This window comes from Crotalus tigris, unplaced genomic scaffold (assembly GCF_016545835.1).
Source record: "Crotalus tigris isolate CLP2741 ecotype Arizona unplaced genomic scaffold, ASM1654583v1 scf7180000024427.8105951120:4207309, whole genome shotgun sequence".
Taxonomy (NCBI): domain Eukaryota; kingdom Metazoa; phylum Chordata; class Lepidosauria; order Squamata; family Viperidae; genus Crotalus; species Crotalus tigris.
Genome location: NW_024100595.1, coordinates 3,067,506 through 3,178,426, shown reverse-complemented (window position 1 = coordinate 3,178,426; position 110,921 = coordinate 3,067,506). Strand labels below are relative to the sequence as shown.

The window sequence follows — 110,921 nt, the reverse complement described above, 5'->3', positions numbered from 1 at the left end:
AATAGATAGGTGACATGTAAATAGATAGAAAGACACATAGATGGACAGGCAGACAGATATGATGGTATTATCCAGTGATGGGATTCAGCCAGTTCATCAGAACCGGTAACTAATTTTTTGTTGCCCAGGCCTAGAATGGACTTCCAGAAACGGCATCTACATAGAGAACCGGTTGTTTGCATATTTGAGTCCCACCACTGGTAGTATCCATTCAGTCATGTCCGACTCTTGGCAATTCTATGGATCAGGTCTCTCCACATCTTCTGATCTTGCACTACTTTGACAGATAGATAGATAGATAGATAGATAGATAGATAGATAGATAGATAGATAGACAGACAGATGATAGACAGGAGAGAGAGAGAGAGAGAGAGGATAGACCAGTGGTGGCAAACCTATGGCACGCATGCCAGAGGTGGCACTCAGAGCCCTCTCTGTGGGCACATGCGCCTTCGCCCCAGCCCCGCCTCCTCCCATGGCCCCCTTCTCACCAGCAGCCCCCCCAGAGGAGAGTCACCCCCGGGCGTGGCCCACGCGAAGCAGCGCAGCCAAGGACATGGTAGTCAGGTAGCGGGGACAAGACTGTCCTTGTGCCCTGTCATGCACAGATGATGCTGCGGGGCATGGACGGGGTATGTGGCCGCCATGGCACTGCTGGGCCACTTGGGTGATCTGTGGTGGGCCGTGTAGGTGGTGGGTGGCCCAGTGGGCAGAGTGGAGCGGGGACGGGAGTGGGGGAGCGGTTTTGGGGCACTCGGTCTCTAAAAGGTTCGCCATCACTGTGATAGACAATATGAATTTCAGTTCTGTTTTACTTATAATGGAAAACAGGATCTTACATTGGATTTTGGGGGTGTTTTAAAGATTGGAAGCAGTTCCTCCCCCCTAAATTTCACCCCCAGTCTTTGAGCTATCCAGGGGAGTTTGTTTTTCTTTCCATTGGGTTCCTTTCTAATTTTTATGATTCAGCTCATCATCCAACTATGCATGCAGTTTCCTCCTTTTCGCCTAGTAAAAAGGCTCGCTTCCTGTCTTTCTCATAAATGGTTTAGCAATCGCTTTTATTTTCAATTGCCATCACTTCCTGAACAAGGGTTATGGAGTTCACAGGGGGCTTGTTTTCCTTTCCATGACAGAACAAAGAAGATCTGCAAATGTTGCAGAAATAATTTTGACTAATTCAACATCATCTAGAGAGGGACGGCACCGTCCTCTTCTGATGCAAATTTGCGGTTGGTATTTTGTGCTGTATTGTTAATTGAACTGGAGTGTGGATTTTCAGAAACTGAACAGATCTTTGCAGGAGTTTTCCAATGGCAGGTAGTCCTCGACTTATGACCACAATTGAGCCCAAAATTTCTGTTGCTAAGCAAGATAGTTGCTAAGTAAGATAGTTGTTAAGTGAGTTTCACCCCATTTTACAATTGCTACAGTTAAGTGACTCACTGCAGGTGTTAAGCTGGTAATTACAGTCGTTAAGTGAAAAATCAGGCTTGTCAGATGCTATATTTTTCCTATCCTGCTTTATGGAGTAGAGAGTTGGTCTCTGACAGAAGGCCACCTGAAGAGACTGGAAGCATTTGAAATGTGGATTTACAGGCGGCTGTTAAGGTATAAGCTGGCTTGACAAGATCAGAAATCAGGAGGTGATCAGCCGCCTGGGAAAGCCAAGGGAAATCATCAAAACAATTAAAAAACAAAAATTAAAATATTGTGGACACATGATACGACACCCAGAAAAATACGGCATACTCCATTTAATCCTCCAGGGAAAGATGGAAGGCAAACGAGGTCCAGGCAGAACATCATAGCTTCAAAATCTAAGGGACTGGTTGGGATAAAACTCAGCAGCACTTTTTCGTGCAGCTGCTGATAAAAACAGGATCGTCAACGTGATCGCCAACGTCCGATAATGGATATGGCACAAGAAGAAGAAGAAGAAGTGAATCTGGCTTCCTTATTGACTTTGCTTGTCAGAAGTTCGCAAAAGTTGATCACATGATCCCGGGACATTTTAACCGTCATAAATACAATAGTGGCCAAAATTGTGGAAACCTTTTGGGAAAAGTGTATTTTTGAGGTTTGATGGCTAATAATACCACTTTTTTTGGGGGGGGGGAGTAGTGCCATAAACCTATATATCAATGGAAAGATAATTTAATCAAGAATGTAATGCAACATACTTTTTTCAATTATCTGTACTGTATTCTATGAAAAGTTATAGCCGAATAACCAGAAAAAGGAAGCACAACTTGCTTAGGTTGATATTAGGTAGCTTTCCTTCATCTGATTGTAGCCAATGAGCATGAGTGTTTAGAGACCCAATCAGGTGTCATTTTGTTTTAGCAATGAGCCAATCAGTAGGATTCAGTTATTGATGTCTAGGACATTTGTTAGTGTGTTATGTGATCGCTATCAAGTTGGTTGGGTTTTTTTGTGTTCTTTCATTTAGTGAGCTTGTAAAATGTAATAAAATTAAAATAATGGTGCAAAGAGTTGACTGGTTGCCCAGAAAGTGATGTAAAATAGCATTATTAAGTGAACAAGGCTACAATTATAAAGAAATTATAAGAAAAATTGGTGGAAACTTAACCAAAGATGGCGTTTCTGCTGTACACTTTTCCCAAAAGGTTTCCACAGTTTTGGCCACTACTGTACATGCCCGTTGCCCAGCACCTGAATTTTGATCATTTGACCGTGTGGATGCTGCAACAGTCATAAGTGTGAAAAACAGACATGTCATTTTTTCTCAGTGTTGCTGTAATTCAAATGGTCACTAAATGAATGGTTGTAAGCCGAGGATTACCTGTAACAAATTTTATTAAAAGGCACAAGCTTTTATGAATTGGTTACTCGGAAAACAGGCTACCAGACTTCTGATGCTTTGGCACCAAAGTCTAACACAGTTTTTCTATGATATCAAGATCAGATCCTTTGTAGATGATCTTCCAGACTTAGAGAACTTATTCATCTACTCCCAATATTCTTCTCTACTGCCTACCAATCTCTCCATTCTCCCCTTTTAAAGTTTTTTTTTCGCCCTAAATAAAATTAAAGAAACAAAGTGAAGTGCAAAGCAAAACACAGCTTTTAATATCAGCTTTATTTACAGCCAATACACTCCTAGAAGGTTTAAATCATGGTTACGTGCAAGACCGGAGCAGAGGACTGGTGGGTATGTCCGGGAGCATCGTACCCCATTTGCCTTCTTGTGACTTGTGACTTTGTAAAATGGCTTCACGTCCACTGCCAGCCATTTTGCAAATGCATAGATCACGTCCCCTATCACTATAAAAAAATGTATCATCAGTGCCGGAATGGATACTTGACCTCTGACCCTGACTAACAGAAGGAACTTAGCTTATCAAAACATAATCAAATGCTCTATTTATACAGTACACATCATTATGGGGATTATCCCAGGAACTTTAATTTGGTTTCGAGTGGTGAAATATTTACACAGCTGGACAAATATAAGGGATATTAATCAGAATGGGTTACAGTCGGGGTAAACAGTGGGCAGTAGCTATTTCTGTTTCGTTTGGGGTAACTAATTTTGCAATGTTTACATTCATTTTCTTTTCTTGTAATTTTGCAGAGTTCTGATTTCTTGAAAGTGCTGCAATTTTAGGGACAGCTTCTATATTCCTTCCTTCCTTCCTTCCTTCCTTCCTTCCTTCCTTCCTTCCTTCCTTCCTTCCTTCCTTCCTTCCTTCCTTCCTTCCTTCCTCATCCCACAGTATAATTGGATCTCCATAAACTATAAATAATCTAACAATCACTGGCTAAATTAGATTATTTATAGTTTTTGGAGATCCAATTATACTGCAGGATGAGGAAGAACAGGAAGGATGGCTGATCTTGACTTTTTCATTCTAAAAAGCAACACCAAAATGAAATGAAATAAGTATACTATTGGTAGTTCTCTACTTTCAGCCCTGATCAGGGCCAGAATTTCCATTGCTAAGCAAGACAGCTGTAAAGTATTAAGCCCGATTTTGCAAGCTTTTTGCCACAGCTGTTAAGTTCTTAAGTGAATCAAGCTTCACCATTGAATTTCTTGATGGAAGCCAACTGGGAAGCTCACAGTGCTGATCATGTGACTTTGGGACACTGTGAGAATCCTAAATACATGCCGATTGCCAAGAATCTGAATTTTGACCAAGTGCCTGTGGGGATAGCAATAGTTGCAAATGCGAGAATGGTCATAGTAACTTTTTTCAGTGCCACTATCATTTTGAATAGTCACTAAACAAATGGTTGTAAGTTGAGGATTACCTGTATTCAGAAAGAATGAGATATTTTACCTAAGTATATGCATAGCGAATTTCATGTCAAATATAGATATCAATACTACTTTGTAGACGAATAAACTCTGAATCCTACCTTACAGCTGTGATGAAGGAGTGTGAAAGTGTAAATGGATCGTAAATACCAGATTTGCAAATCATTCTTTTTTTATAAAACCTTTCCAATCGTTGTTGCCATCAAGTGATTTTCTGGAATTTTTGCAGAACTGCTGGCCTTAAAACGTTTTCTTAAAGCTGTTCTTGGTTGCTTTATACCAGTGGTGGTGAACCTATGGCACGGGTGCCAGAGGCGGCACTCAGAGCCCTCTCTGTGGGCACACGCACCATCGCCCCAGTCCTAGGCCTTCAGCTGGGTTTTATAAAACCTTTTCGCTTTAGGCCTCCGCCGCCGTGTGCAAAAAAAAAAAAGTTTCAATCAATCAGTCAATTTCAACTTCTCGCGGGAAAAAAAATCTTGCGAAGTTGGAATGGATTGATTGAACTTTTTAGTCCCACCCAGTCTGCTGTTACCACCGCAGCCATGCCCAGCCAATGGGCCACACCCAGCCAATGGGCCACACCTACCCGGCACCCAATGATGCATAAGTGGGTTTTGGGTTGCAGTTTGGGCACTCAGTCTCTAAAAGGTTCGCCATCACTGCTTTATACTGTAGAAATGAGAAGATAGAATAGTACATTGTTATATGGCCCACACCAGTATTTTTCACTGGGAGTTGAAATCCACAAATCAAATTGCCAAGTTTGAAAAATACTGGTCTAAACCAGAGGTCACCAACCTTTTCATGCTGGGAGCAGCTGGGAAATTTGCACGCATGACATCCTTGTGGAAACAGGGCCACATACAGCCTCATGGCACTAGTGGCCCCATTTGTGAAGATGTGCAGGCACTAGCTGCCGCTGCTAGCCCCACACGCATGCACAAACAGGCTGCGCAACCCACACGGCGCTAGCAGCCCTCATTTGCTCAGGCATGCAAGCACTAGCCACCGCCGCCGCTAACCCGTGCACAGGCGCAAATGGGCTGTGCAATCCACGCATGAGCTCGCGGCCCCAGATGCTAGCCACTGCCGCTAGTCCCATGCACAGGCGCAAATGGGTCCACGGATGCTAACGCAAGTGGGGGTGAGTGCGCACATGTGTGTGCATGCACTGGCCAGCTTGTCCCGCAACCCGGTGGCCAGTAGGCCACAAACCAGTAGTGGGCCATGGCCCATAGGTTGGGGACCCCTGGTTTAGACCAGGGCTTTTCAACCTTTTCACCCATTGTACCACTTTTAGGATATGGCAATATCCGAGTACCACCAGTTGCCTAGCAAGGTGTCAAAAACCCGATGACCAAAAAAAAAAAAAAAAAGGAAAAAAGCAATAAAGTACAGGTAATCCTCGACTTACGCTTAGTGTGTTTGAAGTTACAGTGACACTGGAAAAAGTGCCCCCCAAGCCACAGCCAAGAAAGACACCTGCCTGCCTGCCCGGTGGCGCTCTTCCTCCTGTCCGAGGTTTTCATTGTTATGAGCATTTCTGTTGAGGATTGGCAGCGGGGGTGGGTGGGGGGAGTTTGGTTTTTATTCCCCCCATCTGCTGGGTGGTTGCAGCAGGTTTTGGTCACATCACATGACCCTGGGACACTGTGACCATCATAAATATGAATCAGCTGCCAAGCATCTGAATGTAAATCACAAGACTCTGGAGATGTTGCAATATTCCAGCTGATCGGCGCTTCTTCTGGGCTCAGCCGAAGTACGAGGATCAGTGCTGCTTTCCAGCATGATTGGTGCTTCTTCAGGGTTCAGCAGAAGCACCAGGATCAGTGCCGAGCTCCAGCTGGAGCCTGGCGCTGATCCTGGCGCTTCCGCTAAGCCCTGACAGCCCTGCAGCTCCAGCCATCTCTCGCTCAGGCTTGTGCGGTGCTGCTACCGGTTCAGCTCATTCCCCTCCCCCATTACCATTTTTCTAGGATGGTCACGTACCACCTGCCAGGTGCCAATGTACCACAGGTGGTACCCGTACCACTGGTTGAAAAGCCCTGGTCTAGACTGAATAATTTGATTTAACCTACCTGTAATCTAGATTTCTTAACATCTTAAAAACCTGCACTAGTTTATGTTAATGTTACTTTGAACTTTCTATTCTTCCTTTTTTTTAAAATTTCAGTTCAATTTTTCAGGTAATCCTCAACCATATATGAGCCCCAAAATCTGATCGTATATCATGCCCATCATTAAGCAGGTCATTAAACAAACACGTTAAAGAAATCCATTGTCCACAATGGGTGTTTTTTATCAGCAGTAAATGCCAGTTTCTGGCAAAAAATATTGTAAATGATGGTCATGTGACTGGATATTGCAAATGACTGTAAATGTAAGCCGGTTTTTGAGTAACCAAATGCGATCATGTAACCATGGATGGGGGTGCCCCGTTGGAACTTGGAATGTAGGTCATAATTAGTCTTGGGGAGGTTCATCATAACTTTGAACAGGCACTAAGAAACCAGTCATAACTCAAAGATTACTTGCATACTATTATTCTTTTTATTGTATAATTACTATTGTGTTTTTTTACTTTGTGTAGTGATGACATAGTAAGATCACTTTATAAACAACACTCATAAAATCAGTTTTAATCAATTCTGTTAAACATGATTGTGCGGTCGGTTACCAACATGTCAGCAATTGTAAAAAACACAAACTGAAAGGCTGACATGGAGAAAACAAGAAGCAGAGAGTGAAAAATGCAGGGTAGTAAAAATTCAATGTCGTAATTTAACCATTAATTGTATTTTGGATTTCTAGAAGTGGAACTGACTTTTTTCAAACATATTGATGAAATGACTCTCCTTATCAATTTGAGAAATACTTCTATTTCTGGTTTCCACTGTTGCAACTTCAGAAAGAAAAAGATCACTCAACGTTTCATCACTCCTAATTATGAACTCTGGCCTGTTTTGTCACGTTTGCGTCACTGCTATCTAACATTTTCATCCTTTCTGTGTTTTTTTTTTTTTTGCTCTTCTTGAACTTGGCCTGAAGTCAAACAATAAGATTTGGGGCTTCCTTTATTGCAACTGCTTTCCTAGTATTCAGCTCTGTGATGGGTCATCGTGCCTGCCTGACTAAACCATACAATTAAGAGTCTCCTTGACCAATTTCCTTTTAGAACAAATTCACTAATAATTTCCCCGCTGCTCACCCTCTTGTTTCACAAGCCCATCGTTTTACTGAAGACTTCAGGGAACTTCAGGACTTCTTCAGAAACCCACGTGGGATTTCCAGTAGATCCAGAGATGAACGTAATATGGATGCCCAGAAGGAACCACGTTCTGCTTGATTTGGAAAAGTGCTCAAATGTTCTACCGGTGGAAATTGCAGACTGAGTTCTAGAGCCGGGGTCCTCAACCTTGGCAACTTTTAAGACTTGTGGACTTCAACTCCCAGAATTCCTCAGCTAGCAAAGCTGGCTGAGGAATTCTGGGAGTTGAAGTCCACAAGTCTTAAAGTTGCCAAGGTTGGAGACCCCTGTTCTAGACCAGGGCTTTTCAACCAGTGGTACGGGTACCACCTGTAGTACATTGGCACCTGGCAAGTGGTACGCGACCATCCTAGAAAAGTGGTAGCAAGGGAGGGGAATGAGCTGAACCGGTGGCAGCACTACACAAGCTTGAGTGAGAGATAGCTGGAGCTGTAGGGCTGTCAGGGCTCAGCGGAAGCGCCAGGATCAGCACCAGGCTCCAGCTGGAGCTCGGCACTGATCCTGGTCCTTTTGCTGAACCCTGAAGAAGCACCAATCATGCTGGAAAGCAGCACTGATCCTTGTGCTTCGGCTGAGCCCAGAAAAAGCGCAGATCAGCTGGAATATTGCAACATCTCCAGGGTCTTGTGATTTACATTCAGATGCTTGGCAACTGATTCATATTTATGACAGTCACAGTGTCACAGGGTCATGTGAAGTGACCAAAACCTGCTGCAACCACCCAGCAGACGGGGGGAATAAAAACCAAACACCCCCCCACCCCACCCCCACTGCCAATCCTCAACAGAAATGCTCACAACAATGAAAACCTCGGACAGGAGGAAGAGTGCCACCGGGCGGGCAGACAGGTGTCTTGCTTGGCTGTGGCTTGGGGTGCACTTTTTTCAGTGCCATTGTAACTTCAAACAGTCACTAAGCGAACTGTTGTAAGTCGAGGATTACCTGTACTTTATCGCTTTTTTCCTTTTTTTTTTTTGGTCATCAGGTTTTTGACACCTTGCTAGGCGACTGGTGGTACTCGGATATTGCCATATCCTAAAAGTGGTACAATGGGTGAAAAGGTTGAAAAGCCTTGTTCTAGAGGATATCAAATTGGCAGAATCTGTTAACACAATAACCATTATGATTGTTTCATTGAATGCTGACTGTAAATTGAAACCTTATGTCTTCTCCACACCGAACCTGTATCTAGTAGTATTGGTATGTGCTGGGACCCCATGACACCTTGGGGTGCAATCCCCCAATCCTCTCATAAAGGTATGCAAATGTAACATTTAATATGGCAGAAAGTACACATGGAAATATGAAAGTAAACACATTCCATTTAATGCAGTGTTTTCCAATCTTGGCAACTTAAGAGATGTGGACTTCAACTCCCAGAATCCCCCAGCCTGCATGTTGGTTGAGGAATTCTGGGAGTTGAAGTCCACACCATTTAAAGTTGCTGAGGTTGAGAAACGCTGATTTAGAGTATTGCTTTTTAAGCATAAATATGACTAATTTTCTTGAGGCTTTGAGAAATAAGTGATGTTTTCCCTTCATTGCAGAATAATTACGCTCCCCGCCATATATTTGATATGCCAGAGAAAGAGCCCCAGGTGATAAGGCTTCAAGCTCTGCCAAACCTCAAGCTTGTCTTTTTTTTGCATTGCATCAATTCCATCTCACCGAGAACAAGATTCCATGCAAGCTCTTTACTCAGGACAGGGAGAAAATTAAGTTATTTTTAAAGAAATCTAAGAGTCATTTCCATAACCTCATTCCTAAGGCTTCCCTGAGGACTTCCTGCCTTATTTTCATACCAGATTGTTGATATTGGAAACAATCCAATTGCGTACTGTCTTTTCAAATTTTGGCTGAAACAGCACGATGGAGGTTTCAGCAAGTTCTCAGTTACGCATCAGGGGATGTTATCATCCATGCGTCATTAGGCTTGCTTGTGAGAAGAATCAGGTGACCACATTAGGCCCGTAGAACTTTTTCTCCTAAGCGAAGCCCAACATCACGCAGAGAAATTTGATTGAGAAAATGAGGCAAGGAGAAATGAGTAGACATCCATCCAAACATCCAGTTTTAACTCAGAAGTTCCTGTTAAAGCAAATGACTTACAGGTAGTCCTCAACCCAAGAACATGTGTTAAGCGACCTTTCAAAGTTACGGCAGCGCTGAAAAAGGTGACTTATCGCCATCCTCACACTTACATCCTCATACAATCTGGGTGCTTGGCAACCAGCTTGCACTCAGGACAGTCGCAATGTCCTGTAGTCAAGTGATCATAATTTGCGACCTTCCCGATCGACTTCCAAACAGCAAACTCAGTGGGGAATCTTGTAGGAAATCACAAGCTGCAATCATGTGATGCCTCACTTAATGATCACACCAAAAAGATTATAAAATAGGTCAAGATGTCTCACTTAACGACCATACCGCTTAACAACAAATTTTACAATCCCTGTTGAGATCATCATTTGAGGACTACCTTTATTGGTGAAATTGCTTTGCTCATGAAATCGAACGGAGAGAGCACAGTTTCCCTTCCGCATGGCTGGTGGGAGATTCTTAAAAGGATGACTTCCATTTTGACCAGTGTAAATAGTGTACTCTATGGCAAAAAGTCCTGGCCATACAGGTAGTCCTCAACTTACAACCATTCATTTAGTGATCGTTCAAAGTTACCACAGCACTGAAAAAAGTGACTTATGACTATTTTTCATACTTATGACCACTGCAACATCCCCATGGTCACATGAACAATATTCAGACTCCTGGCAACTGGCTCATATTTATGATGGTTGCAGTGTCTTGTGATCACCTTTTGCAACCTTCTGACAAACAAAATCAAGGGGGAGGCCAGACTGACTTAACAGCTGTATTACTAACTTAACAACTGTAATGAATCACTTAATAACTGTTGCAAGAAAGTCATAAAATGGGGCAAAACGCAATTGGTAAGCAACTGCCCTGCTTACCAACAGAAATTTTGGGCTCAATTGTGGTCATAAGTGGAGGACCACCTGTACAAGGGGAGACATCTGTGCAGGTCAAACACCATCCATTAGTCCCGATATTAATTGGCTCTATATATTATCCTAAGCCATGATGTATTATGTTTCTAATTTATTTATTTTCAATGTTTCTAACCTGTTCCAATCCCAACTCTCTGAGCTGTAAACAGCAACAAAAAAATAAAATGACAATAAAATGTAGTAAGAGTACAGTAAATTCATTTAGGAAAAAAAAACCCACTTTTCTTTCATGTGTCCCTCAATTATAGGTAGTCCTTGACTTATGACCACAACTGAGCCCAACATTTCTGTTGCTAAGCAAGTCAGCTGTTAAATGAGTTTTGCCCCGTTTTGCAACCTTTCTTGCCAAAGTTGGTAAGTTAGTTAACAAAGGCTTCTCCATTGACTTTGCTTGTCAGAAGGTTGCAAAAGGTGATCACATGTAAGTGTCATAAATGGGAGTCAGTTGCCAAGCGTCTGAATTTTGATCACATGACCATGGGAATGCCACAACGGTCGTAAGTGTGAAAAATGGTCATAAGTCACTTTTTTCAGCACTGCTGTAAATTCATATGGTTACTAAATGAATTGTTGTAAACTGAGGACTACCTGTAGTTTGGACCAAGACAAGAATGAAATAGAATTTCTTTTGCCTGGTTTTGAAAGGCCAGGTAAGCTGGGGTCTGTGCATGTCTCCCGGGGAGAGAGTTGCATACAGTGGGGCTACTTCCGAGAAGCCCTCCTCCCCCCATTCCCACCCACCCCCCAAACTTCACAAGGCATGCTGCAGGGACATGAAGCATAAGCAGTGTAACACAATATTGAAAAAGTTCAAAGGTTCCATGTTAAGATATTTAAATTTAATAGATGGAGCAGTGGGGCTGTGCAGTCAGCCAGAACACACATTTGTGATTGATTGGTTGAAAAATGCTAGCTCTTGCGTGAGGCAGTCTGCGCTCTGATTGGTTGCTGTGGGTGTGGAGGGAGTATTTCTCTTCCCCCCCCCCCCGGCCTTTTTTCCTATATATGTGCTCTGTAATTTATCTCATGATGTTTCTGCTATGTTGATTTACCTGACAATACTCCTGTTTGCCTGACTATCTAATTTGCTGTATATATAGTTGTAAAATATATTTATTTATATAAAACTACAAGTTTGTGTCAGCGTCTCTGATTCCATCTCTGACCCTAGCTGCCCAATTCCCTGACATTAGCGCTCTGGTATGAAAAATTATGGAAAATTGTTATAAAAAATGGACATATAAAAGATCAGTGGTCTTGGCATATACCAGAAAATTTATCCTAGTTTCGATTTTGGAAAAGTTACCCTTTTTGCAAACAGTAGTGGGCCAAGTTGTTTTTCCCTGTTTACCTCAGTATTTTTGGAATTCCAAAATTATTGGAATTTTTATTTGTTCTTAGATCTTTTTAACATGTCTGCTTTTAAAATAAATACAGTAAAAAAATTGCAGTAAGGGTAAAACAGAACTGGTAGTGGGGACAGTGTACTCATGCCTGCGTGTTTTTCAACTAACTCAAGGATATAAAGAGTTTGGGTGAGTTTACAGCTACTTTAAGTTAATTCTTTATTTGTTTTCCAGCAGAACAAACAGTTTGCTTTCATTTTCAGATCTGCATCTAAGTCTTGGATCAGGTAGCTGAATAATAAACATGAGCCTATTGTTAAAGGATTTTGAGAAAAACCTTGATACTTACGCACTTTCTTTTAAAGAATACTTTAAGAAAAATCAACCATAATCCTCAAACAATAGAATCAGTTCTTCGGAAGTAGGAAATAACTGCTTTGTGTTAGTACGTATTCAATAAACTATTTGCTATGCAATTAGGAAATAATTTGTTGAACACAAAGAAAGGATTATTAGAATGTAGATAATATTCTAGTAACGGAGAAAAGTGGAGAATGTCTTACTTCCTGCAAAGAAAATAGCATCACATTAATATTAGCAATCCCTCATTGAAAAGAAATACGGCTTCTGTTGATCTCCTGTCCTGGAAATCCTGAGATCTCTAATGGGCAAAAGCTAATAAGAAAGTGGCCCTCTATATAAACTTGAAGGTAACCAAATGATGGTATATGCTCCAAGACTGACATTTTAACTCTAGCCCATGGATAGAAAGTTATGGAGTAAATCAGTACAAAGTAATTTCATTAATAAACATAACCTTGTATTTACAAAACTTCAATTAAAAATATTGGGTATCTTTCATCTCTCTGGCCATAATCATGAAGGGGTGTGTGTGTAAAATTTTTATTTAGAGAGTTATGCCAGGAGACTAGAGCCAGGATGACCTAGTAGTGAAGGCTCCAAGTTAGAAACCAGAAGACTATAGGTCCCACCTTAGCTGCAAAAGTCTCTTCAAGTAGAGTCAAAAAAGTCAAAATGTCAGCCAGGACAGTGTAATTGCTAACCATTTAGTATCTGCATTACAATGGACATTAAAAAACAGGCAGAGTTCCAACTATATTGTGGGGCCATCATCTTGACTTTTTTGACCAAATCCTGGAGACGTCCCGGTATCTGAGTTCTCCATCCTCATGTGCTGGCATTCTGATTCCACTCCTTTGAGTGGGAAAAAAATCTCTCTCCTGTAAGTGCTCCAGAGTTATGCTCTCAATCGGTTGGCTTTGTAGGAACCGAAATGGTGAAACAAATATCTACGTTCCATCTAAGTTTCTGATGTTATTTGGTGTGAATGGAACACATAAGCTGTAGCACAAGCCTCCATTGCCCACAATCCTCCTTTTCCCAAAGGCAGATTACAGGTAAACCTCGACTTACAACCATTCTTTTAATGACCATTCAAAGTTAATAATGGCATTGAAAAAAGTGACCTATGACCACTGTTCATACTTAGGACTATTGCAGTATGCCCATGGTCATGTGATCAAAATCTGGACACTTGGCAACTGACATGTATTTATGACGGTTGCATGTCCAAGATTATGTGAGACCTTTTGCGACCTTCTGACAAACAAAAGTCAACGAGGAAGCCAGATTCACTTAATACCCATGCTACTAACTTAACCACTGTAGTGATTCACTTATCAACCATGGCAAGAAAAGTCATAAAATGGAGAAAAACTCACTTAAAAACTGTCTTGCTTAACAACAGAAATTTTGGGCTCAATTGTAAGTTAAGGGCTACCTGCATGATTTATTTATTTCTATGATTTTTATGGTACTCAGTTCCAAAATTAGAATTTATTTTAATTAACGGTTCAATCTGACCTCATCTTATTACCTCTGAAATTCAAAAGCAGCATAGGTAGTATTTGACTTATGACTGTAATGGAGCCTGCCCATCACAGTCATAAGTTGTGAAAGCAGTCACATGATTGACCTGCATTTACAAGCTTTTTTGTGGCAATTGTTAAGTGAACATCTTGATCGTTAACACGAATCAATGGTTTGTTATGGGAACAGTTTTGCCAAAATCCAGTACTAAAAGCCAATTTTCAGCAAAATTGGTATAAAATGCAGTCATGTGACTATGGGACACTGCAAATAGCTATAAATACAGCCCAGCTGCCAGGTCACATGACCATGGGGCTCCCAACCATTGGAACTTCAAATCCAGGTCATTAGCTCCCAGATAAGTCCTTCATAACTTCGAATGGTTGCTAAGCAACTGGTTTTATGTCAGGGACTCCCTATTGGTTGTTCCTGGTTTTTTTTGGTCCTCAAGTACCTCCTTAGATGGAAATATTGTCTTTATTTGGCCTGTTTTCCCCAACTTAGCCTTACAAGATGAATGGAAATGTTGCATCTGTTGCAGCCTATTATATGGGTTACCCAAAATTTAACTTTGCCCCTGGACTTCATAATATTGTTGATCCAGCGATTGACTGATTTGATTTATATGGCCTCCCACCCCACACAAGCAATTCTGGATGGCAAACAGAGTTAAAAATATCACTCCAAAACAATGCAGAACAATAAAGAAAATGAAATATATGCGCCCAGCAAGAATAGAACTAACACAATGGCAGCTGGTGATAACCATCAGCAGTCAATCAATAGTATCTCACTGGCTCATCTAACCTCCGAGAACCGCATTCCTGGGAGGGCTGCCAGGTCTTAAGGCTCTTCAAACATCCACGAGGGTCAGGGACAACCTAATCATGGATGAGATGGACAAGCAAAAACTCAGCAACAGGAAACGCTCGCTTCTTTGGTTTTAGTAGATGGCACTCTTTAAGAGATGGAGCATGACTCTCCTGCTGGGCTGCTGGACAATCAGAGAAAGGGGTCCTTCCAATTTTCTGGCTCCCTTTCTTGAAAGTTTTACAAATGACCACCAGGACCCTGAATTGCACCTTGATGTTCCTTATTTGATTCTTCTTTTTAGCACCATCCATTAGTTGGAAGCATGAATTCCTGTATATATGAATATGTACATGTACATGTATATATACAGGAATTCATGCCGGCTGAACGGTACTAAAAAGATTTTTTTATCTATCTATCTATCTATCTATCTATCTATCTATCTATCTATCTATCTATCTTTGGTTATTCGGGTTTTCTCCCACGTAAAATTGGAAGTGTCTTGGCGACGTTTCGACGAAGTCTCATTTGTCATCTTCAGGCTGGTGCTTTCAGCTTCGTGCTTCTAGGAGCACGGCTTCGTGCTTCTAGGATTTCTCCTAGAAGCACGAAGCCGAAAGCACCAGCCTGAAGATGACGAATGAGACTTCGTTGAAACGTCGCCAAGACACTTCCAATTTTACGTGGGAGAAAACCCGAATAACCAAAGACCTACATACAAACACCCGCGAAAACCTCAGAATATATATATATATATATGTATATAACCTTGGACTGATAAGAAGATCAATTGTGCAGGAATGCAAACCAAGAACTGTTTTTTTCAACTTCACAGGGCCTAGGAATATATATATTCATGCTTCAAAAAACAGTAATATATATATATATATATATATATATATATATATATATATATATATATATATATTACAGTATTCATAGGTCCTGTGAAGTTTCTTTGAAAACAATCTATTAATTTGAATTGATAGATTTTGTACATCCGCATGATCAAAACTTCAGCGCTTGGTAACTGGCATGTATTTATGACGGTTGCCACAACCCAAGGTCATGTGACCACCATTTGTAACCTTCCCAGCCAGCTTCTAACAAGCAAAGTCAATGAGGGAAGCCAGATTCACTTAACGGCTACATGATTCGCTTAAGACAGTGGTTCTCAACGTTTGTGTGACGGCGACCCCCGTCACACAAACGTGCTGTGCATGCGCGGCGCAGCGCACATGCGTAGCACCGCCCCCATACGCGGGCCACCCCCATGCGCGGCACGCATGCACGGGCCACCCCCATGCGCGGCACGCATGCGCGGCACCACCCCGAGGGGGAAAAATGGCGGATCGCCTTGTTTGGCAACCCCCGAGAAATGGTCGATCGATCCCAAATGGGGTCGCGACCCATAGGTTGAGAACCGCTGGCTTAAGAAGTGCAGTGATTCATTTAACCATGACAAAAAGGTTTTCAAATGGGGCGCCATTTACTTAAAAACGGTCTTGCTTAGCAATATAAATGTGGGGCTCCCTTGTGGTTGTAAGTCAAGGACTACCTGTACTACAGTATTAATTTGTACCTTGGAAAAACACAGACCATATTTTATTGTTATTTTTTAAATGTACATACATTAGACTAAATCTGCCTGAAGGTGCCATTCTTCCTTCTGCTTTTCCATACAAGACATGCTATCACAGCATGCTACGTTAGAAATAGAAGCTGCATATTCATGCTACTATGGGTATATTTAAAACAAGCTTTTAGCCAATAATTGTTGCAAAATGATCTAAGCAATCAGAAAGAGAAAGTGAGTTGCACAAATGCAGGATTTAACACTGCCTTTTTTAAATTTTAACTTTCGTATACTGTTTTTAATCTTTTTAAATATTTTATTGTATACCGCCCAGACTCTCTTTGTGAAGGAGATGGGCCATTCCAAAATGCAATAAATAAAATATAAATAAATAAAAAGCAACAAAATGTAGGCATTACATTAAGGTGACCAACTTTTTTATAATGAAAAGGAGGACACAAATAAATTGAATAAAAAATATCGTAAATAAAAGAAACATTTTATTCATTGCAACAATAATACAGAATACACTATAATATGATAAATGCATAATAAAAAACATTTGTAACAATAACATTTTATATTGTAATTATGCTTACATGCCGTGCCCCTGCCTGCAGCCGCCCCGCCAGCACTGCTGCCCCGCCGTGTAGAGCGGGCCCCGCGGCTCCCAATGCACCAGCTGTGCCGGCCCCGGCCCCGGGGAGGGCAGCCCACCGTTGACACACCCCGCCTGCTGCCACCCTACCGGCACCACTGCCCTACCTGCACAGTCCTGTGTAGAGCAGACCCCGTGGCTCTCACAGCACGGGGGGCAGCCGGCCACCGCTGCCCTCATACCCCCGCCCGCAGCAGCCCCACTGCCCCTGCCTCTTGTGCCCGCAGCCATTATTGCCCTAGCAGGGGCAAAGATCAAGAGAAAGTTACCGTGGCATCGCCGCTCCAGTCTCCTCCAGATATCTTTGGGACTAATTAGGAGATGGTGTAGTTGGGTAGCAGGGAGGGGTGCAAAGTTCCTGCCAATTCGCCTTCGCTGCAGACAACTTACATGTGCAAAGTTTGCTGGGCGGGTGTTTTGGCGCACTCAGCAGCAATTCCTATTGACATTCGAAAGCCAATAGGGGGAGTAGCACAGCTCATGCAAAAGTTGGAAAAAAAACCCATCAAAAAAAGGTACCGGAACGCCGTTCTGAGCTTTCTATGAGAAAAAAAAGCCCTGCAGATTAGTCTTCAAATATTGAAAAGGAGGACATGAAGGAAGACACTTTTCGAGGGAGGACAGAACTTACAAAAGGAGGACTGTCCTCCCTAAAGGACAATTAATGCAATTAATAAAAAACAAGGTAAACCTCTAACATTTGGCTATAAAGATCAAGTGTTCCTTTCCTGACAGAGCAATGGAACACCCATTTCAGCTGACACCTATAAAATGGGACCTGGGGCCAAACAATTGCAGTATTAAGTGCTCCTATTAAACGTGCCAACCAACCAGTTAACCCTGTTCCCTGAAGAGCTTATACAATACACAGACTATCCCATAGCCACAAGAAAACTTTTTCCTGATAGATTAGCTTTTGATTGCTTTAAGATCCCTTGATCCTACCCCATCTCATGCCATTTAAATCAGGAGTGTCCAACTTGGCAACTTTAAAACTGGTGGACTTCATTGGCTGGCTGAGGAATTCTGGGAGTTGAAGTCCACCAGTCTTAAAAGTTGCCAAGGTTGAACACTCCTGATTTAAAGATTTTTCCTTCCTTCCTCCCTTCCTTTAAAATAATAAGTATTTGGCTAGGGGAGTAGCAATTCCTTTGGTCCTATCTTTTTAGGCCATTATAGAACTAAACATTTCCTTACCCAATGCTACTTAACCACTAGGAAGATACTTGTTTCTTCCCTGGGTAAATTTAACAAGGTCAGGTTCTCCCAAGTATGGATCCTAGTCACATTCAGGCCTATTGTCCTGTTGATATAAAAATAAAGGAAAGCAATGCATTAACAGAGGGATAGAATCAAGATCACGTGAAGTATTAATGCCACTTTACACTGCCTTGGTAAGGCCACACTTGGAATACTACATCCAGTTTTGGTCACCACGATGTAAAAAAGATATTGAGACTCTAGAAAGTACAGAGAAGAGCAACAAAGATGATTAGGGGACTGAAGGCTAAAGCATATAAGGAACGGCTGCTGGAATTGGGTAGGTCCAGTTTAATGAAGAGAAGGAGAAGGGATGACATGATAGCAGCGTTCCAGTATCTCAGGGACTGCCACAAAGAAGAGGGAGTCAAGCTATTCTCCAAGGTGCCTGAAGGCAGGACAAGAAGCAATGGATGGAAACTCATCAAGGAGAGAAGCAACCTAGAACTAAGGAGAAACTTCCTGACAGTTAGAACAATTAATCAGTAGAACAGCCTGCCTCCAGAAACGGTGAATGCTCCAACACTGGAAGTCTTTAAGAAGAGACTGGACAGCCATTTGTCCGCAATGGTGTAGGGTTTCCTGCCTGAGCAGGGGGTTGGACTTGATGACCTCCAAGGTCCCTTCCAACTTTATTATTATTATTATTATTATTATTATTATTATTATTATTATTATTATTATATAACTACACACATACAGGTAGTCCTCGACTTACAACCACTTGTTTAGTGGTTGCTCAAAGTTACAACGGCATTGAAAAAAAATGACTTATGACTGTTTTTCACACTTATGGCCATCACAGCATCCCCATGATCATGTGATCAAAATTTGAACACTTGGCAACTGGTTCATATTTATGACGGGTGCGGCGTCCTGGGGTTATATGATCACTTTATGTGACTTTCTGAACTTAGCAACAGCAATTTTGTGCTCAATTGTGGTCATAAGTCAAGAAATTACCGAGGGCTTGGCAAACTTCCAGCTGCATGAATGTGGTGCATGAGATTTATCTCTGTGGATTATTTGGACATTCCTGTTTATTTAAAACAAAGCTGCATGGTTAATCATTGAGGCTCAGCAAACACCAGCAAGTCGCTATGAAACGGCTGAATTAGCTAGTTGGGATCACCTTCTCTTCATAGCTTAATCTTAAATTCTGCTTTGGAGCCTTAACATCTTTCTCAACTTGCTGCCCAATGGTTCTAAATCAGAATTTTCCAACCTTAGCAACTTTAAGGCACGTGGACTTCAACTCCCAGAATTCCTCAGCCAACACATTTTGCCACAGTTGGGAAATTCCGTTCTAAATCATTTGGTAGAGATTTAAAGATTTTCTTTTCCTGGTTCTTCTATTGGGAAAAAAAAAATCTGTGAACCCAAACAGCTGTTTTAGCAGATGCTTCCAGCTAAAAACTACCCTCCCTGAGAACTATGTATGCCAACCTGTTTAGGCACCTAACTGCAAGTCTCTCCTTTTGGGCAGTCATAATGAAGGCATTGTTTTTATTAGTTGCGAAGTTGTGTCCAACCCATCGCGACCCCATGGACAACATTCCTCCAGGCCTTCCTGTCCTCTACCATCTTCTGGAGTCCATTTAAGCTCACGCCTACTGCTTCAGTGACTCCATCCAGCCACCTCATTCTCTGTCGTCCCCTTTTTCTATTGCCCTCAATCTTTCCCAGCATTAGGCTCTTCTCCAGTGAGTCCTTCCTTCTCATTAGGTGGCCAAAGTATTTGAGTTTCAACTTCAGGATCTGGCCTTCTAAAGAGCAGTCAGGGTTGATCTCCTCTAGGACTGACCGGTTTGAACGCCTTGCAGTCCAGGAGACTCGCAGGAGTCTTCTCCAGCACCATAGTTCAAAGGCCTCAGTTCTTTGGCGCTCAGCCTTTCTTATGGTCCAACTTTCACAGCCATACATTGCAACTGGGAAAACCATGGCCTGGACTATACGCCCTTTTGTTGGCAGGGTGATGTCTCAACATATTCTCGGCATCACCTGGCATGACAAAGTTCCAAGCAGCGCAGTCCTGAAATGTGCTGGAATCTCTAGCATGTATACACTATTGAAACAGCGACGTCTACGCTGGCTTGGGCATGTCGTGAGAATGGCTGATGGTCGGATCCCGAAAGATCTCCTGTATGGAGAACTAGTGCAGGGAAAGCGCCCTAGAGGGAGACCTAAGCTGCGATACAAGAATATCTGCAAGAGGGACTAAAGGCCTTGGGAATGGACATTAACAGCTGGAATCCTTGACCTCTGATTATTCAGCCTGGAGGCTAAAGACGCAGCATGGTTGGAAATACGAAGAGAAACCTGTACGGCAGGCTGAGGCAAAGAGACAGTATCGGAACCAGTGAAATCTGAGGGCTGGACAGGGGACAGATTATATCTGCCCTCATGTGCAAGGGACTGCCATTCTCAAAGCCACACCAGATGCTGCCTTAGGACCTCTTTTCAGAGCACGATACCATAGTCTCTCAAGACTGAAGGATGCCAATGATGATGTCTCTGCTTTTTAGTATGCTGTCTAGATTTGCCATAGCTTTCCTCCCCAAATGAAGGCATATTCACACCAAATTAAATAAATCATAACCAGTAGCTGTATTCTTTCTAGCCACACAGCTCCACAGCCCAAGGGCAGCTCCCGTCAGAATTAAAGCCCCCTGATCCAGGCCACAAAGAATCTGGATGACTACCGGCCAGCAGCAGAGACGGAGAAACTCTTAGCATTTTTGCCTCCGTCTACAAGAGTGGTTCTCAACCTGTGGGTCGGGACCCCATTTGGGGTCGAACGACCATTTCACGGGGGTCGCCAAACAACGCAATCCGCCATTTTTTCCCCCTTTTCCTTAGCTGTGCTACTCCCTTTTATTCTATTGGCTTTTGAAAGCCAATAAAATAGACTCTCTTGAATAGAGTCTAATTCTAATGGCTTTCAAAAGCCAATAGGAATTGTCCAGGCTGTCTCTGCCCTGCTGAGCCTGCCAAAAGTCCCATTCTGCAAACAGTGCTGCACCAGTTGACTAGTCCTCGACTTACGATCGGTTGAGTAGTCCTCAACTTACAACTGGTTGGGGGTCGCGGCATTAAAAAGGTTGAGAACCACTGGTCTACAAAATTGTGGGAAGAGTTACCTATCACCACCAAGGCCCCACTACCCCAATCCTCTTAGAAATGCTAAACAAGGTTGCATCTGGTGAATACAGCAGTCGGATGCAAGCATCAGAGCCACACTGTAGTCTAATGTGGGAAAAACATCCCCGAAGGACAATTTTCAACCATTTCTGTATTGTTGCTCTAATTCAGGGTTAGGCAACCTCGGCTCTTTTATGACTCATGGACTTGAACTCCCAGAATTCCTGAGTCAAAGTCCATGAGTCATAAAAGAGCCGAAGTTGCTTACCCCTGCTCTAATTCAAGGCATGTCCATGGGATTACCAGACTTCCACCGGACTAGAGGGAGCCCATGCCTTTTAAGACCTCCGGTGGCACATCTTCCTAGTGTTGGATTAAAGTCTTCATCCTGATTCATCCAAGCCGGGAATAAGCAACATGGCGACTGCTTTGGGAAGGTTACAGTTTATTGAAGAAGCAGAAAGATGGTTCTTCAGGAAAGAATAGAGGAGAGAAAGGCTGAGCACATGGGTAGTAGGGTTTTTTTGGAAGTTTCCTGTTTCTGTGGCATGAATTTTGAGGCTATTTCTGAGTGCTTTTCTAGGCCTTGATATCTATGGGGTTAAGCCTATTATCATATCCTGCTTCCCTGGTGGTGGGGCTAATGACTCCTAGAGTTTGGGTGGGGTATGCAGATTTTAAGTCTCTTTGTCTTGACAAACTTTCCGATGGTTTTACATTTGCATTTGTATAGGGCTGGCTCCTGTTTGGGATACAGAGATTTGGGGGCAGAGCTGGCTCCTGCTTTTAAAAATCCTTTTGAGGAAAAACATATTTTTCTGCCCTTTTAATATTTCCTTCTCCGGGGCTCTGACTTCCCATACTAGTCTATAACCTTCTTGATCCCCAGCCAATCCGAAATGCGCAGAAAGAAGACCCCCCCTCCTATTTAGGGAACGCTAGACTGCAATCCCCAGCATGCCTTGCTCCTTTCCCTCCTTCGCTCTCTGACTGGCGGGGATGCCTGTTCGAACGCAGGCAAGGCGGGCCAATGGGAAGCGGCCTAGTGTCCCAGGGCCAGGCTGGAACAAAGCGGTATTGGCTCAAGCGGTCAGTGTCCTCGCCTGGAGGCCGACGGCAGGATGACGGTGCCCAGGTGGGAGCGCGTAATCCGGCTGCTGCTCTGCGCGGCGGGGCTGGCGCTCTCTATTTACGCCTTGCACGTAGAGACTTCCAAGGAGCGCGACGCCGCCTACCGGGCTATGTGCGACATCAGCCCCGATATCAGCTGCTCCCGCGTCTTCACCTCCAGGTCGGTGGTGCCCCAACTCCGATCCAGCGGATCCTAAGCGTCTCCGCCCTCTTGCGCTTGCATCCACTTCCATTAAGTGGAAGGGGTGGAGTTGAGGAAGCGCGGAGAATACCCGAGCGACTTCTCCTTTTCCAGGTGTAGACGTTTATTCCGGACGGGAGACCACCAGGGAATTCAGAGAGCGGGAAGGTTGCGCTATTCTTGGCTCTGCCTTCCGCGCCTGGACGGAGGTTTAGGGGGCACAAGGACGCTTTTAGAGTCGAGCCTGGTTTTTGGACATCCGGTAATTTTCCTAGCAACAATCCGGAAGTGGCTGTTCTTTTTGCCTCCTTTAAGGCGTTTTTCTGCCCTCCCAATCGAACCTGCAGCCCTGGGGCCCCCTGGTGGTCTCCTGTCCATGTATTGCAGGGGTCCTCAACCATGGCAACTTTAAGACTTGTGGACTTCAACTCCCAGAATTCCTCAGCAAAGCTGGCTGAGGAATTCTGGGAGTTGAAGTCCACAAGTCTTAAAGTTGCCATGGTTGATGACCCCTGAATTGTACTGCATGAAGCTGGCCTGATCTTAGCCCAGAAGAAGCCAATCGGGTCTTGCTATTGGTACTGCTTCTTTTCTGCTACCGCAGCCTCCTCAAACTACTCTCCCTGTGTGTGGGATGGCTGTGGCTGGTGGCAATCCTGCTGCAACTCTTGTTGGATCTGTGTGCAACACCATGGTGCGTGTACAAAAGGGGGCATCCCCTAAGAGCAGTGCTGTTTTTGTCATTTCTTGTTCCTCCTTGCAATGGCTTCTTCTGGCAAAGGCTTTATTTTATCATGTCATATCATAACTTTTATTTTAAAGATTTATATTTAGGGGATAAGCCTCCCAGTGCATCAGGAAGATGGCAGTATTTAGGCAGCAATCCCTCTGTTGTGGCTGGGGAATTCTGGGAGTTGAATTCCAGGCATCTTCAAGCTGCCACAGTTGAAACACCCCTGGTCTACAGACTTTTGCTTAGGAAGCTGAATTTTAAAAGGTGGTAGTCGCTAAATTAATAATAATAATGATAAAGTTGGAAGGGACCTTGGAGGTCATCTAGTTGAACCCCCTGCTCAGGCAGGAAACCCTACACCGTTTTGGACAAATGGCTGTCCAGTTTCTTCTTAAAAACTTCCAGTGCATTCATCGCTTCTGGAGGCAGGTTGTTCCACTGGTTAATTGTTCTAACTGTTGGGAAGTTTCTCCTTAGTTCTAGGTTGCTTCTCCCTTTGCAGAATTGCAGAAGATTGAAGGATGAGAAAAGCTTGGGGTAGGGGGGGTTGCTGTTAACTGTGAGAATTGAAGGGGGCCATCTTTTGGAAAAGTTATGGCTGGAGAAGGAGATGAAATTCTGCTTTAGCTTCAAGCACCCAGAAGCTCTCTGTGCATATACAGAATGCATTTCAACTCACTCTTCCATGACCAAACTGCCCCCCCCCTGCACAGCTGATATTATAGAGCTGACTAATGTCTCTTGTGATCTCAGCTTTCAGTCTTCTGGATATGTTCTCTCATGATAGGTAGTCCTTGACTTATAATCATTCATTTAGTGACCCCCTCCAAGTTACAACAGCACTGAAAAAGGAAGTTATGACAGGTTTTCCCACTTAACGACCATTGCAGCATCCCCATGGTCATGTGATCAAAATTTGGGTGCATAAATGTAAGCCAGATTTGTTCAATGGCTACATGATTCACTTAAGAACCACTATGATTTGCTTAACAACTGTGGCAAAAAGAGATGTAAAATGGCGCAAAACTCACTTAACAACTGACTTGCTTAGCAATGGAAATTTTGAGCTCAATTGTGGTCATAAGTGAGCCTTTACAAAAAAAAAGGGATCAGAATTACACAGTTTAGGTTCCATTCTCCCTGGGATAATGTTCTGTGCTGTATTTGGAAATGTTTCAGCTGCAGGAGAGGAGTTGTGTGCATTAATCATTTGTAAAAAAATAATAACAATAGGTGAGATACAAATAAATAAAAATTCTCCATGCAAATGAAAAGGACGGTCCTTCCGTTCAGAGAAAGTTAATTATGGAGAAAGTTTTATCCCAGGCTGGAATAGAATCGAACTTTTGCAAGGTTTGATACTGTGGTTCTCTTCTCCCCTGTTCTGTCTCTTCATCTACGTGGCTCCTGGCCCAGGACTCTCTACTCTACAATTTAGTTGAAGTGGCCTTCTCATTTTGGTCTCTGGTTAGGCTTGAACATAATTTCCAGGAAATCTGAGGAGTTGGGGGAAGACAGTCTTTCCCAGCAGAACCAGCATTTGAGCTGTAATGTGAATTCTCTTTTCCCGCCCCACTGAAAAAGCCTTGATTGATTTTTGGATGCCTCTCAACTCCAATGACAGATGAGTGTCTTCTGGAGGCCAAGAGAGAAAAGAACTGAAAAGGATACAAAAGAGAGAATAGAATAGAACAGAATAGAATAGAATCGAATCTTTATTGTCACTTTAAATGTACATTAATCAGCATACATTAAAATGAAACTTGTGGCATTCAGCTCTCAAAAAAAAATACCATTATGCATATACCCACACACACGCACACATATATGACACAGAGAAACATCACAGTCTAGTTCGAATGTATACATATACATGGCAGATTTTTTTTTCTTTTGAAAATTTACAAGAAGGATGGCATAAGGAACAAAGCTGTTACAGAATCTAGTAGTTCTGTTATAAATACTTCGAACCCTCCTCCCAAAGGGGAGCAGCAGAAACAGACCGTGAAGTGGGTATATGGTGTCCCTAACAATGCGTCGAGCTCTAAGCACATAATGCTTATAAGCAATATCCTGAACAATGGGAAGCGAGCTTTCTATATTCTTTTCAGCTGTCCTTACCACTCTCTGTATGGACCTTCTACTGTGGCTCTGCTACCACCAAACCAAGCAGTGATGCAGTTTGTTAAAACACTCTCAATCGTGCCTCTGTAAAAAGTGGTCAGGACAGGAGGAGAAAGATGTGCTCTTCTTGTCTGACGCAAGAAATCCAGACGCTGGTTTGCATGCTCCACTAAAGATAATGTAAAAGTTGGCACAGTTTCCCATCATTTGCAAATATTGCATGAGCTGCACTGATTGGCAGTTGACTTCTGGATGCAATTCATGATGCTGGTTTAAAACCTTGCATAGCACAGGGCCTGGTTACATAAGGACTGCTTATCTTTAATTATCTCTGTCTGTCTGGTTTGATTCAGCAGGGCGGGTCAGCTTTGGCAGTTCCTGCCCTCTCAACCAATTCCCCACCAGAGATTCATGGGGCTTCCAGCCTGATGGCATTCTGGAAATTATAGAAGACTCCCAGACTTTGGGGTCAGAGGGACCATGAAGCTCTCTTTTGTATTTTCACTGTGTTTTTGGTTTTCCTACTTTGCTCTTCTGGTTCGTTGTTTAATTTTTTATTTAATAAGCTGGTTTTTTTGTCGTAAGATGTCCAGAAGCATGTGGGAGTTTGGGGAGCCTGTAAAATAAAATAAAATATGAGGCAAGGGAGGGGCAGAGTGATGCTCCATTTGCTTGTTTTCTTGCCAGTCCATGGTATTTTCAGGAGTCTTCTCCAACGACGAAGTCGAGAAGCATTAATACAGCTAGTTCTTGACTTACAACCATTTGTTTGGTGACTGTTTAATGTTACAGTGGACCTAGAAAAACTTACTGTGCATACTGTAGGAAAAGACAAGGCAGCATCTGGAGGTGAAGTCAAGACAGGAATTAGCCTGGAGTTGATACGTTCCCACAAACAAGTCCAGCCTCCTTAAATTCTGTTAAGTCTTATCTAGCACCAGTTTAGTGCTGGCTATTAGTTGATTAGATTCTTGTGTATAGACATGAGCTGTACATGTGCAAGGTCGTCCTGACTCTTCATGCCCGACACACTTAAAATTGTCTGTAGCATCTCCGAGCTCAAGGGAACAGAATTTGGGCATTTGGTAAGCAGCATGTGTTTGGGATGGGCGCAGCGTCCCCGAGTCATGTGATCACCATTTGCAACCTTCCTGCCCGACTTCCAGTAAAAAGCGACCTCAATGAGGGAAGCAGTTTTGCTTAATGACTGCATGATACTGAACGACTGCAGTGGTTGGCCGAACAGCCAGTCATAAAATCGGGCGTGAGGCACCAAATAACCACCTTGCTTAACAACAGAATTTCTGTTGTTGATCATAAATGTGTAGTCTTTTTCTCCCGTTTCTTCTAAGTCCAATTTCCCTTCTGTGAAGTGTCACAGGAAAGACTATATCAGTGGTGGCGAACCTTTTAGAGTACCCAAATCGCAACCCATAACCCATTTATTTATCGCTGGGTGCCGGGTGGGCGTGGCCACGGCCGACTCGGTGGGTGTGGCCGCAGTTGGTGTGGCCACCTCGATGATGCTCGTGGAGGAGGGACACCTGTGGGGGCCGGGCAGGATTGGGGGTGGTCCAGGGGGTCTCTGGCGGGTGAGAGCTCCTTTCCGGCCGTCCCCGGGCCGTCTCTGCCCACGCCAATGGGGCTGCACTGCGGAAGGAAGATGGCGGCTCTGATTCCCCCCTGCTGGCTGCCCCCCCGCCCCATGCTCCTTCTACGCACTCCTACATGACCACAGTGTGGATGAGAGGCTCGGCCGGCGGGGGGGTAGTGGCTTTCCTCCGCAGAGGCATCCCGGCCCTCTAGCCCCCCCTAGCCAGACCCCCTCGACTTTCCCCAGCCAGGACCTGATGACCCCCACCTTCCTGCCCCCACCCCAGCTGACCCCTTCGAGCAGCCCAGCCCGACCAAGACAAAGGGAAGGCAAGGCAAGGCAGAGAACCAGTTGTTAAAATGATTTTAAACCCACCACTGGTCACTTCCAAAGGCCACTCACTCACTCTCCTGCCAAGACTGCTCTTTTTATAGGTTCCCTCACCCCGCCCAGCTCTCGCAGCTCTTCCCAGACTCCGCATGCATGGAGAGGGGGAGGAGAGGAGCCCAGCAATGGTGCACCTGCCCACAGGGATGGCTCTGCGTGCTGCCTGTGGCACGCGTGCCATAGGTTCGCCACCACTGGACTATATCCTGCACCTCTTCCAGGACTGTGTGTTGTGTTTTAATTTCCCCATCTAGCTTCAAGTCAAGATTCTCAGGAATTTCACATCCCAATCTCTGCTTATCGTCGCTGTAGTCATTACCCAGCATTATATCTTCCAGGTGGGGTCGTGGTTTTGGCTTGGTGGCAGACCTTCTGGGACCTCACAGCCTCTTCAATCAGCCAAACAGCATTTTTGGGATTATTTTCTACATTCTGCAGATACTTCTGGGTGAGTAAGAGGCAGAGGACGTGCAAGAGAAAGCATGATGAAGAGAGGTCCGTCCTTTTGCCCTCTTGAGATCCAGATTGCCTCACAACCCTGTTGCTCTTGGTTAAGGTGTATAGCTTGTCTTTTCTTTAAGTCAGACATGTCAAACACAAGGCCCGGGGGCCGGATGCGGCCCACGAAGTGGTTTCATGTGGCCCACGAAGCCATCCTAGAAACAGTAAGGGAACGGCCCCTTCTGCCTTGGCCCTGGCCCAGACCAGCTGGGAGCCAATGTACAATTTTGTGGTGGCCATCTATGCTCCACAAGACCGTCTGGAAAGAGCTTGTTGCCGCAGGTGCTTGAGGGCCAGGCTGGGCATTTGACCTCTGCTGCCTAGGACTCTGGGCAGCCTGCGCTACCATCCAGCCCCCACCCCCACCCCCCGCATGCCTGAGAGGAACAGTGAGGCACCTCCAATGGACCATGCCTTGGCACTTGCCCCGATCCCAGCCCCTTCTGCCAGAGATCCTCAGATCTGTCCCACTCCTGCCCAGGCCCCCACAGGCACCCTTGACGCGAACGATGTAGAGCTGGCCATGCCCACCCAGTAGGCCACACCCTGGCCACACCTACCCGTCCCTCCCCCCGAGAGCAACCGCAATACTGATGCGGCCCTCAATGAAATTGAGTTTGACACCCCTGCTCTAAGCGCTTAGAACTGTTCACATTGTGGGGTTGTCAAGAGTGAAAATTTGGCAGCTACGTGCCTCTCTGTTTGTCTCTTGCCATTAGAATAAAGGGGGGGAAGGTGTTGTTTTTGAATGGATTAGTTAGAGAAAGTAAACCTTCGCAGTTCTACGGAAGCTTGCTGAAAGTCGGCAGCATTGAAACCTTTCAAGGACTTTCTAGCAGGTGTGAAGAAGGTAGCAGACGGGTCTCATAACAAAGAGAACATGTTTGCACGAGCTACGTTACGTCTGGTGGGGTTTGGCTGGGAAAGTTATTGTTACATGGTACGGTCTGATGCCTTGGGATTTTTAGAGTTAGTTTTACCTCGCCTTTACTAGGCCTTGTATTCAATATACAGTAAGCCCTTCAGAAATGAAAATAATCCTTGGAAACTTGAGCTGGAAGTTGACAGGGTTCTTGTAAACTAGGCCAGTGGTGGCGAACCTGTGAACGCGTGCCAGAGGCAGCACTCGGAGGGCATGCACACCGTCGCCCCAGCCCCGCCTCCCCCCACAGCCCCCTCCTCACCAGCAGCCCCCCCCCAGAGGAGAGTCGCCCCTGGGCGTGGCCCGCGCGGAGCAGCGCAGCCAAGGACATGGCAGCTGGGCAGCAGGGACAAGACTCCTCCCTTGTGCCCTGTCGCACGCAGATGATGCTGCAGGGCGCGGGTGGAGGGCGTGACCACCATGGCACTGCAGGGCCACCTGGGCGATCTGCGGCAGGCCATTGAGGTGGTGGGTGGGGTAGGGCATGGAGCGGGAGTGGGCGGAGCGGGGATGGGGGCGGGGGGGGGTTGGGCATTCTCTAAAACAGACATGTCAAACACAAGGCCCAGGGGCCGGATGCGGCCCGCGAAGTGGTTTCATGTGGCCCACAAAGCCATCCTGGAAACAGCCCTGGCCCAGGCCAGCCGGGAGCCAATGTACAATTTTGTGTTGGCCATCTATGCTGAAATGCATTCAGTCTTAGCTCCATAAGCCACCCCCCCCCCCTGCATGGCCTGAGAGGAACAGTGAGGCTCCTCCAGTGGACCCTGCCTTGGCACTTGCCCTGGTCCCACCCCCTTCTGCCAGAGACTCAGATCTATCCCACTCCTGCCCAGGCTCCCACAGGCACCCTTGATGCGAACGATGTAGAGCTGGCCACGCCCATTCAGTAGGCCACACCCACTCTGTCCATGCCCACCCAGTAGGCTGCACCCACCCTGGCCACACCCACCCGGCCCCATGAAGGCAGCCGCAATGCTGATGCGGCCCTCAATGAAATTGAGTTTGACACCCCTGCTCTAAAAGATTCGCCATCACTGAGCTAGTAGGCTGTCTTCATAAATGCTCATCCAAGCAGGTTTAGCTAGTGCAGTTTCTTCATGCGGCTCCCTAGCCAGCATTAATTCATTGTCTTCCTTGGCAGAAGAAACAGCGGGCTGCTTTATCTTCAGGCTTACTCAAATATTCATAATACAGGTTGTCCTCAACTTATGACCATAATTGAGCTCAGAGTTACAGTCGTAAGTCATGCTAGTCATTAAGTAGGTCACCATGTGACTGCACCCAATTTTACAAGCTTCTTTGTAGGGGTGGTTAAGGGAATCCATTTTAGCCAATAAGTGGGGGTTGTTGTTTTTTGCCAGAAACTGGAATTAATGCTAGTTTCTAGCAAAAACATCATGGATAATAAGTTAAGGACTACTTGTGTTGTTCTTGCTTGAATCATGAGCACCAACAGAAGAGGATTTGGAATAGGAGGGGTGGGAAGCAAATAGAAGATGATAAATGCTGGGTAAAATCCCAGGTCTGCAAAAAGGCAGAAAAGAAAAATCTTCAAAAAAAAAAATTTTTTTTTGCAGGACAGAATGTGCTTAGTAGCTAAGGAATGTGATACAGGAGTTGCACAAGAGTTGAACTATGGGGACACCAAAGATAAAGAACAGGAAGTTATCTTCGGAGGGAGATTTTACAGGGATAGGTGGGCACTCCGTAGTTAGCACAGGAAAGGACAAGTGAGAAACAGATGTAAGCTGGGCTCATGTGTTATGATGAACCATGGCTTGCTTAACCATAGTTTAATCAAACATGAAGTAAATTCACACAACCGTGGTAAGCCCTGAACCATGATTCACACAAACCTTCGAGCCAAGCCACCTTTAAGTCTTTCTCTAGTGCAGTGTTTTTCAATCTGAGCAACTTTAACACTGTTTTTGAACCCTGACAAATTTAAGATGTTCAGATTTCAACTTCCAGAATTCCCCAACCAGCAAGGGGGGGGGGATTCTTCCTGCAGCCTGCATGGCAGGCTAGGGAATTGTGGGAGTTGAAGTCCATGCATCTTAAAGTTGCTCAGATTGAAAAACACTTCTCTAGAGCAGGGCTCTTCAGACTTGGCAACTTTAAGACTTGTGGACTTCAACTCCCAGAATTCCTCAGCCAGCCAGGTATTCTGGGAGTTGAAGTCCACAGATCTTAAAGTTGCCAAGTTTGAAGACACTTGCTCTAAGGCAGGGGTAGGCAACCTTGGCTCTTTTATGACTTCAACTCCCAGAATTCAACTCCCAGCATGGCTGGCTCAGGAATTCTGGGAGTTGAAGTCCACAAGTCATAAAAGAGCCAAGGTTGCCTACCCCTGCTCTAGGGTGTGAGCTCATTGATCAAGTCCTGTTTTTACTATTAACTCCTAATAGCAGCATTTCTGTCAAATTGCTGAAGAGAAGCTAACTCTGGTTCCTCCTCATAGGTTTCTTTAACCACAACCTGGCAGCCATTACTCTAGTGGGCTCTTCGTTGGTCTCCATTGCTGGATCTCTCTACTTGGCCTACATCCTTTTTTATGTGCTCCATGATTTCTGTGTGATTTGCATCAGCACCTACATCCTCAACTTTGCCCTCCTGTTTATAAACTACAAGCGCCTCGGCTACCTCAACCGTCCACCCCAGCCGAAGGCAAAAGCTAAAAGGCACTGAACTCCAGGTCCTTTAGGCCTTGACAACCCCTGGACCTTATTTTTGAAGATGACCAAGTAGACTTAGATCGTTTAGACACCATCTTCATCTTTCTGCCCAGGAAGCCATGTTTTTCAGCACGTCTCTCATCATCCTTCAGACTCCAAACATCTCAGCTACCTGATTTCTACTACCTGGGTCTAAAATGGAAGCTACCTTGCATGGTGCAAACCAAAATTGAGCTGGTTTGATTTTACAACTTGTTAAGCGGCATTTTTCCTTAGCTCTTTTAAATTGTTTTATATGTATACTCATTTTGTACAATTAGAGCAGTGGTTCTCAACCTTTTTAATGCCGTGACCCCCAACTGGTCGTAAGTCAAGGACTACTCAACTGGTGCAGCACCATTTGCAGAATGGGACTTTTGGCGGGCTCAGCAGGGCAGAGACAGCCTGGACAATTCCTATTGGCTTTTGAAAGCCAATAGAATTAGACTCTATTCAAGAGAGTCTATTCTATTGGCTTTCAAAAGCCAATAGAATAAAAGGGAGTAGCACAGCTAAGGAAAAGGGGAAAAAAAATGGCGGACTGCATTGTTTGGTGACCCCCGTGAAATGGTCGTTCGACCCCAAATGGGATCCCGACCCACAGGTTGAGAACCACGGAATTAGAGGTTATTCTTGATGTGTAGAAAATGATAAATGGAGGAGTTTTATTAGTGGATTAAAGTGTAGGGGAAGGTTTAATATAGGGATAGGTAGCAGCAACATAATATGGGCAACCAGGTGATCGATACCTGATCCTTTGTCATATGCATGGCACATATCACATGCCTGTTAAAAGAGGCAGGGGCTTATCATTCAGTTATACCTGCCATTTTGATGCCCTACTTAATATAAACTTTTAAGGATTTTGGACCATGATATTAAAAGCGTCTCCCCATTGAACAGGGGCTGCTTAAACCAACACCGTTTCACACTGATAATCAGGCTTGATTTACTTTTCCCATCATTAATTTCCTTTGCCCCGTGTTAAGCTGACCGTATTATTTGGCACACTGAAAAAATGTATCCTGAGCAGCAGACAGTGAACCATAATTGCAAAAAAATAGTTGCAGATAATTATTTTCATCACAGATCAAATACGACTACACCTTGTTGATAAAATAAATATGAGACTGCCTTAGGTCCACAGCCCAAATTATTATGTTTAGTGGATTGTGAAATGAAGATTATAAACAGACCATCTATAAACAGTTACAGGTAGCTCCTGACTTATGACTTCAATTGGGATAGAAATCAGGTTGTACGTTGTTCCAGTCGTAAGCTGAAGCATCCATATCACCCCTACATTTTTTACTGTGGTTGTTTAGTAAACCACCCCAGTTGTTAAGAGAATCACATGGTCGTTACACAAGCCCATTCTTCTGAATTTGCTGGGGGTTTTTTTGCCTGAAACCAGCAAACACATATCCTAAATCATGGTCAGGGGACATTGCAAATGTACATGTAGATGTAAGCCAGTTTTTAAGAGCTCCGTTTGTGGTCACATGACTATGAGGCTGTGAGCACATTTTACGATAGCTGGATGTTGTACAGGCCACAAAGCTGTCATGATGAGGCTGTCATAACATCTGGTTGTAAAACAACTGGTTGTAAGTCAAGGACTACTTGTAATTTCTCTTGTAGGAAGCAAACTCAAAAATATTTCGGCATATTTGTGAAATAAAGTAAGAACGTAATTTTCGGAACAATATGTGTATTCTAGACATGATAATTATCTTGTAATGAAATGAGGGAAATTTGGGTTACCCTAAGTTTAAACATTATGGTTATTAATGGCTAAATTGGAATATGATAATTGGAATTAAGTAAAACTTAAAAACAGGACTTGGATATGTATAAGTAAAACTTTATTGATAAATGTATTGATTGATTGAGCTTTATCTAGAAATGTATTAACTTGGAATATGATATAATAATAATTAAGGGAAATAGAGAGGGAACCTTTAATGATGTAACCTGAGATATACATGAATGATTTTGTTATTGGACTATTGATTACCCTGTCACCACGCTGCTTCCTAATTACTTGGATGTAAAAACTGAAAAATTAATAAAACTTGTTATAAAACAAATATTTCGGTATACAGAGATGTTCTCGCAAACCAAAAATCCAAAATTAATAAAAATAAGGGGTCTGAGCTTGGTTGTCGCAGACGTTTCATTACCCAAATTAGGTAACATCATCAATCCTCTGAACCCTGATGACGTTACTTGGTATGGGCAATGAAACGTCTGCAAGAAAACAACCAAGTTCAGAGAGCACCAAGGATCCCTCATTTCAACTCGGAGCTACAAATATTCTCCTTTATTGGTAGCAAAAATAAATCCAAGAGCATTCTTTTTCAATGGTGAATTTACAAAAATTGAATTATGACATATTCAGCCATTTAAAATAAAACTTAACATGTTAGACTTAAATTGTACAAAGGTAGTTTAGATCAAGGCTTTTCAACCAGTGGTACAGGTACCACCTGTGGTACATTGGCATCTGGCAGGTGGTACACGACCATCCTAGAAAGGTAGCGGGGGAGGGGAATGAGCTGAACCTGTGGCAGCACCGCACAAGCCTGAGCGAGAGATGGCTGGAGCTGCAGGGCTGTCAGGGCTCAGCGGAAGCGCCAGGATCAGTGCCGCTTTCCAGCTGATCGGCGCTTCTTCGGGGCTGTCAGGACTCAGTGGAAGCACCAGAACCAGCGCCAGGCTCCAGCTGGAGCTCAGTGCTGATCCTGGCACTTCTGCTGAGCCCAGAAGAAGTGCCGATCAGCTGGAATGTTGCAGCCTCTCCAGGGTCTTGTGATTTACATTCAGATGCGTGGCAACTGATTCATATTTATGACGGTCACAGTGTCCCAGGGTCATGTGAAGTGACCAAAACCTGCTGCAACCACCCAGCAGACAGGGGGAATAAAAACCAAACACTCCCCCCTCACCCCCGCTCCCAATCTTCAACAGAAATGCTCACAACAATGAAAACCTTGGACAGGAGGAAGAGCGCCACCGGGTGGGCAGGCAGGTGTCTTGCTCAGCTGTGGCTTGGGGGAGCACTTTTTTCAGTGATTGTAACTTCGAACAGTCCCTAAGCGAACTGTTGTAAGGCGAGGACTACCTGTACCTTATTACTTTTTTTCTTTTGGTCAACAAGTTTTTGACACCTTGCTAGGCGACTGGTGGTACTCAGATGTTGCCATATCCTAAAAGTGGTACAATGGGTGAAAAGGTTGAAAAGCCCTGGTTTACATTACTATTATTTTAAACACTACACTATTTTGATTTTCTGTATTGGGCACCAAAAGTTCCTGAGCCATTTCTACGTGTATAACAAAATATATTTGCCAGCCACTGGGGCTAATATTTCATTTGTTTTAATAGAATCACTTTCCAGCTACTTATTCCTGTTGTAGGAAGAGAAAGTTGGGCAGAAGGAACATATGGGTTCTTTTTTAAACATTATAATTATGTTTATAACAAGCAGCAACTATTCCCATTGATTTTTAGATGAAATAATAAATGGAAAGATTTGAAAAAATGGAGGAACTGTTCTCTCAGCTAGCAGCAGGGGGCGATGTTTTTCTATTAATGCAATCAGCTCTGAATTTAACTTTTGTAATGTTTTATCCAAAAAATATAGACATCAAGGTCAAAAGTCCAGATTGGCTTTCTGTATAACTGACTCAGTTAAGACTTGTATGATCATGACGTATACGCTTATGTAAAAGCTAACCCCGTTTTCAAGTTAAATAGTTAACTTGAAATAGTTCCTTTCACATGAAAGAAAAACAATACCTTCTAAAATTCCACTTTTCGGGTTGTTTTTTTTAAAAAAATATTTTTACTGATATATTTCTTTAATTTCTTCCAGAGAAATTGATTTATAATACTTTTTAAAGAGTGAACATTTGCATAAATTGATCGATTATGCTAAAAACAGCTCAAGCAGAAAAAATATATATATCTTGGAATGATAATGAAAGCAGGATCAGAAACACCAAAGGTGAAAAAAACAAAAACAAAAAATAGTTGGTGATATTTCTATTTTCAGTTCTGGAGTACATATTCAGTAACCTCAAAGACAATTATATCTGAAGTGCTTCTTTGCATCAGTACTGTAATATAAAGAAAATAAATGTAGAGATTAATCATATGTTTTTATCTGTAACGTGCTTTTTCTAGGGACTAGATACCCTTATATCACCCTGGTCTCTATATTTTTACCGCTTTTGAAAGTTGGCGCATTTCAGGACTGTTACGAGTTACTGAAATAAACGCTTGCTTCGTTATTCCCACGATCTCCCTTCACATTGCCATCGCTACCTAGAGTTAGCTGAGGCTCTTTAATACTACATTTCCCGTCAAGCTCCTCCCAGGTCGCGCGGGGCTTTCTGGGATTCGTATTTCTCAGAGCGCCTGTCAAGCTTCGTGGAAGCGCGTTTGCTGGACTGCAATTCCCATGCGGCATTGCTGCCTTTATCTCCGTCAAAAAAAACCCGCCTGCCATCAATTCCCCCTTTTTCTGCTAAGAAAAAGGCAGCTGGTTTAGTCCGGTGGAAACTGCGGCGGCGTTTCGGCTTGGCGGTAAGATGTCATTTAAGGAACGTGCCATTGTGCTTGCGTAGGGGGGGGAGGCTCTGGACCCTGCTTTCTTGTTGTCCCGGCACGGAAGGTAAGAAGCAGCTTCCTGGTTTTTATTACGACTGGGGATGCAGGCGCTGGGACGGAACCGGGATTCGCTTTTAGGCCCAGGAAGCCGCCTGATGGATGTGGCAGGGGGGTGGGAGAGGGGACTCTAGATGCCCCCGGGGGAAAGATCTGAGTGGACGCGTTGCAATATTAAAAAAAGAGGTTTTCCTTTAATAATAATCATGGGTTATGAAAAGGATATGGGGTAGGAAGGAAGTTGGGATACAATTTATGTGACAATGGGGTTGGTAAGAGCAAAAAAAACTGCTAGCAACCACTGTAGGGCCCAAAGTGAAACATCTGGAGCAGAGAATGGAAGGCGATTTCTTCTTGTCTTCATTTTATTTCTGCTTCCTTGGCTCCAATTAATTAATGCCAATTAATACCATTCCAGTTAATTCCATTCAAATGGTAGACTCCTTAGGGCAGTGACTGGGGTGTGGGAGAGAAGGCTAGAAATGTGGATCTCACCCACACCCCAGTGGTTCAGAAGCAGTTCACCGGCATCTAGGAATCCAGAGGTTTATTATCACAACTCTGGAATTGAAAATGTTTCAATTGGTTCAATTCTCTTTGGTTAAGCCAGGACCAGAATGACAAGGCTGGTGATTGGCAAATGTCACCGGCTCTCCTTTGGGCATTAGATCTTTTCCGGCTGCCCTCCCAAGACATTCTATCTTGTTTTCCCTTTAATAGCTTTAACCTGAAAATGTAAACAGCTAGACCTGGCAAGAAAGGGGAGATTGTCCCTAAATTCTTGGTATGTGGCAGCTGTTCCCAAAAAATGCAAACCTATAATATTAAAGAAAGTAAGGACTGGGGGAAAAATTACCTCAATGAGGTTTCCCCCCCCCCCCAAGTGCAGTCTAATACAATTCAGTGTAAATTGTATGTGTGATACAGTATTGTACATTATATTACATACAGAATTGCCCGACAGACTAAAAAGCAAAACTAGATTTGATATATCAATTCCTGGAAGAGCTATCACATTTGAGATCTGTGGGCTGGTGCTGGCAATGTGAAATTGTGTTTTCATACCAAAATGTGGTGTTTGCTGCTTTAAATCTCTTCCGAAAGTCAAGATAATAAACATTGGAATATGTGAGCCGTGTTTTCAAGTTAGTTGGCTTGGTATGCAGATTAGCTGAATGAAGAAACGATGACACTGCAGTAAGTTTCAGACTAAAAACTAGCCCTGAAGCTTGGTTAGCAGGTATTTCGGATGATGAATTATGGCAGCTAAATTATTCTGAAAAACATGTTGCCCACACTGGTAATGAGGATCAGAGGAGGCCTTCAGTTCAAGGAGATGGCAAGGCTTAGGCCTTGCATTTTATAATATGCTTCTGGAAATGATATGTTAACGCTTTATGGCAGTGTTTCTCAACCCTGGCAACTTTAAGATGTGTGGACCAATTCCCAGAATTCCCCAGCCAGCCTTCCTGCTGGCTGCAGGAAAAATTTCCCCCTGCTGGGAAAGCCGGCGGAGGCCTAAAGTGAAAAGGTTTTATAAAACTCAGCTGAAGGCATAGGACTGGGACGATGGCACGCGCGCCCACAGAGAGGGCTCGGTGTGCCACCTGTGGCACACGTGTCATAGGTTCGCCACCAGGGTCTAGTCTCTTAACTAGAATCTTGTCCTTGTGTCTATCAATTGTAAAATGAGAAAAATTAACAAAAGAGATAATAGTCTAATAGGTTACAACTTTCTGCAGGTTTCAAAGTAATTTCTAGTTAAATATTTGCTATCATAGGAACAGATGGCTTCTTGGACTATTCTGGAAGCAGTAGCCTATTAACCTTTCTATTACAGCAATCTTAATTCCCAAATTCTTTGGAATTAGGCACTCTTCCTGTTGAGATTGTTTCAAGGAAATGTAGCCCAGTTCGAAGACTTAGTGAGACCAGAAAAAGCACTTCTGTTTTTTTGATAATCAGAAACCTCTTATTGGCCCTTATTGGAGCCAGGAACCTGGAACACAGAAATGCTGGAATGGATCTTACAGAACCCTGACTCCCCAAAATAAATGTTAAATGTGAGATAGAAATTTGGGGCAAATGCCAAGAGGAGGAATGACGTGTTATTTAGGGAAGCTAAATAAACTTTTCTCGGAAAAACTAAAGAGTAAATTCAGATATCATGCCACATCGTGGCTTGTTTTGCCCTGGTTTATTGAAAAAGCCATCATTGGCTGGATTTACACATAATGCTTAACCCAAAACTACACAAATCGCATTCTTGTTACGTCACCCTGGAGGGGTGAATCCAGCCAGTATGAATGGAAAAGAACAGAGTGAAAAAAGAGATCCGGTGTAAGGACCCACCCCACTTTACATCTTAAGAAGATAGAACTCTTGGAATATCTCTTCCAACAGGCATCTTTATTAAGAGAAGATGGTTGCAGGCATTCTAGACAGGATCTGAGGGGCCAACCCCTACCATTCAATGTTTTAAGTGTTCCCAAGCAGCCCCCACCCCACCGTCCTTCCAGCAACATCCCAGGCGTTACATTTCCCCCCCCCCTTCAGAGAGAGAGTAGATGAAAGGCTGTGGCCATATTGTTATGGTCAGTCCTCTTGATAAGAATCACCTTCAGTCCTTTGTAGTTTAAGTGAAGGAAGTGAGAGTAATAAACCCCCTTGCTCCCTCCTCCCCTTTCGTAGTATGACAGAATCCACAAAGAGTAAGAAAGGGATCTTTTTTCAGAGTAGGTAGCTAGAATTTAAATGGAATTGGATTCTGACATCCAGAGGGGTGAACAGCTTACAGACACAAGACCCTGAAGTTTATGTGTAAGCGAGCACACTTCGGGTCAGAGATTTCCTGTAACAGCACTTGCTGTGCTTAAAAGTCACCACTGAAAATGAGCTGGCAGATCCTTGAGTAATACTTTTGAGTTTTTTTCCCCCGTTTTGCTACCTGGTCCACATTTTAATGGCTTCCTGCTGCTTGACTGCAGTCCCTAACAAGCTTGCACATTCCCGGGGCATCAGCTGACGAGACAGTTGCCGCCATAATCTTTTCCAGATTCCAAAAACTTTACTGGCGCTCTGGGATTTTGAAAACTTGTTTGCCCGGCGCCTTTCTAGTCCTGTAGCCTTACCCCTCCCTGCTGGTTTCAGCTGCTTGGGGTGAAATGAGGCCAAAGACACGGGCAGAGCCCAGCTGTCTTGTACGTATAGGCATTGCCCAGAATGAGAAAGGGGCCAGATAAAGTGGTTGTATGCTGGCTTTTTGAGGTTACCTGGGGGAACTAAAAAGGGAGCTGTGTGGAAGGGACCTCTGCCAGACCTGGAGAAGAGGTGAATGAACGGATTCTGGGGTTTCTGGAGTAATAATAATAACAATAACAACAACAACAACAACAACAACAACAACAACAACAACAATAATAATAATAATAGTTGGAAGGAACCTGGGAGGTCATCTAGTCCAAGCCCCTTCTGAGGCAGGAAACCCTATACCAGTGTTTCTCAACCTTGACAATTTTAAGGCATGTGGACTTCAACTCCCAGAATTCCACAGCCAGCAATGCTGGCTGTGGAATTCTGGGAGTTGAAGTCCACATGCCTTAAAATTGTCAAGGTTGAGAAACGCTGCCCTATATCATTTCAGACAAATGGCTGTCCAATCTCTTCTTAAAGACCTCCAGTGTTGGCGCATTCACCGCTTCTGGAGGCAGGTTGTTCCACTGGTTAATTGTTCTAACTGTCAGGAAGTTTCTCGTTAGTTCTAGGTTGCTTCTCTCCTTGATTAGTTTCCATCCGTTGCTTCTTGTCCTGCCTTCAGGCGCTTTAGAAAATAGCTTGACTCCCTCTTCTTTGTGGCAGCCCCTGAGATATTGGAACACTGCTATCATGTCCCCCCCCTCATCCTTCTCTTCATTAAACTAGACATACCCAATTGCAGCAACTATTCCTTATATGTTTTAGCCTCCAGTCCCCTGATCATCTTTGTTGCTCTTCTCTGTACTCTTTCTAGAGCAGTGGTTCTCAACCTTTTTAATGCCGCGACCCCCAACCAGTCGTAAGTCGAGGACTACTCAAATGGTTGTAAGTCGAGGACTACTCAACTGGTGCAGCACTGTTTGCAGAATGGGACTTTTGGCAGGCTCAGCAGGGCAGAGACAGCCTGGACAATTCCTATTGGCTTTTGAAAGCCAATAGAATTAGACTCTATTCAAGAGAGTCTATTCTATTGGCCTTCAAAAGCCAATAGAATAAAAGGGAGTAGCACAGCTAAGGAAAAGGGGAAAAAATGGCGGACTGCGTTGTTTGGCGACCCTCGTGAAATGGTTGTTCGACCCCAAATGGGATCCCGACTCACAGGTTGAGAACCTAGAGTCTCGGCATCTTTTTTACATCGTGGTGACCAAAACTGGATGCAGTATTCCAAGTGTGCCCTTACCAAGGCATTGTAAAGTGGTATTAACACTTCACGGGATTTTGATTCTATCCCTCTGTTTAATTTGTGGGTTCCTTGCTATCCCTGAGAGATTCTGCTTTGAGTTGTGGAAGCCACATGACTTCCTTCTGGAACACAAGCCAGGTATCCTGGTTTCCTCTTGCTTTAATTTCTCAGCCTTTTGGCCAGTTTGGGATAGAGCTGTGTGCCGCTATTTACCCCCTGGCGTTAACTGTGGCTGTCCTGTTTTTCAAGTTCCTGGGGCATTGTTTCTCAACCTCGGTGGCCTGAAGATGTGTGGACTTCAACTCCCAGAATTCCCCAGCCAGCTGGGGAACTCTGGGAGTTGAAGTCCACAAACCTTCAAGCTGCCAAGGTTGATAAACACTGCTTTAGGGCTTAGTGCCCTTCCAACTTTGAGACATCCTAATAATCCTGATTCTCTTTCCACCTGTTTGCTTGCCCTCCTCTAAGGCCCAGTTGAGTCCTATGGCTGTCCAGTCCTCTCATTAGGCACCAGCTCCCATTATCTCTGATTGATTACTGGGTATGACGGGAGACCTCTGATGGGCCACCAGATCTCCATCACAGTAGACCAGACTAGTAAACCAAAGTTATGAATGCTAATACTGTACTATTATTAGTATAAGGCTACAGAAACAGAATCTTGCAAATCTAGGTATGCTCCCCCCCCCTTTATATTGATGAGAACTAGGGAGCGTCTTGGCTGAGATGTTTTCTCGGGTTACAGTTCTGGCCCAGACTCAGGTTTCTTTTATCTGACTGTTGTCTTGGTTGTGACTCTTCTGTTCCTCAAGGTTATTCCTTCTGCCCTTAACCCTGGTCTAGATCCTCACTAGGGGATTGTACCACTCTAGATGCTCCAGTGGGGGCTTCTATACTGGAAGTTTCTTTTACTGAGAGCACATCAAAGGGGAAGGCAAGGCTGGAACACATTGCCTATCATGCTATGTTTCCACCATGAAGAGCTTATTATATTGTACGGAGGAGCCATCATGTCTATGTGATCCTAAAACAAGATTAGATTAGATTTCCACCTATCAAAAGGAAGACAGTCATCTATAAGGTTGTCTGGAAAGCTCTGTTGGTGTTCTATCCCAGCCTATTGCCGTCCTTGTTAAAGGGACAAGGACCAAACCCCTGTTGATAAAATAGGCTGGAGACTTTAAAACAAAACAAAGCCCTTTTAATATGGGTGACAAACCTGCCAAATAGTCCAAAACACAAACAGCAAAACTCAAGTCTAAATGAAGGAAATAATCCACAGGAAACATGATGCAAACAGAAGAGTAGTCACAAGCAAGACGAACAGACCAGGATTCCAAGAAGTATTTTGCAAACGGTTGCCTTCAGCAACCAGCACCGCCCACACCTCCTCTTTTTATACAGCAGTCCCAAGGCGTTGCTTCTCATTGCCTTCTCCTTTTACTCTGGAGTTGCTGTATTGACTGCTGCTGATTTACTCTCGCTCATTGACGACATGTGCGAGCATCAATTAGCAAGTCCATCAGGTGTGAGTCCTCCGAGTCTGACTCATTCTCCTCACACAGCTGAGCTCCATCAGGAACATGACTGGAGGGCCCTGGCTCTTCATTATAAAACATCCCCAAATTGCAAGATAATATTTGGGAGATCAGCCTCTCTCTCTTTCTCTCTCAGCCGAAACCATCTTGCAGGTTTATTCAAAGGGTAGAAGAAAATTACTAGTATACCCTGCATTGAGAGAAGGACACCGTGGATATCAGAGAGATTACTGTCACAATATTGTTGTTGTTACAAGTTGTGTCCAACCCATCGCGACCCCATGGACAACATTCCTCCAGGCCTTCCTGTCCTCTACCATCTTCTGGAGTCCATTTAAGCGCACACCTACTGCTTCAGTGACTCCATCCAGCCCATCTCATTCTCTGTCATCCCCTTCTTCTGTTGCCCTCAATCTTTCCCAGCATCAGGCTCTTCTCCAGTGAGTCCTTCCTTCTCATTAGGTGGTCAAAGTACTTGAGTTTCAACTTCAGGATCTGGCCTTCTAAGGAACAGTCAGGGTTGATTTCCTCTAGGACTGACCGGTTTGATCGCCTTGCAGTCCAGGGGACTCACAGGAGTCTTCTCCAGCACATAGTTCAAAGGCCTCAATTCTTTGGCGCTCAGCCTTTCTTATGGTCCAGCTTTCACAGCCATACATTGCAACTGGGAAAACCACGGCCTTGACTATACGTACTTTTGTTGGCAGTATGCTGTCTAGACTTGCCATAGCTTTCCTCCCTCACAATATTTACAATTATGTTACAAAATGATTGAAGGCATGTAGAACAGGGCTTTTCAACCAGTGGTACAGGTGCCACCTGTGGTACATGGCAGGTGATATGCGACCATCCTAGAAAAGTAGTAGTGGGGGAGGGGAATGAGTGAACCGGTGGCAGTACCTGAGAGAGAGATGGCTGGAGCTGCAGAGCTATCAGGGCTCAGCAGAAGCACTAGGATCAGTGCCAGTTTCCAGCTGATTGGCACTTCTTCAGGACTGTCAGGGCTCAGCAGAAGCGCCAGGATCAGCGCCAGGCTCCAGCTGGAGCTCGGTGCTGATCCTGGCGCTTCTGCTGAGCCCAGAAGAAGCGCCGATCAGCTGGAATGTTGCAGCCTCTCCAGGGTCTTGTGATTTACATCCAGATGATTGGCAACTGATTCATTTATGACGGTCACAGTGTCCCAGGGTCATATGAAGTGACCAAAACCTGCTGCAACCACCCAGCAGACGGGGGGAATAAAAACCAAACACCCCCCCACCCCACTTCCGCTGCCAATCCTCAACAGAAATGCTCACAACAATGAAAACCTCAGACAGGAGGAAGAGCGCCACCAGGTGGGCAGGCAGGTGTCTTGCTCAGCATTTTCTTCAGTGCTGTTGTAACTTCGAACAGTCACTAAGCAAATTGTTGTAAATCGAGGACTACCTGCACTTCATCACTTTTTTCTTTTTCTTTTTTTTGGTCATCAAGTTTTTGACATCTTGCTAGGCGACTGGTGGTACTCGGATATTGCCATATCCTAAAAGTGGTACAGTGGGTGAAAAGGTTGAAAAGCCCTGATGTAGAAGACCTACCTATGAAGAATGAATATGTGTGAGCATGCATGCAAAACCCTTTTTTTTTTTTCGCTCTGGAGGAAAGGCAAGATACAGATCAAATAAATAAGAACTAAGCAAAGCACGTGAATAAGGGTGTGAAAGTTTTACTCTACAATCCTTAGCAGTTTTAAGATGGAAGCTTAAAGGGAGATTTGGTAAACAGGTAGTCCCCGACTTGCAACCATTTGAAGTTACAATGGTCCTGACAAAAGTCACTTATGACCGTTTTTTCACACTTAACAACCACCTCTGTGGTCACATAGTCAAAATTTGGACACATGGCAACTGACTCGTATTTATGACGGTTGCAGTGTCCCAGGGGGTCACGTGATCCTTTTTTGTGACCTTCTGACAAGCAAAATCAATGGGGAAGCCAGATTCACTTAACAACCATGTTATTTATTTAACAACTGCAGTGATTCACTTAAAAGCTGTGGCAAGAAAGGTCGTAAAATGGGGGCAAACCATACTTAGCAGCTCTCTTGCTTAACAACTGAAATTTTGGACTCAATTGTGGTTATAAGTTGAGGACTGTCTGTAGTTCAATCATTTATTCTTTGCTGGGTGCAAAACTAATTTCGGTCTGCACCGGCACACACTGGCAATAACTTTTGCATAGATTTTGAAAAGTAACTGCTGAAATCTCTAGCACCGATCAGAACACAAAGATCTGCTTTGGAGGAAGAGAAGGCAAGAAAAGAAAATATATATTTGTTTTGAGTGGCTGATTAGTGAAAGAACGCATGGTTGAAGTACACAAAGTAATGTACCCATATGAAAAAGGAATGCAAATGCATTTTGTCCCAGGCAGGCATAAATCTTAGAAACCAGGAAAAGGTTTCCAGTGTTTCTCCTGGTGCTGAGAAGATAGTGGAACAGAAGGTAGAAAATTCTAGAAATATTTGGAATTTCCTGTTTGTGAGTCCAAGTTGAACAGAACAGTATTTTTCATCCTTGGCCACATAATAATAATAATAATAATAATAATAATAATAATAATAATAATAATAATAATTATTATTATTATTATTATTATTATTATTATTATTATTTACCTTGACGTGGTTGTGGGGCTTGTGTACTCTGAGGAAGATGAGAGCTATGCCAGAGGTTCAACCATACTGGACAGGTCTCATCAGAGGAGTCAGACAAAGAGTGTCTCTCCCATAAAAAATATGGTGAGACGTAAATTTCAGAATGCCATACCGGCTCGGACGTCGCCCGGGTTAACAAGGTCCGCACTAGATATTGGAGTTCCTGGATATCTGGTGAAAAATGGGTTACAGGACTCAGGACTGTTGGCTGAGCAACCAGGGCCAGCAGCTGCAGAACTACTGGAAGAAAAGGTGTTTACCCGTCGCAGATACACAGTGATGGAAAACAAAGAAATAATGATCTGTTACTACAGATCAAGTCCAACAAGAAGAGGATATCTAAAACGAATGCACCAGTTCTGGAAAGAACAACATCCAGAATCAGAAATAACAGAACAGAGACTAGCAGATCAACGCCGATTTATAACACGAAATAAATATTCACAGAAACAGAATTGGACGAACTGCAAAGGTTTACCCAGGGCAAAGAAATCAAAGCCTTACCAGAAGTAATTCAGAATGTAGAGGCAAACCAGGGGGAGTTGGCAGTGAAGGAATCTAGCAGAGATATACAACTGTTCTCATTTGGAAATCAGGCACCTCTACCTCAGGAAGAACAAAACCCTCTAACTAAAGAAATAAAAGAATTGAAACAAAGAATAACTGAGCATCTAGAACAGCACAAAAACAACAGAATAAGGCTACCTGCATTGAAGCTTGTTCCAAAGAAACAGCTAGCACAAGCATTAAAAGATGCAAATACTGCAATATCAAGTATAAGCACCAATTCACTGCAAGAAACAAACCAACTAATGTACAGCACAGCTGCAGTTATAACAGAATACCTGGGATGCAAAATCAACAAAGAAGAAAAACAAACAAACAGTGCACCAGAAAAATGGAAGGTTAGACTAGAAAATAAGATCAGCAAGTTAAGATCACATGCAAGCAAGCTAGAACAGATGAAAGAAAAGAAGCTGAAGAACAAGAAGACCAAAGAATACCTAATCAAGAAATACCACTTAGAAACAAGGAAGATCAAGGAAGCACTGGAAATAATAAAGCAACAAATAACAGCTATAGCCAGGAAAATCAGTAGATATGAAGCTCGAATTGCAAACTATAGGCAGAACCTCCAATTTCAATCCAATCAGAAACGTTTCTACCAATCCATCAATGGAGAAACTGCAAGGAATCAGTCAGTACCTGACAAGGAAGAAACAGTACAGTTCTGGAAGCAGATATGGGATAACCCAAAGAAATACAATAAGGATGCGGCTTGGTTAAAAGAGGTGGATGCAAATAAAACAGAAGTTGAAATGAAAGAACTAGTAATAACAACAAAAATGGTAGAAAAAAGAGCAAAGAAAATCAAAAATTGGTCAGCACCAGGTGAAGATGAACTGCATGGGTTTTGGTTGAAACATCTAACTGTTATACACCCACTCATTGCCAACAGTTCAACAATATACTACAAGGAGGAGAAATTGAAAAGTGGCTAACAACTGGGAAAACCTACCTAATAATGAAAAATCCAGCAAAAGGGGCAACACCAGGTAACTACAGGCCAATTACCTGCTTACCAACAACTTTCAAATTACTAACTGGTGTAGTAGCTGATGCAGTGCAACAGCATCTAGTTGAAAACAATCTCTTTCCACCTGAGCAGAAAGGAAACCGCCCCAATAGCAGAGGAACAAAAGATCAACTCCTAATAGACAAAATGATCTTGGAAAACTGCAAGAGAAGGAAGACCAACCTGAATGTGGCATGGATTGACTACAAAAAGGCATTTGACTCTCTGCCACATGATTGGATAATAAAGTGCCTAGAAATAACAGGAGTCAGTAGAAACATCAGAAAATTTGTGCAAAGATCGATGGCACAATGGAAGACACAGTTGCAGATCAATGGTGAGAGGCTGGGAGAGGTTAATATCAAGAGAGGAATATTTCAAGGAGATTCATTATCACCATTACTATTTGTTATTGCACTGTTTCCTCTGTCAACAATACTGAATAACTCAGGACATGGCTATCAAACATCAAAAACATCTGCTAGACTATCCCACCTCCTTTACATGGATGATCTGAAGCTGTATGGAAAAACATCATCTGAAATAGAATCGCTGCTCAACACTGTCCGTATATATAGCCAAGATATTGTAATGGAGTTTGGCTTGGACAAATGTGCCACACTTACTATCAAACAAGGAAAAATAGTGAAAACTGAAGGAATCAAGATGCCCCACGAAAATAACATTAAGAGTCTGGATGAGGAAGAGTACTACAAATACTTGGGTATCCTTCAAGCTGACAACATCAAGCACACTGAAGTCAAGAAAAAGATTAGAGGTGAATACATCAAGAGAGTGAAGAAGATCTTAAAATCCAAACTCAATGGAGGAAATACCATAAAGGCAATCAACACCTGGGCAATCCCAGTCATTAGGTACACAGCTGGAATAGTGGACTGGACTCAAGCAGAACTAAAAGCAATGGATAGGCAGACCAGAAAAATAATGACAATGAATCATGCCCTTCATCCACGCAGTGACATTGATAGACTTTATCTACCAAGGCAAATAGGTGGGCGTGGAATGCTACAAGTACATCAGATGGTTGAAGAAGAAAAAAATGGCTTTGGAAGAATATCTGAAGAACAATGATGAAGATGCACTGAAATTAGTATATCAGGAAGGCTTACTAACTACTGGAGAGACCAAACTGGCCTACAAGAAAGACCAAATGAAGAACAGAATAGAGGCATGGGAAGACAAAGCACTACATGGCCAATACATGAAAAAAATAGCTGGGAAAGCAGATAATAATAAAACCTGGCAATGGCTAAGAGCAGGAAAATTGAAGAAAGAGACCGAGGGACTAATTCTGGCTGCACAAGACCAAGCCTTAAGGACAAATGCATACAAAGTCAAAATTGAGAAGACAGCAACAGACAGTAAGTGCCGCCTATGCAAAGAAGCTGAAGAAACAGTGGACCACTTGGTAAGCTGTTGCAAGAAGATTGCACAAACTGATTACAAGCAGCGGCATGACAAAGTAGCAACAATGGTGCATTGGAAGATCTGCAAAAAATATCATTTGCCTGTAAGCAAAAACTGGTGGGATCATAAAATAGAGAAAGTCATAGAAAATGATAAAATTAAACTGCTCTGGGACTTCAGAATTCAAACAGACAAGCACCTGCAACATAACACCCCAGACTTAACAATTGTCGATAAGAAAGACAAAAAAGTCTGGATAGTGGACGTGGCAGTGCCTGGAGACAGCAGAATAGAAGAGAAAGAACTGGAGAAGATAACAAAATACAAAGACCTACAAATAGAAATAGAAAGACTGTGGCAAAAGCAAGCAAGGGTAGTACCAATAGTCATAGGCTCCTTGGGTGCAATCCCAAAACAACTGGAGCACCACTTGAATACCATTGGCATTGACAAATTCGCTATTAGTCAATTGCAAAAGGCAGCCTTATTAGGAACTGCTTCCATCCTGCGACGATATCTGTAATACCATCAAACATCCACATCTGCCTATCCCAGGTCCTGGGTAAGGACTCGATAGGTAGACAAAATGCCAAATCCAGTCTGAACATCTGGCTGACTGTGCGATGATCGATAATAATAATAATAATAATAATAAAAAGTTGGAAGGGACCTTGGAGGTCATCTAGTCCAACTCCCTGCTCAGGCAGGAAACCCTATACCATTTCAGACAAATGGCTGTCCAGTCTCTTCTTAAAAACTTCCAGTGGTGGAATATTCACAACTTCTGGAGGCAGGTTGTTCCACTGGTTAATTGTTCTAACTGTCAGGAAGTTTCTCTTTAGTTCTAGGTTGCTTCTCTCCTTGATTAGTTTCCATCCGTTGTTTCTTGTCCTGCCTTCAGGCGCTTTAGAAAATAGCTTGACTCCCTCTTCTTTGTGGCAGCCCCTGAGATATTGGAATACTGCTATCATGTCCCCCCTCGTCCTTCTCTTCATTAACTAGACCAGTGGTTCTCAACCTTTTTAATGCCGCGACCCCCCAACCGGTTGTAAGTCGAGGACTACTCAACCGGTCGTAAGTCGAGGACTACTCAACTGGTGCAGCACCGTTTGCAGAATGGGACTTTTGGCGGACTCAGCAGGGCAGAGACAGCCTGGACAATTCCTATTGGCTTTTGAAAGCCAATAGAATTAGACTCTATTCAAGAGAGTCTATTCTATTGGCTTTCAAAAGCCAATAGAATAAAAGGGAGTAGCACAGCTAAGGAAAAGGGGAAAAAAATGGTGGACTGCGTTGTTTGGCGACCCGCTTGAAATGGTCATTCGACCCCAAATGGGGTCCCGACCCACAGGCTGAGAACCACTGAACTAGACATACCCAATTCCAGCAACCGTTCCTTATATGCTTTCGCCTCCAGTCCCCTAATCATCTTTGTTGCTCTTCTCTGCACTCTTTCTAGAGTCTCAACAACTTTTTTACATCGGGTATCCAAAACTGGATGCAGTACTCCAAGTGTGGCCTTACCAAGGCATTGTACAGTGGTATTAACACTTCACGTGATCTTGATTCTATCCCTCTGTTAATGCAGCCCAGCACTGTGTTGGCCTTTTTGACAGCTGCAGCACACGGCTGGCTCATAGTTAAGTGACTGTCCACTAGGACTCCGAGGTGGACTTCAATTCCCAGAACAACTCCAGCTGTTGTAATAAGAAGGGTTTTTTTTTTCTCCACTGAAAATATTTCTACAGGCCTCTCAAATATCTCTTCGTTATTGCTGTTACATTTAAGACTGGCTTACTGTACAGGTAGTCCTCAACTTACAACAGTTCACTTAGTGACTGTTCAAAGTTACGATGGCAGTGAAAAAGTGATTTATTACCGTTTTTCACACTTACAACCGCTGCAGCATCCCTATGGTCACGTGATCAAGATTCAGACACTTGGCCACTGATTCATATTTATGATGGTTGCAGTGTCCCGGAGTCATGTGATCCGCTTTTGGGACCTTCTGCCAAGTAACGCCAACGGGAAAGGCAGATTCACTTAACAACCGTGTTACTAACTTAACAACTGCAGTGATTCACTCAACAACTGTAGCAAGAAATTTTGTAAAATGGGGCAAAAGTCACTTAAGAACTGTCTCACTTAGCCATACAAATTTTGGGCTCAGTTGTGGTTGTAAGTCGAGGACTAGCCGTATAAGAAATATAGCTGTATAAACAAATCCGGTAGAATGTATAAAATTTGAATCAGTAAGTGGATTTTCCTTTTCTTTCTTTCCCTTCCTGAGAGAAACGGAGGCACCAATCACTGGAGTACAAGGAAGTTGGCAGGCAATAATGTAATTTGAGGAAAATAATTTTTTTTCAATTTCTGTTGGGTTTAGGTGGAGAATTTGCTTTCATTTTTTTCCCCTGTGTTAAGCAAATTCAGTCCTCAAGTTGGTAAAACTATCCAGTCCTCTGGGTTGCAGGACTGCTCAGTTTGAAGGGAGGGCAATTGTTCTCTGAAACATATGCATTTTTAAAAAAATATATTTTGGAGGAAATTTGCAACCTTAGCCTTTGAAAGACAGGCAGATTTTGACTGATGTAAGAACTGTGCCAAGTTGTTACTCAGACAGTCCTGGAGCATTTTTGGTGCTCTACGTGGCTTTTGCTATGAGACAATTGGGCAAGATCTAGCCTATTGAGAAGATACGAGGTCTTTTTTTAAAAAAAAAAAAATTAAGTGTAAGAAAAAGAAGTAAACAACTCCTAGGTGCACGAAGAGATTTCCCCCTCTTTTTCTTCCTCTAATTTAAAACAAAAAAGACATTATGGAATCCTTGGTGCTCTCTGAGGTTGGAGGTTTTCTTGCAGACATTTCGTTACCAAACTAGGTAACATCATCAGTGCACACTGCAGACCTTACTTCTTTTTAGTGTGCTGGATCTCTCTGCATGTGTACATTGACCACTCTACAAAAGCACCTTATGTATGTAGAGTGTTTTTCCTTTTTCTTTTTTAATAAGTTTTTATTGAATACAAAGAAAAAAAGGATTAAAAACATTGAACATGGTAAATCGTCTTTGACTGACATTTCAGTCCATATTGTACATTAATTACATATAATATATCTATATACAAACTATATATTTCTGGTCTCTATCTTAACTTATCTCTTTTTGTGACCTCCATTTTTTCCCTCTCCATCTATAAAATTTATTCCATATTCGATAAAATTCTGTTTCTTCCTGATTTTTTAATCTTTTAGTTATCCTATCTAGTTCTGCGCAGTACATAATTTTCTTTATTAGTACTTTCTCACTCGGTACTTCCATTGCTTTCCACTTTTGAGCAAATAGTATCCTTGCCGCCATAACCATGTGAATAATTATGTGTCCTCATTATTTACATTTTTCGTATGTAGAGTGTTTTTCAATAGCATCCATCCATCAGCTATCAAGGGATAAAGCAGCCGTGCTTTAGATGAGTGAATTGAGTCATTTCTTGTCACATTTAGGGAATGCACAAAGGCCCTGCCCAAGAGGACAGCGAAAAACGGAAGCATCCACGGAGACATCCGCGTGACTTGTCATCTTAAGAGTAAGTACTACAGATGCCAAGGATGGTTGGATTTTGTTACTCTTGAGCAGATAATCTGGCGATTAAGGCGAGGTTTCTCAGCTGTGGCATTTTCCAGGCATGTGGACTTCAACTTCCAGAATTCCACAGCTAGCGTAGACACGGAGAAGAATTCTCACAACTAGAGATTGCCGAAGTTGGCAAATACTGGATTAAAGGCATTGGCTCAAGGAATGAGCATTGGTGAGTCCCAACTTTGAATCCCATCCTCAGCTGTTGAAGTTCCCTGGGTGACTTTGGACCAGTCCCTCTCTCCACCAGGACCTAAAGTGGTGAAGATGATGGATTGAGAATGAGGAGATCCAGATTGACTGGGTGACTTTGGGCCAGTCCCGTTCTTTCAGCCAACTGACTTCTCAGCGTTGTATTGTGGGGATGAAATGAAGATTTCCTCTAAGTCAGACATGTCAAACTCAAGGCTTGCGGGCCAGATCCAGCGGGCCTGTAATGTGTTTAGTTCTGGCCCACGAGCAGACTAGTAGGAGGAGGTGATTGAGTATGTAGTGGGGGTGGGGGAGCTGAAGCGGTGGCAGTCTCAGAGAGGCCTGGGGGACAGTCAGCTGGAGCTGCGGTGTTGCTGGGGCTCTGCTGAGGCGGCCTGGGTGGTGGTGGATGGCAGCCACACACAGTCTTTGGGGGAAGAGTCAGCCAGAGCTGCGGGGCTGCCAGGGCTTGGTGGGGACCCCAGAATCAGCGCATGCAGCTCCAGCTGATGAGTGCTGCATGAAAAGGCCAGCTGGGCAGTGAGTGAAGGCATGAGGGAGGAGAGGAGAGGATATAAGAGGAGGGGTTTTGGCGGGAAGGAAGAGTGAGGGGAGAGAGAAGGGTATAGAATAGCAGAGGCTTCTGTGGGGCAAGCCTGGGGGAGAGAAGAGGATAGGATAAGATAGGATAGGATAGGATAGGATAGGATAGGATAGGATAGGATAGGCTTCTGTGGGGCAAGCCTGGGGAGAGAAGGGGATAGGATAGGATAGGATAGGATAGGATAGGATAGGATAGGATAGGATAGGATAGGATAGGATAGGATAGGATAGGATAGGCTTCTGTGGGGCAAGCCTGGGGAGAGAAGGGGATAGGATAGGATAGGATAGGATAGGATAGGATAGGATAGGATAGGATAGGATAGGATAGGATAGGATAGGCTTCTGTGGGGCAAGCCTGAGGGAGAGAAGGGGACAGCAACTGGCTCTTTGAGGGCAAACATAATGTTGATGCGACCCTCAATGAAATGGAGTTTGACACGCCTGCCCTAGATGGAGCCTTCAGCTCTTGGAGGAAAGATGGAGTATAAGCCTAATAAATAAACAGAGGTGTGAATCCAGTCATTCTGGCTGAATCTGTCTTCAGACCCAATTTAGCAACTACCGTACCTTATTTTCCTTCCTTGTTTAAGGAGGTTACTGAATTTTTACTCGTGAGATGTTTACTATTATCCAGCTACTCAGAAGCTGTTCCTAACGTAACGCTCTGAGTTGGAAATATAGGCTTACATTTCAAGGGAACTACTATTTTTTTAAAAAAAATAAAAAAATGGAAACAAACTACAGGTAGTCCTTGACATACAATCATTCGTTTAGTGACCATTCAAAGTTACAAGAGTGCTGAAAAAGTGTCTGATGACCATTTTACACTCTTACGACCATTGCAGCATTCCCCCATGGTCACGTGATCAAAATTGGGACACTTGGCAAACAGGTTCGTATTTATGACGGTTGCAGTATCCGGAGATCATGTGATCATCTTTTGCAACTATCTGACAGACAAAGTCAATGGGGAAGCCATATTAACTTAATAGCTGCAGTGATTCACTTAACAACTGTGGCAAGAACGATTGTAAAATGGGGCAAAACTCACTTAACAACTGTCTTGCTTAGCAATAGAAACTTTGAGCTCAATTGTGGTCGTAAGTCGAGGACTACCTATACTCTGATTTCTCCCCCCCCCCATGACAAATGTTCAGAAGAGCATCCTCAAGGATATATTCTGTATATCATTAAGTCTGATGTTTGTTTACCAAGCTGTGTTTACTTATGCTGCCCTATACAGATTATTCTGTTTGTTCTTCGTTTAAACCACTCCTTTAATTTGCCCTCTGGGATGCCCTTGTGTTTAGATCACAATTTTTCGGTCAGGCTAAAGATTCAGTAAAAGAAAGTAAATGTTCGCAATGGCACAGAAATATTCTGTGGTTCATGACTGCTTCTGCTTTGTTTCTTATTTGCACCACTCCTCTGCCAGCATGGTTAAATAATTCTGGGCAGCTTGCGCAGGTAAAACAATCATAAGACCATTAAAACAATAGGCATAATCAAAGAAAACCCTGCTTGTTGTTGATTTATTCCCAACAGGTGAAGATTTGAAACCCGTGGCTGGTGTTTTGCCTGTTTTGATGCCAACTTATCACTGCCCAGCCTTATGGAATACATTGCTCCCCCTGTAAAGATGGCTCTCTCCTCATTACCATTTAGGAGAGAAATATCAACCACAATCCAAAAGGATTGTCATCATTTCTCTTCTAAATTTTAACAAGGAGGGAGCCATCTTTGCACGGGGAGTGCAATGTATTCCATAAGGCTGAACAGTGACATGTTGGTGAGGAAGGGGGTCAAAACAGTAGATAGCAGTCATGGCCTTCATAGTTGAAACGGGTTTGATTGTCCCCAGAACAGCAGAACAGAGTAGAGTAATGTAGAGTAGAGTAGAGTAGAGTAGAGTAGAGTAGAGTAGAGTAGAATAGAGCAAACAGAGTTGGAATGGACCTTGGAGGTTGTCTAGTCCAACCCCCTGTTTGGAAACCCTGTACCATTTCAGACAAATGACTGTCCAGTCTCTTCTTAAAAACTTCCAGTGTTGGAGCATTCACCGCTTCTGGAGGCAGTTTGTTCCACTGATTAATTGTTCTAACAGTCAAGAAATTGCTCCTTAGTTCTATGTTGCTTCTCTCTTTGATTAGTTTCCATCCATTGCTTCTTGTCCTGCCTTCAGGCGCTTTGGAGAACAGCTTGACTCCCTCTTCTTTGTGGCAGCCCCTGAGATACTGGAACACTGCTATCATGTCCCCCCTTGTCCTTCTCTTCATTAAACTAGACGTACCCCATTCCAGCAACCGTTCTTGATAAGTTTTAGCCTCCAGTCTCCTAATCATATTTGCTGCTCTTCTCTGCACTTCTCAACATCTTTTTTACATCATGGCGACTAAAACAGATAGCCAGGACTCTGGATCTTGGTCAAACTGGTACAAGAAGGACTTCTGAAGTGGGGTGGCACATTTTTTCTCTCTTCAGGCACCTTTGGTAAAGAGAATTATGTGGAAAACACTGCTGAGGATAGAACTGGGAGCAGCAGGGAACCAGGCCCCTTGTGTGCTCCCTTTTCTTCTCCCTGGACTCCGATATGGGTCCTCTTCGGCTATCGATCAGCACCACGAACTGGCCAGGGAGCGATCTAAGACAGTTACCTCTTTCTACAATCAATCTGCCATTGATGCAGCCGCTGAAAAGGTGAGTGGAAATCAATAAAGTTGAATTTATTGTTTTGACCCCAGGTCAGAACACAAGAATGCCATATCATACAGCAAAATAACAATGAAACAATGAAATTATAAGAGAGAGTGATAGACATTCAGGTAATCCTCGACTTAACGATCATAATCGTAAGAGCCATGGTGGCTCAGTGGTTAGAATGCAGTACTGCAGGCTACTTCTGCTGACTGCCGGCTGCCAGCAGTTCGATTCTCACCGGCTCGAGGTTGACTCAGCCTTCCATCCTTCTGAGGTCAGTAAAATGAAGACCCAGATTGTTGGGGGCAGCGCATAGGCAGACTCTGTAAACCACTTAGAGAGGGCTGTAAAGCACAGTGGAGAGGTAGATAAGTCTAAGTACTATTGCTATAATGGAGCCTGCCTGTTTGGGCTTGTCAGTCATAAGCTGGGTCACCACGTGAGTGGATGCATTTTTGCAACCTTTTTTTTTTTTGCTGCATTTGTTAAGTGAACCCATTGTTCACTATGGGCTGTTTTTGCCCAAAACTGGAAGTAAACGCTTTTGGGGGGGGGGGACAAAAAAACATAAGTCGCAATCATGTGACTGCAGGACACTGGAAATGCATAAATGTGGGGTGGTTGCCGAGCACCCGAAACGCAGTCCTGTAACCGCAGAGGGAGGGGCAGCCATTGGAATTTCAGAACCAGGTTATAAGGTGGTCTGTCATAATTTCAAATGGTCGCTAAACAACCGGTCATAGGTTGAGGATTACCTGTATTAGATGTAAAAAGGTTGCAACCAAATAAAGCCCAGCTACAATTAAGGACTTAAGTATTTCTTCCTAAGTTTAAGTGACAGCAGAACCAAGGCAGTAATTGCTAGCTGATAGCTGGAAACACATCTGCAAGAACAGGGATGGGTAACTATGGCAACTTTACAACCTGTGGACTTCCCTTTCCAGAATTCCTGAGCCAGCCATGTATGGCTGACTCTGGAATTCTGGGAATTGAAGTCCACAGGTCATGAAGTTGTCATAATTGCCCACCCCTATGCAAGAAGTTAGTCAGAACCCTTGAATTCATCGGCCATTAATGATTTGGCCCTGATGTCATTGCGAACGGGTCAGTGAAGGCCATAACGTAGAATATCCTCCACTTGGCCACTATCGCAAGGACAGAGGCATTGTTCAACAGGGACAAAATCTTGCAAAATCTCCCTTCAAGATATGTGGAGGGTGTGGCCTGCAGGTGAATGGGCATTAAAGTCCTTCAAAAGGTGACTGAGAATAGATGTGGCAACCGAGTCCCTATTCATAGCTCAGACGAAACCCAATAAAGCAGGGGTCTTCAAACTTGGCCCTTTTACGACTTGTGGACTTCAACATCCAAAATTCCTCAGCCAAGTACGCTGGCTGAGGAATTCTGGGAGTTGAAGTCCACAAGTCGTAAAAGGGCCAAGTTTGAAGACCCTTGCAATAAAGCATAGGCGAAGGGGCAGCCATTCCTGTTTCTCCAGCGCCTTTCAATAAAACCTCTGCCTTGAGACTGGAGCAGAACTAGCTCGGGCACCCTGACAGCAGGAACATGGTTATCCCAGGATTAAAATAAAACGACAGGTTGGAGCAGGCATGTTACATTCCTGGAGGGTGCCTGACCTAGTTGGCCACTGATCTGTTGGGTTTGGCATAGTTAATGCCCTTTCGGTGTTCATGGCAAGGAGGTTGGGTGGAGTTAGACTTAGACTTCATTTCCTTGGCAGACGGCCAATAAGCTTTGAATGCCGCAGACAGCAAGTCTTTGGGCTCCTATTTTGCTCGCTCCCAGCTGAAACGATTCCCCCAGCACAGCACAGCGCTTCTCGACCGTGGCAACTTGAAGAGGGGAGCACTTCAACTCCCAGAATGCCCCAACTCACACGCAATCAACAACCGGCAACCACTTTCTCGTTATTACAGATTATATTTGTTTATCAAAATATGAAATACAAAGAAAAATGAAAATAATGGGAGAGTGGGGGAGGAAAAAGGAAAGAGGAAAAACATAGGGTAAAAGGGGGAAGAAAAAAAACACTGACTCCTTTTATAGTGCAGAAGAATAAAGTAATAACATACGGCCTCGACTTTTGACTTTTACATAGTGATAAATACTAGCCCAGTGATGGCGAACCTTTTGGAGACTGAGTGCCCAGTTATGCATCATCGAGTGCCGGGTGGGCATGGCCCATTGGCTGGTTGTGGCCCATTGGATGGGCATGGCCCATTGGGTGGGCGTGGCTACAGTGGTAATGGCAGACTGGGTGGGACTAAAAAGTTCAATCAATCAATTCCAACTTTGCGAGATCTTTTTTTTTCCCGCAAGAAGTTGAAATTGACTGATTGATTGAACCTTTTTTTTTTTTTTGCACATGGTGGCGGAGGCCTAAAGCGAAAAGGTTTTATAAAACCCAGCTGAAGGCCTAGGACTGGGCAACGGCGTGCGTGCCCACAGAGTGGGCTCTGAGTGCCACCTCTGGCACCCGTGCCATAGGTTCGCCACCATTGTACTAGCCATTTCTATAGCAACAAATATGTCTAATCAGTAAAACCCAAAATCAAAGTTTCAGGTTTTTTTCCACCTCAAAAACAAAGTCCAAAAGTGGTTTCCAAGTAAAATATAAAGTTAGGTGTACTCTTTTCCTTGATTAAAGTAGTCAATTCAGCCCTATCTGCTAACTTCATCAGCTTTTGCAGCCAGTCATCCATTGTGGGGCCACACATCTTAAAGTTGCCAAGGTTGAGAAACATTGCTTTAGTAGTGAATCCGAGTGGACTCCTTATTCACATTTTCCCTGTTTCCTGAGCTTGAAGCATGCTTTTGTAAACCTCATCCCTGCATAGTTTCTCCAAGGTCCTCTATCTCTGTGGTTCTCCACATCAGGTGCTGGGGCAATTTATGGATGGGTGATAAAAATGGGTTGTAAATGAGCAAGGGAGTTGATGGCCATTATAACTGGCTCAGGTTTAGTTTGTGTCTGGGAAACTTTATTATTTACTTAAAACATTTATATAGCCGTCCATCTTTCAGCCAGCTCTGGGCAATTCCCAATCAAGAATCCATCTTGACGTACCATCACGGAATGAATTTGATTTCTAATTCTGCATGCTCAGAAGAGGGTCACCCTCAAAACTTTTTGAGGGCATCGTGAATTTGAGAAAAAGCTTTAAACTACAGCAGGGGTCTCCAAACCTGGCAACTTTTAAGACTTGTGGACTTCAATACCCAGAATTCCTCAGCAAGCCATGCTGGCTAGGAATTCTGGGAGTTGAAGTCCACAAGTCTTAAAGAGGCCATGTTTGGAGACCCCTGTACTACAGGGCAGGGTATAATGCATTTTTTTTTTGTCATGGGACCCTTGATGCTGTGCTTATTGCCTTCCTGGGGGCCTCTAGAGATTTTGTCAACATGCTTTCTGTTCTCTTTGCAGCCCTCTGTGAGGTTGACACCCACCACCATGTTGTATTCTGGACGTTCTCAAGATGGCAGCCACCTTTTGGTAGGTATGAGATTACCTCCATGTTGTTACTTGCCAATTATCTAGATCTGTTTTTCATCCTTTCCCACCCATTTGGAATTATGGGATTTATAGCTGCTTCAGGAGCTGTTGTACATATTGAGAAATCTTGGTTTGTATGCTAACTCTTTAAGTGCAGGAAGTCTCTTTTGGGAGACGGTATCCAAGAATGTATACCTCATAGGTGTGACCTAGTAAAGCTGCATCATATGATTCTGTTATATATCTAGAACGGGTAGGCAACCTTGGCTCTTTTATGACTCGTGGACTTCAACTATGCTGGCTGAGGAATTCTGGGAGTTGAAGTCCACGAGTCATAAAAGAGCCAAGGTTGCCTACCCCTGATCTAGAACAGAAACGTTCTCTTTTTCAGGTGACACAATCTAGCACATGGAAAATCTGTTGATAAAGAAGCAGCCCCTGCTTCAAAATTCCCTCCCTTACGGCAAGCTTAATTTGTTGTTCTATTTCTTAGGTTTAGAGCTATTTGTCCCATCAAGCATAAATAATTTCCCCCAAAAGATATTCCGAGATGATTTAAACCAGAGGTGTCCAAGCTTGGCAACTTTAAGACCTGTGGAACTCAATTCCCAGAATTCCCCAGCCAGCATGGGGAATCCTGGGAGTTGAAGTCCACAAGTCTTAAAGTAGCCAAGGTTGGACACTTCTGGTTTAAACCTATACTGCAGGGGTCTTCAAACTTGGCCCTTTTATGACTTGTGGACTTCTAAATTTATAATAGGAAATTCCAATCTCTCTCTCTCTCTCTCTCTCTCTCTCTCTCTCTCTCTCTCTCTCTCCCTCCCTCCCTCCCTCCCTCTCTCCCTCCCTCCCTTTTTTATTCCTCCCACCTTCTCTCTCTCTCTCTTTCTTTCTTCCCTCCTTCTTCTTTCTTTTCCATTCTATTTTTATCCTGCCTTTATCAATTTATAAGTAACTCAAGATGAGAAACATATCTAATATTCCTTTTTCCATTTTCCTCGGGCTGCAGCCCATTCGGAACTGGGCTGTGGAAATGCTGGGTGAGTGCACGCGAAGCTGCATTGGCGAAAGCAGTGCACATGCATGAAACCAACCCCTCTTCCCCCCCCCCCCGCCACCGCCGCTGCCGCCGCCGGTCCACCCAGCCAGAAAGGTTGGAGACTGCTGATCTACAATCTCCCTTTTATGTTTTGCTACAGAAAAGCGCCCGTTACCTGCACCATGAGCTGCCAGTCCGTATTGCTCACCGCATCAAAGGGTTTCGAAGCCTTCCCTTCATCATTGGCTGCAACCCCACCATCCTCCATGTGGTAGGCGCACCAAGGTCTGCGGGGAAGCATCAGAAAGAGATGACCCATAACTGGCGTTGGATCTAAAACAGGGAAACGGATGAGGCCCTTAAGCAGACATGTCAAACACAAGGCCCGGGGGCTGGATGTGGTTTCATGTGGTTTCATGTGGCCCGCGAAGCCATCCTGGAAACAGTGAGGGAACAGCCCCTGCTGCCTTGGCCCAAGCCAGCCGGGAATCAATGTACAATTTTGTGGTGGCCATCTTGGCACTTGCTGCAGTCGACCATGCCTTGGCACTTGCCCCGGTCCCACCCCCCTTCTGCCAGAGACCCTCAGATCTGTCCCACTCATGCCCAGGCCCCCCAGAGGCACCCTTGATGCGAATGATGTAGAACTGGCCACGCCCACCCAGTAGGCCACACCCACTCCATCCATGCCCACCCAGTAGGCTGCATCCACTCTGGCCACACCCACTCAGCCCCCCCCCCAGGGCAACCACAATGCTGATGCGGCCCTCAGTGAAATTGAGTTTGACATCCCTGCCCTTAAGGCTGTTGATGTTCTGATAATCCACCCTTAAAACGGTGTCATAATTGCTTCCTTCACATTATATAACAAGGATCTCATTACCTGCTTTTTCAAGCAACTATTTCTCAGAGCCGCAGGGCTGGTAGTCCTCGATTTACAGCTACAGTTGGGACCAGAATTTCCATTGTTAAACAAAGCAGTTGTTAATAGCAGTAGCAGTAGCGCTTAGACTTTGATACCGCTTCACAGTCCTCTCTACGTAGTTCACAGAGTCGACATATTGCTCCCAACAATCTGGGTCCTCATTTTACCGACCTCGGAAGGATGGAAGGCTGAGTCAACCTTGAGCCAGTCAGAATCGAACTGCTGGCAGCCGGCAGTCAGCAGAAGTAGCCTGCAGTACTGCATTCTAGCCACTGCGCCACCAAGGCTCAGTTAAGCGAGTTATATCCGATTTTACGGCCTTTATTGCCCCGATTAAGTGCCGTTGTTAAGGGAATCACATGGTCCTTAAACAAATCCAGCTTCTCCCATTGATTTTGCTGGTCAGAAGCTGGCTGGGAAGGTCGCCAATGGCGATCACATGACCCTGGGACACTATAGCCATCATAAATACGGGCTGGTTGCCAAAAGCACCCTAATTCTGGTCATGTGATTGGGGGATGGTGCAAAGTGCCAGGACCAGTCCTATCTCTGAATGGTCACTAAATGAATGGCTGCAAGTCAAGGGCTATCTGTAATGCAGAATCAAAGAGAAAAAATTTTTTGCCCGTGCACAGTTACGCAGACAGGTTTGGAGACCTTTGACCTCTGTTTTAGTGACAATTTTGTCTTTATTCCCAAATCTCGGTTCCGATGAGAGTCGGAACTGAGGATTATTTCAGCAGGGAAGATATTCCTTGGATGTTGCTTCCATGGCAAGGGCTGAAGTTTGGGAAGCAGATGCTACATTCTCTCTGCCTTTACAATGAAGACAGACGGGGCTTTTCGCTAACAGGAAGAAGAGTCGACTCACTCACTGGGTTACAGATAGTCCTTGACTTAATAATAATAATAATAATAATAATAATAATAATAATAATAATAATAATAACAATAATAATAATACTTAACAATTGTCGATAAGAAAGACAAAAAAGTCTGGATAGTGGACGTGGCAGTGCCTGGAGACAGCAGAATAGACGAGAAAGAACTGGAGAAGATAACAAAATAGAAAGACCTACAAATAGAAATAGAAAGACTGTGGCAAAAGCAAGCAAGGGTAGTACCAATAGTCATAGGCTCCTTGGGTGCAATCCCAAAACAACTGGAGCACCACTTGAACACCATTGGCATTGACAAATTCGCTATTAGTCAATTGCAAAAGACGGCCTTATTAGGAACTGCTTCCATCCTGCGACGATATCTGTAATACCATCAAACATCCACATCTGCCTATCCCAGGTCCTGGGTAAGGACTCGATAGGTAGACAAAATGCCAAATCCAGTCTGAACATCTGGCTGACTGTGCGATGATCGATAATAATAATAATGTTGGAAGGGACCTTGGAGGTCATCTAGTCCAAGCCCCTGCTCAGGCAGGAAACCCTATACCATTTTGGACAAATGGCTGTCCAGTCACTTTAAAAACTTCCGTTCGTTTAGCTATCCTTTTGGAGTTACAACAGCAGTGAAAAAAGTGTCTTACGACCATTGCAGCATCCCCATGGCCACGCAATCAGAACCCAGGTCCTTGGCAACCGGCATGCGTTTCCGACGGTTGCCGTGTCCCAGGGTCACGGGAGCACACCTGCCGCTTTCCCAGCCAGCTTCCGAATAAGCGAAGTCCATGGGGGAAGCCAGATTCGCTTAGTGACCTCAGGATTCAGTTGATCAACTGCAGTGATTCATTTAACGATCGTGGTATAGGAAAGGTTGGAAAATCAGGTGTGACTCACTTAACAACGGCCTTGCCTAGTAGGGGAGATTCTGATCCCAATTAAGGTTGTAAGCTGAGGACTACCCATACAGGGAACTTAAGAAATCAATGGCTTACAGCAGGGGTCTTCAAACCTGACCACTTTAAGACTTGTGGACTTCAACTCCCAGAATTCCCCAGCCAGCCATGCTGGCTGGGGAATTCTGGGAGTTGAAGTCCACAAGTCTTAAAGTGGTCAGGTTTGAGGACCCCTGGTTTACAGCCTAGCTTACTCTTTCTTGGAGGGTGAGGTTTTGTGGGAACAAAAATAGTGGTAATAATAATAGTAAAAAAATGATAGGAATAACTGATCAAATAACTGGTTCTATTGCTTTCCCCAAAGGGATTTGATGGCCAGAGTCTTCCCTTGAATATCATTTTTCTTCAGTGTGCTGTACTGGATTCTGCTTCCATTCAACAATGGCTAGAAAACTAAACTGTTTGCCTGGTCACTTGCACATTTTTAACTTGCTAGTTCAGGGCTCCTCAACCTTGGCAACCTTTAGACTTGTGGACTTCCAACTCCTGGAATTCTGGGAGTTGAAGTCCACAAGTCTTAAAGTTGCCAAGGTTGAGGACCCCTGTGCTGGTTGACGTGGCCTCAAGATTTCATTTTCCCTCAGAGGCAGCATTATAACACCAGTGACTACTGTTTTTACAGCAGCCCTTCAGTGTAGGCCATTAGATGTCCCCGAACGCCATTTTGTGAGCTGCTCCGAGCTCTCAAGAAAAGCCCCTGTACATCTCACCATGGGTCTCTCTCCCCTTGCGTTTAACCCACTTCAGTTCTTTCTCAAAATCTAATGGGAGACTGGGAATTTTGAGAGCGCACATTGCATGATTTTGTTGATGGCCCTTCTGCGTCACTCATTCCTGCCCTCTTTTCTATTTTCAGCACGAGCTTTACATCCGAGCCTTCCAGAAACTGAGTGAATTTCCTCCAGTAAGTATCGTTGGAAACAAAAATGTTTATTTTTGCCATTGTGAAGTGCATATACATTCTCCAGCTCATCTACCCTTTCATGAAGTTTCAGATTGTTCATTGACTCCCCACAACATTTATTATATGAAATTAATTTAATAATTATTACTTTAATTAACAACTCACATTCTTCTGTATTGCCAGTTCTATAGAGATGTTCGCCACAAGTTGATTATACCTCTTTTATTTAAATTTCTAGGGAACTTTAATCATTTTTATCTGCACTGTCTGTGAAAATAATAATAATAATAATAATAATAATAATAATAATAATATCCCAGGTCCTGGGTAAGGACTCGATAGGTAGACAAAATGCCAAATCCAGTCTGAACATCTGGCTGACTGTGCAATGATCAATAATAATAATAATAATAATAATAAAGTTGGAAGGGACCTTGGAGATCATCTAGTCCAACCCTCTGCTCAAGTAGGAAACTCTATACCATTTCGGACAAATGGCTGTCCAGTTTCTTCTTAAAAACTTCCAATGTTGGAGAATTCACAGCTTAATTAACCAGGTTGTTGCACTGGTTAATTGTTCTAACTGTCAGGAAGTTTATCCTTAGTTCTAGGTTACTTTTCTCCTTGATTAGTTTCCATCCGTTGCTTCTTGTTCTGCCTTCAGGCGCTTTGGAGAATAGCTTGACTCCTTCTTCTTTGTGGTAGCCCCTGAGATATTGGAAGACTTCTATCGTGTCCCCCCTCGTCCTTCTCTTCATTAAACTAGACATACCTAATTCCAGCAGTCATTCCTTATATGTTTTAGCCTCCAGTCCCCTAATCATCTTTGTTGCTCTTCTCTGTACTCTTTCTAGAGTCTCAACATCTTTTTTACATCATGGTGTAAAATAATCAAGGCAAATTTATTTCTCTAAAAGTAGCCAAATTTTGCTACATGATGTATAAAGCTTTGCCCACAGATGGTCGCTAATAGTTTGTGGGGTTTTTTTTTTTGTTAGTAGGGGATAGTTTTGTGTTGTTCATTTTATTGATTGTATTTTTATTGCTCCGTGACTAAAATAAAATTGTGTCTGTCTACTGTAATTAATAGTACTAATAATAGTAGTTAATAATAACTACTTTCCCAATAATAATGGTATTGGCTCTTTGGGGTCAATATTGTCCACTCTGGGGAATCCTGTCTTATATCCATGAGAAGAAACAGCATATATATTTCAAAATAGATTAAAAAATAGCCGCCCAGAACCACTTGATAGTGGTATCGGCAGCCAATAAATTTAATAAATAAAATAAATGACATTGGTTAAATTGAATTGTATTGTTGGCTTAAGACCCTGACAAATTAAACAAGTCCCCCCCCGTTTTAGACTATGTTGTTCAGTAGCCCCAGTTCCCTCACTGAATGCTTTCCCTCCATCTCTTCTTCTGTGTTAAAAGATCAAAGACCAAGAATCAGAGGCCCAGTACTGCAAACTGGTCCGACAGCTTCTGGATGACCACAAGGACATCGTCACACTGCTGGCGGAGGGCTTGAGGGAATGTCGCAAACACATCCAGGTAACTGGGAGGATGTTTGTCCAAGTTGGTGAAGCTGTTGGGCAACAGCCAAAGAAGTCCGTGGTTGAAGGCCTTATTTTGAGAGGGATGGAGATAAGGCTGTCAAAATGTCAGGAGATTGTGAAGTCAAGAGGTAGCTTCTCCATTACCAATGAAAAGACCCTTCTTCTCAGAAGGATGTTTGAAAGAAATCCCCAAAATCTTCCTCCTCATGAAAACGGGTGTGTTTACTTCAAGTGGGAAATAGTTGAATTGATGGGATTCTTGGAAGTCTATCCAATAAACTGGATTTTCTTCTCAATAAAACTTCCATAAGAATTGGGCTTGAAAGCCCCTTCATATGTAGATGATGCCTGATAGGAGTTTAGAAAAGTTAGACCAGGGGTCTTCAAACTTGGCCCTTTTAAGACTTGTGGACTTCAACTCCCAGAATTCCTCAGCCAGGCATGCTGGCTGAGAAATTCTGGGAGGTGAAGTCCACAAGTCATAAAAAGGCCAAGTTTGAAGACCCCTGAGTTAGAGCAATGTTTCTCAACCTTGACAAAGGGTGGACTTCAACTCCCAGAATTCCCCAAGCCAGCCATTCTGGCTAGGGAATTCTGGGAGTTTGAAGTCCATCTTTGTCAAGCTGCTAACGTTGAGAAGCGCTGATTAGAGAATAAGTTTGTGAGGAGAGACTATTTATCCAAGCCTGCTCCGTGCTACAAAACCTTTCCGATTTCACTCCTGTCGCTATAATCATCTGAACCACCGAGTTAATTTTGGGGAAATGGATGATATAATGCAGGCAGCTCTTGGAGGGAAAAACATTTCAATCCCACTTGCGCAATTTGTTTAACAGCAAATGCCCCTCAAGGGGAAGAACATTTGAGGAAGGTTGAGTGGGAGGAAAGGTTTTTCAGTTGCTTTGAATCTCAGAAGCTCTCCTGTTTCTTTCCAGGACGAGAAGGTGATCCGTTCCTTTCTGGACAAGACCCTCACATCCCGTTTAGGCATCCGGATGCTGGCTACTCACCACCTGGCCTTGCATGAGGACAAAGTACAGTCTTTCTTGAATTGAACTGAGATTTTATGATCAGGAAAATTAGATCTGAGTTGCAGGAGTCAGAACCTCTCTGTTAGTAAGCTAAGCTTGATTTTGATTCACGTTTTTGAGGGGTCTGAAGCTGTTCTCCCATCCAAGCCAGCATTATGGCTCAGCCCTGTAATAGCTTTTTTTTCCAAAAGGTTTTTCTTGGCCTTGGATTGGGGAAAAAAAATCCTTTAATCTAGGACTGGCTGCAAACATGGTGTTTTCCTGTTCAACCACACTTTCTCCAAGGTTAAAAAACAAAACAAAAACACAAGCCTTGTGACTATCCCCAAAAGTGCTTTTTTTCAGAAGGTCCATGGACTTAGTTTTTCCTTGAAGAAGTTTCGCTTCTCATCCAAGAAGCTTCTTCAGTTCTGCCAGGTCACAGGAAGTTGGCAGCACCTAGCCAATCTTGGTTGATCTTGGCAGCTAAGCCAGATTGGAGGGGAGGCCACTAGGAAATCTTAGGACTGTAGTAGGCCAAAACAAGAAGACAAAAACTGCTGGAAGAAGTAGTAGAAACTCACCTTTGCATTGTTGCCAAGAATACCCAGATGAAGTCTGGTTGATTCAAAGTTTCTTCCTTTTTTAAAAATTCACATTGCTATTCAGTCTTCTCAAAGTAAACATGTCCTCAAACAATGTTCCACAAAGTTTCTCGTTTCTGATCATCCCTACTGACCTTCCTTAAATCTGTGCCATTTGCCCTAATCCTTCCCATGCTGTGGCGCCCAGACTGTCACAAATTAAATTAGAAGTATTATTTTCCTGATTCGGAAATTCTGTCTCTTTGGACACCTCCAAAAGTATTGATAACAATGAAAGGAATTGGTCATTTTCAGCAGTCTGCAGACCTTTTCAGCAATGAAGAATTCAGAACAGAGGTGGATTTTGAGAAGTACAGAAAACAAAGTTGATTCTGAGGGCAGTTTGAGAATAGGGAGGAAAAAAAGTGAAATTCCAAGTTCATAGAAAAGCATGAAAAATCAGAATAGAAGAGAGAAGAGCAAAATAAATAAGAAAAAAAATGATGTATTTTTTCCACTGTTCCAAGCAATTTTTACAACTTCTTCCGCTATGTCAACTTTCCATTCTTTCTGCAGGAAAATTTATCTGTCTTGTAATGTTTTCTTCTAAGGACTTTACTCCTCCTGCACTTCTATTATTTATTATTTATATGGAATGGAATGGAATAGAATAGAATAGAATAGAATAGAATAGAATAGAATAGAATAGAATAGAATAGAATAGAATAGAATAGAATAGAATAGAGCTGGAAGGGACCTTGGAGGTCTTCTAGTCCAGCCTCCTACTCAAGCATGAGAACCTATAGCATTTCAGATAAGTGACTGTCTAGTCCAGTGGTTCTCAACCTGTGGGTCGGGATCCCATTTGGGGTCGAATGACCATTTCATGGGGGTCACCAAACCATGCTGTCCGCCATTTTTTTCCTTTTTCCCTAGCTGTCCTACTCCCTCTTATTGGTGGCCACACCCACTTGGGGGTCACCACAACATGGGGAACTGTATTATGGGGTCACGGCATTAGAAAGGTTGAGAATCACTGGTCTAGTCTTTTCTTAAAAACTTCCACGATTTCTGGAGGCAAGCTGTTCCACTGGTTAATTGTCCTCACTGTTAGGAAGTTTCTCCTTAATTCCAGATTGCTTCTCTCTTTGATCAGTTTCCCACCATTGTTTTTTGTCCTACCCTCTGGAGCTTTGAAGAATAGTTTGACACTCTCTTCTTTGTGGCAGCCCCTCAAATACTAGACTACTGCTATCATGTCACCCCTGTTTCTTCTTTTCTTTAGACTAGCCAAACCCAAGTCCTGCAGCCGTTCTTCATATGTTGATCAAAATTGGTTACAGTATTCCAGGTGTGGTCTTATTAGGGTTTTATAAAGAATTACTAATACTTTGTATCATCTTGATTCTATGCCTCTGTTTATACAACCCAGGATTGTATTAGCTTTTTTGGCTGCTGCTGCACACTGCTGGCTCATGGTCAAGTGATCGTCCACTAGGACTGCAAAGTCCCTCTCACAGTTGCTGTTTTTGAGCCAGGTCTCACCTAATCTGTACTTGTACTTTGATTTTTTCCTGCCTAAATGTAAAACTTTGCTTTTCTCCACATTAAAACTCATTTTGTTGGATAGGACCCATTGTTCAAGTTTGTCAAGATCTTTTGGATCCCGAGCTTGTCTTCTAGGATGTTGGCTATTCCTGCCAGTTTAGTTTTATTTCCTTTTATCTCGTTTCTTCTTTTCTATTTTTCCCCCAAGATCTATTCTTCACAGTACATAATGACTTCTTTCATCCCTGACTAATTCTCTCAGACTTCATGAACAATCAGATCAATTATGCCTTTAGATATATATTCATTTCTTTGTCTTGTGTACCTGTGAATAGAACAATGTTTATTTGTATTACGTATTCTTTGTCATTCTGATTCATTCATGCAGCTTCAAATGGCCCAGTCACTGTTTTTTTACGTCTTTACTCTTTTTCTCATCCATTGATTCATATCATCTAACAGAATAATTTTGCCTCAAGTTCTTTACTTCTTAAGAATGTTACACAATTTCCCCACAATTCAAGTTCAGTTGCTCCATTATCATCAATCTCTGGAGCATAATTTGCTTGTCTCACTAATCTAAATGTTTGTTTTCAGGCCAGCCACAACAACCTAGATAACATCAGCTGTTATGTACTGGCATATAATTTAGCCTTTTCATTCATAATCACACTTTTATCTTCATGCTCTTTCAGGTATTTCTCCACTTTACAAAATCAGGTCACCTTCATACAGCTCTATTATTTCCTTCCCTTTTTAGTTTCAGAGTCCCACAGCTAGCTCCCTCCCTCCCTCCATAAGGGGACTGGAAACCTCTTATAAACACATGAAATGGAAAAAATGCAATTATGAATTATTCTTCTTCTTGTGCCATATCCATTATCAGACGTTGGCAATCACGTTGGCGATCCTGTTTTTATCAGCAGCCGCACGAAAAAGTGCTGCTGAGTTTTGTCCCAACCAGTCCCTTAGATTTTGAAGCCACGATGTTCTTCTTCTGCCTGGACCTCGTTTGCCTTCCATCTTTCCCTGGAGGATTAAATGGAGTATGCCGTATTTTTCTGGGTGTCGCATCACATGTCCAAAATATTCTAATTTTCGTTTTTTACTTGTTTTGATGATTTCCCTTGGCTATCCCAGGTGGCTTATCACCTCCTCATTTCTGATCTTGTCAGCCCAGCTTATACGTAACAGCCGCCTGTAGATCCACATTTCAAATGCTTCTAGTCTCTTCAGGTGGCCTTCTGTCAGAGACCAACTCTCTACTCCATAGAGCAGGATAGAAAAAATATAACATCTGACGAGCCTGATTTTCAGTCTTAGGCTTATGTCGTGACTGCAGAAGACCTTTTTCATTTTGAAGAATGCTGTTCGAGCTTTCTCTATCCTTGTCTTTACTTCAGTGGTCATGTCCCAGCTTTCATGTAAATTGGAACCGAGGTCTGTGATCCTTTCAACTTTTTCTAGTGAATTTATTGGTGATAAATTGACGGGTTGTTTGCTGAGGACCCTGATCTTGGTTTTTGAAGATGTTAAGCTTCAAGCCATATTTTTCAGATATTTCTATGACTCAATTATGAATTAGGATTCTGATAATTTTAGAAAAAGAAACCCAGAGAATAGGGGGGGGGGAAAGGTGAATTTTTTTTTCTATATTCTGTGTTTCCAAAGAGTAAGAGATACTTTTGTAATCGTATTTATAGTTGCTGCAAAGGAATCCAGAAACTTCTTCTTTCTTTGTATTCTTACTGCGCTTTTGTTGTTCTTTTTTCTTTCTAGTTTCTGTTTTACATTGGCTTTTATGCTGTCTTTAAAACAATTAATAAAACATTTTTATATATAAAAAAGAAAGCACTATGGGAGGCATACCAAGAGAGCATCTAACAATGCAGTGTTCCCAGGGGCCCAAATTTGGGCAGAGTTCCTTGTTAGAACAGACTGATCAAACGTTCCTTCCTCCAGCAATAAAGAGAGTTTTAGATTCCTAAGTGACCAAGGAAGCAGACATTGTCTGGCGGGAGAAATTAGCAACCAGTCCTCAAGGTTTTGCTTTTGACTCCTCCGCCCATAGAACTTGCCTGCCCAGCCCAAAGTTTTTTAGTATTGGCTTTTAGATTTTGGCCTTGGGGTTGAGGGAAGACGGCTTTTAGGTTAAATATTTCATTGGGATGAGTGGTGTTAATTCCGATGCTGAAGCATCATTTTTATTGTTGTTATTATTATTGCATTTTCTTGCAGCCAGACTTTGTCGGAATCATCTGCACCCGTTTGTCGCCAAAGAAAATAATTGAAAAATGGGTAGATTTTGCCAGGTAATTTATTTATTGCTGTTGATCTGGTTTCACCCTGGTTATACAGGTAGACCACACTTGAGCTTAAAATGGATGTCGCTAAGTGAGTCATTTGATCAGAGAGCTTTGCCCCATTTTACGACCTTTCCTGCCACAGTTGTTAAGTGAATCCCTGCAGTTGTTACATTAGTAATACAATTGTTAGGTGAATCCGGCTCCCCCATTGACTTCGCTTGTCAGAAGCACGCAAAAGGGGGTCACGTGACCCCAGGACACTGCGCCCGTCACAAATGCGTCAGTTGCCAAGCGTCTTAATTCCGATCACATGATCATGAGGAGGCTAAAACCGTCCTAAGTCACTTTTTTTCAGGGCTGTTGTAACTTTGAACAGTCATTAGCTCCATCTAGTGGCCATACTAGGTAGTTCTTTTTTGTTTTGTTTGTTTAGGCTTTGTAGATTACAAGTAGTTCTCAACTTACAACCACTCATTTAGCGGCCGTTCTAAGTTAAAACGGCCCTGAAAAAAGTGACTTACAACCAGTCCTCACATTTATAACCATGCAGCATCCTCATTGTCACATGATCAAAATTTGGGGGCTTGGCCAAGGGCATATATTTATGATGGTTGGAGCGTCCCGGGATGATGAGATTGCCGCTTGCGATCTTCCCGGTTGGCTTTTGACAACTCTGGAGTCACTGGGGGAAGCCAGATTTGCTTAACAACCTCATGACTCACTTAACAACGGCAGTGATTCATCTGTGCCAAAAAGATCATAAAAACTGACTCTTGACCATCATCTTGTTAGCAACAGAAATAGTGGCCCAATCGTGGTCGTAAGTTGAGGACTACCTGTAACTGTTAGCTTCCCCCACCCTGCAATTCTTCTGCTAACTGCAGATCGGTCGGAATCATGCCATAGCGTCAAGCTTTAAATTAAAAGGCATTTAAACTCAATAGAAGCACAAAATAATCCCATAAAAGATGTTGAGTTGAATTTAAAAAATAAATTTAAAATTCGAACATTTGGACGGTGTAATCACTGGAGACCGATTAAAAGGTGGATCCGATTTGCTTATGACTATAACAGTGTTGGCGAACCTTTGAAAGACTGTGTGCCCAAACTGCAACCAAAAAGCCACTTATTTATCGCAAAGTGCCAGGGCTGCATCAGCATTGTAGTGCCCTGGGGGGGGGGCAGGGAGGTGCCTCTGATTGCCGCCTCTGGCACGCAAAAACTGGGGGCACAAAAATGGGCCACCGTGCTGCAAGGCGCAAAAATGGCCACTGCCGCACTGCGGGGTGCAGATACAAGAACGGGGCAGGGCTAGTGAGTATCACGCAGGCACTAGCCCTACCCTATTTGCAGCATGTGCGTGCTCACGGCCCCGTGCGCACATGCACGCATGTAAAATGCTTCCCCCTCCCTTTTCTTCCAATCCACCAATTGACAATGGTTGGTGACCTCTGCTCTACCACCTCTACTCAAGCTTGCTAGTCGGCCATTTCACCTCCTTTGTGCTGGGTGGGGCTCCTGCTCTGGGTGGTGGTGGGCCTGATGGACCTGCTGCTGGCAGTGGTGGTGCATGTGCCAACAGAGAGGACTCTGAGTGCCGCCTCTGGCACATGTGCCATAGATTTGCCACCACTGGACTATAACCTCTTCAGTATATGGGTGAGGATGGCATTGGTGCCTGATGACTGACAGAACGCTGCTCCTGTTCCATTAATCAAAGAGAGAAGAATCAGGAATGAACGCCAAAACTACGGGATTGGTTTAGTCAGCATGCCTGGAACGGTGGAAACTAATTGGTCTCTTTCTAGTGCAGGTTGTCCCCAGAAACATCACTTAATAAGAAACGTGAGCCTCCATTTTATCTCCTTTCCAATTTTTCCACAGGCGCCTGTGTGAACACAAGTATGGGAATGCGCCTCAGGTGCGGATCAATGGGCACGTGGCAGCTCGCTTCCCTTTCATTCCGATGCCCTTGGATTACATCCTTCCAGAGTTGCTCAAGAATGCAATGCGGTGAGTGCCGGAGCTCTGTTAGTGGGAGGGGGGGGTTGGACCTAATTTGGAAGATTTACCTGCATGAGAGGGCAGGAATGTCGAGGATGTAAACAGGCATCTGTCATGGATGGATATCACAAGGGAGAGTAATAATAATAATAATGATGATCATGATCATGATGATGGATATCGCGAGGGAGAGTAATGATGATGATGATGATGATGGATATCACAAGGGAGAGTAATAATGATGATGATGATAATGGCTATAATAATAATAAATAATAATAATAATAATAATAGTTGGAAGGGACCTTGGAAGTCATCTAGTCCAACCCGTTGCTCAGGCAGGAAACCCTATATCATTTTAGACAAATGGCTGTCCAATCTCTTTTTAAAAACTTCCAGTGTTGGAGCATTCACAGCTTATGACAATTGGGACTGGAGCTTCTATCACTAAACAATGCAGACATTAAGTGAATCACATCCAAATTTAGAACCTTTATGGCCACAGTCCTTAAGTGAAAATTAAGAATAGGATAGGATAGGATAGGAAAGGATAGGATAGGATAGGATAGGATAGGATAGGGACCTGGAGGTCTTCTGGTCCAACCCCCTGCTCAGGCAGGAAGCCTTATACTATTTCAGACAAATGGCTGTCCACTTCTTAAAAACTTCCATTGTTGGAGCATTCACTGCTTCTGGAGGCAGGTTGTTCCACTGATTAAGTGTTCTAACTGATTAGTTTCCATCCGTTGCTTCTTGTCCTGCCTGTCAGTTGCTTGACTCCCTCTTCTTTGTGGCAGCCCCTGAGATATTGGAACACTGCTATCATATCCCCCCTCGTCCTTCTCATCATTAAACTAGACATACCCAATTCCAGCAACCATTCATCATATGCTTTAGCCTCCAGTCCCCTAATCATCTTTGCTGCTCTTCTCTGTACTCTTTCTAGAGTCTCAACATCTTTTTTACATCATGACCAAAACTGGATGCAGTATTCCAAGTGTGGCCTTACCAAGGCATTGTGAAGTGGTATTAACACTTCACGTGATCTTAATTCTATCCCTCTATTAATGCAGCCTAGCACTGTGTTGGCTTTTTTGGCAGCTGCAGCACGCTGCTGGCTCATATTTAAGTGATTGTCCATTAGAACTCCAAGCTCCCTCTCACAGTTGCTACTATTGAGCAAGGTACCCCCTATGCCAGGGGTAGGCAACCTTGGCTCTTTTATGACTCGTGGACTTCAACTCCCAGAATTCCTGAGCCACCATGGCTCAGCTTGGAAACCTCTCCCTTTCTCCTCAGCATGGCCGGCTCAGGAATTCTGGGAGTTGAAGTCCACGAGTCATAAAAGAGCCAAGGTTGCCTACCCCTGCCCTATGCTATACCTGAGTGAGCAGAGGAAATCCCACATACGAAGGTGGCACTCAAAGAGAGTGCATAATAGTTGAGATTGAACCAGGTCTAAATTCTGAACCCTCCTGACAGGCAGGAAAGGTCAGGGCCACCAATGAAATTCCAATTAAACCAATTTATTACCAATCATGTCTAAGCATAGGAATCTACTCAACTAATGTTAGCACTATCTTGGCGTTAGATAAGGGCTGGATTCAAGAGAGGTTGGGCTAAGTCCACTTGTGGCTATGTAGGGGTACTAGGCTGGTTCCTCTTTTGACTTCACCCCCAGATTCTGCCACTCTTCCTACACATCCATCTGGCTTGCTTAACAGAACCATTATTTGATGGTTTCAAATTCTGGAATTCTTTAACACTACATTCAAGTAGTCTTAGACTTATGACTGGTTGTTTAAGGACCATTCAAAATTACGACAGTCTCAGAAAGCATGTTTCATGGCCCGCAAAGCACTTTTGGACACTGTAAAATGTTGCACCATCCCCCCTTCCCTGTGGATGCATGACTGCATTTGAGGCAGCGGCTTGCATTTACAACCAGCTGCAGAACCTCACAGTCACGTGACCACGATTTGCAATGATTTTTTTTTTTGCCAGGTGTTTGGCATTTTTTGTTGATTCAAGAGAATGGGTTTGCTTATCAACCATGTGATTCGGATTTACAACTGAATATTTTGCTTCATGAATGTCCTAAAACAGTGGTTCTCAACCTTTTTAATGCTGGGACCCCAACCGGTCGTAAGTCGAGGATTACTCAACCGGTCGTAAGTCGAGGACTACTCAACTGGTGCAGCACCGTTTGCAGAATGGGACTTTTGGCAGGCTCAGCAGGGCAGAGACAGCCTGGACAATTCCTATTGGCTTTTGAAAGCCAATAGAATTAGACTCTATTCAAGAGAGTCTATTCTATTGGCTTTCAAAAGCCAATAGAATAAAAGGGAGTAACACAGCTAAGGAAAAGGGGGAAAAAAATGGCAGACTGCGTTGTTTGGCGACCCCCATGAAATGGTCGTTCAACCCCAAATGGGGTCCCGACCCACAGGTTGAGAACCACTGTCCTAAAAAGAAAATGTCCTAAAAAGAGTTGAAAAATCACGCCCAGTCCTATGCTTGCCTCGATTTATGACGGCAACTGAATTTCTGGTCCCCACTGTAGTCATTAATTCCAAGATACATCCATCTTTGAGGGAGTGAGTTGAGTGCTACATCTTTTTCCCTGTTCCCTGCAGAAAAAGAAGATCAGCCTTAGGTGTTTAAAGAAACTAAGATCTTTGTGGCCTTGAATGAATATACATTTGTTTTCCTAAAGGTTCATTGATAGATGAGCTCTTTCTATTTTGCTGAGATTTCTTAGAAGAACTAGTTATAACCTAAGAAGAAAGGAGACAGTTGACTTAAAGCAAGGGTCTTCAAACTTGGCCCTTTTATGACTTGTGGACTTCAACTCCCAGAATTCCTCAGCCAGCGTGCCTGGCTGAGGAATTCTGGGAGTTGAAGTTCCCAAGTCATAAAAGGGCGACGTTTGAAGACCCCTGACTTAAAGGAAAGAGCCAATTTGGGGGCTCTATCTTGACTGCAGAACTATCATTGTGGAATTTGAAAAGAGCAATAGAAGCTCCAGCGTTGGAACACTAAAGCATTCAACAGTATAGGTAGTCCTCGACTTACAACCATTCATTTAGTGACCAAAGTTACAACGGCACTGAAAAAAGTGACTTAATGAGAGTTTTTACCCTTATGACCACTGCAGCATCCCCGTGGTAACGTGATCAAAATTCAGACACTTGGCAATGGGAATGTATTTATGACGTCCTGGGATCATGTGATCACCTTTTGCAACTTTCTGATAAGCAAAGTCAACGGGGAAGACAGATTCACATCACAATTGTGTTACTAACTTAAGAACTGCAGTGATTCATTTAATAACTGGCAAGAAAGGTCATAAAATGGGGCAAAACTCACTTAACAACTGCCTTGCTTAGCAACAGAAACGTTGGGCTCAAAATTGTTATTGTAAGTCGAGGGCTCCACGTAAAACATTAAAAAGTGGTTAGCTTTTTTCCCCTCAGAAAGTCTGAGCTTCTTGTTTCTGTTGACATCATCATCATCATCATCATCATAATAATAATAATAAAGTTGGAAGGGACCTTGGAGGTCATTGAGTCCAACCCCCTGCTCAGCAGGAAATCCTACACCATTTCAGACAAATGGCTGTTCAGTCTCTTCTTAAAAACTTCCAGCATTCACCGCTGCTGGAGGCAGGTTGTTCCACTGGTTAATTGTTCTAACTGTCAGGAAGTTTCTCCTTAGTTCTAGGTTGCTTCTCTCCTTGATTAGCTTCCATCTGTTGTTTCTTGTCCTGCCTTCAGGCGCTTTGGAGAATAGTTTGACTCCCTCTTCTTTGTGGCAGCCCCTGAGATACTGGAACACTGCTATCATGTCCCCCCTCGTCGTCCTCTTCATTAAACTAGACATACCCAATTCCAGCAACCGTTCCTTATATGTTTTAGCCTCCAGTCCCCTAATCATCTTTGTTGCTCTTCTCTGTACTCTTTCTAGAGTCTCAACATCTTTTTTACATTGTGGTGACCAAAACTGGATGCAGTATTCCAAGTGTGGCCTTACCAAAGCATTGTAAAGTGGTATTAATACTTCATGGGATTTTGATTCTATCCCTTGATCTATATATTTTCTGGATAGGGACAAAGCACCTTAGAGACGATCAAGGTTGAAAGAGGTGACTTCCCAAGAAAGAAGGGAAGGATGAAAACCAGTAGTAAGAAAAGAAAGAGGTAGAAAAAAAAGTCGTCTGTTAGCATACTGCTTTGAAATAATCTATCACATTCTGAGCTTACATTGCAAGCTTTTTTTTAAAGTGAAATTGTTAACTTCGCTTTTTTCAAATCCTTGCCATCAGCTGAAATGCTGTTTTAATGGAATAATAGCTTCTTGGCTTTTGATTCTTTCAGCGCTACTATGGAATCTCACCTGGATACCCCATACAACGTGCCAGACATTATCATCACGATTGCCAACAATGATATTGACCTCATCATAAGGTACGCAGCCTTTGCTGTACTATTTGCACATCTATGTACTATTAAATCTCTCCTGTCTTGTCTATGGGAAACTTTAACAGGGCAAAAGAGCGCATGGTAGGGCTACAGTTTTTGAACCAAGGCACCTGAAATTGGGTTATCGTACAGATTGCATCCAAATCTAGGACCCATGAATCCTGTGGAATTGAAATTTGGCAAATTTTGTAAAACAGTTTACCATAAAACATGTAATAATGTCGTAAATCATTCCCTGTGATCAACTGCTGATTGTTAACTGTGCTTTGTACAGCTCTGAATATCTGCTTGAATATTTAAGAACTTTTCCAGTGTAGACAATGGACTAGAACAGTGGTGGCAAACCTATGGCACGGGTGCCAGAGGCGACACTCAGAGTCCTCTCTGAGGGCACACCTGCCGTTGCCCCAGCCTTGCCTCCCCCCACGACCCCCTCCTCACCAGCAGCCCCCCTGGAGGAGGGTTGCCCCCAAGCATGGCCCACACGGAGCAGCGCAGCCAAGGACATGGCAGCCAGGCAGCGTAGAAAAGACTCTGCCCTCACACCCCATCATGCAGTTGATGCTGTAGGGCATGGGTGTGGCCGCCATAGCGCTGCTGGGCTGCCTGGGTGATCTGCGGTGGGCCCTGGAGGCAGTGAGTGGTCCTATGGGGGGGCAGAGCAGGGGCGAGGCCAGTTTTTGGGCACTCGGTCTCTAAAAGGTTCACCATCACTGGACTAGAAGCTCTGTCATTGTTGTAGACCTTGAGGAATCTGATGAGGAAATATCTCTGAAACGACAATCCCAACAGTTCATGGGTTGTCTAATCTCTACTAAAGGCTTAAGGTGGCTACTGATGCCTGCAGTCTTCATGGGAACTCCCAGAATTCCCAAGCCGGCATGGTGGCTGAAGAATTCTGGGAGTTGAAGTCCACAAGTCCTAAAGTTGGCAAAGTTAGACATCCCTGCCTTAGAGACCCGATATAATGATAACTTGTGAATATACGGTTATTCAAGCCCTACTCTTGAGGTTGACTAGGTGACTATCTCCATGATAGGGAGAAATACGGCAAGTATTTTTATTTATTAGTAATGTTTGACTTCATCTTTCTGCTTATTCTAATGCTCAGAGTGGATTCTTAGAACAAAAGCTACAGAGCACTTCCCCCCCCTTTAATGAGATAAATTAAATGGAACAAAGAGAGCAGAAACTGGATGAGCCTTCTTAGTGAGGGCATTCCGTAGCCCACAGGTCAGCAACCTGCGGCTCCGGAGCCGCATGCGGCTCTTTTAGCCTTCCCCTGTGGCTCCCAGCCTCCTCTGCCATTTGGAGACAGAGACAGAGAGAGAGGCACTTGCGCTTCCCTGCTTCTCTGTCTGTCTGTCTGTCTGTCTCTCTCTCTGTGTGTGTGTGTTTGTGTGTGTGTGTGTGTGTGTGTGTATGTGTGTGTGTGTGTACAAGAGAGTGCACTCACAGTGTTCTCCAAGGAGCTGAAAACCTTATTGGGCGGAGCTCCTCCCTTTGCTGCATTTCTGCAGGAAGCAGGAAACAGGAAGCAGAAAGGACAGGAGAGAGCTAGCTAGCCTAGCTATACTGACTCAGGAATTCTGGGAGTTGAAGTCCATGAATCATAAAAGAGCCGAGGTTGCCTGCCCCTGAGCTTGTTGGAGAACAGCTTGAAGCCAGCTTGCCAGGTGAGCAGCAGATAGGAGAGGGGGGGTGGGAGAAAGAGAGAGAGAGAGAGAAAGGAAGAAAGAAAGAAAGAAAGAAAGAAAGAAAGAAAGAAAGAAAGAAAGAAAGAAAGAAAGAAAGAAAGAAAGAAAGAAAGAAAGAAAGAAAGAAAGAGCGGGGGGAAGAGGACTGGCAGACCAAGGCCAGATAGAGAGAGAAGGAGGGAGAGAGACAGAGAGAGACCCTTTTGACATCTAAAATGAAGATAACACTGTATATATCCTTTTTTACCTGTGTGTGTATGTATGTATGTATGTGTGTGTATGTGTATATGTATATGTATGTGACAGGGTGCACATTCAAGGTAAAAATCTCCTCCCCCTGTCTCTCTCCATAGCTAACAGAGTGGGAAAGAACCTGTGGCTTAGAGGTTATAACAACTGCCTAACATGCAGATAAGCCCAGGTTCGAATCTCAGAAGAGTAAGTCTGGCTGAAGAGAGTTAATGGAACTCGAAATAGCTATACCAGTTCTCTCTTTATTCTTTGTTAGCAACCTAAAAATGTAAAATGATGTCGCAGTTGGCGACTGCTGCTTGTGGATGGCTCTAGATTGAGCTGATACAGACAAAAGAAAAGAAAAAGAAAGAAGATTTCTTTCTCCCATATTTGGGCTGACAGGGTGCACATTCAAGGTAAAAATCTCCTCCCCCTGTCTCTCTCCATAGCTAACAGAGTGGGAAAGAACCTGTGGCTTAGAGGTTATAACAACTGCCTAACATGCAGATAAGCCCAGGTTCGAATCTCAGAAGAGTAAGTCTGGCTGAAGAGAGTTAATGGAACTCGAAATAGCTATACCAGTTCTCTCTTTATTCTTTGTTAGCAACCTAAAAATATGTATGTGTATATATATATATGTTTTCTGAGGTTTTTGCGGGTGTTTGTATGTAGGTCTTTGGTTATTCATGTTTTCTCCCACGTAAAATTAGAAGTGTCTTGGCGATGTTTCGACGAAGTCTCATTCGTCATCTTCAAGAGGATGAGGAAGATGAAAGGAGGAAACAGCTACAATCACACATTGCTCCTAGAAGCACGAAGCCGAAAGCACCAGCCTGAAGATGACTAATGAGACTTCGTCGAAACGTCGCCAGGACACTTCCAATTTTACGTGGGAGAAAACCCGAATAACCAAAGACCTATACACATACACACACACACACACACACACACACACACACACACACACACACCTCTAATAAAGGTAAAAAAAGGATATATGCAGTGTTATCTTCATTTTAGATATCAAAAGGGTTTTGCGGCTCCCGGTGTTTTGTTTTTGGTGGGAAATGGGTCCAAGTGGCTCTTTGAGTGTTTTGGGTTGCCTACCCCTGGACTAGATGACCTCCAAGGTCCTTTCCAACTTTATCATCACCATCATTACTATTATTATTATTATTATTATTATTATTATTATTATTATTACTACTATTATTAGGGAAGCATTTCTAAAGGTGTGTTTCAATGCACTCTGCCCCAGGATCTTGTCATATGCTGTTCCCGGTTCCATATTTTGGTTGATGTATTCGGTGTTTTCAGTTAAGCTGTAATCTTATGTGCATTTTATGGAGGTCAAACGAAGGTATTTGGAATAAAATTCCTTGGCTTCTTCTGCATGTCTCTCTTCCTGTTGGCAGGATTTCAGACCGAGGAGCAGGCATCCCTCACGATCATGTTGACAAGGTCACCGATTACCACTTTACCACGGCTGAAGCGAGCACTCAGGACCCCCGCCTGAACAGCGTCTTTGGGAACATGGTGGAAATGGGGAACAGTGCCCAGTCGGGCCCCATGCACGGGTGAGCACACTGCATAGAAGGAGAAGGGATGTCTTTGGGATAATCCAGACGCCATAGGCCACACAAAAAAAAGGTTGCAAAATCAGATCTGGTCATGGGGGACCCGCTTGATGACTGTCGCGACTGATGACTCAGTTACGGTCGTAACTCAAGGACTACCTGTATAGTCATTGCTCAGTAGTTTGGTTGCATTGGAGTGGGGGGTGGGGAGAGGGCTTACCTTTCTTGAAGGAGTGACACCCCCCCCATGGAGGCTTCCTCATCTCCTACTGTAATAGGTGGGCACGCAAGTCAGTCTGATGCACAATGAGGCTACTTTGCTGTGAATAAGCCATATAGGGTTCTTAGATCAGGGCTTTTCAACCAGATTGCTAGCTTAAATATATGTGCTTCAGTGCGCAAAAAGTCCCTATAATCATTTCTACCTATTGTCTCACTGCTGTGTTATGTCTCCATTTCTCACTCGGATGTTGTAAAGAATCATTTTGCTAAAAATAACAACTTTCCAATCAGTTGCTAAAATAATTTAGTCATAGACATAATGTACAAGCCTGTTGAATTTCACTTCCAGATAATTAACAGGGTGCACAAACATAAATCCTATATCAGTTACAGACTGGGTCTGTACTGGAGTAACTATATCAGCTCATTAAAGCAGGGCTTTTCAACCAGTGGTACGGGTACCACCTGTGGTACATTGGCACCTGGCAGGTGGTACGTGACCATCCTACAAAAATGGTAGCGGGGGAGGGGAATGAGCTGAACTGGTGGCAGCACCGCACAAGCCTGAGTGAGAGATGGATGGAGCTGCAGGGCTGTCAGGGCTCAGCGGAAGCGCCAGGATCAGCACCAGGCTCCAGCTGGAGCTCAGTGCTGATTCTGGTGCTTCTGCTGAGCCCAGAAGAAGCGCCGATCAGCTGGAATGTTGCAGCATCTCCAGGGTCTTGTGATTTACATTCAGATGCTTGGCAACTGATTCATATTTATGATGGTCACAGTGTCCCAGGGTCATGTGAAGTGACCAAAACCTGCTGCAACCACCCAGCAGACGAAGGGAATAAAAACTAAACACCCTCCCACCCCATCCCCGCTGCCAATCCTCAACAGAAATGCTCACAACAATGAAAACCTCGAACAGGAGGAAGAGCGCCACCGGGCGGGTGGGCAGGCATCTTGCTCGGCTGTGACTTGGGGGGGACTTTTTTCAGTGCCATTGTAACTTCGAACAGTCACTAAGCGAGCTGTTGTACCTTTTATCATTTTTTCCTTTTTTTGGGGGGTCATCAAGTTTTTGACACCTTGCTAGGTGACTGGTGATACTCGGATATTGCCATATCATAAGTGGTACAATGGGTGAAAGGGTTGAAAAGCCCTGGTCTAAGTGGTGTCTGTCTCCTCCAAAAACTGGCCCTTGAAGAGAGGACTCTGCTACTGACAGTTCTTGTAGAGTTTGAAACCTTCCATCCTTTTTAATTCCCTCTTCCACAGGTTCGGCTTTGGCTTGCCAACGTCCCGGGCTTACGCTGAATATCTAGGTGGTTCCTTGACCCTCCAATCCCTGCAGGGCATTGGCACAGATGTCTACCTCCGTCTCAAACACATCGATGGCAAAGAGGAGAGTTTCCGCATTTAGAAAGACACCTTCCTTGCTTCCGGAGAAAGCTTTTAATATCCCCACACACCAAACCCACGTTGGCATGGATTCCACCGCCGTTTTTCTCATCTGGATTCCTAAGCATCTGCTGTGCTCCCCTCACGAGGCACTTTGATCCTTTGGGACACCTAGATGGGGTGAGAAAGGAACAGAGGGCTTCCTCTCCCGCGTGGTTGCTGTTCAGTACACCGCTTCCTGGTGCATCCTCTAGTCCTGCATTGGTGCATCTTCGGTGGCCCTTGAGGGGCCTCTGGAACCCAAGCAACCCAAAACATCTCCCTCCCTCCCATGTGGAAGTACTCAAGGCCACCAAGAGCATCCGAGCAAAGCAGTGTTGTTTCTCCATCATGTTCTTCTTGCACACTGCCAACCCCACCTTGTGGCCTTGTCCCAACCTCCTCTGGTTGACTTTGGACGCATTTAAAGATGCATGGCGAAAGGAGGTGTCCTCCCTCACACGTTCCACGCATGGATCCCACCACGATGGCCACTCAGCACTTCTTCATCTCTGTGGATGGGCTCTGATGACAGGATGGGGCATCTGAAGAATCCTCCCTTGCTATCATCTAAGATTTGGAGGCGGGTTTTCTTCTTGGGAATCAGAATCTACCTGTCGGTCGGCAAAGAGACTTTTCATGGTGCGCCACAGTGAAAGATGATGGCTTGGGGGGGGAAATACGACGTGGCCCCCTTTTGCAATCCAGGCTACGGATTCCGCAAGGTTCTGCCTCTTCCCGAGGGAACGTATTTCATTGGCACTTTTCCTCTCTGCCCTTGATCTTACGGATGTCACTTAGCTGACTATTAAATCCAGAATAAGAGTTTGTTGTCTGCTCTTCCCTTTTTCCTCTCCATTACAGGGTGGGGATTCGAAATGAAAAACCATGATTTCCCGCTACAATACTTAAATAAAAAAAAGTGCGCACTCAAAACATCCAGCATGTTCATCTTTCTTTGAGGGATACCTGTAGCTATCACTGTGTAAATTTCGGAAATGGAAATCTCTACGGATGTAAAACATGTTTTATTGTTCACGGAGGTGATAAATGAAACTTTCTGGAGGACGCAGCTCACCTGCAGGACTCATACACACGTATGGTGTGTACTTTTGTAGATCCTGCTATGACATAATTAACCATATTACTATAGGTCAGTGATGGCAAACCTTTTAGAGACTGAGTGCCCAAATTGCAACCCCAAAACCACTTATTTATCGCAAAGTGCCAGGGCTGCATCAGCATTGTGGTGCTCGGGGGGGGGGGCAGGGATGTGCCTCTGAGTGCCACCGCTGGCACGCAAAAACTGGGGGCGCAAAAATGGGCCACCGTGCTGCAAGGCGTAAAAACGGCCGCTGCCGCACCGCAGGGTGCAGATACAAGGTGCTGCACCACGCAAGAACGGGGCAGGGCTAGTGAGTTTCACGCAGGCACTAGCTCTGCCCCATTTGCAGCATGTGCATGCTCGCGGGCCCATGCGCGCATGCACGCATGTAAAATGCTTCCCCCTCCCTTTTCTTTCAGTCCACCAATCGACAATGGTTGGTGACCTCTTCTCTACCACTGCTACTCAAGCTTGCTAGTCAGCCGCTTCGCCTTCTTTGTGCTGGGCGGGGCTCCTGCCCTGGGTGGCGGTGGCGGCCTGATGGACCTGCTGCTGGCAGCAGTGGTGCATGTGCCAACAGAGAGGGCTCTTGAATATTGCCTCTGACATGTGTTCTATAGGTTTGCCACCACTGCTATAGGTAGTCCTTAACTTAAAACCACAACTGAGACCAGAATTCTGTTGCTAAGCAAATTTTGTTGCTAAGCAAGTGAGTAGCTAAGTTGCTAAGTGAGTAGCACCCAGTTTTATGACCATAGCCGTTAAGCAAATCACTGCAGTTGTTAAATGAATCATGCGGTCATTACGCGAATGAGGCTTTGTCAGAAGCCGGCTGGCAAGGTCGCAAATAGCGATCACATGACCTCGGGATGCTGCAGCTGTCTTAAATGCACGTTGGTTGCCAAGCACTTGAATTTTGATTACATTACTGATGATTCTGTGGTGGTCATAAGTGTGAGGACCAATCGTAAGTCATTTCTTCCCGTACCATTGTAACTTCGGGGGGTTGCTAAATGAGTGTAAGTCAAGGACTGCCTGGAGTTAAGCTGGGGATATTGAGAGTCGACACCAATTCGATGGCACATATTCAGTCAACCACAGAAGAAGAGAGCCAGCTTGGTGTAACGGTTAAAGGCACCTGGCTAGAAACCAGGAAACCGTGATTTCTGGTCCTACTTTTAGGCATAAAACCAGCTGGGGGACTTTGAGCCAGTTAGTCTCTCTCAGCCCTGGGAAGAAAGTGGCAGTGGCAAACCACTTTTTTTTTTTTTTTTGCAAGAAAACTGTAGGAACTTGTCCAAACGGTTGCCAGAAATACTTGAACACAGACAGAGAGGGATGAAAGGAGGGAGCAATGAAAACAAATTATTTCTCTGAAATTACGTACTATCTCAGTGCCGATGTTAAGGGACAAGAACTTTTTTTTTTTTTGCATTTTTAAAATTTCATATTCTCTGAAATGAGAACTTGCTTACAGGAAGAATTCTTTCTCTAGGAGGACAGTGAACAGGAGCAAGGGAGGGCTTATCTATTTACCTATTTATTTGTTTGTTTGAGGGGACATTTGACCTGGAGAGGGACTTGCTGGGGAAGCAAATGCAAGCCTCTCTGGTGTTAGAAGTAAGTCTTCATCCTGGTTCATCCAAGCCGGGAATAAATAAGCAAACATGGCGACTGCTTTGGGAAGAAGATTACAGTTTATTGCAGAAAGATGGTTCTTCAGGAAAGAGCAGAGGAGAGAAGGGCTAAGCACATGGTGTAGTAGGTTTTTATACCCCCCTCAAGCCTTTTGTTTGGAATAGTTTCCTGTTCCTGTGGCATGAACCTTGAGGCTGTTTCTGAGTGTTTGTCTAGGCCTAGTTTAATTCTATCATCATATCCTGTTTCCCAGGTGATGGGGCTAATGACTCCTAGAGTTTGGGTGGGGTATGCAGATCTTCTCTTTTGTCTTCTTGATTGCTCTGGCTTCAATTCTCTGATGGTTTTACATCTGCATTCATATGGGGCTAAAGTCTTGCTTGGGGCAGAGAAATAGATTTGGGGCCAGGTTTGGTTTTTAAAAAGTCCTTTTGAGGAAAAATATATTTTTCTGCCCTTTTTAATAGTTCTTTCTCTGGGCTAACTTCCCTCACTGGCATCCGGTGCTCTTGAGTTTGGTGGCTTTCTTGGCAGATGTTTCCTTGCCAAACTACCATAGGCGGCATCATCTGTGCTCCTCTTCCTGTTGGAGAAAAAGGCCAGAGAAGGCCTTTCTTTTTGAGATTCTTCAGAGGAGATAAAAGATTTTGTTCTTCAGGCAAATCTCCAACGAGCCTAAATATGAATACAGGTAGTCCTCAGCTTACAACTTCATTTAATGGCTGAGTTGGTCGCTCAACAGCGAGAAACTGGTGAAGCGGGCACAGCAGCACCTGCATTTTCTGCGTCGCATGAGAAAAGCACATTTCCTTCCCCTGTCCTGACCACTTTCTACAGGGGGACGATCGAGAGCATCCTGTCATATAGCATCACAGTCTGGTTTGGAGGCTTCACTGCTTCAGACAGGAAGGCGGTGCAGAATGGTGAGGATGGCCGAAAAGATCATTGGCAGTTCCCTCCCTCCCATCCAGAAGCGCTGCTTGAGCAGGGTCCGTAAGATTATCTGGGACACTACACGTCCTCTTCACGACCTGTTTTCCTTGTTACCTTCTGGGAGGGGGCTTCGTGGTATCCATGGCAGAACATCCAGATTCAGCCAGAGTTTCATTCCATACAGCATTAACCTTGTGAACTCTCAAGCTTCCTCCTTCCATTATATATTCAAAATGGACAGTGTTTAATATTTATTTGCTATGTATATGTAGGGATGTGGGTCTGTACATATGTTGTTCATAGTATGTTTAGGTGTGTGTCATGTATGTGTTTCACTTTGAGAGTGGGCAACTAAATTTCATTTTTGATGTGTGCCATTGTGCCCACAGGAAAAAAAATGACAATAAAGGTTATCTTAATGACTGTTCAGAGTTACAGCATCACTGAAAAAAAAGTTACTTATGGCCGTTTTTCACACTTACAATCATTGCAGCATCCCCATAGTCATGTGATCAGAATCTGGATGCTCATATTTATGACGGTTGCAGTGTCCTGGGATCACCTTTTGGGATCTCTTGACAGGCAAAGTCAATGGGGAAGCCAGATTCACTTAACCACCCTGTTACTCATTTAACAGCTGCAGCGATTCACTTAACAACCGTGGCCAGAAAGGTCGTAAAATGGGGCAAAACTCACTTAACAAATTTCTCACTTATTATTTGTGGTCATAAGTTGAGGACTACCGGTAGTTTCATTCTTTAGCTGATGATGCCAACCTGTCCTAATAAAGACAGTTGTCTTCACGCAATCACCTGCTGACACAAGGTCATCAAGCTTCTGTGCTAGTGTAGGCACTTCTCACAAATATCCCATGACTCAAAACTAACCTGATTGCTGTAAAGCAGGGGTCTTCAAACTTGGCCTTTTTATGACTTGTGGACTTCAACTCCCAGAATTCCTCTGCCAGCCAGTACCGGCTACTGCCTGTGGAGATTGCCATGCATCCCAACAAAATGAGATCTACAAGGAGAACAGGGCAGAAGAAAGTTGGCCAGGGACAGAGCAGAAAGGAGGTGGATCCCCACAAGACATCTCATTGGAAGTAGAAGATAAAAGAGCCAATCTGGTCTAGCGGTTAAGGCACCAGGCTAGAAAACAGGAGACTGTGAGTTCAAGTCCTGCTTTAGCCACAAAAGCCAGCTGAGTGGCTCTCTCTCAGTCCAACCCACTTCCCAAGGTGATTGTTGTGGGGAAAACAGGAGGAAGAAGGGTGTGTTGAATATATTCACCGCCTTGAGTTATTTGTAAAAAATAATAAAGGCAGGGTAGAAATCAATAAAATGGGAGGAGGACAATTCTGAGCAACCAGTTGAAAAAGCTGGGCAAGGAAGGTGAACACTAATCAGAGGCGAACATAGAGCAAGAAACTAAACCTAAACCATGGTCATTAAGTGAACCCATTTCTGCAATGGGCAGTTTTTGCCAGAAGCCAGAAGTCAAAAATCGGTGTCACGTAACCATGGGATGCTGCCAACAGTTACGAATGTGGGCCATTTGCCAAGCACCCAAAATGCCATCACATGATGGTGAGGGTTGAGGAGGCAGCGGTCAAAACTTCAAATTCAGCAGTACCTTTTTTGGGTCCACTGTAACTTAAGTTGTTAAGCAACCAGTCATAAGTCAATGTGCTGTCCTGCTCACTCACACACCCACATAACCATGGTTTAGTGCAGGGGTAGGCAGCCTTGGCTCTTTTATGACTCGTGGACTTCAACTCCCAGAATTCCTGAGCCAGCATGGCTCAGCTTGGAAACCTCTCCCTTTCGCCTCAGCATGGCTGGCTCAGGAATTCTAGGAGTTGAAGTCCACGAGTCATAAAAGAGCCAAGGTTGACTACCCCTGGTTTAGTGGGTTTATTAATATTCCCCAGCAATTCCCTTCACCAAAAACCCAGAGCTGTCCCAATTACGTCCAGCCACATGCAGGCCAATGCTAAAGTTTCCCAATCAAAATAAACCCATCAGGCAAAAATTAAATCCACAATACAAGAGGGTTCACGAGGCATGAAAAGTTCAGAGTTCACAAAGCACGATCCAAGTCAAGGCACGGTGTCAGTCCAAAGCAAGGCAGGAATCACAACCAAAAAACACACAGATAGGTAAGGTGACCAACCGTCCTCCTTTAGGGAGGACAGTTCTCCTTTTGTGAGTTCTGTCCTCCCTCAAAAAGTGTCCTCCTACATGTCCTCCTTTTCGATATTTGAAGACTAATCTGCAAAGCTTTTTTTTCTCATAGAACGCTCAGAATGGCATTCCAGCACCTTTTTTTGATGTTTTTTTTTTAAACTTTTTCATGAACTGTGCTACTCCCACTATTGGCTTTCGAAAGCCAATAGGAATTGCTGCTGAGCGTGCCAAAACACCTGGCTGGCAAACTTTGCATATGTAAGTTGTCTGCAGCGAAGGCGAATTGGCAGGAACTTTGCATCCCTCCCTGCTACCCAACTGCACCATCTCCTACTTAGTTCCGAAGATACCTGGAGGAGACTGGAGCGGCGATGCCATGGTAACTTTCTCTTGATCTTCCGCCCTGTTACGGCAATAATGGCTGCGGGCACAAGAGGCAGGGGTGGCAGGACTGCTGCAGGTGGGGGTGTGAGGGGCGGTGGTGGCTGGCTGCCCCCCGTGCTGTGGGAGCCACAGGGCCTGCTCTACACGGGGCTGTGCAGGGTGGGCGGTGGTGCTGGCAGGGCGGCTGCAGGCGGGGTTTGTCAATGGCGGGCTGCCCCCTGGGGCCGGAGCCAGTGCCGCTGGTGCTTTGGGAGCCGCGGGGCCCGCTCTACACAGCGGAGCAGCAGTGCTGGCGGGGTGGCTGTGGGTGGGGGAGCGGTATGTAAGCATAATTACAATATAAAATGTTATTGTTAGAAATGTTTTTTATTATGCATTTATCATATTATAGTGTATTCTGTATTATTGTTGCAATGAATAAAATGTTTCTTTTATTTACGATATTTTTTTCTTCAATTTATTTGTGTCCTCCTTTTTATTGTAAAAAAGTTGGTCACCTTAAGCTAGGAAAAGAACACATTGTTCCCAGCATTGCCTCTATCTGTCTGCTGTGCTAAAGTACAAAAAATTTGGCATTTGATAAAACAGTGACTAGAAGAGATACTAATGCAGAACATTGAGCCAAAACCAGAACGTTTTCTGCTGGGTATCACTAAGGATAGATACAATAAAGGATCACTATACCCATTACTACATATGCTAACAGCAGCAAGATTAGCCTTTGCACAAAGATGGAAGGATAATGAGACACCCTCAGAAGAAGAGGTAATAAATAAGATTTTATCCTGTGCGGAAATGGATAGGTTGACGTTAGAACTTAAGGATAAGAGTGAAACAGATTATTATGAAATCTGGAATAAATTGTATAATTGGTTGGGGAAAAATAGACGGAAAAACTCTGATTCAGCAAAACATATTGAAAATATTAAAATGAAAATTAAGAATACAGATGACAGGACCCACCAGAGAGAATATTTAAGAGAAAAAGAGACATTTGTTTGAATATGTGGATTACAAATTATAGAAATCAATTGTTTATGATCTTTCCTTACAAATGTAAACTAAGCAAACACACTGTTAACCGACTATTATGTGATTTCTGTTTTAAAAACCAATAAAACTTATAAATAAAAAAAAGAAAAGAAGGGCGAGGTTTTCTCCTCACGAGGAATCTGGCTGACCTTGCCTTCTCCTGCCTTTTCTCTGCCCTACGTGTTTCTTGGATCAGATGCGGAAGGCAGTTCCTCTTCCTCATCTCTGACCAGCTGCAGTTGCATGCTTTCCCACCAATTTTTGTTGCTAAGCGAGACAATTGCTAAGCAAATTTTACCCCAATCTTATGACCGTTCTTGCCACAGTTGTTAAGTGAATCACTGCAGTTGTTTTTGCCACAAAAACTTGGTTTGTTTTTCAAAAGTCTATTGAGATAATCATTACCATTTCACTGATCAAACAGTTAAAACAAATGGACTTTGGAATCAGACACCAGCTCCTTTAAGAAGTTGCTTGGATGCTGAAAATGTGATTGGCTCATGCTGACAACAGTCTAATTACTTACACCAAGTTGGGCAGCATTATTTTGTGGAAACAACACCTGAGCAGGTTCCCATTTCAAGTGATCCTGTCCTGCTTGATTATCACAGAAGGCCAGGTAAGTCCACACCTCCAGCCTTTATTTTAACTGAAGAGGCATGATTTTGCAGGCCGAACTGAACAAGCTTCTTGGATGAGAAGTGAAAATATTTTCAAAGAAAAAAAAAACCCAAGAAAGCCTAGTCGCCTTTTGGGGAAAAAAAGACACCTTCATGACAACCATGAGCTGGATGATAAGAGAATCTCCATAGATGCACTGCGGAAGAATTATAGAGTTTTTCTGTGTTTTTCATATTGGGTTGGGACGATAGTCAGCAAAAGATGAAATAGGCAAGATACAATGAAACCTACTGAGAGGAAGCTTCACAATACCATAAGGGACATGATAGCAGTATTCCAGTATTTGAAGGGCTGCCATAAAGAAGAGGGAGTCAACGTATTTTCCCAAGCACCCAGAAGGCAGGACAAGAAACAACAGTTGGAAATTGACCAAAGAGAAGCAACTTGGAATTAAGGAGAAACTTCCTAACAGTGAGGACAATTAACCAGTGGGATGGCTTGCCTTCAGCACTTGTGAGTGCTTCCTCACTGGAGGTTTTTAAGAAGAGACTGGACAACCACCTATCTGAAATGGGCTGGCTCAGGAATTCTGGGAGTTGAAGTCCACGAGTCATAAAAGAGCCAAGGTTGCCTACCCTTGGTATAGGGCAGTGGTTCTCAACCTTTCTAATGCCGCGACCCCATAATACAGTTCCCCATGTTGTGGTGACCCCCAACCACTTATACATCACCGGGTGCCAGGGGCGTGGCCAAAGAAAAGGGGGAAAAAATGGCGGACAGCCTTGTTTGGCGACCCCCGTGAAATGGGCGTTTGACCCCAAATGGGGTCCCGACCCACAGGTGGAGAACCACTGGTATAGGGTCTCCTGTTTGAGCAGAGGGTTGGACTGTCACTAGAAGACCTCCAAGGTCCCTTCAAGCTCTATTTTTATTGATATTCAACTATAATCTATAACCACTGTGGCCAAAGGCATACCAGGTTGCTAAAACTGAGTGTAGATTGAGGAAGCAAGTACAGTATTTGGTACTGGAATGGAAAGTCAACAGTAGCAGTGTGTGTGTGTGTGTGTGTGTGTGTGTGTGTGTGTGCGCGCGCGCGCGCGTACACACACACACACACACACACACACACACACACAAATCCATGTCTTCTACTGAAGTTGAAACTTTAGGAGAAATTATGGGGAATCCAATCAATTGTGGATGTTCCAACACTGGAGGTTTTTAATAAGAGAGTGGGCAACCACTTCTCTGACATGGTACAGAGTCTCCTGCTTGAGCAGAAGGTTGGACTTTGAAGATCTCCAAGGTCCCTTCCAGTTCTGTTATACTGTCCTATTGTTCCATCCTGAAAGATGGGAGAGCTATGGAAATATTTTGAGCGTGCAGGAAAGGTGCAAACTTTGTGTGGAAATATAATCGATTGTTGGTTAGGCTTTTCATAAGTCAGAGGTGAACAGCCCTCTACTGATTGAAGGACTCAGTACCTAGGGCTGTAATATTCCTTTTCTTCCGTTTTTGAGGCAATCACGTTTTTTTCCCCCTTACTGTTTTTAAAAATGCTAAACCAGTTGAGCTTACGTTACAGTTTCCATATACTTCCCAACTCTGAATGATGCAATAATACGTTGCTCTAATACAGGGGTTCTCAACCTTGGCAACTTTAAGACTTGTGGACTTCAATTCCCAGAATTCCTCAGCCAGCAAAGCTGGCTGAGGAATTCTGGGAGTTGAAGTCCACAAGTCTTAAAGTTGCCAAGGTTGAGAACCCCTGCTCTAATAACATGTTACTCGTTCTGGGGAATACGATATGATTTGATCAAACAGGAGTCAAGGTTGATTGATCCTGGATCCAAAATTTGCCCATTCTTGGTATAATCTCTGTTGAATGATATTTGGAAATTCCAGTAGAACAAGGGACCCATTCTGTTCATAGAAGTGCTTTTTTAATAAAAAAAAAATATATGTTAGCTGGAAAATGTGCTATTAAGCTCTTTCTGAGTTTTTATTTTTATTTTTGCAACATTGGACTAACCCAGCTCTCCTAAAATGTGATGGAAAATTGGCCTATGCTGTTCAGCCAACAATTATACTAAAACATACTCAACCAAACTAAAATTGCCAATAAATTAAATGTGACCTAGGTTGGGGAGGGGGACTTTCTAGACCTTTAAAGAAATAATTATTTATTCATAAGGAGAAAGTCAATAACAAGGTGTGTTTGAGATAAAATAGCAAAGGAAACAAAGGTAGAAATATGTGTATGTACATGTGAGATTAAAAAGTACATGAGTATCTTGAAAATTATTGACTTTGGGAGATTAAACATTCCCCAACAAGGTGGAGAAAAAAAGTAGAATTAGAATTAGAATATGGGCTGAATATAATTAGACACACAAGGAATTTGTCTCCGGTGCAGAAGCTCCCTTGTATTTGCAAAGGAACAGGGTAATAATAATAATAATTAAAATAACACCAATAAGTGGGGACAGTAAAAAAGATAAGAATACTACAGTCATGCAACACGGGTACATATTTGAGATTTGAGATTCAAACTTTTGCTCAAGGTCCTGAGAGACTTTCAAAATACTAAGGAGACTTTTTTCCACATTAAACACTGGGTGAGTCACAACACATGCGAGGCGGCTGGTATGTGTAAGGAAAGTTATTTGCAAGCAAGTTCAATTTGCAAATTACTCCGAAAGTTATTTGCAAGCAATTTGTGTTCTTTGCAAATTACAGTTTCCCAACTGCTGTGCCTAAAAGGCATTTAATTCATTTCAAAATCAAGTCGATGCCACTTCCACCCCCTAACGTTCCAATGCCCTAAAAGCAGGCTAAAAGTGGCACATTATCATTTTGCTAGTTTCGCAAGCTGGAGAAAACCCAGAGGACCCTATGGGCAATCCTCGCTTAATGACTGTCCTGTTTAGCAATCATTCAAAATTACAACACTGCTGAAAAAAGTAACTTTATGACCAGTCCTTGCATGTATGACTATCACTGCTGCATCACAGAGTCACGTATTCACTATTTGAGCACAGCTGGTTTCTTACAAGCAGAATCCATGGAGAAACAGGCAATAGATGCCAATTGTGGAGGTTAAGCGAGGATTATAGATACAAGAACCCAAAGAGAATCCGGTATCTGGCTTTTGAGATGGAGGTCTTAGGCCTGGGACTCCAGACCTCCTTCCCAAACTCCTTTCCCCTCAGTTCCCCCCCTCCTTCCAAAATCACTGGGAGGAGGAACTTGTGTACTAGGCTGTGACTGACAGTTCTAGCAGTTCTAGCAGCCAATCATTTTATTTTAAAAGGAAATGAAAGAGTAGAAGAGATTAGGTATGATGGTGACCACATTCATCTTAAAAATAGACCACAATACCCTGAATTTAAGACAATTTGCCCCCAAAGGGATGGTTAGTCAGAAAAAAACCTCTTCTAATACAAACAAAGCAACTGTAGTTTTGAAATCTTGGCTAGCATTGTAGCTCTGAATTGCATAAAGCGGGCTACCCTGAAACTTTGAAAGCATAACAAACTGAAGACAAACTGCTTTGAGTACATACAATGTCTTCCTTTATGACCTGAAGAAAAATGTAGTAAAATTATAGAATGAATGGAAAATGGAGTAGCTATTAAATCCAAATGTATGTTGTTTTCCTAAATTTACCCATTTACATAGCACTACGTAGTTAAATAAATTATAAATAATCTAGGCTGAATTGAATGTAGTGGGCTTTGTCCACCAAATAGGGATGATTGCTAAATGCAAAGAAAGATTTTCCCTTAGATCTGAAACCCGTTAACCTGAAGTCTGTTAAATCAAGATTTTTGCTAGTAATGTAGTTTTCCCAATAACACGAAAGCCAGTGGTGGGATTCAGCCGGTTTGCATCACTTTGGCAGAACCGGTAGCTAATTTTTTGTTGCCCAGGCCCAGAATGGACTTCTGGAAGCAGCATCCACACAGAGAACCGGTGAATCCCACCACTGACCAAATCCTACAGTTTGAAGGGATCTTGAAGGTGATCTTGTCCAATACCCTGCTTAGAGAATGTTTGAAAGAATTTTTTGTTTTCCTCAGATTTTTTTGCCTGTCTTATGTTATAACTAACATTCATGGAGCAAGGAAAAGATCCCACCTCAGAGACCCGTCCTAGGTTAAGTGAGGTGGAAGGGATTCCCTTACCAACAAGCATTTGTAATGAATGGGATCGAATCCAGTGTTTCCAAGCCAAGCCAGATGACGTACTTCTTTGTACTTACCCCAAATCAGGTAAGAATCTAGGGATGAAGTCATGTTCAGTTTGCGAGTATATAGTATCCCAAGCTATCTATGTTGTTGTTGTTAGTTGCGAAGTCGTGTCCGACCCATTGCGACTCCATGGACAACGTTCCTCCAGACCTTCCTGTCCTCTACCATCTTCTGGAGTAAATTTAAGCTCAGGCCTACTGCTTCAGTGACTCCATCCAGCCACCTCATTCTCTGTCGTCCCTTTCTTCTATTGCCCTCAATCTTTCCCAGCATTAGGCCCTTCTCCAGTGAGTCCTTCCTTCTCATTAGGTGCCCAACGTACTTGAGTTTCAACTTCAGGATCTGGCCTTCTAAAGAGCAGTCAGGGTCGATCTCCTCTAAGACTGACCGGTTTTACTGCCTTGCATTCCAGGGGACTAAAGTAAATTCCTCCTGACTTTGGACAGATTCCATTATTGATCCAGTATAACTCTGCTGGGTTTTCCAAGAAAGTCTGTTCAGCTGTCTGGGATGGCCATTAGATTGGGTAAGAATGATCTTGTATTGTCAGAAAGAATTTAATCTGGTTTAGTGATCCTTTGCAAAATCCAATTCCCAACCTTTCTTAGCTGCTGTACAAGCTGAAATAGTTCTTGTGAGGCTTTGCTAAATCTTTCTGACGATGATCAGAGGGAAGGTTTCTAGAGTTGCGTAATCCCTTTCCCCATTTTGGGGCTGGCAGAAGTGACAGAAAACCTGCAGAAAGGTGAGTGATTGCAGGCTTCAGCTTCTTTTGTGAGGCCTACATCGCTTCTGCCTAGCACAGGATAGACGAATGTCGGTCTCTCCCTCTCTCCTTAGGTACCACTTGGATACAAGAGATCGTGGATATGATCCAACAAGAAGGCGACCTGGAGAAATGTCAGAGGGCCTCTGTGCATCATCGACACCCATTCATTGAATGGGCAAGGCCATTCCAGACCTTGGGTAGATCTAACTAGCCTGCCACTTCCACACAGAAGCCTGGGAGAAGTTGTTTATTGGGGCAAGGGGAAGATGCCTAACGAGAGATCCTCAACAAATCTGTACAAGTAGCCAGACATGTCTTAACTATTAATTCAGGTCCAAATACGGATTCTAATCCTTTTTGTCTTTGGTGTGTCTTTAAACAGGAGTGGACCAAGCTGAAATGATGCCCTCTCCAAGGACCCTCAAGAGTCACCTTCCTGTCCAGCTGCTCCCTAAGTCCTTCTGGACCGAGAACTGCAAGGTATTTCTTGTTGCTGCCAAATCTTCTCCAGAAGATCCCAAATTAAATATAAACAGAGTCATTGACTACCTTCTTACTTACTTACTTCATGTTAGATTTATCTCCTACCTTAAGACAACACATGTCCTGGTTGCTCCTACCTTAGTCCCCTGCCCAGTGGTTGGATTCAAATATGTGAACCACCAGTTCTCTGTGTGGATGCTGCTTCCGGAAGTTCATTCTGGGCCTGGGCAACAAAAAATTAGCTACCGGTTCTGCCAAAGTGGTGCGAAACGGCTGAATCCCACCACTGCTCCTGCCACAAAAAAGTCATATGAAGTAGGTTGGGCTCTAAGTGGAGCAATTCCTCCACATTCCCATTTGTTTGTGGGAATGGAGTGAAATCCTTCTTACCGAGATGGTCAATTGTATACCTTTGGGGAGGGGGAGAAGACATCTCTTATCTGCTGTCACATGGGGAAAGATTTCTTGTCAGGGCTGGATTAAGGCCAACTGATGCCCTAAACCAGGGATGGGGGAACCTTGATTCTTTTATGACTTGTCCCCACCCCGCCATAAGCAAAGTTCAACAATTAGCTGCTCGACTCTTCCATTCCTTAACATTAACACTGTTGAAAACCAGAGTTGAGTGTGGCAGTGAAAGGCAATGGTCCTCCCCAACTCTCTGTGGTGCCACCCCTTCCTTCCCTTGATTCTAGTGTTTCTCAACCTTGGCAAATAATAATAATAATAATAATAATAACAACAACAACAACAACAACAACAACAACAGCAACAGACAGTAAGTGCCGCCTATCCAAAGAAGCTGAAGAATCAGTGGACCACCTGGTAAGCTGTTGCAAGAAGATTGCACAGACTGACTACAAGCAGTGGCATGACAAAGTAGCAACAATGGTGCATTGGAAGATCTGCAAAAATTATCATTTGCCTATAAGCAAAAACTGGTGGGATCATAAAATAGAGAAAGTCATAGAAAATGATAAAATTAAACTGCTCTGGGACTTCAGAATTCAAACAGACAAGCACCTGCAACATAACACCCCAGACTTAACAATTGTCGATAAGAAAGACAAAAAAGTCTGGATAGTGGACGTGGCAGTGCCTGGAGACAGCAGAATAGAAGAGAAAGAACTGGAGAAGATAACAAAATACAAAAACCTACAAATAGAAATAGAAAGACTGTGGCAAAAGCAAGCAAGGGTAGTACCAATAGTCATAGGCTCCTTGGGTGCAATCCCAAAACTGGAGCACCACTTGAACACCCTTGGCATTGACAAATTCGCTATTAGTCAATTGAAAAAGGCGGCCTTACTAGGAACTGCTTCCATCCTGCGACGATATCTGTAATACCATCAAACATCCACATCTGCCTATCCCAGGTCCTGGGTAAGGACTCGATAGGTAGACAAAATGCCAAATCCAGTCTGAACATCTGGCTGACTATGCGATGATCAATAATAATAATAATAATAATAATAATAGTAGTAGTAGTAGTAGTAGTAGTAGTAGTAGTAGTAGTAGTAGTAGTAGTAAAGTTGGAAGATACCTTGGAGGTCATCTAGTCCAACACCCTGCTCAGGCAGGAAACCCTATACCATTTCGGACAAATGGCTGTCCAGTCTCTTCTTAAAAACCTCCAGTGTTAAGACATATGGACTTCAACTCCCCAGCCAGAATTCTGGGAGTTGAAGTCCACCTGCCTCAGAGTTGCCAAGGCCTTGAAACATTCAAGCACAGTGCTATTTTTACTTATTGCTTAATCCAGGACTGTTTTTTTTTTCCTGCTGTTATTGCCTCAGTTCATTTATATGGCAAGAAATCCCAAGGATTGCCTGGTGTCCTATTTCCATTTCCAAAGAATGAACAAAACGTTACCCCATCCTGGAACATGGGAGGAATATTTGGAGATTTTCATGGCAGGCAAAGGTAAGTCAGCACCCCTTTCTTGTTTTTTTTTTTTTTTTGAAAGGAACAAGTAATTGGGAGGTGGGGAGATTTCAGTAAGGTAAAGGGCAGATTACATGCGGGAAATGATTATTAGATGCATTATTAGTAAGCCTTGCATTACAAGAAAGTAAATTGCACTACAGGGAAAATCTGCATCTGCAATGAAGGCAGGTTGATGATGGCAGAAGCAGTTCCAGGATCCTTGGTGCTCTCTGAGCTTGGTTGTTTTCTTGAGACATTTTGTTACCCAACTAGGTAACTTCATCAGTGCTAGATGGAGTAGGATTTGCAAAATCCTTTGTATCTAGTTTGCAAGAAAACAACCAAGCTCAGAAAGCAACAGGGGCCCCACAGTTCAACTAAGAGCTACAAATATTCGCTTATATGGGGGTCATTTTGCAATGTTTTCAGGGTATTAATGGAAAAAAGCAGGAAGCCCCAAATATTTGAAAACAGTGTTTTTGTGCATCTTGCTGGGATCTTGACTCTGAATTTGATGGCTTCTTACCTTTCTCTGTTCTGTATTTGCCAGTGGCCTGGGGCTCTTGGTACAATCACATAAAGGATTGGTGGAAAGCAAAAGATATTTACCGTGTCCTGTATCTCTTTTATGAAGACATTAAAAAAGTGAGTTCTGGAAGGAAAGTCTGAATGGAAACAGGACTGGAAAATTATGTTTTTTCTCTCTCTCTGTAGCTCCTTCTCCTGCAGGGGTGAGATGAGTACATTGTCTTCACATTTTTATGCAAGCCAATGAAAATAATGGGGATCTTAAAAATAAAAGTTCTTTTCCTCTTTATGGGATCCTAGAATTTATTAAAATTTTTAAAAGGGTAACAATGATCTCCCCTTTTGGGAACAATGTCCACTTACTTGGAAAATGTTATGAAAATACCGTATTTTCCGGTGTATAAGATGACTTTCTAAACCATGCAAATCGTCTCTGAAGTTGGGGGTTGTCTTATACGCCGAGTCATCTTATATGCCGGAAAATACGGTAATTTCCGGCGTATAAGATGACTTTCTAACCATGCAAATCGTCTCCGAAGTCGGGGGTCGTCTTATACGACGGGTTGTCTTATATGCCGGAAAATACGGTAAATTGGTTGTTAGAGAGCTTGAGTTAAGATCTGTGCTGCCATGGCATTATTTCGGTCTACTTTTTAAAGTAAGTAGGGTTGTAGCTTTGAAAATTTGCTCATTGTTTTCTTCTTCCTCGTTTTTTTTTTTTTTTTTTAGATCAATGAGTGTTATGTCTTTGGTTGGGACAGGAATTGGTCAATTGGCTTGTTGCCTAAGCTTATGTAATGGACTGAGAGAGAATGGCTGGTCCAACGTCACCCAATCGGCTTTCATGCCTGAGGCGGGACTAGAACTCTGTTTCCTAGTGTGATTGGCCCAAGGACACCCAGCTGACTTTCATGCCTAAGGCGGGACTAGAATTCACAGCCCTTTGGTTTCTCGCTTGGCGCCTTAACCACTAGGCCAAAGTTTGCAATTTGCTCATTGTGACTGGTCTTTTTTGTTAGCATGAGGACCGATTGTTAGCGGGTTGCCAACATGTGTGTTTCCCTCGCCCAGCCAGGAGGCAGCACTGTTGCAAAATGATGGTGGTAAGATCATCAAGGCACACGTTGAATCAGTTTGAGGATTTAGAGGCTGGAACCTTACGCCACCTTTTCTCAAGTCTTTCTCAAGAAAGTTCTGCTTCTCTTTTATCCATCTCTGCTATCCTTCATCTCACACAGGACCCAAAGCGTGAAATCCAGAAGATAATGCAGTTTATAGGGAAGCAACTAGACGTGGCAATTGTAGACAAGATTGTGCATCACACCTCATTCGAAGTCATGAAGCACAACCCCATGGTTAACCGAGCTAATGCACCCCTGTCTGTCATGGACCAGTCCATTTCTCCATTCATGAGAAAAGGTATGCTTTTTCCCACTTCCCGGCAAGTCACTAGAACTGAACTGTCTTTAAGTATCCTGCATTGCAAGAAACGTAGAGGAATCCTGGAGAAATACAGGTTTTCTGTGTTTTGGAACATGTGTGTAAGGAACTGGAGTATTTCTCCATGATGATTTATCAGGACCTGACATTATAGGTCAGTGGTGGTGAACCTATGGCACGGGTGCCAGAAGCGACACTCAGAACCCTCTCTGTGGGTACGCGCACCGTCGCCCCAATCCTAGGCCTTCAACTGGGTTTTATAAAACCTTTTAGCTTTAGGCCTCCGCCGCCGTGTGCAAAAAAAAAAAAAAAAGGTTCAATCAGTCAATTTCAACTTCTTGTGGGAAAAAAAAAATATTTTGCAAAGTTGGAATTGATTGATTGAATTTTTTAGTCCCACCCAATCTGCTGTTACCACCACAGCCACGCCCACCCCATGGGCCACGCCCACCCAATGGGCCACACCCACCCAGCACTCGACCATGCATAAGTGGGTTTTGGGTTGCAGTTTGGGCACTCGGTCTCTAAAAGGTTCGCCATCACTGTTATAGGTTATTAAACAGGCCTGGGCCATGACCCCATGCAACCAAATACATGCCAGATGCCAATTAACTGAATTTTGACCACATGAATGTGGGGATGCTGCATCGGTTGTAAGTTACAAGGATGGGTTATAAGTCACATGCTGTTGTGATTTTGAACGGTTACTAAGTGAATGGTTATATATTGAGGACTACCTATAATGTTCTTCGAAAGGCTGAATTTGCAAAGGCTATTCTTATTACAGTTATCTCTTGTTGATAATTCCAGTACAGTAAATTCAGCTGCCAAAAAGGCCAACATAGTGCTGGGCTGTATTAACAGAGGGATAGAATCAAGATCCCATGAAGCATTAATACCATTTTACAATGCCTTGGTAAGGCCAGACTTGGAATACTGCATCTAGTTTTGGTCACCACGATGTAAAAAAGATGTTGAGACTCTAGAAAGAGTGCAGAGAAGAGCAACAAAGATGATTAGGGGACTGGAGGCTAAAGCATATAAGGAACAGTTGCTGGAATTGGGTGTGTCTAGTTTAATGATGAGAAGGAGGAGAAGGGACATGATAGCAGTGTTCCAATATCTCAGGGGCTGCCCCAAAGAAGAGGAAGTCAAGCTATTTTCCAAAGCGCCTGAAGGCAGGACAAGAAGCAATGGATAGAAACTGATCAAGGAGAGAAGCAACCTAGAACTAAGGAGAAACTTCCTGACAGTTAGAACAATTAACCAGTGGAACAACCTGCCTCCAAAAGCAATGAATGCTCCAACACTAGAAGTTTTTAAGAAGAGACTGGACAGCCATTAATCCAAAATAGTATAGGGTTTCCTGCCTGAGCAAGGGGTTGGACCAGATGACCTCCAAGGTCCCTTCCAACTTTATTATTATTATTGTTGTTATTATATGAAATTAATGTCCAGTGTTATTGGGGTTTTTTTTACCATTTCTAAGGCTCTTGTAGAAAGCACCACTTAAAATTTCCAAGCAGACTATATGGTGTGATTGCCTTACAGGGACGGTCGGTGACTGGAAGTACCACTTCACCGTGGCTCAAAATGAGTGGTTTGATGAAGACTACAGGAAAAAAATGTCGGATACTGATTTGACTTTCACTATGGAACTCTAAGGATCCCTCTAATTTTCATTTCATTTGTTTTTCTGCTATCACAGTCTCACACAGTTCTCCTCCTGCAGCCTCCACAGTGCTAAAAGTCTGGATGATTAATCTTAGACCATGTTTTCAGGAGCCTCGCTTGTGCTAGTTCTGTAGACCCTGTGTTTTGTTAAATTTTAAAAAACAATGGCCTTAAGTTGGAATTTCTGATCATTCTGGGACTTGAAAAAAATACCCTGATTGCTTCAAACTAATTTTGATTAGTTTCGTTCTAAATGAAGGGCAAACATATGCAGACCCCAGCGCCATTGTGGTGAGTCTCTGAACCACCTCAGATCCTGCTGGTGAAATCTGTCTGCAGCGATGTAAAGTTTCATATTGTATTTTAATGAGGCTGGAAATTTCAGATTCACTCCTTCCGGTGATTGCATGGCTAAACTATCATGCTTTCTAGGACTCTTCATGGTTGAAAAATTTATGCAGTATCACAGGATTTATTTTGAGTAGACTTAATAAGGAGTTTAAAGAATTTTGAACCAGGAACCGGCTGCAGGGTTTAGATCAATGGTTCTTAACCTGGGCGATATTGCCCCCCAGGGGGCGATTTTTTTCAGGGGGCGAAGGAACGAAAAGGGGGCGATATGGGGGCAATGGAGCGAGAAGTTTTGGGGACACTTTTGAGACTTTTCGTACAGTGAATCGCTGTATATCTGTTGTAAAAAACATCAGATCGCTCACTGTTAGTGGATTGAATTGTGTTTTCAAATGTTCCTCCAGCTAGCTTCAGTACAGAATGCCGTACATATGTAAAGACGCATCGCTTATCTTCGTGCGCGTTGCGCAGTAGCCTCTACCCATACAGTGGCACGCTATTGGCCAGAATATGGGAGATATGGGAAAAAGACTAGAAATAAATAATTTGCATCGATATGTCCTGATAACAATTTTAAAGTAAACAAAAAAAGTGTTTGCATAAATTGAAGAATTATTTCCTATGTTGTGATTGAGAGGTTATTTTGGGGGAGGGGGGCGATGACAACTTCCTCATTGGCTCAAGGGGGCGATTCGTTCAAAAAGGTTAAGATCACCTCGAGGCCCCAAACACACACACACAGAGAGAGAGAGAGAGAGAGAGGGAGGGAGGGAGGGAGGGAGAGAGAGAGAGAGAGAGAGAGAGAGAGAGAGAGAGAGAGAGAAATATTTTAAAATATTCCTTGACACTTCTCTCTCACCAAGTGGAAGAAAGAGGTCTTTTGAAGAAGGAATGTTGGTGCAAGGGTGGGGGTTAGATTCCAGAAGAAAAAAATGTGTACAAACTAACATCAAATTCTGCAGGCACTGCATTAATCCATCAAAGTGACAGAGAAAACAGTTTCATTTGACAAAAGCATAAGGCGATGGGCCTTGAACCCTTAGCCCCCAAGGATGAATTGAGAAGTACACAGGCAGGAGTATGCATGATTAAACCTACTTTGCAGGTCCATTATAAGCCTAGGGGTGGCATTCAGACAACATACTAACCTTAATTCATTATTTGCGGTTTACAAATAGTAGCGTTTAGAACTTCCCATTCCTTTTCTAGATTATGAGACATCACCAGGACTGCTTTTATGTTTATTACAAAAAACATAGAAACACATTTCCAACCCAAGCATTCCTGCCCCACAAAAACCTTTCAAAGGGGCATCGAATTTATTAAAGGTCAACCTGCAGGTAGGCCTAAGAACTATGGATCTGAAATGAACCAAACCAATTCTGTAAAATCGGGACTACATTCTTATAATAAGAGCCAATATAATGTCATGTTCTTTAATCATCTGAGCATTGAGGTTGTGATGCCATTTCAGGGCTCTCCTGGAGGTCTCTTTTCTCAGCTTCTGGTTCTCTACTCCTAAAGGTTTGTCCTTGGCTGAAAACTAGGTTAAGGTTTTTCTCCCGGTTCGACTTCTCAGTGGCCCACCTTTGCAGCACCGCTTGTGGCCAGTTGATTTGGTAATAGTACTGTTCAACCTTGGGGGCATGTGGAGACTCTTTTTCCCTATGAACATCCGTAGTTATCTGAGGTTGAAACACCAGAAGACTATGGTTACTCTTCACAGGAGGTACGTTTTGGTCATATTTTTCTGATTCTTTGGCAAGGACCTCCTCTGCATCTTTTGCAGGAATTAGAGGCAACTTTGGGGCATCTACACCTGTGGAGAGGTGAAAATTAAGAGAACACAACAATGTCTTAAGACTGCAAAGAAGAAGCCTCCATAATATAGCCCACAATGGAAGCACCTACTCAACCTTGGCTGATCTTGAAAAGCTAAGCAGAGACAAATCTGGTTAGGTCTTTTGATTGGAAACAAACCAGGAAATATCAGGTTTGTAGATGAGGCTGGAAAGTCAAAAAAAAAAAAAGTCTTGAGGGAGACAAGGGGTTTGGGTTAGGGTTGAGTCAGCCTGGGATGAGTTGACTTCAAACGGACTATCTTTTATCTGGAATGGTATAGGGCCGCGGTAGGCAACCTTGGTTCTTTTATGACTTGTGAACTTCAACTCCCAGAATTCCTGAGCCAGCAGGGCTCCGCTTGGAAACCTCTCCCTTCCCCTCAGCATGGCGGGCTCAGGAATTCTGGGAGTTGAAGTCTACGAGTCATAAAAGAGCCAAGGTTGCCTACCCATGGTAGGGCATGGGTGTCAAACTTGCCGCATCATGTGACGTATTGCGACTTTTTTTGCATTGCCGGAGCTGGGGTGGGTGCGGCCTCCATATGATGCAACCGGCCCACAGGCCAGCAGTTTGACACCCCTGGTATAGGGTCTCCTGCCTGAGCAGGGGATTGGACTAGAAGACCTTTAAGATCCCTTCCAACTCTGTTATTCTGTTCTGTTCTGTTCAAATGACTCTTTAACCTTTTTAGTAACGAGAGCAAATGGATTTAATAATAAAAATGTGATTTTCAGTGGTCTTTTGAGTTTGATGTTTATGGATATCAGAAAAATGCCCAATTTTTGTGATTTTCTTTAAAGAAACCAACTGAAGGAAAGATCTGGGATTAAATTTGGTAGGAAACAAAATCCTCTTTGGAAACAAGTAAAGAAAGATACATGCCAACATTTCCACTAAGTTATTTACAGTTTTAAATACAAAGCAGAACAATCTCCATGGAATGGAAGGACAGACTTCCTTCTGTACAGGCATTTGCCAAATTGTACTGTTTACATCGTTTTTTGGGGGGGGGGGGCAGGAAGGCGAAATTCTGTGACAACGTAGGAGAAGAAAAGATCTGACCATCGGCCCAGAATGGAACTGGAGGCAATGGAACCCCTTAGGACAGTGGTTCTCAACCTGTGGGTTGGGACCCCATTTGGGGTCGAACGACCATTTCACAGGGGTCGCCAAACAACGCAGTCCGCCATTTTTTTCCCCTTTTCCTTAGCTGTGCTACTCCCTTTTATTCTATTGGCTTTTGAAAGCCAATAGACTAGATTCTCTTGAATAGAGTCTAATTCTATTGGCTTTCAAAAGCCAATAGGAATTGTCCAGGCTGTCTCTGCCCTGCTGAGCCCGCCAAAAGTCCCATTCTGCAAACGGTGCTGCACCAGTTGAGTAGTCCTCGACTTACAACCGGTTGGGGGTCGCGGCATTAAAAAGGTTGAGAACCACTGCCTTAGGATTATTACACTGAGAAGAACTTCCAGGTGTTTTTTTTTTGTGGGAAAAAAAATGCAATTTAGTACAAGGTTTGGCTCAGAGTCTAATATACATTTTTTTCCCTTGAAATGTTCTGATTACACAATTAGGAGGCTCGAATTAATTAATGACACCTGCATCCCACCACAAAGGTAAAAATATCTATATTCTTATAAAGCAGGCACGGAACACATCAGCCAGGATTGCATATCAACTTCCTGATATCTATATATCTCTATCTATAATAGTAATAGTAATAGTAATAGTAGTAGTAGTAGTAGTAGTAGTAGTAGTAGTAATAATAATAATAATAATAATAATAATAATAATAATAATAATGTTGGAAGGGACCTTGGAGGTCATTGAGTCCAACTCCCTCTCAGGCAGGAAATCATGCACCATTTGGGTGTATATATTTGGGGAGTCTTTTTTTTAAAAAAAAAAGGTTGATGATGGACATGCATTTATCCCAAGCTTGTTTAAACTGAGTCACTGATGATGGACCCACTTCCTCCCCTGGAAGTTGTTTCCAAGCTTCCACTACTCTTTCTGTGAAGTCATACTTTCTAACATGACTTTTGAGCTTCCCTCCTGAGGTTATGGCCTGTGTTCTTGATTTTTGTTTAATATTGAAAATATTGCCTTCTAGGACCTTATTCATACCCCTAATATATTTAAAAATATTTAAAGGTTTCAATCATGTCCTCTCTTTCCCGTCTCTCCTCCGGGCTGTACATATTCAGTTCCTCCAGTCTCTTCTGATATGTATACAAACACACACACACACACATATACACAGAAGAGAGAGAGAGAGAGAGAGAGAGAGAGAGAGAGAGAGAGAGAGAGAGAGAGAGAGAGAGAGAGAGACTATCAGACACATATCAAAGAAGTTATAAGATCACATGCGGATATATGTATATAATTTTTTAAAAAAACAATTTTGTCAAAGGAATCAGATTTGCTCGTTCACAGTCACAAAATTATTTTAGGCAGGTTTGCAAATTACAGGAAGAAACCAAACCAAAAGATTCCCAGCACTTCAGTTTTTAATGTTTGGCATGAAGCCTGGCCACTGTATCTGTGTCATGGAAAGCAGCATAATTTATAAACCAGCACCTCACTCATGTCAGATCTGCGGAACAGATCTGACATAAACAGTGGTTTACAATCCTCCTTTGCTATTTTCTCCTTTCCACAATAGGGGAATAATACCTAATAATTTTCTGCTAATCTCTCAGGCCGCCGGTTGACTGCTTTCATTCTAACTTGATTGCTACCCAAAGAGACATACCTACGTTAAAAGATTCGCAAGAGCCATTCCTAGTACTCCAAAGGCCATCCATATGCCTCCAGAAAACAATGTAAAGGTTTTTTTAAAAAAAAAAAAAAAAAAAAAGCCGTGTGGGAAGACTAGTAGAGTAGGCAGCTCAGACTTGGCATACTTTGTTGCCAGGACAACTAGAGGCCTTCCACCTGTTGCCTAAGCAACTAGAATTCACCTGAGGATGAAAATGCCATAGTCCATTCAAAGCAGATCTCTTTATTTAAAGAAAAGGGAGCCTTTGGCTAAGCGTTTTCAGATTATGAGCCCATTTCAATATTTTATGCTGTTCCTTTTTTTTTTTTTTACTTTCAAGAAAGCTGGTTGCTGTTATAATGGAGAAATCACTTTTTTTTAGCTTTAGCGAAATGGGCAAATAAGGGGTACAGTGTCGGCAGGTATGTTTAAAAAAAGAGTAAGACGGCGGCCGTGCCATTGTGATCTTTGCTTTATTTGCATAAGACGAGGTGGGGCTTCAATTGCAGCACCATCTTGATTTTAATTGAGTTATTTAACAAAAGGATGGATCCCTCTATTGCAGGAGTAGGCAACCTTGGCTCTTTTATGACTCGTGGACCAACTCCCAGAATTCCTGAGCCAGCTTGGCTCAGCATGGAAATCTCTCCCTTTCCCTTCAGCATGGCTGGCTCAGGAATTCTGGGAGTTGAAGTCCATGAGTCATAAAAGAGCCAAGGTTGCCTACCCCGGGTCTAGTCTAATGAAGAGAAGGACGAGCGGGGATATGATAGCAGTGTTCCAATATCTCAGGGGCTGTCACAAGAAGAGGGAGACAAGCTATTCTCCAAAGCGCCTGAAGGCAGGAAAAGAAGCAATGGATGGAAACTAATCAAGGAGAGAAGCAACCTAGAACTAAGGAGAAACTTCCTGACTGTTAGAACAATTAATCAGTGAAACAACCTGCCTCCAGAAGTGGTGAATGCTCCAACACTGGAAGGTTTTAAGAAGAGACTGGACAGCCATTTGTCTGAAATGATGTAGAGTTTCCTCTCTGAGCAGGGGGTTGGACCAGATGACCTCCAAGATTATTATTATTATTATTATTATTATGACACTCCTTCAAATAACTTGACCCCAGGGCATTTGGGCTTTAAAGGTGGCAACCAGCATCTTACATTGGACCCAGAAATTAATTGGCAGCTAATGCAGCTCCAGGCCACCAAAGAACAGTTGACGGCTGGACACCATCAAAGCTGACAACTGCCAGGGCATAGAAAAACTCAAAATAGTAATGCAATATTGGAAGATGTGGCAAGACCTGGCCCATACAATCGCCAAGATCGGACACGACTGAATGGATAACGTCATCAACATCATCATTCTTATTAAGCCTCAGAAACCACATCTCATCCCTCTTACTCTTCTTCACTATTCACAGGCCTTGAAAACAGCTTAGGCAGGGAAGTGAGACAAGGTGTTCATTCCAAGGATATTTTTTCATTAGATAAATGTATTTTTAGAAAACGTAGAGCAGGGGTGTCGAACTCAATTTCATTGAGGGCCACATCAGCATTGTGGTTGCCCTCGGGGGGGGGGGGCAGGTGGGTGTGGCCAGCGTGGGTGTGGCCTACTGGGTAGGTATGGATGGAGTGGGTATGGCCTACTGAATGGGCATGGTGCCTGTGGGGGCCTGGGCAGGAGTGGGACAGATCTGAGGGTCTCTGGCAGAAGGGGGTGGGACCAGGGCAAGCGCCAAGGCATGGTCCATTTCTTCATTCCTCACAAAGGGTGACACCTCCCCAGCATGCACCCAGGAGGCGGGGGCGACACGGCAGGGGCTGGTTCCTCGCTGTTTCCAGAGGGCCTTGTGGAGCTAAGACTGAATGCGTTCAGCATAGATGGCCACCCCAAAATTGTACATTGGCTCCCGGCCGGCCTGGGCCAGGGACAAGGCTGCGGGGGGCCGTTCCTCACTGTTTCCAGGATGGCTTTGTGGGTCACATGAAACCACTTTGTGGGCCGCATCCAGCCCCCAGGCCTTGTGTTTGACATGTCTGATTTAGAGAGGCCCTGGCATGGGAGGAAGGAAGTTCCTTATATGGGAGGATGGAATTGGGTGAATGAGGAAGGGGGTGGTATTGTAAATGTATATAATCTATGCTGGAAAGAGGGAAGTCTTTGCAAGCTGCCCCATCTAACGACTTGCTATCACTGTTCTTTGGTGAAGAATAAAGAATGTAATTTCATGCAGCTGCCAAGTGTGTGTTTCATCCCAGCTCAGAAAGGACTTGTTAAGGAATAAAAATATTCTAATAGGAGGTTGCAAGGTGTGAGGCCCCCTCTATTATTGCAAAGGGGTCTTGGGAGAGGAGATGGAAAGTGGGGTTGAAGGGTAAGCAAGAAGAAGCTCTCTTTTAGACAGATAGATTTTAAACCAGAACTGTTTTTGTTAGGAATATTAGGAGCTAAATATGAGAATGAATATTTAATACTGCATGGATGGATTAACCTTAGAGATCAAAGAGAAAGAAGATTCAGTTTCTTTTAGAACATGGGATACTTTTTACCAATGGTTAGGAAAACGAACTTGTGAGAAAGGAATGTGATATGTTGTCTTGAATATATATTAGTAAGAAGAATGAGACGTATTGACCAACTGATACTGTTTATGACTATCGTTTATTATAATTACTACAGCTATTTATCATTATATTAATCAATGTTAACTGAACATAAGTACCCGGACAACAATCTGCTTGCTAAAGCTTGAAAATGTTATTGGGGGGTAACCCCAATGTTGTTTCCAATCCCGTCCTAACCCCTATCCTGATCCTAACCCCACCCTGAACCTTAATCCCTAACCCTCCCCCAACTCTATAAAACTCAATAAAAATTTATTAAAAAAAAAAAGAAGCTGGATTTCCCGAAAGAGAAAAGAGGCCGACTCAGCTTGCATTGTGCTGGAGTCATCTTCATAGGAGTATTCCAGTATTTGAGGGGCTGCACAAAGAAGGGGGGGGTCACCTTATTCACTAAAGCACCAGAGGGCAGGACAAGAAACAATGGTTGGAAACCGATCAAAGAGAGAAGCAACCTGGAATTAAGGAGAAACTTCCTGACAGTGAGGACAATCAACCAGTGGAACAGCTTACTTCTAGAAATCATCACTGGAGGTTTTTAAGAAGAGGCTGGACAGTCACTTGTCTGAGATGGTATACTATAGGTAAGACATATCAAACACAAGGCCTGGGGGCAGGATGTGGCCCACGAAGTGGTTTTATGTGGCCCGCGAAGCCATCCTGGAAACAGTGAGGGAACAGCCCCCACTGGCTTGGCCCTGGACCAGGCCAGCCGGGAGCCAATGTACAATTTTGTGGTCGCCATCTATGCTGAAATGCACTCAGTCTTAGCTCCACAAGGCCGTCTAGAAACAGCGAGGAACTAGCCCCTGCCGCGTTGGCCCTGCCCCCTGGGTGCATGCTGGGGAGGTATCACCCTTTGTGAGGAATGAAGAAATGGACCATGCCTTGGCACTTGCCCCCGTCCCACCCCATTCTGCCAGAGACCCTCAGATCTGTCCCACTCCTGCCCAGGCCCCCACAGGCACCCTTGACCCGAACGATGTAGAGCTGGCCACGCCCACCTAGTAGACCACACCCACTCCATCCACACCCACCCAATAGGCCGCACCCACTCTGGCCACCCCCCCCCCCAGGGCAACCGCAATGCTGATGCGGCCCTCAATGAAATTGGGGGGGGGAGACATGATAGCAGTATTCCAATATCTCAGGGGCTGCCATAAAGAAGAGGGAATTAAGCTATTCTCCAAAGCGCCTGAAGGCAGGACAAGAAGCAACTGGTGGAAACTAATCAAGGAGAGAAGCAACCTAGAACTAAGGAGAAATTTCCTGACAGTTAGAACAATTAACCAATGGAACAACCTGCTCCAACACTGGAAGTTTTTAAGAAGAGACTGGACAGCCATTTGTCCGAAATGGTGTAGGGTTTCCTGCCTGAGCAGGGGGTTGGACTAGATGACCTCCAAGGTCCCTTCCAACTTTACTACTATTACTATTACCTCTGCTATAGGTCGTCCTGCTTAAGCAGGGGGCTGGATTAGAAGACCTCCAGGGTCCCTTCCAGCTCTATTCTATTCATCCCAGCAATGCATTTTGCAGTCATCGTTCATGACAAAAACTGTGCATGCCCTTAAAAAAGCAGTCCAAAATACCGCAACGTGCAAAGGCCCCAAATTTCCTGCAACCGATCTCTCAAATTTCTGGCCTGTTGCCTTATTCTCAGGGTTACTATGCCAACGCTCCAGGCCATTCATAAATTGGCAGGGCCCAGTTCAAAACTGGCTGGAGCTGGTTTTAGGGATAGAGAAAGGGAAGGCCTTGTTCCTGGGAGAAACCATTCTGGCAAAGCAGGGAGGAAAGACGGCAAGTTCCTAAATTTGAAATGTTGGCAAAACAAAGAGAATTGGAGAATTGAGCCTGCCGTAGAAAATTATACCTACGAGGAGGTTGGTTGCAATACATTAGAATATTAAGCCGCCACACACCAACGTTATTGATGCAGTGAAAACAGGCAGGTTTTCGTTAGGAGGATAAATCCATTCTACGCAGTATCCAGGCAGATTAGGGGCCCAAAAGATGAAAATGTTTGTTTAGCGGCCTTTCTCCACTGCATTCCTCCCTTTTTCATCCAAAGCCCAAGCTTGCATGCTTTTGTGACGTCTTGGAAAGCTATGTGAGTCAATGGGAAAATTTGAACAAGAGGCAGGAGATGGATAGGATGCAAAACCTGTCAACCAGAGGGGCCATTTTTGTTAGCCAATTTCCTAGCAGAGTTATGCACGCATTTCTGTTCATAGGTTCAAATGTGGGATGTAATAAAAAAAAAATCAAAATCGGAATCGAGCTGAAAGAGACCTTGGAGTTCTTCTAGTCCAACCCCCTGCTCAAGCAGGAGATCCTATACCAGTGATGGCGAACCTTTTAAAGACTGAGTGTCCAAAAATTGGCCCTACCCCTGCCCCGTCTGCCCGCAGGGCCACTCACCACCTCCAGGGCCTGCCGCAGATCGCCCA

The 110,921-nt window shown here is 43.6% G+C and overlaps 3 protein-coding genes across 6 annotated transcripts; all 3 read left to right on the top strand.

The window, feature by feature from the left end:
* Nucleotides 1-22,073: 22,073 nt before the first annotated feature.
* On the top strand, nt 22,074-31,925 carry VKORC1 (vitamin K epoxide reductase complex subunit 1). The gene is made up of 3 exons (XM_039330462.1): nt 22,074-22,560; nt 27,758-27,867; nt 31,307-31,925. Exons 1-3 carry the CDS (start codon nt 22,391-22,393, stop codon nt 31,531-31,533), a joined length of 507 nt encoding a protein of 168 aa, XP_039186396.1. The 5' UTR covers nt 22,074-22,390; the 3' UTR covers nt 31,534-31,925.
* A 4,071-nt stretch (nt 31,926-35,996) lies between these two features.
* BCKDK (branched chain keto acid dehydrogenase kinase) lies at nt 35,997-82,854 on the top strand. Of its 3 annotated transcripts, XM_039330378.1 has the most exons (14): nt 35,997-36,149; nt 51,407-51,489; nt 51,587-51,711; nt 54,816-55,031; nt 58,477-58,545; nt 59,745-59,855; nt 63,218-63,265; nt 64,703-64,822; nt 65,763-65,861; nt 70,208-70,281; nt 72,160-72,288; nt 76,656-76,745; nt 80,107-80,268; nt 81,757-82,854. In XM_039330378.1, exons 4-14 carry the CDS (start codon nt 54,837-54,839, stop codon nt 81,899-81,901), a joined length of 1,242 nt encoding a protein of 413 aa, XP_039186312.1. In that variant the 5' UTR covers nt 35,997-36,149; nt 51,407-51,489; nt 51,587-51,711; nt 54,816-54,836; the 3' UTR covers nt 81,902-82,854. The 3 variants fall into 3 exon arrangements, with proteins under 3 accessions (XP_039186312.1, XP_039186310.1, XP_039186311.1); XM_039330376.1 differs by lacking the exon at nt 51,587-51,711; XM_039330377.1 differs by lacking the exons at nt 35,997-36,149; nt 51,587-51,711 and adding an exon at nt 36,174-36,237.
* Nucleotides 82,855-89,654: 6,800 nt separating this feature from the next.
* LOC120302304 (sulfotransferase 1C2-like) lies at nt 89,655-101,550 on the top strand. Of its 2 annotated transcripts, XM_039330476.1 has the most exons (8): nt 89,659-89,815; nt 93,903-94,094; nt 94,914-95,039; nt 95,225-95,322; nt 97,122-97,248; nt 97,802-97,896; nt 99,018-99,198; nt 100,771-101,549. In XM_039330476.1, the coding sequence occupies exons 2-8, from the start codon at nt 93,938-93,940 to the stop codon at nt 100,881-100,883; spliced, it is 897 nt and encodes a 298-aa protein (XP_039186410.1). In that variant the 5' UTR covers nt 89,659-89,815; nt 93,903-93,937; the 3' UTR covers nt 100,884-101,549. The 2 variants fall into 2 exon arrangements, with proteins under 2 accessions (XP_039186411.1, XP_039186410.1); XM_039330477.1 differs by lacking the exon at nt 94,914-95,039 and having other exon boundaries at nt 89,655-89,815; nt 100,771-101,550.
* The last annotated feature ends 9,371 nt before the right edge of the window (nt 101,551-110,921 follow it).

What these genes read in the sequence shown, in the direction of transcription:
- LOC120302304 (XM_039330476.1), top strand. Translation starts at nt 93,938, where the DNA reads ATGGAGCAAGGAAAAGATCCCACCTCAGAGACCCGTCCTAGGTTAAGT. An exon ending in TTGTACTTACCCCAAATCAG is followed by an intron (nt 94,095 to 94,913) that starts GTAAGAATCTAG and finishes CTCTCTCCTTAG; the next exon opens with GTACCACTTGGATACAAGAG. An exon ending in AAGGCCATTCCAGACCTTGG is followed by an intron (nt 95,040 to 95,224) that starts GTAGATCTAACT and finishes GTCTTTAAACAG; the next exon opens with GAGTGGACCAAGCTGAAATG.
- BCKDK (XM_039330376.1), top strand. Translation starts at nt 54,837, where the DNA reads ATGTGGAAAACACTGCTGAGGATAGAACTGGGAGCAGCAGGGAACCAG. An exon ending in ACCCCACCATCCTCCATGTG is followed by an intron (nt 59,856 to 63,217) that starts GTAGGCGCACCA and finishes TTCTATTTTCAG; the next exon opens with CACGAGCTTTACATCCGAGC. An exon ending in CAGTCGGGCCCCATGCACGG is followed by an intron (nt 80,269 to 81,756) that starts GTGAGCACACTG and finishes CCTCTTCCACAG; the next exon opens with GTTCGGCTTTGGCTTGCCAA.
- VKORC1 (XM_039330462.1), top strand. Translation starts at nt 22,391, where the DNA reads ATGACGGTGCCCAGGTGGGAGCGCGTAATCCGGCTGCTGCTCTGCGCG. An exon ending in TCCCGCGTCTTCACCTCCAG is followed by an intron (nt 22,561 to 27,757) that starts GTCGGTGGTGCC and finishes TATATCTTCCAG; the next exon opens with GTGGGGTCGTGGTTTTGGCT. An exon ending in CATTCTGCAGATACTTCTGG is followed by an intron (nt 27,868 to 31,306) that starts GTGAGTAAGAGG and finishes TCCTCCTCATAG; the next exon opens with GTTTCTTTAACCACAACCTG.